Source organism: Meriones unguiculatus, chromosome 4 (genome assembly GCF_030254825.1).
Source record: "Meriones unguiculatus strain TT.TT164.6M chromosome 4, Bangor_MerUng_6.1, whole genome shotgun sequence".
NCBI classification, from domain to species: Eukaryota; Metazoa; Chordata; class Mammalia; order Rodentia; family Muridae; genus Meriones; species Meriones unguiculatus.
The window spans coordinates 137,972,284-138,101,417 of NC_083352.1; the positions used below are offsets into that span (position 1 = coordinate 137,972,284).

At 44.1% G+C, this 129,134-nt stretch overlaps 1 protein-coding gene and 1 long non-coding RNA gene across 2 annotated transcripts; one reads left to right on the forward strand and one right to left on the reverse strand.

Annotated features, from left to right (window-relative positions):
* Window positions 1-24,444: 24,444 nt before the first annotated feature.
* Window positions 24,445-100,679, reverse strand: Ism1 (isthmin 1). Its single transcript, XM_021642556.2, has 6 exons — window positions 100,442-100,679; window positions 53,222-53,452; window positions 44,316-44,580; window positions 38,598-38,741; window positions 35,397-35,486; window positions 24,445-28,464 (listed from the first exon to the last, which is right to left on the reverse strand). Exons 1-6 carry the CDS (start codon window positions 100,577-100,579, stop codon window positions 27,947-27,949), a joined length of 1,386 nt encoding a protein of 461 aa, XP_021498231.1. The 5' UTR covers window positions 100,580-100,679; the 3' UTR covers window positions 24,445-27,946.
* Window positions 65,353-75,274, forward strand: LOC132653780 (uncharacterized). The gene is made up of 4 exons (XR_009591657.1): window positions 65,353-65,444; window positions 65,675-65,780; window positions 73,725-73,885; window positions 75,009-75,274. It is a non-coding gene; the product is annotated as an uncharacterized LOC132653780 (long non-coding RNA).
* Window positions 100,680-129,134: the final 28,455 nt, after the last annotated feature.

Below are 129,134 nucleotides of genomic sequence, written 5' to 3' on the forward strand. Positions count from 1 at the left end.
TCCAAGTTAACAAGTTGAACTTGTAATTTAATTTTTCTAGACTTTATATTAATATAAAATCAAAGAGTCACCCTGACATGTGTGGAAGGAGAACCTGGAAGAGAAGCAAAGAAAGGCTTTCTCTTTTAGTAGCGCCAACAGCATCTCACCCAGCAGAAACCGGCCGTGTTAGTGCAGTCTGAAGGATGCAATCAACAGCGTCTCACCCAGCAGAAACCGGCCGTGTTAGTGCAGTCTGAAGGATGCAGTCAACAGCGTCTCACCCAGCAGAAACCGGCCGTGTTAGTGCAGTCTGAAGGATGCAGGCTTTACTATAGTGCTCCCCATCTGTGTTTGTGGGGATGAATGTTCTGCGGTCTCTGAGGACAGGGATGGTACATACCCTAGTATGGCCATGGACCGTGGCAAGAAGACATGCTGATGGTTGTCTAAGGATCAGGCCACTTCTGATCATTTGGTCAACAGCACCCAAACACAGAAACCTTTCCCAGTTTTATTAAACTCAAGTAGTTAACCAACACACTGCCTGTATTAAGAGAGGTCTCCACTTCATTTGAGCTTCAGTCTTAGATTAATTAGAAAAAGGACAGTAAAACAAACTCAGTAAAATGAACCAGAGCTGGGGGGATGGCTCAGAAGTTAAGAAAGCCTTTCATAGAGGCCCAGAACTCAGTTTTAGCACTGCCCTCTGCTAGCGTCTAAAGACTTATGTGCACATACCCCAACACAGACACACATAGATGACACACACACTACACAGAAAGACATAAACATATTTTTAAAAAACTCAGAACCTAGGTAGTCATGAGTCAAAATATGGGTAAAAAATTGATGTAACTGAAAAGAGGAAAACTGGAGCAAATCCAGCCAGTCAGAGTTATTTCTTCAGAAAGAACAATACTAGTTATAAGTCTAGCAAAACTGACAAGAAGAAGAAAGAAGAAAGAAGAAGAAGAAGAAGAAGAAGAAGAAGAAGAAGAAGAAGAAGAAGAAGAAGAACTAGAAGAACTAGAAGAAGAAGAACTAGAAGATGAGGATGAGGAAGAGGAAGATGTTTTCTACAGAGATAGCTCAACAGTTAAAGTGCTTGCTGCACCAGCAAGAGGACCAGAGTTCGGATCCCTAAAACTCACAGGAATGTTCAAGGATGCAGCTCCATGACTGGAATTCCATCCTCTGAGGACACCAATAGCAGATTTCTGGAGCAGCTGGCTACTCAGTGTCGTCATATCTGACAGCTCTGGATTTGATTGAGAGATCCTGCCTTGGTAAATGAGATGGGAGAAAGATTCTCAACCTTAACCTCTGGCCTCTACACTTATGTACAAGCATGCCAGTGTGAATTTACACACATGTGGTTTTTTTTCACACAGATGTGCATGTATACCACACACACATATACAGGAAAAAAGTTTAAAGAGCTGGAGAGATGGCTCAATACTTGCTCTTCAAGAGAGAACCAGCTCCCCAAAGTTGTCCTCTGACCTCCACTTGCACACCCACACATATAATACAAGGACTAATTTAAAAGATTTCATAAAAGAGCGTCAACTTTAGGAATAAAATATAAATATAAAATAAAAATATAAGATATATAACTAGCATTAAAAATTATAGATGAACAGTTGAATGCATATAAATTCTACAGCTGAGATGGAGCAAAGCAATTTCATAAAAATACAAAACAAGAAAATGAGCTATTAAGACTGACGTAAGATAAAACTCATACTTGAATAGTATGAGTAAACTGTGAAAGATATCAAATCCATTGTTTAAAAGCTTCCGCAAAAGGAATTCTATAGTTAGACCATTTCACTGTCCTACTCCACTAATTATTGAAAAGAGACACTGTGCTGGGTCTATGCTGTCTGGAAACATGAGAAGAGTCAGCACATTCAAGTTCATTTTATGAATACCTGGATGCTAAAATTAAAGACACTGCAGGGCATGAATGCTACAGAGGTTACCTAGGAACAACGGGCTGCGGTGAGCTCAGCGCCGAGTGCCTGTCTCGCCTGTTCAAAGCCTCAGACCAAACATCTTTAAACAATAAGGCCGATGCACTAGCTTATCTCTAGAATGGCTAAGCCTAATCTGGAGATGTACAAGAAAGGTGCAAAGATCAAGATGTGTTACTGTGCAGAGATGGACCTGCAGCTTACAAAACAGGATTAGACACTCAGAGATAGCCCCGAAAGCGTGACCAACTGGCTTTGGCAAAGATGTAAGGAGAACTCAGAAAGAAGGAAATGATCCATCTCAGCAATGTTGATGGACTAATCAGGTATCCTACACAAAGCTGTACGTCAGCCTAAACCTCCAGTTACTCAAAAGTCAATCCAATCATTGACCTCAATGTAAAAGGTAAAACTATAAAACATGTAAAGAGAAGAAAGGAGAAATTCTACATCCAGAGTGGATGAAGGACTCTCAAAATTCATCAGTATGACAACAAATGGCCAAATTAAAAATTGTGCTACTTGAAGAGATCTATGAAACCCACAGAATATACAAAATCCCGGTAGAATAATCACCAAAGAAATCTGAACTAACAGTGTAATGAGAGGCTCATATACTCATATACATATAATGAGTATATGTAACGGTTAGAAGGCAGAGACTTCCGGGTATCGGCGTGCATCTGACCAGAAGACTTCCTTGCAGCTGGAGGAAAGTTGAAGTGGTTCAGCATCCTGAAAACCCATCCAGTCATTTAAAAGATGCCAGACAAAGCCATAACTGTGGCTTGTGTGGTGTAACAGCACTTGCTTGGCCCATCAAAAGTCTTGCTATCCTACTCCTAGATAGAATTAAAAAAAAAAAACAAAACACACATTGTGCACACAAGTGTGTGTGTGTGTGTGTGTATATATATATATATATATATATATATATATATATATATAAAGGTTTAAAGTACAATTGCTCATAATTCACAACTTCAATGTTATTTAAAGAACTAGTGGATATCAGTATATCAGTATAATGGAATACTACATATCAATAAAAAAGAATGATACTATATAATTCTAATTAGATTACATTCCAAAAATAAAACTGTGGAGAAGAGAACAGATCAATGGTTTCAAAAAGTTAGGTAGGTAGAGGGCATGACTGTAGTGTAACAAATCAGGGCATCTCTTTGAAGGGACTTAAAAGAATGTGGGAAAATAGCTCTGTATCCAGAGGGAAACCTCTGGTCTCTCTCTCTCTCTCTCTCTCTCTCTCTCTCTCTCTCTCTCTCTCTCTCTCTCTGTTGTGTGTGATGAATGTTATATGCATGCATGTGTTTAGGCATCTTCCTTTAACATGTTCCATCTTTTTATCTGTCTATCTATCTATCTATCTGTCTGTCTGTCTGTCTGTCTGTCTGTCTATCTATCTATCTACCATCTCTAACTGAACCTGGAACTTTCCATTTCAGCTAGACTGGCTGGTCAATGAGACTATGAGATCTGTTTGTCCCCCACAACACTGGTGTTACAGAGGGTGGGCACCATGGAGGTGCTGGGATCTGACAGGTCCCATCCTTTTGCAGTACTCATTGTACCTACTGGACCATGTTCCCACCCCAAAGAAGGCTCCAATTTTTAGCTTGTATTTAACCAACACGATTTTATGTCAAGATTATGTTAAATACTTTCCTTGTGGGAATTTCTCCCAGTAAGCTGCTCTTAGAGTCGCTAATGGCAGGTGTAAGTAAACCCGAGGCAGGACTGGTGAGTCTCAGTCACTACCCGGGGACGCTGAACAGATAAACACGCACATGTTTTATAATTTTGAGAACGGGGGGGGGGGGGTTTGGTGGGAGAGCTAACATTACCTTGAGTCTTGCTTTCTGCTGAAGGCAGGAAGCGTTTCGTTTCTTAAGAGCATAGTGGGATTTACCTAAATCCACGGTCAAGTTTCTGAGGCCAGCCAGGTAACCTGGGCACAAGTGGCTCCCACAGCCCTCTTCTTCTCTTTCCTGTTGCAGACACTGTGCGTTCCTTACCACACCACGCCATAGCTTTCTTCCCTGCCTTGTTTGGGCATCACAGCGCATGCTCGTCCACACTATGGAGACACACAGTAGAGCAAGCAAGCACACAGGAGTCCCAGGGAGAAAGGATCTTTAGCACAAGGCCAGCACATGTTGAAACGTTTCCTCTTCAGGACAGACGTGCAGCCATGCTTCGCAGAAGGGGCCCGAGACCTCTAACCTCTTGCTTAAGAACAAAAGATAATAGTCTTGGTTGTTGCTGTTGCCGTGTTTCCCATGAGAGGGGCCCCTGGCCAGGGCCACCCCATGCTTCAGCTTGTCCTGTGAGCACCCCCTGGTGGTCATTTATGTCGAGTGGCTCTCTGCTCCTTGTGTCCAGGAGTGCTGTGGCCTGCTGGAGTATTGTGTATAAAATAAACAGAAATGTTCTGGTACATTTCTTTGGACCGTCTACAAAGAAACAGCTGATGACGAAGAGAAGGGGCCAAAGATAAACAGCATTTTCTGACGAAGTGGTGTGAAAATGTGATCATTTGAGTTAGGAATCCTTGTAATAATTTTCTTCAGCTTCACCACACGTGTCTGTGAACGCCTCCTTGTGCTTTGATTTCCTCGTCTGAAAGAAAACAGCCTTAGACTGGGTTGCTGCAGGGCGTGCCTCTGGCTTTAAACTTTTAACTATAATACTATATTTTAAGTATAATTCTATATTTTAAGTATACTACTACATTTAATCAGAGTTTTCTGCAGAGGTGAGGCTGCCCTTTCGGCCACCTGCACCAAAACTCAGAGAATCTCGTCACTTTTTGTTGCTGTGACACAGTGTTGAAGCTAGGTAACGGATGAAGGTGGTTTCCCGCGCTTACCGTTCTCGACGGTCAAGAGCGTGGCGCCAGCACCTGCTTAGCTGTGGGGATGGCCTGTTTGGCTATGCCAGCACAGGGCAGCTGGAGTCTCGGTGGCAGGGCCTATGAGAGGCAGGAACTGTGCTAACGTCCCCCGACGCTGCCCCTTCGAGCCCTGCCCTGCCTTCCCACCACCGCTGACAGTGCTTCCCCGCGTGCCCCCAAAGCCGGCCAGTTCTCAGACGTGACCTCTTCCTTTCGGACAGCTCCTCAGGCCTGTCCCTCCCTGACATGATTCCTCCGTGTGCTTGACATGAACGCCCTGTGCTGATCTTGGTCACCATCGCATCCTTTTAAGAGGGAGTTGCTGGGGAGATGGGAGTGCTTCCTCTGGCGTTCTTTTTCCTACCAGTTGTCCTAATACAGTGCCTGGGAAGTTGGGGTACACACTTGTGCACGCACACACACACACACCCTTCTTACCTCTGCTAGCCAGAGAATCTGCCTGGAGACCTGTGGAGAATGCTGCCTCCCCCAGAGAGCCCACCTGATGGCGCCGAGGTCGGGAACCCGAGAGGAGTGTGGCATTTTCTGCCCTGTCCTAGCCAGGGTTGTCGCCCCCTACAGGAATCGGCGGGCTCTTTCATCCCAGGGTTTACTCCAGATGGAATGTTAAGAAGGTTCAGACCCGGAGGAACAGGTCAGGGAGGGGGAGGGGAGGGTTGTGCAGGGACAGGTGTGAGTCTGTCCAGATCTTGGCTTTGCCAGAGCTGTTTTTAAGTTGACACAGTGCTAAATAAAAAGCGTCTTCTTTGATCTCAGGGACTTCCTGGGCAGACTGTCTGATTAGATAAAGCTCAGGTCCCCCTGCCCCCACCCTTAGGGAGTAACCTAAGCCTCGTAGTTTTCCCCGTCCTGAGTTCCTGTCTCCTTAAAGATTGACACTGTCTCATTGGATGCCTTTTGGGGATCCCCAGGGTTTTCTTTCTGCTTGGGCAGGAAAGGGGAGCCTGGGAAAACGGGACACCATCTCTTCCCTTTGAATTCATCTCAAGTTGTTTAGAGATAGAGCAAAACAGCTCTGGGACTCATCTGGACCACGTCTGGGCCTGGGCATCAAAGAGAACTGATCTCTGTCTGCAGCGCGCTCAGCCGCAGGGATGCTGCGACGCAGACAAGCTAGCCCGTGGGTCGTTTGGGGGAGAACAGCGCCTGCACCGGTCATCAGCCACGAAAAGGGGCGGGGGTCTTTTCGCCTAGGGTGACCCGCAATCTCTGAGCCACATCCAGACGTCTAAGAGACGGATGTGCCACATCCAGACATCCAAGAGACGAATCTGCCACGAGATGTCTTTAAAGACAATGAGTCGGCTTGCTCAGGGCAATCTATTAATCGCTTCGATACAAATTGTTGCCCAGGTGAAAACAGTCCAGACTAGGCTGTATCTTCCCGCTCAGTCAGGAAGAACAGCGCCTTGGGTTGCAGAACAGAGCTGTGACATTTATTCCGTGGTCTGTGCCCATCACTACATTCACAGTTCGCGGCACAGAGAGTGACTATTTGAGCAACGCCGCGTAGCCACCCTCCCTCACATCAGGGGACCAAGCTAAGGAGCACTTGCTCAGAGTCACACAGCAAAGGCGCCAGCCCGAGTCTCTCTCCTCGCCCGAACACCCTCCACACACGTAGACACCCAGCAAGAAAACACACAAAACGTAAAGGCAGGAATTCAGTGTTTTCAGAAAACATTATGAACACATGAAATAGTCACGTAGCTATGTGGAAGGTTGTGGAATGTAGTGGCTTATTCATCGCTCTCACAAAGGTTTCTTTGAGAGCTGGCAGTGCGTGCCAGGCCTGGGTGGGTGCTGGGCATCGGGTGGCAGAGAAAATACACCCAGTGCCTGTGCTCGGGCTGAGAGGCGAGTGCCGTTCTTGCCCTGCAGTTCAGGGCCCTGGCATTTGTGAACTTTCATAACTGTAGAAAATACATCCAAGCCTTTCTCACCTACAAAATCTCCACTGAAAAATCAGTTGTTATTCTGAAAGTTCCTGCCTTTATATGCAACTTGGTGTTTCTCATGTGCAGTTTTTAATATTCTCTTTTTTTTTGTTGTTGTTGTTCTATACATCCAGTGTTTTGACTATTATATGACACAAGGAGTTTCTTTCTGGTCCTATTTGGTGTTCTGTATTCTTTTTACACCTTCACAATGCTTTCCTTATATTTGGGAGTTTTCTAATATAATTTTGTTGAAAATATTTTCTGGATTTTTTTTATACTTTTGATACATAAGTTCAGTATTTTTTAAAAAAGATTTATTTATTTATTTATTATTACTTATTTATTTATTATTCTATCTGCATGTGTGAAGGCACTAAATCTCCCTATAGGTGGTTGTGAGCCACCATGCGGTTTCTGGGAATTGATCTCAGGACCTTTGGAAGAGCAGCCAGTGCTCTTAACCTCTGAGCCATCTCTCCAGCCCCATAAGTTCAGTATTTTGATAGTGTATCAGAGTTCTTGCATGTTCCATTTGTGTTTTTGTTCTGACTTCTGTTTTGTTTTAGATTTAACCTTTTCTTTTACTGAGTAATCATGTATTCCTCTACCTCATCTTCAAGTTCTGAGATTCTGTCTTCCATTTGTTCCAACTTATTGGTGAGACCTTCCTATGCAATTTTTTATTTTACTTACCAAAGTTTTCATTTCAAGTTTCTTTCAGATTGGCTATATACTTTGGGGATTCTATTTTTGTATTAAATTCCATTTTTATTTTTGCATTATTTTTATCTTATTCAACTATTTGTGTTTTCATGGTCTTCATTATAGCATTTATTCGTATCTCCTCTGAGTTCCTTGAATTTTTAAAATCATTGTTTTGTGCAATCATCTGAGTTGCTTTCATCAGAGAACATTACTATGGGAACCCTGATGTTTGGGGGAGACACATTGTCTTGATTACTCAGGTTGTTTGACTTTCTGATAGGATCTAGGCATCTGGAGTTAGGGCATTGTTAGTGTTTCTCGGTATGGAAATCTGTTTAACTCTTTGTTGAGTGGGTGCTGGGATTGCTGTTATGCTGTTGGCCTAACTGCTCAGGCTGTAGACCAGCTGAATGGGGTCAGCCTTAGTGAAGCTTGGTATTGATGTTCAGATGGAGTATCCGGTGGCGTCCCAACTCAACAAAGGCGAAGTGAAGCTTCTTAGCCAAGAATAGACCTTTAGGGTTAGAAGATTCTCAGAGGCAGTTCCCAGGAGTGTGGAGGAGGTGCACAGGATTGTTCTCAGCAGTGGGGCTGGGAAGAGGGCTGAGGCATGGACAGGTGAGTAGGGCCTGTGGTCGCCATGTGGTGGAGACTCAGGTCCTTTCTTGCAGAAGTTCCTTGAAGAGTGGAATGTGAGAATAGTAAATGGCAGCAAGGATACGACATAAAGGGGGAAACAAGTTTGTGTAAAGGAATTGCAAAAGGAAATGTTATAAAGGGGAGAGAAAAATTACATATAAGGAAGAAAACTAAAAAATAACAAAAGTATCCCCCAAACAGGAAAGCTCAAAAATGAAATTGTGTAAATATTAGAAGGACAGTGAAAAAAATAAATGCACCTGTTTTGTTTTTTTTTTGTTGTTGTTGTTTTGTTTTTTTAAATACAAAGGTAAAGCCAAACTACTAAAACTATAGCAGAAAATAAAACAGAAGGGAAACACAGGCGGTGAGAAATTGGGTAGAAGGAAATAAAAACAAAGAATGCTCAGTGAGAGAAATGCATAAACAGAGTCAGGTAAGTGAATGAAAGGATTAAAAAGCAAAAACAACCCTTAAAATATAATTAAGAAAAGTCCTCTTTTTTTTTTTTTCAATGCAGTTTATTCAGGAACCTTGAACAATCCTCGGACCCTGGGGAAAGCCAGCCCACAGCTTAAATAGCCTCTGGGTAGCCAACCCCAGCGTGCCACATGGGCAATGCAGATAGGTCCACATACATGGAAGCAAGCCAGATCCTCAGCCTTAGCCAAATGTGGAATTGTTCGTGACAGAGAGCACTCACCATCGGGAAGGTGGAAGGCGGAAACCAGCTCCATCTTTAAGGCATAGCATTCCGCAGCTCTCTACAGTTCCCCCTTTTTGTTTTAGACGCATCAGGCAAGAGTAGAGGTCTGATCTCTGATATTAGAAATAAATAGGGACTTTGTACTGATGTTCATTTAGGTGTCATCCACCCAAAGAGCATCAGACCCGTCCGATACCTTTTTCTCAGAGGCGGGACCTGGGGCATCAACCCGCATGCAATCAGACATGCTCTTCTCTGGGTCGAAAGCTGCTGACCCTGAGTGCAGTGCTTAGCCTCACATCCTGAGTGTATCATTTTAGCTTTTTATGGTATCCAACCATGCTTGGGGAGAATGTCCTGCTTCAATGGCTGTAAAGGCCTGAATGATCATGGCTGCATCACACTGTTGTGAGACTCTAATCTTGCATATATACCACAGGCAAACCAAGGAGACCAACACCAGAAGGCCTGCTAACGCTCCCATGCCCGCCCATTCCTTCAGATGATTCATGGCTGCAGCAATCCATGTTGATAATCCTGTGTCTAGTCCTGCGTCCACTCTGGTAGAATTTACTGTGACAATGGCCACTCTCAGCTGCTCCATCATAGTATCGAATTCTCCAGTCCAATTACCTAAAATATAGCTCGACAATTGTTTAGACAAATTTGCAGCACAGGAAAAATTCTCATGTTGTATGCTAGTGACACAAAGTCCAGCATACTTTCATTGACAGCCAGGTTGAGCGATTTGCCAGAGGGTATCAATTTGCTCCTGCAAGAGGTCAATCCTCTGATTGACCACAATCAAGCTTCCTTTTAGTTGAGCATTAATTCCTTTATGTACAACTAAGGCATGAGCTACATTGGCTAAATGATTATTCAGGGTCTGAGCAGTCTGCCCAGTATGACTCATGGCTAATGCCCTGGTGGTAGCTCCAACAGCCGCCAATGAGATGGTAGTAACAATGGTGGCTGTAGTTCCAAGATCCCTAAGAAAAGTCCTCTTGCTGCCACCCCATGTTGTGTGGTTGAACAGAGGACCTTCCCCCCCATCCCCAGGCTAGCCCACCACCACACAGCATAGGCAGGCGGTAGACACCCAGAGGCTCACCAGCTGTACGGCCTTCGGCAGAGGGTGCAAGTATGGGGCAGAGAGATGGGAAAGAGAGATGGAACAGATCGAGCATTATCTGGAAGATGAGTGGGACTGGGGTGCATGATGTGAAACTCACAAAGAATCAATAAAAAGTTTAAAAAGATGTAAACAAAAAATATGCAATTAAAATGTTTGTAACATGTAGTAAAAAGGAAAAGGAGGGCACAAGGGAGAGAAAGAAAGAGAAGAAGAGGAAGAAGGAGAAGAAGATGAAGGAAGAGGAGGAGGAGGAGAAGACCCAAAATATTCAAAGATGAAGTGTTCTAGCAGCTTCTGTCTGGGTAGCTGAAAGTTGGAATCTGCCAGTTAGGTGCATCGGGTAGAATTACAAGGGCCAAAATGGAATGATTTCTCAAAATAGCTTCTCTCTTGTCCTAGTCCAGTTTTCTGGTTGGATAGACTTTGCTTTGCAATGTTTCCTAAAGAAAAGCTCTCATGTTATTATAATATATTCAGCCCAAATACCTGATATCCTATTTGTCCTTATATAACTTGAGTGAGCAAGAACTTTGGTCTAAATATGGCTCTCTACCACAGCATCCTGCTCCAATTCAGTCTTTTTCCTTATTCTTTCTTGGCAAATGGCTGAAATGATGTCCAGTTTGCTTGCCTAACACTTTGATGAGCGCTCTGCTTGCTGTGCTTGTTCTTTATTTTCAGTCTGCCCTGCATCCCACCTTAAGCTCCAACCAACGTCACATCTGACTTTGGCCCCACTTAGCAAACAGCTCCTCATCTACTACACCCTGACGTTGTTTCCCTTTGCTTATCTCTTCAGCTCCTAAACTGAGATCCATTTGCTCCCCATCCTGGCTTGGAAGCACCTTCACAGCGGATCCTGTTAACTCCCAAACTCCCTGAGAGGTGACTGGAGCTGTAAGCATGATGGAGAGCCATGAATTTTTTTCTCCAGGTCTGTCCTTCCTCAACTCAGAACCAGCTTGTACTCCTCTATCACCTCTTCAACACTTCAGCTTACAAATTTGAATTTCTTCCCTCTATTATAATTTGACCTGGAGAAACATTTATGTTCCTCTCCTTTGACTTACCTTACTCCAGAAGTAAGCTCTCATATATCCACACAAGCAAATGAGTATGTTGATTATGTAAGTCACTGGCAACCAGTGATGGTTAAGGGTGTGCTGTCCCTACAATGTCCTCAAGCTGAAATGGTCAGTTCCTTTCCCTGGACCAAGTGAGAGAGAGACCATCTGCTCTTCTCTGTCACGGAGGGGCTGAAAGGGCTCTTTCCAAACATGTTCCATGGCATTATCTGGGAGATCATTCAGGGAACCAAATAAAAATTCTGCTTCTCAGATTCTTCATAACACAGAAGTTTTGACCTGACTCCTTTGAGGGCAAATCTTTTCTGGTCACAGAGTTCATTTCCCAGCCAGCTCATCAATGAAGCCGGAGTCTCTCTATACCATGTTGTTCTGAACCCCTATATCATCAGTGCCATGACACTCGGTATTTTAATGTACTAAACCTTAATGATACCTTTTTGTCACCATCTTCCTGTCCCTTGAGTATCAGGAATACTTTACCTTTATTTTGACCAATGTAGACACTCATCACTCTCAGCAACACACCTGGACAGTCCTTCTCGGGAGCTTATGTGATAATCCACACTGACTTGGACAAGAACTTGCTTCTGACTTTCCTGTTTATTCTTTCCCTGTAGCACCTTTCTTCAATATGCAGATAACCTCCTCCCTTATCATCCTTCCCTTCTAAATTTCTTAGAGCAAAAGAGATTAAGGTTACCCTGACAAGGCCCTTATCCAAGATTAGTCCTTTCCCCAGTAAAAAGGCCCATTAAAAACCAAAGGAAACATCTTATTGTTTCTCAGTCCCTTACTCCAAACCCAAACTGAACTTGTACTGACCTCATAGGTTAATTGCGAGTACGGGCTCATCTGGGGTCAAGGAAGTTGGACATATGTATTCATAGTGATTGTGACAACATGAGCAAAACTTGTGCATGCTCACTCCAGATAAAATCCCATCATGGGAAGGGAAAGGCAGGCACAAAACTTCATCACTAGCTGACATTTGGTAGCTACTGCAAGAAAGAGAGTCACTTGTTTTTAACGATCTGACCTCTGTATGTTGACCACACTCCAGGATAGGCCCCACTCCCAAGAGTGGATGGGCAGTAGAAACCAGACTTGATGGCAAGAGAAGGAGAAATCTCAATGTAGCATGGAAAGGGAGGTGTGAGCAGAGATAGCAGGATATGGGGAAGGTAGGGGAAGGGAGGATAATCAAGATATACTATATGATATTTTCAAAGAATCAATAAATTTATTTAAATGTCAACTCTAGATCCCAAATTATGGACTTATAAGACCATAGAGAGAATGTCTTCATCAGCTCTTTTACGATTTTTCAAACTCTGAAAGAGATAATCCTTGAGGTATTAACCTTAACCATTTCTATGTACAAAATAATTTTCTCTACATGTAACAGAGAAAGAGAATAGTATTAGGAGTTATAGATCTGAAGACCATGTCTTTCCTCTCCAAAAAAACTACACATGACTGCAGGAGGCTGGACTCCATCCTTTAGGTTATAGTGCCTAAAGTAGTGGTCCATACTGACTCAGGAGGCAAGTAAGCGCACCTATGGACAACATATGGATGTCACCTCACCCCACCAAGTCACATAAGCACTAAGCAATAATGCTTATCAGCCCTGTAGAAACTTCTCCCTTCCTTATATCAGCTCCTCCTGCTTAGAGAGTCAACCATCTCTATTCACAAATCTAACATCCCCAAGATTCAAGCCTGTCACACACCTTCTATCAGATGCTTTAGAATGGTCTTGGGCACTCTGTCTAGACTTAAAGGATTCTTCTCTCGCAAATTCCAAACATATGTGGTTTACAGTTGGCAGCTCCTTTATCCTGAATGGAGTAAGAAAATCAGGAAATACTATAACAACTATAACTCAGACTGTAGAAAGTTTGTTCTTACCTGAGATACCTTTGCCCTAAAGTTAGAACTTGTAGCTCTAACTATTGAAAAAGACAAAAGCCTCTTTATGCAAGACCCTAAATAAGCCTTCCATATTCTGTATTCATATGCAGTAATCTGGAAAGAGAGGAGATACTTGATAATCAAAGGCTTAATCATTAAACACGCTTCTGTTATTTTATACCTCATAGAAGCCTCCCAAATTCTGACACAAGTTTCAGTCATGTACTGCAAAGGCCATCATAAGATTCAGACTTTATAGGCACTTGGAAATTAGAGACAATAAAGGACCTATAAAGGCTGCCTTCTTGACCTTCCAAGAAACTGAAGCTTTAGCCATCCTCTTAATTATCCACAGATATAGATAAGGGGAATGAGAAGACTGGATTAATCCAGTGTGAGCAAAGATGAGCCTTGATTTTCTATATAAGGGAAGGCTATCCTTCTGGATAACCAGGAAAGTAAGATCATCAGTAGACGTGTAATTCCTTACCATAGGATTGAGTTTAAGGACATGGGCTTCTTAGCCTGCTTGGCTATAACCCAAACTCAGAAATAAGCAAATGTTTTTATTCTTCTGGATTCTGAAAGCTTTTGTAGATAGATATAATTTCTCTGAGTGCTTGGAAATTCATTAGTGGACCCATCTAAGACTTGTGTGTTCTTCTCTGAATGGTTATTAATTATGATTTCATTTTAGATATAAACATGTACAGCTCTATTTCCTCATTATCTTGCCTGAAATAATTCATCTATGTGATTGTGTGTATAGGATGTCCTCCATAGGTCTTGAGTATTTGAATACTTGCTCCCTAGTCTGTGGCTTTTTAGGGAAGATTAAGAGATATGGCCTTGCTGGAGAAGCAATGTCACTGGGGTCAGACTTTGAGGTTTCAAAACACTTGTAGCATTTCACGTTCTCTCTCTCCACTTCCTGTTTGTGGATAGAGATGTAAGCTCTCAGCTGCTGCTCCTGTGCATGCCTGCCTGCCGCCATTCTCCATGCCATGATGGTATAGACGCCTATATCTCTGGAACTATGAGCCCAAAATAAACACTTTCTTCCATAAGTTGCCTTAATTATGGCGTTTTATCATAACAATAAAAAATGACTAAAGTGACTGTCTTAGTGACCAAGACAACTTGTAAAAGAATGCATTTGCTTGTGCTTACAGTTTTAGAGGGCGCAAAAGCATGGCAGCAAGAACATCTGAGAGCTCACATCTTTTTTTAATGCATATAAATTTTATTTTCATATAATTCACTTAAAGCTGTGTAAGACCTGGAGTCTCACTGCTCAGGAACTCTCACAGACCACAACTCAATGCAAAAGCAAGAGGTTTATTACTATCGCGATAGGGTCGCCCCTCCAAAGACAGGAGATGACCCCGAACACGCAAAGCACAGGGTTTTTATACCTGAAAATCAGGTCACTTTTGCTCTCTAGTTTACAGCTGGTTGTAGATAGTTCACAGCTGGTTGTTTCTCAGAACAGTTCACCCCGCCCTTCAAGAGCTCTCTGCACCTGGCTTCAATTCGAAGAATCACAGTTGTTTCTCATTTCCAGGTGGTCCCTCAGCTCCACAAGAATATCCCATTGGAAATAACTGTACAAATATTGAGCAGAGCTATGTAAGCCATTTGGACAAACTTTCTCTTCTTTTCTTTTTTATTATCATTTATTACAATTTATTCAATTTGTATCCCGGCTGTGGGCCCCTCCCTCATTTCTTCCCAATCCCACCTTCCCTCCTTTTTATCCCTCTCCCTCTTCTCTCCCTATGTCCCTCCCCCAGTCCACTGATAGGAGAGATCCTTCTCCTCTTCTGACTCTATCCTGTCAGGTTTCATCAGGACTGGTTGCATTGTCTTCCTCTGTGGCCTGGTAAGGCTGCTCCCCCACCACCCCCGTCAGGGGAAGGTGATCAAAGAACCTGCCACTGAGTTCACGCCAGAGAAATCCCCTGCTCTCCTTACTAGGAACCCCACAACAAGGAAGACCCTAGGGAAGATGCTCAATCCTCATTCAGAAGTGTAAATGTGACAGACATCAGAAGCAGAAGAAGACAGGGAACAAACAGTACAGGAGCCACCACAGACACACTCTGAAAGACTCTGATTGAGTTATCGAAGCAAAGGCTGAGACTCATAGCCAAACTTTGGGTAGAGTGCAGGGAATCATATGAAAGAAGGGAGAGATAGAAAGACCTGGAGGGGACAGGAGCTCCAAAAGGAGACCAACAGAGCCCAAAAAACAAACAAACAAACAAACAAACAAACACAAAACAAAAAAACCCAAAATACTGAGCCTTGGGGACCCTGAAGAGAATCATACCCCATAGAGAGAACCTAACACCCCAGCTCAGGTGTAGCCCATAGAGAACTCACATCTTAAACCACAAGTAAGAGACAGAGAGACACGCTGGGAGTGGTGCAAGGTTTTTGAAACCCCATAGTCCATCCCCGGTGACTCACCTTCAACTAGAGCACACCTTCTAATCCTTCCCAAACAGTTCTACCATTTAGGGATCAAGTATTCAAACACATGAGCCTGTGGGGGCCTGAAGTGGAAGTCTCTGGTTTTTTAAGACTCAGTTGAGTCCCGTGATGTTGGGCTAGAAGGTGTCTTCGGAGGGGGCATGTGAGGTTTTGCTGTGAGCTCTCTCGTGTGAGGGCATGACTTGTCCCAATCTTCTGAATCATGCTGACTCATGTTGCTTCTTGGTGTTGGCCTTTGGAGAGGACTGCTGGTATCCAGACAACAAAGAGTGGGCTCATCCCAAAGAGCTACTTCTGATGTGGTCTACAACCTCCTTTACCTAATACCTTCTTTCTCCCCCACCTCTAGTCTGTGGGTGGAAGGGAGGGAGAAGCACTTAGGAACCCTAAGTGTAGTAGGTTTGGTGAAAAATCCAGCCTACAGGGGCCACTCTCATTCAAATCACCATAGCCAGTGATCTCTTACTCCACTCAGAAGAGAAGCTTTTATAGCCAAGAACCTAAAGACAGACACTAGAGCATTTGCAGTAGCATTACCTGAAGAAGCACTATGCTAATTTTCTCATCACTGTGACTACATACCTGATCATGTTGGTTAGCTCTTCATGGTACTGGAAAATGCTCTGCAGGCTGCTGGGAGGTGGGGAGCTACCAGGAATTTTACCCAGCTGTAGTCCTATGCACTTCAGTAATGACCTTTGGGGATGATATGTTCATGGGTATAATAGTGGCACAAGTATGATGGGGAAACCAACTGCTTCCTGGTTGGATTTAAGGCTGGTTCCACAGGAGGACACACATTCTTGGTACAGTAAATCTTGTCAGAAAAAAAAAAAAATGGTTGGGGGTACTCTCAGGCCCCAGGGGCAAACCTTCTGCTCTTACTCTGCTAAGTGAACATGGCTTCTCTACCCATAGATTAGTGCAGCTTTGAACCTTATCAGAGATGTTTCGTTGTGTATGGATGGTGGTGAATGCAGAAGCTCACAGCTGGTGAAAGAACAGAGAGTAAGTGTTGACACAGTGTTCAGCCACAAGGGACACATCTGTATTAAAATCCCCAAAGCTCAGGAGCCACTGTGGGAGCAGTGTACATGTGGGAACAGCCTGTAAGTCCAGAAGTCAGGGAGGACCAAAGAAAAGTGGCTTCTGCACGTGGCAGGATTGCTGCCATCACCAACTCACGGTGGCTGTGGCTGCCTGGTGAGACCTGAACAAGATCCAACAATTGAGCCTTCTAGCACAGAGTGAAGAGGGATTTACAAGGTCTGATATATATTCACAGGGAGCGAGGCCTCGGGTAGCTCCTGACTGGGGGAGTGGGAGGCTCTTTGACAGTGAGAGCGTGCTCCGTTGGGTGCCTCCACAGTCAGCTGTCCATGGGCAGCACAAATTGGAGTTGAATGGTCATTCAGAAACAAACCAAAAACAAAAGGAGGACACAGAATTAGTGAGAGGTAGGAAGGTGGGGAGGATCTTGGAGAAGTGCAGGGTGTTAAATATAATGAAAATACAATTGTATTAAGTTCTCAAAGAATTGATTAAAATGTAAATAAATAAATACAAATTTAAGGATTAAAAAAGAATTTAAAAACGAAACGACAACAACAACAACTCAAACATTAGAAAATCCAGGTATGGGAGGCCCTAGAAGGCCTGCACAGTGGGAAGGTGCCTGCTGGGCAGGATGAAAGATGAAAGCGGTGCCTGCTGGGTATTGCGGTTCCCTCTTGCTAAGGAATGAAAGGAACACTTCATCTACATGGTTCTTGTCCATGGCAAATAAACTCAGGATTTAGCCATGACCTTTGTGAAAAATAAACTCACTGCATAGGGAAAAAATGCCTTTAAAAAGTCAGGCTTGAAATTTTTATATCCTTTGAGTCATATTCTTGAAGCAATTGGCTGATTAATTCAAGAAATGTTACTTTCCCAATTCAAACATGACATTTTGAAAGTCATCCATGAATTACATGCCTCAAGAATGAAAGGCTTTTCTGTGCCACTTAAAAAGGTTTTATAAAAAAATTTTTATTTTTGAGAGAAATCATGAATATCTATGGGTACATTTATTACTCCCAGAACAGATAGAAAATTAACAAAGTCATAAAGTTCATACCTAGCTTTGCTATTGCAGCTGTGCCTCAACCCAGTCCCTCGCCAGTTCCCTGCCACTAGAATGGTTAAGGATGAGGTTATTTTTGCTATTACATGTGAGGGCATGGGTCTTCGTGTTTTGGCTTTCCAGATCTCTACACGGAGATCTAACAAAATTATCTGTTCTAAGCTTTGTTTTTCTGGTGGGGTTCCATAGAAGAGTTTCAAGTCCTATGAATTTGTTCCAGAAAAATCTTACCTTCTGATCCCAGAAAATGTTCCCCTTTTTCTAATCCTATACAGTAAACCAATTCGACATCTCAGAGACTCATCTGACTTTAAACTTTCTTTCTTGATTTATACTACTGTATTCGAGGCCTGTGCACATGGGTGTATGTTTGTGTATGTACCCACCCAATAATTACTGAGGCAAGCCTTTAATTTATCTGAAATTGTGCAGGCATCACGGTGACAACCCACACATTTTTCCATTGGAAATTGTAAATGGATGACAAAGAGGGAGTTCTGACCGACCCTTCAACAGCCGACTTCCTGGGAAGGTTCTGTGAGTCAGAACAGAATTGATGTCCATGAACGTTTTGATCTTTTCCTTCCTCCTTTCTTTCTTTCTTTCTTTCTTTCTTTCTTTCTTTCTTTCTTTCTTTCTTTCTTTCTTTCTTTCTTTCTTTCTTCCTTCCTTTCTTTTCTTTCTCTCTCTCCTTCCTTCCTTCCTTCCTTCCTTCCTTCCTTCCTTCCTTCCTTCCTTCCTTTCCTTCCTTCCTTCCTTCCTTTCTTCTTTCTTCTTTCTTCTTTCCTTTCTTTCTTTTTTTGGTTGATTTGAGCTCTGCCCAAGGGTGGTTCTTGGGATTGTTCTGGTCTATCCATAGTCAGTAAGAAAATTAACTTGGAAAGTGAGGGACAAGGTTTAAAAACTTATAGAGGTATTTGCCAGTGCAATTGCCTAGTTGTTGAATCTGATAATAAGCACTGTGAAAGGGCAAAGGGAGATTGATTTGACTTTTTGGTAGATCTGTCACCAATGACAAAAATCTCATCTTTTGCAATGCACAATGACAATAATCATAAATTTACATTTAAATAGCCTCAATAAATGTTAAAGCATAAGAACAGGTCTTGGTGTAGGATCCCATAGAACTGCAATGAGAGAAGGATCTGAGAAAGAAGCAAAATCAAGAGATCATCTCAGCACGTACCAGTAGGGAAGTAGGGGAAGAGAAGCAAGGAAGAATAAGGCGCCTGCGAGCTGTTTCCAAGCCGGTTAACACCATGAGTGCCCAGGAATCAGTCCTAGGGAGCTCCAGGAGTGGTATAAAATATGCTTCACAGTTGCACAACTTGAAGTGTGACCTTGTGTACTCTTTTCCCATGTATCTGTCAATGTGATGCTCAGTGCTCATGAGAGTTACGCTCACTCCCTGGAGCTTGAGCATGCTCAGGAGTGCAGTGACAGGAGAAAAACCCCAGGCAAGGACATGCAGGAGCTTCCAGATAGAAGTTGTTGCTGTGCCAATGGGGATGTTTGGGACAAAACACATACCTTCCAGCATGTAGGCAGGTCAGGCTGTCCTTCCTTATCCACAGATCTGAGGTCCAGGTGAGCATGGTAACACAATATAGGAGACAGTGGAGTGGGGCAAATAATCTCGGCCCCTTGCCAACTGTATGTCCTTGCCAACTGTATGTCCGGCAGAGACTCTTCTGCCACGTTTATCCCCTGCAAAGACTTCCTGGGAGTTCCCATTGACCAGCAATTCTTACCCTGTGGCTTGTGACCATTTGGTGGTTGAATGACCCTTTCACAGGGTCACATATCAGATGTGGATGTTAGATACTTACCTTGCAACTTATAACAGCAGCAAAATTACACTAATAAGGTAGCAACAAAGATAATTTTGTGCTTGGGGTCACCAATACATGGGGAACCATGTTAAAGTATGGAAGCATTAGGGAGGTTGAGAACCACTGCCACAGACTATTTCTTTCTCCTAGGCCCCTAACTGACTTGTTTCCTAAACATCATTGAAGAATGGTATCGCAGGGACAGAACTGTGGAGGGTAGAGATGATGGCCAGTGCCTTGAAGCCAACTTACAGAAAACCATATAGACATTCTCTGTACTTGTCATACTTTGTGATAGTTAATGCTGTTATCCTGGTAGCATAGAGAGTCACAGGGGGATGGGCCTCTGTGGAGGGTTGTCTTGACTGCATTAGTAGAGGCAGGAAGATCTGCCCACTCTTGGTGGCGTCACTCCCTGACTGGGACTCGGAAGTGCACATAAGCAGAGAAAGGGAGCACCAGCAAGCCTTCATCCCTGTTAGCTTTCCAGCTGTGAAAGTGGCGTACCAGATGCTTTAGTCACCACTGCCACAACTTCCCACCACCACAGGCTGTGCCCCGAGACTGTGAGCCAAAAGAAACCTTTCCTTCTGTTGCTTTTGTCAGAGCGTTTTATCACAGTAACGGGGAAAGAAATGACTGAAATTGGCACTGAGATTCGGGTGTCACTGTTCTTATCCTGGGAGCAGGCTCTCATCTTGAAATGTTGAGCTCTGCTACTTACCATGCACAAAGGCTCAGTACAGAACTAGAAAAATCCTCTCAGGAACGTAAAACATGGATGTGGCCAGATCCTTGGTGAACTACTTAACAAAGGCAGAATAAGTCACAGGGAAGATCTTCGCAAGAGTTAGAAGTTGAGCAGAAAAGGGATAATGAGAGGATATGGGCTCAGTTAGGCCTTTGCCTAACTGCTGTTTTCCAAGCGCAGCTGCCAGCCTCATGGAACTCATTTCTTTCTCTGAGAACTCCAGGCAAGAGCCCAAAAGCTACTAGCAAACTGGTGTAGTCCCTACTCTTTGATCACTGGTCTCAGGACTGGGAAACCCCACCCTCTTAGCTACAGAAATGTAAAGCTAGAAACACTTGGAGGATGTAATCACGGTAGGTGCTAGAACCTGGAGCAGAGGAGAGAGCAATGAACTTGCCTCCCCACCTGACACCCTTTCTAGATAAGCCACAGAAAGCCCTGGGTATGGCTGCTGGCATCATCCAAGTATGGCCCTCAACAGGCCTGCTGGATAACCACACAAAGGCTCTTTCCAAGGACAGGCAGAGGAGCCAAGCATTTAGAAAGGTGCTACCAATGGGTAAGATTTTCAGATCTTGGATGCGGTTCCGCCATCTTCCTCTGTTGCCCAGGAAAAATTATACTTAGGCTGCCTTGGGCCTTGATCTTAGCTAGCCGAGGGTCACTGTAGCTATCAAATGACCTGGAGAGTTGCCCATTGGTCCTTTGGGCTTTGGGCCCAAAAATTAGCTCAATTTGATCATGAGCAACAGACTTTTGTTTAGTAAATAGTTCATAAAATTTCCAGAGGTATGGGACCATCCCAGTGATATACAGAAGATAACAGCCTCCATATACAAGAGCCTGTACAACCTCTTCTATTCATAATTCACGGGGTCAGCAAGATCTTATATTAAAAGACTAATAGCTCATGGGAAAATGTTCTTCTCAGTTGTGCTCACTGAACTGTGAAGAATTCTCTTTTCAATTCCATGGTAAATCCTTAACAAAAAAATGCTATGGAAACGACTCCAGAACATATCACTGTCTCTCTCTGATCATTATATACCTGAAATTTTAGAAAGTACTAATTTCTTTTCCAGGTCTTTTCTTCCCACCAACACATCACTTGTCCCTCCCTCAGTCCCTTTTATAAAAAAATAAAATTCTCCACTCCGTTGGTTTCTTTCTCTTGCTGTATTGCTGTTCCAACTAGCACGTTCAGAACAATATTGAAGGGGCAGGAGATAGTGGGCAGCCTTGTCTTATCCCTGACTTTGGTGGCGTTCCTTCACGCTTTTCACCTTTGGATGATGTTGGCTGTTGGTTTCTCCTGACTTTAATTATGTGAAGCATGCTCCCTCTAGCCCTTCATTCTTTAGGACTTTTATCATGAGGGATGATGGATTTTGTGAAAAAGGTTTTGCTGCATCTACTGAGATGATCATGTGGGTTTTTTTTGCCTGTTAGTTCTTTTGTATGTTGAACCATCCCTGCATTTCAGGGATAAAGCCAACTTGGTTACAGCAGATAATCTTTTTGACGTATGTCTGTATTTTGTTTGATCATGTTTAAATCTATGTTTATCAAGGATACTGCCATATATATATGTGTGTGTTTATCTGGTTTTGGTATTAGAGTGATATTGGCTCCATAGAAAGAATTTGTGAGTCCTTCTGTTTCAATTATTTTGAATAGTATAAGAAGAATTGATTATAGATATTCTTTGAAAGTTAAATAGAGTTCTGCTGAAACTCTGTCTGGCTCTAGATATTTTTTAGTTGGAAGACTTTATTACTTTTTCAATCTAATTTGTTACAGGTCTGTTTAGGTTGTTGGCTTCTTTTTGGTTTTAATTTTGGTGGTTTGGCGGTTTATAGAAATTCATTCATTTCTTTTAGGTTTTCCAACATTAAAAAGTACAGGCTTTTATTTTCTGTTCTCTGTTGCAATGTTTTTCTGCTTATTTCTGGTTCTGTAAATTTGGGTCTTTTTGCTTTTCTTTCTTCTAGCTATTTGAGCCAAAGATCTGTCAATTTTGTCCATCTTCTCAAAGAACCAGCTCTTAGGTGTAGCCCATGGACAGCTCAGCCTCCATGTGGACTCCCTAGTGAGGAGAGCAGGAGCAGTCACTGGCACCTCCCCCTGGCAGGGTGGGCTTATTAGGCCACAGAGGAAATGGATCCAGACAGCCCTGATGAGACCTGATAGGCTATGGTCAGATAGGAGGGGAGGAGGACCTCCCCTATCAGTGGACTAGGAGAGGGACATGGGGGGTGGGGGAAGAGAGAGGGAGGATGGGACCAGGAGGAGATGAGGAAGGGGACTACATCGGGATGCAGAGTGAATAAATTGTAATTAATAATAATAATAAAATAACATCAAATGAAATATCTTCCACAAACATTAAAAAAACAAAAAAGAAACAAAACAGAAAATCTCCAGCTCTAGGTTCATTATTGGTATTGCTTTCTTTGTTTCTATTTCATTGACTATTTTATTCTATTTCTGCTATAACTTTTATTGTTTCTTGCTGTCAACTGGATTTGCTGTATTTTTGTCTTTCTGAAATTTTGAGTTGTATCATTAACTAATTCATTTGTCCTCTTTATGACCCTTCTAAGTTAGGCAGTTAGAGGTGCACTTTTTATAGGACAGCTTTCATTGTATTCAGAGGCTTTATTGTATTTTCATTGGGTTCCAGGAAAATTTTTATTCATTTCCTGGTTTCTTCTTCTTTGACTCATTCATCATTTAGTAATAAGCTGTTTATTCTTCATGAGTTTCTGTATTTACTAGAGATTCAGTCATTTAATATTTGACAAAGGTACTAAATGAATACATTGCATAAAAGCATCTTCAAGAGGGAGGGACTGGGAGGGAATGAGGGATCGGGACACAGCTGGGATACAGAGTTAATAAAATGTAACTGATAAAAAAAACACAATAAAATAAAACAATATAATAAAATAAACCTATTTGACTTAAAAAAAAGCATCTTCAATAAATAGTGCTGTGAAATTGGATGTCTAAATGCAGAAAGAAAAAAATTAAACCCATATTTATTATGCACAGAAAATAATTCAAAACGAATCAAAGACCTAAATGTCAAACCTGAAACACTGAAACCACTGGATGAAAACATGGTCAGTACCATACATGATATACGTGTAGGAAAAGACTTTCTGAATAGGACTCCATTTGCTCAGTAACTTAGGTCAAAAAATTGACAAGTAGGACTTCATAAAATTAAAAAGCTTCTTCACAGCTAAAGAAAAAAATCAACTTGGTGAAGAGGAAGCCCAAAGAATGGGAGAAAAATCTTTGCAAGCTATACAACTGACAGATGATTAATATTCAGAATATATATATATATATATACATATATATCTTAAAAATCAAAAAGTCAGAAAAAAAAAGAACCCACCAAATCACTCATTCAGAAAAATAGAAAAAAAAAATGTACCTGGGACTTGATCAGAAAAGGAGAAAGAAAAACATGGCTAAGAAATATATCTTCATCCCTAGCAACTGAGAAAATTCAACTCAACTTTGAGATTTTATCTTACCCCAGTCAGGCTGGCAAAGACCAACAAAACAACCTCCAACAAAAGCTGTAGGAGATGTGAGGAGAGGGGACCCTCATTCACTGTTGTGGAATTGCAAATCGGTCCAGCCAATGTGGAAATAAGTGTGGAGAATTTTCATAAATCTTTTCAAATATAACTTATGAGCCAGCCATACCATTCCCTGGCATATACTCAAAGGGCTGGACACCGTACCCTGCAGTTACTCTCACGGACATGTTCATTGCTGCTCTCTTTATAACAGCCAGGAAACAGAAACAACCGAAATGTCCTTCAGCTGATAGTTAATGAAAATATGGTGACATATTACTACAGAATGCTATTAATCTATAAAGTAAAAGAAAATCATGAACTTTTCAGGTAAATTGATAGAACTAGAAAATATTGAGGTAAACCAGACCCAGAGAGGCAAAAGTCACACTCTCTCTTATCTGAGGCTCCTAGTTCTAAATCTTCAGTTGTGAGTAAATATCCTGGAGCAACTGTAGAAACGAGGAGAGAATAAAAAGGCCCACTGCTGGGGTTTGGAGTGGCGAACGGTAGAGGGGGACTATCTCTCTACTAATTTGATGGGGAAGTGGGAAAGTTGGGAGACTAATTAAAGAGGGGGAGGGAGATAAATATAGGATGACAAAATAACAGTATGAAAGTAAGGATGTTTTAAAAATTTATAAGGAACCATACTATGAACAATATACTTACAATATACGTACAATATACTTATGTTGGCAAATAAATATATGTATTTAGGTTAGAAGAAAATTTCCCATCTGGGCTGATAATGCTCCTTTCAAGAGCCAAAGACCTTCTAACAAGTTTGTTCTGTCAACATAAAGTGTGAGAAGCCCTTTTTTAGAGTTGTTGGTCAGGGCTGTCCAAGAGACTCTCAAAACATTACTTTCTATCGTGATTACTCGTTTACAATCAAAAGTATGAGGTAAGTCCCAGTTGCTGAAGCTACCATGCACTTCAGACATGTGGGCCAGAGGCTCCTGATCAGGAACCTCTGAAAGCTTCCCCATGGATGCCAATCTTAATGGTACCAGAAGGCACCATGCAAGCCTCCGAAAGAGGCAACAGCCAGTCCTCTCCAGCTATGAGGCCTATAAAACCACGGCAATGACCAGCACAGCAGGAGAACCGTGAAGATACAGGGCATGTATACCTTGGCATAACTGGACTTAAGACTCACTGAAAAGGAGATGAATAATGCCTGGTTATTGGAAAACTAATCAACTATCCTACAAAGGCTATTAAAGTCATAAATTTTGGAGGAGAACACACAACTGCCATTTTGCTAAACAAGCAGAATCCATAACTACATTCTAAATATTGGTCCTCACACTCACAGATAAATACAGTCCTCACACTCATAAAAAAATTCTCTTTGCAATAAATGAAGACTGTTACAGAAAACCACAACCAATCAAAATGTGACACCCAGGCCCAGTGGCTACATCTACAAAACACTCCTGCGCCCAAAGCTCAGGGATCATTGCGGACCGGGGGGAGGAAGTGGAAAACAAGAGTATCAGGGATTTTGCTGGAAGACTGTGTCTCCTAAGAATGCCAGAAGCTACACCCAGAAGTCTCCCCAGTAGGACTGCTGAGCTGTGAACTGAAAACAGACAGGACAATAGCCATGCCAAAGAGGACAGGAAAAGCCCAAGAGGCCTTAACCTTCTACAAAAAGCTACAGATAACTGAAAAATGCTGAGAGTAGAAGAAATCATCTTCCCTAGGGAAGAACACACCAACTGATTATTCAATACCAAATGATCAGCCCTGAAAACAGACTGAGCTTGTTGTACATGTGTGTTTAGGAACACACACACACACACAGCCAATCAGTAATCAATGAACAAGAGAACGAAGAGGGATATGGAGGGAAGAAAGGGAAGGGTGAAATGATGTAATTCCATTATAATATCAACAAAATAAAAGGAACAATTTTTAAAATCACTTAAAATTACCAGAAAAAATCCCACCCCTCTCCTGGAGCCTTCAGGTGCCTTTCTGACCTCCAGAAGGATCTGTCCACAACCTTGAACTTCCTTCAGGATACCCAGCAGGCCTTGCTGCAGAACATTCTTATGCCTCCTTGCTACTCAACTGAACTTCCCAAGGACCTTACTTCTTGCTTCTGCTTGCGTGTGTCCTGACAAGAAACTGACCAGCTCAAAAGCAGTATGTTCTATTTCCAGCCAATTCTCTTTTTGAAGATTTTTTCTCTAGTATTGCAAACCAAGCACTCTCCTCTGATCCATGACCATCCATTCTCTCCACTGGCTCAGTTAGCATTCCTTCAAGTGTGAACAAGACCTCAAAAAAAAAAGGTGTTTATTTTTGTGTCTATGTGAGTGTCTTCATGGATGTTGTGTACCATGCATTCCTGGTGTTCCGAGAGGCCAGAAGTGTCAGAACCCAGGAAATGTTACAAATAAGTGTGAGCCACCACGTGGGTGCTAGGAAACAAACCCAGGTCCTTTGCAACAGCGGTAAGTGCTCTTCACCACTACTGAACCATCTCTCCAGCCCTCAACCAGCCTTGCTATTTTGTCACTAGATGCAGAACCTGAATATAAATAATCTAATGGGCAGTATCTCAGGAAACAATTCATTCTGGCATATAAAGAACTGAGAAGAGCTTTTCTGTAAGAACATACTTTTACCAGGAGAACTTGAGTGTGTGGTCAAGAATACCAAAGTCACCAGGGATACAAGAACACCAAGCTAGCCTTTCACAAAGAACATGTCAAATATGGTTTATACATTCTGACCTTTGGTTTCTCTCATTTGGAAAAACAGTAACTTGCATTGTAAGTAGTTCTACCTATTACTTGTATTTATTTTTGTCTAGACGCAGCCTTGCCTATCTTAAGTCTTTGCTCTTAGTTCTGGATGAGGAAAGAAAAATCATATGTGTGCCAATTAGCCTGAGCCGTTTGGGGGGGGGGCTGGGGAGATGCTCTTGATGCCAAAGACGCTATGACATACCCTGGCCACCACTAAGTCCATTTGTGAGTCTTTTATTCCCTCCTGGTTGAAGCTTTCTCCTCATAGAAGCCTGGCTTCACTTGGAGTCATTTCACTCTTTGAATCATAAATCAAGGATACAGGTAACACAGTTTATTATGACTTTATTATATAGTTATATATTTTCCTGGAGTTTTGCAAGTAAGAGATTGCATAAGAACCAACTCTTCAGCTGTACTCAAGTTCTACCCCACAAAAGTGGTCCATCTTAGAACTGCACAGTGCACAATAGCCAATGACTCAATAAATACTTTACAAAAATAATGCAGTTTTTTCTTAAAACATAAAAAATTACCATTTCCCAGATTTCAGCTCACATCACCCCCTTCTATATTTATTTACTGGGAATATAATGGTAGAGAAAAGTTGTTACATTAAAATAAAATAGACAAAACAATCCATATTCTTTTCCCATTTGTTTTGCTTTTTCTTTGGAAGTGCCGCTCCTGGCTTTATGCCTGAACTTCTGTAGTCTTCTGAGCCTGTTAGGACAGAGCAGAGGCGCTGCTGGGCTCCTTAGTGGAATTACACTGGTCATTTATTTTAAGGCCATTTAAAGCCATGCCTTAGATCTGACTCCACTCACTTACTGCCCACCCCTTGCCTAGTCTAAGACAAGAAACTGTCGGAATCTGTGGCTCAGCAGACACCCCACGACTAACCAACACCTGGTGTAAGGTGGCTGTTTATTGCTTTGGTGCATTTCCGCTGCAAAATTCCTTTTTCTCTTCATCCCCCCAAGTCCTTTTCTTTTTGAACTCCCTCAGAAGCGATTAAATAATTTTTACAAGGACAACTCCAGAGAAAAGGTTATGTGTAAGTCACATTTGTATTAAATAAGTTATATATAAAAACTGCTTATAATGTTTACAACCTCAGTCTCTGTGGAGTGGGAATGGAATCACACCCACCATTGCTCCCAGGTTCCTCTTCCTGCCCACACACCCACCAGGAGGGCTTCCTACGTGGTTTGTAGGTCCTCCAGACCTGCTGCATACCTCTAGTGTACTTATAAAACTATTCACGTGGAATATACAGATATACAGACGTGGATGAGAAGAACGGGGTGCCAGTTGGCAGATCAGTGCTGTGCGTCTGTGTCTCGGACCCCAGCGGCGCGCTAGTACTCCCGGGCTTCTCGGAACTGTCTGGCGTAGTCCTCGTCAGAAGGGCTCTCGGTGCAGCTCTGCCCGTTGTTGGGGGGGCGGGCCTCGTTGTACCTGCTCCAGTCGCCCTTGCAGATGATCCAGGGCAGGACGTCCACCTTGTAGTGGAGCTCAGCAGAGAACTCGGTGCTGATGAGATTGGGTGTGCCTGCCCCTTTGCCCCTGGTGATGAGCTGCATGTTGTCACCATAGCAGCAGTGCTGGGCGGCCAGCGTGGTACTCTCCAGGGACAGCATGGAGCGGATGCAGTACCGCGCGGTAGGCTTGTAGATCTCCAGCTTCTCTTTGGGCCCACTCGCATCCTTCCACCGGAAGTCCTTGTGCTTGATGTGGTCAAAGATGTCGGCCGTGCTGTAGGCCACCTCAGTGGGGTAGGAGCAAGGGCAGCTGGGCAGGTCATTGATAACCTTGTGCATGTATTTCTTTAAGAACTCGCTTTTGCAGCTCATCCATCGCTCACAGCTGTCCATGTCTGAAAAAGAGCGGAAAAGAAACCTCCCTCAGAACATGCTAAACTTTCTAGGCGGCTGATCCTAAAGCCAACAGTGTCCTTCCTCAGCATCGGAGACTCCAGGGCACCCACAACCACCAGGCATCGTGGCCATTCCAATGTCCCCTGAACTTGGCAAATTTGTTTATAAGACACCTTCCCAACGCCTGACTTTCTACTGTGAGGAATTTTCAAACACCAACACAGAGGAGCAAAGAGAATTCACTGATAGAATGACTAACAATATTCTATAGCTTATATTTAATGGTCAGTGCATTTTGACACACCTTTTGGAATTTTGTGTGGAAACATATGCTATCATTTCTAAATTTAAAACATCTTCCAAGAATGTCTAAACCAAACCACATCTCAACAAACTCCCCAATAAAATCCTCAAACATAAAACAAAAATACAGAATATCATAACAGATAATCAAAGGCTAATAATACATCCTAACAAAATTAGCTAATTATGAGAGCTTTACTGAATTGCCTCAGTAAGTGGTAATATGGCGGGAAGGCCTCAAGGGACCATTTGTAGAGTTAAATTTATTTTACTTCTGCTACTCACTTAATTGTTTAAAACATAATTCATCTCCTAACTGCTGGACCTTGATCATCACTGTATCCAAATTTGTAGGTTAAGGTGCTTCAAAGGGGTCAGAACACAGAGGTGACACGTTTGGTCTTTAAAGCTTAAGAAGAACTTGACTAGCTGTAAATACTTAAGAATTTATGGATTCCTGTTATATATTGGTCAAATACTCCTTTTACTTGGTTACAGTTTGGTGGTTTTATTTATTTATTTTTTCTTTTTGGGTGCGGTTTTAACTTTTCTTGTTTTTGGAGGTTTTGTGGTTGTATTGGGTTTTTTTTTTTGAGAAAGAATTTAAAGTTGGATGGTTTAGAAGGGGAGATGATCTGGAAGGCACCTGGAGGGAGGGAAGTGCATGATCAAAATGTATTTAAATTTAAAAATTGTTTTAAATAATGAAAAATAATTTATGAATTTTAAATTCTTATTTATTTATTTATTTATTTATTTATGACAGTTTTTTTTTTTTTGTGTAGACCCAGCTGGCATCGAACTGACAGAATCTGCCTGCCTCTGTCTCCTAAGTGCTGGGATTAAAGGCGTGTGTCACAATGCCTGGCTATGGATTTCAATTCTGATTGTGCATTCCTGGACTTTTTTAAGAACTGAAATTTGAACACGCTCTTTTCGTATTGCCCCTCCACGACAACTGGCCAGGGTGTAGGTGAGCAGCATCACCCCACGTGGCTAGGACAGGAGGTTCCCAAGTCAGCCTAGCGCCTGCCTGATCACTCACAGGGGTTCTCATGATCCTTCAGTTGTGGGGGCAAGAATATTTGATTCAATGTGTGTCTTAGTTTGGTATTGCTCAGACTCTGAGGCCAAGATGCTGGTAGAGATGGACTTTGGTTATGATCTCCAAAGGGGTGGGCCCTCAATACAAGGCAGGGATCAAACCTTGTGAGAAGCGAGTACAGTCTCCCTGTAGCTTAGTAACTTGAAAAACCTTCTTAGGATTCCCCTCAACGGCAATATCATACTTTTATTAAGAACTTCATTTCAGATCAGGTGTGAGCATATAAGCTGAGGCACAGGCAGGAGGATCACAAATTTAAGGCCTGCCTTGTCAGAAAATAAGTTTAAGACAAAACTGGTATAGAGAATAAGTGCAAGGCCAACCTGATCTACAGAATGAGTCAAGACTAGCCTGGGCAACTCAGACCCTCTCTCAGGATAAAAAGTACAAGATGGCTAGGAATGTGAGTAGGCCCGATGTCTGAGCCTCAAAGGACCTTGTCTTGGAAAACAACAATATTAAGAATATATGTACTTTCCCATCTCTGCCATCCTGCAACCCCTTTTCTCTTCGAACTTAGATGATACTCGTGGTTGCTGTCTCCATTTATAAATGATAAGCTCAAACATAGACTGTTTTTTTTTTTTTCTTTTCTTGCTCGTGATTAGTTGAACTGCTTGGCCACACTGACTGATCAGAACAGAACACATCTTAACCAAACTTTATTAACCCACTGTCCCTACTCCAAGCCCCAGACTTTGGCCTTCACTGAGCTAGCTCACAGCTTTTCTATCGGGATCCCTTCTGAAACTAGGCTGGCTGGCCCCAGGAAAAAGCACCGTTGGATCTGCTGTTCCACCTTGCCACACTTCCACCCCATTTCCCACTGTTACAGTGGGATCTTGAGTGCCCATCAATAGCCCAATATTGATAGCTTGGTCCCCAGCCTGCGGCACTACTGAGAGGTAGCAGAACTCATAGGAATAGCAGTTCCTGTCATCACAAGGCATCCATCTTGGGACGACAGTCCCTTTCGTTCTCCCTTTCCCTCCCTGGTTGCCATGGGATGTACAGCCTCCTCACACCTGCTCACTGTGACATCACGCTTTGCCGCAGGCCCAACAGCGACAGGCCACACCGTAAACTGAGACTAGAGGCCCAAACAAACCTTCCTTCCTTCTCAGCTGTTTTTTCTTTCAAGTACTTTTTTTTTTCAGTGACGTAAAGTGACCGATGCAGACACCACTGGGCTCTTCCTGGCTTTATTTACTTCCCCATAAAAGAAAACCCTGTTTGCCCTAGGCGTTTTTCTGTGGTTTTGAGACAGTCTCATGGTGTGGGGGACTCACTTCCGCCTCTGAATTCTAGGATGACACACAGGTACCACACAGTACATGGCTTTCTTGTCTAAAGCAAAACATTTCAAGACTGAAATGAAATGCTCTTTCTGATACAGTAGGTCAGGAATAGATTTAGCTGCCTTTCACATAATGTTGGTGATGAGCTGTGGTACCGACTTCCTCTTCAGAGCTCCAAGAAGAAAGTCACCATCCCCCATCATCCAGGTCATACTTGCCCTAGAGGCAAATGACCAAGCATGGAGGAAATGCTCTCTGGCTTCCCGTCCGGCTCCCCTTGGCTAAGCATTCTCTGTTGGACAGGACTGGGTTGTTTTTTTCCTCCCCAGTTCTTTCATCCCTTCCTCAGGTGTCGTATTGTCACCTTGTATGCTTGCTCCCATCTGGTACATGTTACTTGCAAACCCAAACTGATATAAACTCTGGTAGGAGGTGGGAGGAGATGGGGAAGGCCTGCAGCCAAGCACTGACTGTAAAAACCAATCTTAAGCAGTGAAACAAATCTGATGGGGGACTAGTGAGATGGGTTAGGGCATCGAGTGCTTGCTGCCAACCCTGAGGCATTGGGTTCAGCTCCCCGGAGCTGGTGAAGAAGCTGGGTGCAGAGGAACATGTTTGGAATCCAGCACTTGGGGGCAGGGTAGAGACACGTTGGTCGTGAGGGGTCTCAGGCCAGCTAGTCTAGCTGAAAGAGCAGGCTGAGCTCCTGGTACTGTGAGGGGCCTTGTCTCACAAAGTTAAGATGGAGAAGATCTGATACTGAACTCTGGCCTCCACATGTACACATATGGGCAAACATGCATGCACACCAGACTGACAGAGAGGGAGGGGAGAAAGGAGAGAGAAGAGGAATGAGGACGATTGGGGCTGAGGACACTTTCGGGCACTTCCTTTTCCTTTGGAGAAGAAGGCACAAAAGAACAAGGTTTGTGTCAGGCATGGAGAGCGCGTTCACTCTTACCCAGAGGCCCCGGAGCCACTGAACACAGTGAAATGTAGCAGCTGAGCTGCGTGGTGAGACCACTGACCCAGTGCCGAGTCCAGGGTGGCATCAATGGTGAGAGCACAGAGCAGGTAAGCTTAGTAACAGCAGCTTGCGTCAGGACGGTCCACAATTGCTGATGTCAGTGGCTATCAATGGTGAGAGCACAGAGCAGGTAAGCTTAGTAACAGCAGCTTGCGTCAGGACGGTCCACAATTGCTGATGTCAGTGGCTATCAATGGTGAGAGCACAGAGCAGGTAAGCTTAGTAACAGCAGCTTGCGTCAGGACGGTCCACAATTGCTGATGTCAGTGGCTTCGAAGTCGGTGGGCAGTGAGTTAAGGCAGGGAGATGACCGCTGTTTTGGGTCAGATGTCTGGGAGACTAGGATGCTTATGCATGGGACCCCGAGGTCAGGACATAGGGTCAAGCTCTCCATCAGTGAGATGGGAAGGGGGAACTGGAACATTTTTCACGAGTCCACAGAGCTCTGGTGTGAGACTGGCTCCTCATTTTAACATGGCTGGGAGGAAAGCCCAACTTCTCAGCAGCTGTGTGACTGTGGACATTTCAGTTTGCTGGGTTTCTGCTGTCTGTCAAGTTCGCATGAAGACAGGACTTGTCTGACGAACTTGGTCTGGAGGATCAGTGGCAGGGGAGGTGGACAGTACGCTCTCCTGGGGAGGGACAGCTAGCACACGCAGCGGCTCCTCTGTTCTCTGAGTTCTAGGATTTCTCAGCTGTGTCTCCTTGTCTCCACAGTCACTCAGTGGTGTAGTTCCATTCTGGAAGGACCTGGGAAGTCACAGGCTCTTCTTGGAAGGGCAGGGCCTTCAGAAACACACTTAGGGGTTCCGAGAAAATGGCATTACATTTTCCAAGGTGGGAGACTACTGCAATTCTTGTGCCTATAGGACCTTTGTTGACTGGTTTTCATTTTTTAAAACGTACTTAGACAGGGTATTCGGTGTGAGGGGCCTGCTTAAATTTGGGAGACAGTCACCTTGCTGGATTCTGCAGTCACCTGTGAGGTGCGCTGCTGTCTTGTTCCATCTTACAGATGAGAAACTCAAGGCAGTGTTAGCTTAAGTAGCTTGACATGTGGCAACCCAGTGTTTCCCATCTGCTTGTCTCGTTTTCTGTTTGCCCACAAGTGTGTCTCCATCCCATGACACACTTGTCCTGACACATGTGGACTGTATCACGTAAACCTTTCACCCATTATTTGTGTGTAGATTGCCCAATAGGAGGACCCATCATTGGAGCACACAGGGGAGGAGGTAAGGCTAGAATGATCTGCTGGTTCATCTCTTATTGCACGTTGTCCGCATCCTTTTGCTGGGACTGTGGGCAGACGGCTCCCACTATGAGCTGTGCTTGCTGCTCCTACCTGGGTACCATGAGGTCAAGAACTGTCAGGGCTCTCCATTTTTGTCAGTCCTGGGCTTCCCTTCTTGGTTTACATCAACTCTGTTCATAGTTGTACAAATTGTCCCTCACTAAATACTCACCAGCTTCCTACGTACTCAATTCATTTTGCCCTGGATTCTGGTTGAACAGGTCTACTCTGGATACTCTGGCATCCTTTGTGTTGGATGGGGCCTTATGCCTTGCCCTATACATGTCATTTGAGGAGACAGGAAGAACTTCTTTGTCTCCTAAAAACCATGTCTAATGTTCTTCCATTTTATGTAAAACTCACACCTTTAAAGTCAGCTTAAAAAATAAATCCAGTGAACTGTGTTTGCAGAAGGCTCTTGTTAAATAAATGTAATTTCTCTGTGTATGTGAGGAGAGGGGTGGGTGGAGGTCCTACCATCACAGACTTTCTAAACTGTCCTGAGTCTGGCTTACAGACACATTTAAATGATTTGTTTTAAAAATAAATTATTAACAAGCATTGTGAAAGTCAATGTACATTTTAGCTAAACCAGATCTGGGACCTGCCTTGGAAAATTACTCTGTCTAGTGGTAATGGGTTGATATTCACCTCATGATGGTTAAGGTCTTTCAGAAAAGATACTCTTAGTTCTTTGAGAATTTTGATCACATTCCCCTCCCCCACTCTTCCCAGAGCCACCCTCCTTCCTAACTCCCCTTCTTCTCCCATCAAGACCAGTTTGTGTAATTCAAGTGTTCTTGGCATGGTCTTCACTGTAGCATGCTCAGCTTAGCAGAGGCCACACCCTTAGAGAAAACTGACTGTCCTTCTCCCAGCAGCCTTCACTGTGGAGGCCACCTCAGCTGGGGGAGGATAGAGGAGTGTCACTCCTCTCCGCCCCCCCCATGCTGAGGCCGATATTGTTTATTGCTTCTTTTTATCAGAGTGCTGGCACTGGTTTTTTTTTTTTTTCAGTTATTCTTTGTTTTCTAGACTATTCTGCTGAGACCCTTGACTGACTCCTATAGTTCTCTAAGAAAGACAGAAAATTACATCTCAAAATAGTTGGGCTAGGAAACAAAAAGGGACTTAGGCCTGCTCCATTTCATCTGAGGATGTAGGGCAGACTTGAGTTTACAAAAGAATCTTCAGGAGAAAAGAAGTGGGACAGAAGGAATCTTACTCTTTTATGCCACGGAATGGCATCCGGAAGTAGACAAAGCTGTGCTGAAAAGCAAGCTCGCAGCCGAGTGGGCGCTTTCTGCTGTGTTCATTCAGGCTGTTGCTTCTGACACACACACACACACACGCACACTCCCTCACACACACAGGCACACACACACGCGCACACACACGCGCACACACACACACACACACACACAGGCACACACACACACGCACACACACATGCACACACACAAACACACACACACACACGGTGACTCTTTTTAATGGAAAATTCTTGCAATGGAGGGAAGTGTATAATTTTGAAAAACTTCCTCCTCCCTCCTTTCCTCTGCTGAAGGTTTCCTCTTACCGGATGCGGGGTAAGGACAGAGCTCTTTGGGCACCTATTTTGTGCTAGGACGAGGGTGGGCTCCAACCCATGTCTCGCTTTGGAGCCTCTGCCAGTTGCTCACAAAGGTACTGCTGAGTGTGGCCTGGTGGAGGAGGGATGAGGCTGCTCCCTCTTGCTTGGAGTCTATTCAGTGAGCAAGAAATATATTGGAAACACCAGACCTCAAAGGGAAAAACGAAACATTTTCACAGGTCCCAGGATGGCACTGAAGAAGCAAAATGAATCTCCAAAGCACTGAACCAATATTTGGATTTAAAACAAAAACAAAAACAAAACCTCTTACCAACTTCAAACAACTTGGTGGCATTAAACTCCTCGTTTCCCTCAAGCAGGCTCACTTCCGTGGCTGCTGTCCTGAAAGTGTCTTCAATTCCTAAACACAGACAAGAGCTCATTTTCCCCCAGTTATAGGAAAAAAATCACCATCCCCACTCCCTGCTCCCCCCAGTTCAAAACAAACACACCTGAACAAAGGCTTTTTGTATTCATTACTAGTCACGGGTAGATACGTGCCAGCAGAGGAAACAGTAAAAAGCAGGTAGCCAGGCATAAAACACATTAAAACCCCAGATTCTATTCACAGCTCGAAGTCAGATCCAGGCCTGGATGAGACGCAGGCCTCAGCCTTTTGCTTGGGTATGAGGGTGGGTGGTGGTGGGGCACCTGTCAGGGTAGCTGCCGGGTGAGTGGCAGACAAGACCAGGGCAGCAGAGCACTCAATACCTTCTTTCTAAATGGCCGACTGTCTGGGTCTAAACCACCACTAGCTAGACCCAGGCAGGACACTTCATCTTTGTGTGCCTCGGTGTTCATGTCCCTCAGTGCAAGAGAGCTGAGCACCACCTCTCCCCTGCTGAGTCCATTGGGCTACGGGAGTGAGACATGGAGAGAGCATCTTCCTGGCAAAGAAGTGGAAGCGCGTGTTTCCTACCTCACTCCTATTGCTGCTTCAGAAAGGAGGTACCGAGAAACCCATTACCTGCTCTAAGGAACTCTGATCTGCTTCAAACCTTTCAGTTCCCTTACACCTCCGCTTGGAGTCACCACACCCAGTTCAGCTCCCATCAGAATAGGAGGTCTGTGCGGGGTAATCATGAGAGGGCAACACTTCTGTTGGCTTCGTTGTTGAGTGTGACCAGATATCCTTTAAGGGGTCACTCTGATGTTATGCTGGGTCCCTCAAGCGTTGACTGAGGAACATATTTATAAGAAATATTTGTTTTTATTTGTGTGTGTCTGTGTGTTATGTGTGTTCAGTGCCTGGGAAGATCAGAAGAGGGCATCGGATCCTCTGGAGCTGGCGTTTCGGGTGGTTGTGAACTGCCTGGCATTGGTACTCAGAACTGAAGGGGCAGCTGGTGCTTTCAGCCACCAGCCCATCTCTTCAGCCCCAAAGGGACATACTTTTACAGCATGATCCTTACCAAGACCACAATTATTATGGAATAGTTGCTTTCATCAAAAAGCAGATTCGATAAACCAAATAAGGAAGGGGACCCTGCTGAAAGCAACAGTTCCTATCCAAAGGGACCCTTGAGGATGGCACCTCCTAAAGCAGAAAGGCTGGAAAGACTGTGGGCAAGGACAGGCGAGAAGAAAATGCACACTCAGGGAAACTGGCTGCACTGCTCTGTGGTTTTGGTACCCAATAAGGAAACATACAGAATGGCAGAAGAAAAGAGCTTTTCCCTCACAGGAAATCCATGCCTACCGCCTTGGCTCTGTATCCTAGCTCTGACAATGCAGGCATGCCCCTACAACTCAAAGTAAAATCCTGCCTGTGTCTGTATGTGCCTGAGCCAGAGACCTTTCGTCATGGTGAAGGTAAAAGGGTGTACCAGTTAGGGCCATGGATTCAAATTCCATAATTATCATTTGTTGCTGGCTTTGAGTCTCAGTTTAGACAAATGCCAAACAAGTACAGTAATAAGTTTCTGTTCCATGGGGCAGTTTAGAGAATGAAATGAAATAACAAACCTACAAACCCTGGGACTGTGATTGGTACTTAAATACTCAGCACACTCCCATTCTTTCTTTATTACTATCTTTTTTCCTGTTTTTCTTCCACTCCTTAATCTTTATCTTCCTCCCACCCCTCCCTTCAGCCTCCTTTACTCCCCTCCCCCCTTCCTATGCTCTCCTATACCTTTGCTTTCTCCTTCCTTTTTCCTTTTTTTTTTTTTTTTTTTTTTTTTTGCTTGGTGCTAGGACTCTAACCCAGGGCCTCACATGGTCACATGGCTGGACAAATCCTTTACCATTTACCCACATGCCTAGACAATCTTCCTTTTCTTTATCTCAATATCATTTTGACCCTTTTCCGCATATTCTCCTTCTCTTCTTTACATTCTTTCTGGATAGCTCCTCTTCCTCCACGTGCTATTTTTACTGCTTTGTTGCTACCCAGCTAACACCCATTCCCAAGACCAGCTCAGCAATGAGCACAGGGAAGACTGGGAGAGGCAAGGCATCTGCAGGGCTGACATGGAGCCAGAGCCACCACTTCTTACATTTCGGCCCCATTTTCTTCGCACGCCCTTTGCCAGCATGCACCTCATTCCGCTCCCTCCTCCTCCCTCTCTTTAGAAAGCTCTTTGTGCTTCCACTTCTGTTTTGGTCCAAATGCCTCTGGTTTGAGATAGAATGTCTAGGAGTAGAAAAAGGAAGTCTGGGGTATGGGGATCATATTTTCTGCCTCTGAAATTTCTTTCAGATGAAGCCATTTGGAATGTGTGGCCCAAGATATCACTGTAGGCTGGTATTCTACCTGGCAATTGGGAACACTGTGTAACAATATCCCAGGGGTTGATAAGCTTTGTCTAAAGGACCAGGAGGCTCATAGTTCAGGTTCTGTGGTTCACTCATGGTCCTGGTCACCTCTGATCCTCCTCTGCTTTCTCCTGCTTGATCCTTCCACCAGTGTAGGTCTCTATACAAATAGGCCACATGCTTTATTTTGACAAACCACTTTGACAACTACAGTCACAATTATTGTTTAGTCCTAACATGATTTCTCACTAAGTCAGCAATTAACTGCTGTCGCAGTATAAGGTCACAATGAAAGGTTAGGTTGTCTGAGTTTGTTCCCTGGGAAGCCTTGGGCAACTCTCAGATCTTACTGACAGGGCTAACTCCATGGTTTTCCTGAGAATGAGAATCTACTCATGCTGTCTTCCTCATCAGAAATGAGTATCTGTTTTCACGCTATGAAAATCCCACTTCAAAGGTCCAAACTGACCAGAGTCTCCTTCAAGTTAAATGAGTACAATATGGCACTGTCCTTTAGTCCCAGCCACTGCAATTGTACTTAATGCTCAGGAAATCCGTCTTTTCATCCACCAAGCCTATCAGCTCTCTCTAGTTGTCCCACTCTGGCCAAAAGATTTATGAGGAAAATGGCTATCTTTTAGATAAGTTCTTCAAGTTTTAAAATATCTATGAAAACACTTTTCCTTTGAACTTGGAGCCACAGCTCTACAATTACCTGGGCAGTTGGGACGGTCACAGGTCCTGGACTCTGTGGCAATGCACGCATAGCCACAAGAACGGGTCCGTTTCTGGTTGCCATTCCCACAGGTGACGCTGCAGACAGACCAGAGACTCCAGTCACCCTCACCGTCTGTGGAATCTGGAAGGGAGCCAGGGAGAGGGTCATCATCCCCACCTGAAGAGTTCCCAACCTCCTGGTCAGGTTGCTGGTCATGCACTCTTCTGCTGTCATCACTCCCACCCCTGAAGGGACTGGATGCAGCCCAAGCTGAAAGGCTCACAGCTGTAGGCTCATTTGAGTGCTCAGCTTTGTGAAGATTAAGAAGGTGCAGCAATGTGATGAGCTGTACATGACCAGAGCCTAAACCTTGGGATGTAGCTTCCATCCTTGTCAAGGAATGTGGGAGAGAGGGAAAGAGGGAGGGGAGAGACAGAGAGGAGAGAGGGAGGGAGGGGAAAAGGAATGGAGGGGAAAGGAGGAGAGGGAGATGAAGAAAGAGGGAGGGAGATAGGGAAAGAGGAAGAAGAAGAGAGGAGAGAAGGGGAGGAGAGGTGGATTCTGTATAATCTAGTCTTACTTTGACTTCCAGTCTAATTTGATCTGGTAAATCCAATCACCATTAAAGAAGTTCAGGCTGAACAGATTTAAGAATGATGAGCTACCAGCAAGAATGGAGCCACACAAAGGACTGTAAAGACATCTGACAGTGGAAGGGAGGTTCCCAGTCCTTCTTTATAGACACTGAATGTAGCTGAAGCCATCAAGAGTAGAAGTGTCTCCTCTGGGGAATCTACCCAGCAGGGATGGACAGACAAGTTGCTTCCAGAGGGAGGAAGGTCTGAGACAGAATAGTCACTGCTTCTTCCTGGAACTTTGCAGACATGCTTGTATCAGTTGCACGACTGAATGCTTGCTGGACTTTCTGGGCCACTAAATCATGAGAAATAATGACTGCTATTTTTTTTTTTCTGGTGCCAAGTATAGGATGTTTTGTTACACAACAACAAATAACCAATATATTAACAGTAAATGTAGAAATAGCCCTTGAAGTCGTTATTCAGCATCTAGCTAATGAATATTAATTGAACTCTCACTACATGTCAAACACAATTCTAGCTGTGTGGGATATATTGTTAAGACTGGTTTTCAAGGCCCCTCGCCATGGTGGAATGAACAATGAATGCAAAATAGTAAATTATTTATTTTGTTAGAAGTTTTGAATGACATGGGAAAAGAAAGTAGACCACAGGAGAGGGGCTGGGAGGTAGGCACCTGATCAAGATCGACTTTGTCTTATTAGAAGTAAGTTAACAAATGTCCTAGAGTGAGGGGGCTTGACCAGCATTATCAGGCTAACAGCAAGGAAAGCCTGGGTTGTAGCATCCTGCCCTCGCTCTCTAAAATGTGGCTCTTCTCCAGTAACACCACTCCATCGTCATCTCTCCTGGCTTACCCACAGCTTCCAACAGCCTCAGGGCCACTGTGAGTGCCAAGCATGGGGCTCCAGTCTTGTGCCTTGAAGGGATGGGATACCCTTCATTCATAATAGGCTGTGGTGGTGGTTGTTACGTAAGCCCAGCAGGAATGTTCTCCACATGTTTCCACCTGAATCTCGAGTCCTGGGCCAGCCGCCAAGGCTGTTGTCTATATGATGCTCACTCTGAAGGTATTGTGGGCTATCACAGGGATCCTGAGCCTTCTCAGCCTACTGTTCAGAACTGGTGGGCGCGTGTGTGTCTGTGAATGACATTGTGATGCCCTCTTCCTTTACTGAGGGGAAAGCTTTCTCATGCCATACCTGCCCTCGGAAGCATCATTCATCTCTATCTTCTTTCATCAAAATAATTTTTCCAAACTTTGATTTCTTCTAAGAAATAGTTTCCCACACAGCCAACCAGATGTCCAAAGCTTGTGTTTTATGTTAGGTAACTGGGCATTGTTTTCCAGTGTGGACCCCTCTATTGTCTCCTTTGGGCATCTACCCAGTAGGGCTGGACAGACAAGTTGCTTTCAGAGGGAGAAAAGTCTGAGACAAAATAGTTAGTGTTCTTTCCCAGAACTTCACACACATGCCCGGATCAATTGCATAATTGCATGCTTGTCAGTGAGGTCATCTTTGTGCACTGAATTATATCACATGTGCACACCCTGTGTGTGCATACACTGCCTTTTATCCTGCACACACAAACAGGGCTAGATTTCATTAAAGGGAGCAACAAGAGGCACAAGTAAAGTTTCTCATATTTTCGTGCCATGAAAACAAAGAGACTAAGTTTGAAAAACAAACATTAAGTCATACAAGTTGAAAACATATCACTTGTGGAGGGAACAGCAGCGTAAGATCAAATCCAGTGGGGCCAAATGGTGTGCTGCTTGACTTTCTTTGGGCGCCATCACCAGACTCCAGGTCTTAGCTCACTATGGGGCCCATAATTGAATTTTTGCATTAGCTGGACTTCTTGCTTTGGTTTTCTTGATTTAAAAGACTGTGCTGGTTTCTTCTTACTGCTATGATAAAACTATGGCAAAAATAAAGCTAATGGAGAAAATGTTTTATTTCATCTTATGATTCACAGATTGTAATCCATCACCAAGGGGAGTCAGGGCGGGAACAGAAGCAGAGACCAGGAGGAGCAGTGCTTACCGCCTTGCTCCAATGCCTCGCTCAGCCTGCTTTCCTGACCACTTCAGGACCACCTGCGCACAGTGAGCCCTCCCACATCAGTCATAAATCAAGAGATGCCCTCACACGTGCACACGGGACAGGAAGAGGCAGTTCCACAGCTGAGGTTCCCTTTCCCAGGTGTCCTCTCGCTTGGGTCAATCTGACCAAAACTACACCGCACAATGATTAAACGCTAAGGCTGCAGTGGAGCGTATGAGAAAGGGTGGCCATAAATCCTTTCTCCACGTCCATTTCCTTGATTACACCTTTTCATGTTGCTTCTGGACCATGTGGTTTGCTTCAGCCAATGGAATGGTGGCAGATAGGATGCAAGCAGAGGCCTGTAAAATGTCTAAGCATGTAGACTTTTTTTTTTTTTTTAAGCTGGAGGGAACTATTCCATTACCATGTAAAGAGCCCAAGGGCACTAAGGACCACAAGGAGAGAGGCTCTGACCATCTCAAGCTCCCAATAGTCTAGCTGAGCCTCATCATTGCTACTGAGGTCACTGGAGACTTCAGTTCCAGCCAAGCCAGCCCATCCCACTCCAGATAAACATTCCATCTACCTGCACACTCCTGGGGGAGAGCCCTTCTTCTGTTGTTTAAAGCTGCTAAATTGGGTGATGGTAGTTTCTTTGTTGTTGTTTGTTGGGATATTAGCTAATTATATAGCCTGGGCTGGCCTCAAACTCACAATCCTCCTGCCTCCAGAATGCTAGGATTGCATGAAGTAGTTTCCTCTAAAACCTGTTAGAAATACGTCACAAAATCTATCCTAAAATGTGTTATCTGCAAGTAGCCATCAAAAACTTAATTTATTTTACCAGTAGGTGGCCTTCTTCATGTCCTTAACTGCTCACAAATTAGCCATGTGATAAATCATTTCAATGGGGGAGCAATCTCCCAAGAAAATCTTCACTCCTGAGCCTCTGCCACACACTAGTCCAGATCAGCATCTATCAAAATCATTCATGGGATTCCTGTTTCATGAGGTCAAAGGGCAGAATAAGAATTTCTGGAACACATCTTTCTGGGGAGAAATCCTTTCTGATTTAATGTCAGACGGAAGAAGTTGTAACATAGATAGAAGGTAAACCTAATTTATGATGCTGGAAACACAAGTGAGGTCACTGTAAGTCAGCTTGGCCGGGAGGGAGTATGGCTTGGAGCAGAAAACGAGCCTCAGCCACAATAATTGCAAAGACAACAATGACAACAAGAACAAACTGTTCCTGAGACTATTTCTGTGGCATGTTGACAGCCCCAAGGACATCAAAGAGCTCAAGAAAGGAAGACAGGGCCCTGCCTTGCAGTGAGCTGGGAGCTGCTGTTCAAAGATGCTATTTGAGCTGGCAAAATCTTCCTTTTATAGTGTCAGGACAGTAGAGCTTTGGGGACCAGTTCTAGTGTAGGGGCTACTGAACTGACTGGAAATTGCCTGGACCTGGTCACCAGGAAGCCAGTACTGTTAGTCCTAGATGGTCATTTAATTTTCAGGATAAGTCTATGGCAGGAGGAATTATACTCCTTTTATGGGTAAGGAAACTGAAGATTATAATAAAACCTACGATACTTATGGATGTTCACATAGGTCAGACGGCTGGAATTATAGCTGAGGTCTGTCTATCCCCCCGTATCCTGCTGGCTATTCTGTCATTTCAGCAACCTTGTTTCTGACCCAAGTTAGCCTCCCCTTTAAAAGTGCTAATTGATACAGCCATACTAACATTACAAAGAACACTCTATAGAGAAAAAAAAAAAAACACTAAGAAATATTTTGCTAAAATTAGACCATGACAAGTTAACCTTTTCAAAGAATTGGATCCTGATGAAGGTTCCAATAATCATTACCCTCCCACCCTCACTGAGGTCAGTTTGGGGAATGGAAAACTACTGTGGATAGGAAGTACCGGCTTGGACCTCTGTTTGAAATGCTTGGTGTCATCCTTGTATCTGGCACTTTTCTCATGCTGTGATGAGACAGCATGACCAAGGCAACTTAAGGAAGAGAGTTCAGTCTGGGCTGACAGTTCTAGAAGGTTCGAGTCCATGATGGAGGAGCTCGGGTCCACAGCAAAGGCAGCAGATGGCTGGCACAGCAGTGGGGGAGCTCACCAACAGGAGGCAGAAAGAACACACTGGAGGGGGTGACTTTTGTAACCCCAAGCTGATCCCCAGTGACATCCTCCAAGCAGGCCACACCTCCTAATTCTACCCAGTTACCAATTAGGGAGCAAGCCTTCAGACACCGGAGACTTTCAGGGGTCTCCTCATCCAAACTCGGCACTCCTTATTATACATAGTTCATTCATAGCTGCTGGTAGGGAAGCCATAGGAGCACAGCAACAGAGCATTGGGAACTCATCAAACACTCAGTTGAAGGAAGGAGAGGGACCAGGTGGATGATCGAAGAACACCTTCACCTGGTCTCATCTCCGCTGCAGTAAGACAAGGACTTTTAGTATCTTAACTCCCTGAATCTGGAACTTTCCTGCTACCATGCCTCTCTTGTCCCCTGAGTGGGAACCTGGCAGTCTCAACCTGGCCTTGTAACACTTAACTGTAGATGGGGAAGCTTGCTGTGACCACGTGTGACACAGTTCTTCGTGTAGATTCCCAGGGGCCTCTCCACTGACAATGTTAGACAGAGCACAGTTGCCAGCTCACAACTGCACACATCTCTTTTATTAAATTGGTTGTCAGCATAGATTTTTTTTTTACAGCTAAAAAACTAGTGAAGATGATTTAATGATTTATTCATCTTTAAAATAAAATTAGATTTTGGAAAGGACAAGACAAGAAAGAACCTCAAAGACCCTAAAAATATCTCTTAAGTACAATTTCAAAATTACACTGTTTCCAAAAAAATGTAGCTGCGGGTGGCTCCAGGGGTCTTCTGTGAACACAGCCTTTATGAGGTATGCCTCACAGAGGACTGAAAACCACATACTGTAAACTGGGTTTTGCTTGGTCCCGCTTCTGGGAGGCCTTATCATTCCCACTTACTCTCCTCACCAATTTCATATTACTGGCCAGTGAACTCACCATAGTCTGGCTGCTCTTTGGTTTCAAAAGTCCGGTGACCTGGGGCTGGACGGCCCCATCCTCTAGGAACACTGAGAAAGTTGCTGTCATCTGAAGTACTGTCATACTTGTAGTCCTGGTCCCCGCTGTTAGTCCTGGCCAAGGACAAGGACCTTTGCCACCAGGCCCGCCAGTCAGGAGCTGGGAGGGACCAGCTGGGCTTATTCTCCGGATGTTGCTCTTTTTCTGCTTCAGAGTCAGGACCATCGACCACCTCTATGGTGACCTGAGGAATTCAGAGCAGGCCAGATCAGTGAGGAATTGGGGGCCACAGGCTAGGAAGAAGGTCTGTGAGAGATGAAGGGAAGGATGGCTGCATCCCTTGTGAAAGAAGGCTGCGATTATGGGGCGACAGAGAGTGTACGACACCCAGGAGTGGCCCACATGAACTCCATGGCTACAAGAAGTATGGCCTCAGGTAGGCATGGTGAGGCTCCTGGCCTACTGGTGACTAAATTGTTGAGATGCTTTCACTGGAGGAACACCGTCTGTGTTCCTGAGGTACTGAGAGAACAGCTCCAACAGAGCGTAAGTCACTGAGCAGGGGCACCAGGCACTGCTCCTCCCACTCCCGCTCCACATCTTTCCCGTTTTCACTCCCTGTCATTCGAGATGGCCTCACGACTTACTTGGTCCAGTTGAATAGAGATAAGTGACACTCACTGGGCTGGGGGGTGATTCAGGGAGGGCCGGGAAGATGGCTCAGAGGGTAAAGTTGCCTGGTGAGTGAGTGTGAGGACTGGCCTTCAAATCCTGAGCACCCACACAAATGCCAGGGGGCCATGGTGGCCTGTTCACAGCCATAGCTCTTGGGAGGCAGAGAAAGGGCATTCCCCCAGGGCAAAGTGGCTAGCTTGTTTCGTTAAATTGGAGAACTCTGGGTTCAAGTGAGAGAGTCTGCCTCAATGTAATAGTAGTTACTAATTCGCACTAATGTTTGCAAAAGGTAGAAAGGTAGGCAGTGACTGAGGAAAACATAGCATTAACCTCTGGCCTCTGCATATATGTGTACTGGCACACATAAATGCACCCACACATATTTGAACGTGTTTACACATTGGCAAGCATATCACATATGCATGGGGAAAAAGTGTACTGAAGCCCCCTCCACTTTTCCTTTTCTTGGGATGCTCTGATAGAGAGGAAAAGAAGCCATGACTACTGCATAAAGGCAGTAGAAGAGAACTGAGGCACTCACGCCTGAAACCATTCAGGACAGTTCAGTTCCAGCCGGGCCGCCCCGTGTGATTCCCACAGGCACCTGAACAAGCTCTCTTGGTTGAGTTCTGCCACAGAGGACCATGGGCAATCCAGCAGTCATTGTGCCAAGCTACTGAGTATTGTGACTGCTACGTGAGACAGCTTTTTATAGATTGGGGGAACTGGCACATATATGCTAAGGGGTGTCCGGAAGTTACAGGGATAAGAAGTAGCAGATAAGGAGAATATGGAGCCAAAGCCTTGTTCTTACCACTCTGCCACCCTGCCTTTCAAAGGTAACTGACAGATGTCTGCTGCTCCCCCACCCCAGGACTGAGGGAGCAGAGGGGTTCAGGTGCGAGGCCAGGCTAGATGCTGTAGTCCTTGCACAGATGTGAGTTTAAGGCCCTCAGGACAAGGCTGCTCTGGTGTGGTATTTCACTCGTCCCATTGTTCACCCCCAGGGCAGGGAGCACACCATCCCTGAGCAATGGTTGGAACTTGTTCTTCAAATTAACGAAGTCTACTTTTGAAATTCATTACAGCTCTGGAAGAACATAGCTTCTTGGCTCTGAGAGACAATCAGTGTAGAAGAAAATTTGTTTAAAAAAATAATAAAAGACTCATTGGGTTCCTCTGGCCATCACATAGTTCTTGCAACACCTCCTGGAATAGTTACATGCAGATGAATCAGAAACACGCACTCCAAGTAATCAGCGCAAGATGTACTGGGCCAGCAATCCCAGTTTTTGCCCTGACCCGACATCTGAGGAGCTGCTGAGGTACTCTGCCAAATGGCACTGGGGTGTGCCCATCCTTTAGATAAACAGCCTGGGGGTTGTTTGAACCGCACGAAGTCTGACACTCAAAGAAGCTGCCAAGCTAATAGAGGTCCTGTGCTTGGGATCTAGATATGGTCCAGAGGGTGACCTTAGATCTTATAGTACACTGAGAATGTTCCAGGCCAAGCGCATCTATCTCTTCTGTTGTAGGAGGCATAGAAGGGTACCATGAGCCTTAGCCTCTGCTGCAATCATTGCCTTAATTTGTGAGCATCCCCTGTATTCTTACAATTATGAAGGTTTTATGTAGTTCAGCAACAATTTTTAAAATTAGGAGAAGAAATACAACACACATGTTCTATCATTGTTGCTAGGTAGAATGGGTGGTTGCTAGGGAATAATCACCACTAGGACCCACACAGAACCTTGGAAGGACAAGTGAGTAAAGAGCACACCACTCCTGGCATATACAGAGCTACCACGGAAGGATGGACAAGGCAGAGTCTTTGAATACATAGTCTTTGTGCTCTGAAGCCCCAGCCCCCTCCTCCTACAGATAGAACTACTGAGCTGCAACAATTGTCTGCAAGGATATTAAGGGTCTTGGAGGAGAGAGGCTGCCAAAAGCCAGGGGAGCCAGGCTGGCAGGCAATTATGATAATGAACCAGGCTCTGAGTAGGAGATAAGCGAGGACATGCCTAACAGTTGGGGTACTCCGTTTGTATTCAGCCTGGAGTCAAAGGGATTGCTTAAACAAAATGGGCCCTGCAATTTCTCCAAGCTGGGAATAAAAACAATTTCATGTTTCAAGCTATTACTGTCAATAGGATTTTTTTTCCTCCAAAATTGCTGCTCAGATCCAAACAAAATAGAGTGCTTGCCTGGCGAGGCAATGGGTAGCAAAATAGGAATTTACTCCAAAAACTATATCAGTGACTAAATCTCAACAGCTTCGAGGTTTCTGTCTTCCCTTTAATTTCTAGCCACGGCCCCAAATGAATTACAAAACAAAACAAAACACAAACAAATCTCAGGACCCGCCCTTCCCCACAGTCAGCACCGTGGAAACCTCACGCTGATATCAAAAGAAGAAATCTAATCTCGAACCTGAAATTCTATAGGCACCCAATTAAAAAGACGCAATGAGCATGGCAAATGCCTTCTCAAGTGGCTGGATTAGTTTTCGTTTCCTGTTGCCTTTATTCTACTTGGGTATTTTAGAGTCAGGAAAACCTTCGGAATGATCTCTTGAGCAATGAACTTGAATGTACTGAAAGCATGTAGTGAGCACAGAAAACTTGAAGCTGATAAAGACCCTCAGTCTCTTCCTCCTTTCTAGCTTTATTATATATCCTTGAAGCACCTTCACACACATAGTGAAAGAAACACTTTCAAAAGCTCCAGGCACAATGTAATCCAGAATCTCCCAGCTCTGAAGGTTATGCAAACATAGGTATCAATTTTGTCCAAAATAGGGGAATAAGGATAACTTTGATCGGCTTTTTTTTTTCTTAATAGTTAAAACTTATATTAGAACCAAGCACTTTACTTTTGCTCTGTAAAACATTGTCTGTAGCAAGACTAAGACAGCTCTCACTCTGGCTGGTAATAAGCCATGGCTGCCGTGACTGTGTAAGCTCTGTTGCCACAGTGAGCCTAGGGGACTGTTTGCTCTTGCTGCTCCTCTGAGCTCTGTGAGGAGCTGGATGGACGGGGTAAATGGATGAGACTTTCCCAGGCAGAAAAAGGATTCCTTCTAGAGTACAGACCACCCAGGAATATGACTACAGCAAGGTTCTCCTGCCCTTCTTGACAACCTGAGCAGAAAGAACATGGAATAGACCAGGAAGATATTTAATCCTCTTGTCTCAGTTTGATGATGCTCCAAAGAAACTGTGGTATTCCCTACATAATGGCGGTTAGTGCCCTGGGATCTGCAGTAGTGTGCCTGCCCAGACTTTACTGTCTGTTCTACAAAATTTAGACTTAATTTTCAGGCACAGACTTGGCTTAGGGAAGTTAGCTTCCCAAGGTAAATGGCAAAGAAGGCACAGAGATAGTTTCCAGATAAATCTTCTGACTCTCAATCTTTTAAAGAGTTGTGTGTGTGTGTGTGTGTGTGTGTGTGTGTGTACATGCTTGCTATAATTGGTGTCTGAAGGTCAGTGGAGAACTTTGTGAAATCAGTTCTCTCCTTCCACATTTCTATGGGTTCTGAGGATTGAACAAGGTAGCCAGAAGCCAGAAGTAAGGACCTTTACTCATGGAGCCATCTTGCTGGCCTAATTATCCTTATAAATGGTTTTCTGCCATTCTTTGCACCATCTTCTCCAATCACATCTATCAGTTCTGGAAAAGTTATCCTATGCTAAGCCCTGTATATAGATGAACTCACTCTTCAGAGATTAGATGACATAGGCAATTATAGGTGGAATTATTAACAATTTTATGGACAAGAAAACAGAGGTACAGAGAGATAAAAAAAAAAAAAAAACCAGGCAGGGACTACAGAATCCAAGTCTAGAAGACTGAGTGGTGGTGCTGGATTCAAACCTAGCTCAGTCTGATTCCATAGTTCATGATGAGAGCAGAAGCCCACAAGAATCTCAGATATCCAGGCTGGTCCCCATTGGTGCATCTTATTCAGGGAACAGACATTTCTTGGCTCCTACCAGCCAGACTGGCCAGTTCAAAAGTATAATAGACCCAGGAGGGAAAATCAGAAGTAGACGCAAGTAAAACCTTGACCAATCTCTCTGAGTATATGTTGTAGCACTCAAGAGGCTTAGGGCCATGGAAATAAGTCTGTGTGGAGAAGAAAGGTCTGTGGATCATTGTGCTTAACTCCCTCTCAATGGAAGCAAAAACAGAATTATACTGGCTGATGCTGATACTGACCTTAGGTTGAGTCAGAAAGGGGGATGTTTGGCTGTGAATGGCTGCTGTAGTAAAGAATTGATGCAGCGAGTCTAACAATGAGTTTATTTTGGATTTTTTTCTTTATTATCTGACCACCAACCAAAGAACAAAAACTTAGCCCAGGATACAAGTCTAAGTTGTCCCCAGAGATTAACACTCCATCCTGAATGATTTTTTTTTCAGAACCTCATTTCTTATGTTGTTTGAATTCTAACCTGGAGATGCAGCTTAGGAATATGAGGCCATTTCTTCCTATCTGATGCATCATACATACAGAGGTGCACATGCAGAAGGAATACTGTTTTCTCCTGCCATTCCCACAGCCTGAAGGCAGTGCTAACGTGGAGTCTAATTCACATGCAACAGAGGCTGCCTGACTTATGGCATAAAAATGCTCCACAGAAGCAGATGTTGGCTTTTTATGATGATTTTCCACCCTGAAAGTCAAGAGGCCCAAGGCACATGGCCCTTCACAGACACTCAGGAATGCCACTTTGGAGAGGGACAGGACCCAGTCCTGGAGCTTTGGGCACATTCCTAGTGCTTGGAGTTGCAGAGGGGTCAGAGATAAGGGTATTGATTCCTGCAGGATCCTGGGCTCCAACTGAGGATCATGAGGTGGGAACAAGGGGCAGGTTGCCTAGATTGAGAGCACAGGAGGCCAGAGGCTCTGGCAGCAGACCCCTACCCACCAGCACCCCCTCACCCATATTCACACCACTAGCCAGGACAGAAATGCTCAGGGAACCATGGTGAGCAGCTGGGCTTTGTGCTTGGCTGGAAGGGCTAGGGCAAACCTGTGGCTTTCAACAAAAGAACAGTGCTTTAAGGCTCAGACAAGGGCTGCCAAGCAAGACGTCACCCTCTCCCCTTTGGGAAGCCCCTTATATTCTATGGGGTAACCAGGGAACTGGTTTACGTAAGTGTAGTGGTGCTTGGAACTGTAGAGGCTAATGATGTTCCTGTGAACATTTACACACGCACATACACTCAGAGAGAGAGAGATTAAGGGGGAAGGGAGGGAGGAGACAGGCAGACAGAGACAGAGACAGAGACAGAGATGAGGCAGATAGACAGAAACAGAAACAGATAGACAAGGCTGGAGCACATGGAGGCAGTAGCTGCCTTTGCTTGAATATCTTTCTGAATGACCCACACTAACCTCCTGTGACCTAGAAATGAACTCCAGAAATGGAGCTCAGTTTTTTTTTTTTTATGGTAAGGAAGCCATCAGATCAGTAAAGCACCAGCTGTCCCACTCCTCTGCACTGCTGTGGACCAACAGACAGAGCTTATCTAAATGGAATGGAACAACGGGTCTATGCAGTGGAGTTTTACTGTCTCCGATCCATCTGCCAACAACTCTGGTATTTGAAGCCACAGAAAACGCGTACTCTTGGCAGATGTGGCCTCCGGCGTCCAAAGGTGACCCTAAAACAAAACAAAACAAAAACACAAAACCTTTCTCATGACAGCCCTGTCCTTCCACCACATCCTCGGAGGCCTCCCTTTCAGAAGCTCCACTTGGAAACTAACTTCTTGCCCTGGTGCTGGGCCAGGATAGCACCGACTGAAGAGAGGCTTTTGCGGGGGCTCCCGCCTCTTCCGAGCTCACAGGAGCAGGGTGCTGCTGAGGCTCAGGGGCACAAAGGCAGAGGGTGGTGGCTGAGGAATCTGTAAGAGTCCAAGGGACTCAGCCCAAGCTGTGAGGCCGCTCGGCTCGGTGGGCGGGGCCTCCCCTTGCCCCACCCTTATTCTCTCTCTCAGCTCAGCCTCTGTGCAGTTCTTCCCACACAGGTTAGCGTATCTCTCAGGTGGGACTGCCTCAAAGTGTTCCTTATTTCCTACTCAGAACAACAGTCCAGCTTATTAGGAGGAATCCTTCGTTTTCTTGGCTGCTGTACTGAATGCCTGCACACTTTCTTCATGTGGGCTGGAGTGGGCTCAGCTTTCCCCACGTTCAACCCGTGATCCCAAAAGCCTTTGCGCCACCGTAACATTTAGGTGGTACTTTCAAAGGTCCCAGCGGTGCCTGGAGAGGGCTTGGGCATTTCCAGACTGGTGGAGAAAGCAAAAGGACACAAGGAGTTTGGCTCTAAACTCAATTTATTACTGGGTGCATCATGGTACCTAGTAAAATTTCAGTGAGGGGACATCTTAAAAGCCCAGTGTTCCTTTCTTCTAAATCCAGCATTCTCCTGTAACTTTGCATTAGCAGTTCTTAAATCTACTTCTCCAGTAGTTCGAGCATCAGCATGAAGATCCTCCCCGATTTCCTGCCTCTGGGATAAAATGCTAGCCATGTGGACTAAGATTGGACATGGTCCAAGGACCTTTGAGGTGAGGGCAATCGAGCCCAGGAAGCATAAAGTCTATAAACAATGAAAAATTTCCACAGAGGAAGCGCAGTGGGAGGCAGCGGGGACCTGCGGCGTGGAGCCATCATCCCTACTGTGTCAGTTTGTCCCTCCCCCGGAGCCATGCAGCCAGACCCAGGGAAGGCACGGGAGCAAAGGGCCAGTTTTTCCAATAAATAATTAGACTGAAGCACTCATCAGAAATGTTCCCTGCACTAGACAGTGATTTCTGAGCATGCGCTGTCAACTGTGATCGCCACAGTACTTCAACACTCATGGCTCGGACCTACTTCTTTCTGTCTTTTATTGGGGAGCATGGTGCTTTCTCTTCCTCTGACTTCAAGGTCCATCCAGTGCCGTTCCACATCATAGCCGGGAGAGTCACCACAGCAGGGACTGGAGGGACATGGCTTCATGCTTCCTAAAGTCTCATTCCCTAATGCGGTGTCTTGTGCAGAGCAGCCCTTGTTTGATGCTCATCGATTAAGGTGTGTTCTCAGTGACATTCACTGTTCAAAAGCAAAACAACTCTGATGGAGGAGAGCTGCTGCTCTGAAATGATACCATGAGGGGAGTGTCAGGAGTGTCAGAGGGGCCATGGAAGAGAGAGGAAGGACACACACACACACACACACACCACACCACGCCACACACAAACATTGGGAGTGGGGGAGAACCTCTTAATTAAGAATACTTTGATCCCAAGTTGAGGAACTCTGCTGCTACACAAGTTAAAAGGCATTTGATGTGATGATAAAGTTAAGGAAAGCTGTCCTTACACAAATGAAAGAAATCAAAACAAAGCGTAGAGACATAGAAGCAGCCACATCAAGACAGGAGTGGGTGGGGCCTAGGTTGCCTTTCTGAACTGTCAAGAGAACTGTCTTCAGGAGGAAAGAGGAGGTACAAACAATACCAGCAATCAGGATTGGCGGGAGGGTGTTCCTGGGAGCTGCAGGTCCTGGAGCTGAGCACCATAGCTGCAGTTTGCTAGTCATGTGACCTTGGCAAGCCACATAGTGACCCCCTGAGCAGAATGGTTTCTCCTTCCTGAGGATGTGTCTAGGGCCAGACAAAAGCAGCATTTCCCTTGTAATGTGGGCGAATGCTATTATTTTTGAATCCAATAACCCCTTCCTGGTGTCCCATTTCCCTGGTTTTATTAAAATCCCATTTTAATAAAATATATTAATCTGTGTTCCAGAAAGTTCCTTTTTCACCTTCCTTCTTACTTAGTTGTTTGTTTGTCATTTATTCTTTAGGAGGTTGTCCCCTCCTGAAGGAATTTCAAGGAAGGCAAGCTGAGTGCCCTGAAGATAGAACGTGGGTTACCAGGTCTAATCACAAGCAATGCCAGGCTTTTCCAAAAGCTTCCACATCTCACCAATTCAGGGTACATTATTTTTGTTTTGCTTTTATATCTCATTGTCTCAAAAATCATCAAGGGTATTGCAACACTCTCTTTATGGGAATAGCACAGTCCTCGGCAGGAGTCACAGAGGGGTTGAGAAGGACAAGGGATAAAGCCACAGGGCTTGCTAGAATCAGGTTAAGAAACAAAAGGTGAACTGTTTTCTCTTCTTTCAGTTGCCAGCTGCAGAGAGTTACCTGAATGTTTGGATTCTGCCCGTTGATGTCAGCTTTGGAGAGGTCTGGAAAGTTTGGCAGGTCAAGGAGAAGGGATCTGGGGCTGTCTCTTTGCAGTGAAGGATGCCCACTCTCTTGAGGGAATGGCTGTCTGGGGAAGGGTTGGTGGACAGCCTGGTGCTCCTCTGGGTCTTCTCTGGACAAAGGAAAACCGGTTTCTGATGTGGAGTCCCTCTCCAGGTTGAGGTTACTCTAAAACAGACAAGTAATAAACAAATACTCAGAAGGCAGACGGTTAAAACGCTGCTCTTAAGAGTCCATTTAACTAAGGGACAAGAACAGCTCATCCCAGGGGCTGGAGTCCAGCCAGTGTCTTCGTCACTCTTCTGTTGGCGTGAGGAGACACCACGACCAAAGCAACTCTTAGAAAAGAGAGTCTTTAATTGGGGGGCTTGCCTACAGTTCCAGAGGGTCAGTCTGTGATCATCAGGGTGGGGGGCAGGCAAGCATGGGGCTGTAGCAGTAGCTGGGATCCTTATGTCCTGATCATAGGCTCCAGGCAGAGAGAGACGCTGGGCCTAGCATGGGCTTTTAAAACCTCAAGGCCCACTCCTACTGCCATCACCTCCTCCAAAGCCACACCTCCTCCAACAAGGCCACACCTCCTAATCTTTCCCAAAGGCTCTACCGACCAATGACTAAGCATCATATATATAAGCCGAGGAGGGCCATTCCTACTCCAACCACCACAGCCAGCCTGGGATTCCTAACTCATTTTCCTAGCACATGGATTCGTTTCTGTATCTTCAAAAGGCTAAGTCAGGAAATGTCTCCCCTTTTACTACTTAGGAATTTTCTTGGGAGTTATGAACTATTTATTAAGCACCAAAGCACATCAAAATAAGAGAGCTGTTTTGAAAGAAAAGTGTTACTCATTGAAAGCTGGAACCAGCTTATAGCTTATTTTGCACAGCCTCAACCAGTTAACCACCATGGCTTTAATTATAATCTTAATGTCCAGTTTGGTTTCTTTGGTGTGAACCATGGAGGAAAAGATCTGAATAAATAAGATCAATATTTAAGTCAAACTATTGATTACATTTCTCCATTCATCTATTTACCTCTATTTGCTCACCTAGTCATCTGACAATTCATTTCTTCATCAATTTATTCTTGTCTATTCCCCTCCCCATTTATCCATGCATATATTCATTTCACTTGTACCCTTCTACCCATTTCTCTAATACATAAATTTCGCCCACATGCTAGCAGGAGACACACTAATAAATGAGATAGTCACGTGGTAGTACTCTTTCAGAACATACATCTATGTGTAACAAATGACAAATACAAGTAAGAGGAGTCTACTGATTGCTGAGAGTAAAAGAAAGACAAGATGATGGAGGAAACATCTAGGTAGAGAAAGTGCCTCTAAGGAGGTAAAACCAGACACAAGATCTGAGCAAGAAAAGAGAAGCCTTGGAATGATACAGAGGAATGGCAAAGAGCAGATCAGATCATCCTTATGGAGGGGGCACTGACAGCCACCTTCAGGAACAGAAAACCAGGAAGGCTGGGTGTAGAGGGACAAGAATTGAAAAGCCACGTGAGAGGAGGATGAAGAGATAGAGAAAAAATCGACAAAAAGAGAACTCCGAAATTTAATGCCATTGTTCTTAAAATTGCAAGTTAAAAGTTTTTCTTACCTAGTAAAAATACTCAATTTACTTGTCACCGGGGCAGGGGGGACTTTTCCAATGTAACTGTCCCTGTCCTCTCACTCTCTCTGGACCACTTAGTGAAGGCATCCTCTGACCCTTCAGGGTTAGCATTTTTATGGTTGCTGGTGGAAGGAGCCGTGGAGATAGACTTTCCCAGCCTTGGGGTCAGTGGCTAATGCTGTTATTGTTGGGCATGTTTTGAGGTTTGGGAGTTATGTTCCAGCACACTGTCTCCACATGCACTCCCCGCCCCCACCGCACTGCTGTTGACCCAGCCCAACAGTTCTGTGTAGAATCAAAACACTCTTGACTCTGATCACCCAAGGTCAAAAGCAGCCTGATACTGAAACACACACAGCAATTTTGTCAGTGCTTGAAGTGGCAAAAAAGAACTTGGGGAGGAACTGTCACCTCTGAAGTGTGAAGTGAGGGCCACTTTCATGTTTTCACTTGCCCTTCCCTTTTGCTCAGGAGATGTGGCCTCACCAGCGTCTTTGTTAACCTTTCCAGCCACCTCTCTGCCATGGTTTCTGTTTCTTGGCATGACAGGAGTTGGCCTAGGATTCTGAGGCATTGCATAATGTAATGAATTCTAAGTGTATTACCTTTTGATTGAGTTGGGGGGGGCGGTGAGAAAGAGAAATAGAGTGGAGAGGAGAGGGAAAGAAAGAGAAAGAGGCAGGGACAGAGAGGGGGGACAGAGGAAGAGAAAGAAAGATGAAAGGAGATAGTAAAGGGAGGGAAGAGAAGAGAACAGAGAGATTTCATCAACCCAAGACCTCTCTGCTTCAACTGCCACAAAACACTGTCCAGAGCACCCCTTGATTATACACTTGGATTCTTCCTGACGGTGTTAGAAAGTACAATAGGATTCTCCTGGAGAAATTTTTGTTGAGGACTCAGGCACATAAGTCACATAAGGGGTTTGGTATTTACTTTTTAAATGCTTTAGGGATTTTTGTAATCAACTTTATTGTATCAACTGAACATGTTCTTAACTAGATAAAAACCAAAACTCTTTGTGCTGCAGAAATGGCTCAGTGGTAGAGCGTTTTCCTAGCATGCTCCAGGTCCTAGGTTCAATTCCCAGCACTGCAACATAAGCACACAACATATAAGCAATGAAGCATTCTTCTTAGTACTAAATTTTGTATTTTTGAAGCGATTGGAAATGTATATATGTGGCTAGTTAACATTTTGCTTAGATGTCTGAAAAGAAAAGGACTGGATTTAGTTGATTTCCCTCACTCCCTGACTCTTGAATTCTTCTGATAGAAAATTCACTGCCATAAAGTGATTCCTGGCTTGGCTTCAACCAAAATAAACTCCTTCAACTTTCTGTGGCTCAATGCCCCTCTATACAAAGCACAGCAGATAATCACAGACCCATACTCTTCTAGCAGGATGGTCAGTGTTGAGCTGTATCTACACAATAAAAAAGAAGTGCAAAGTTAGGAGTGTTGGCCGAGCAATCCAGGCCACAAGTGCCTCTGCTGGGAATAGTTTGGGGTCTGGGATTCAAGTATGTTTTGGATTGGGTCTTGCACAAAATCGTGGCATTGCTCCACCATTCTTCAACCACCCTGACCCATAGACATTGGCCCAACATTTGTAAAGTATTTGGAAGATGAGAATTAATAACAGGATGCCATTCACAATTTCTGGGTATCTGAATTACATTTGCACCTCTTCCAAATATAGTTACCAAATACAGACACCTATTGTGCTGTGTCCCCAGCTGTTCAAAAACTGGAAACCCTGGGATGGGGGAAGGGTATTTAAGAATGGTCTGTCTAAGATGAAATGGAATTTTATTCCATCAATAACAAAATATGAGAGTGCCCATTGTTTTGGTGATCTGGGACAGAGACATGATGGCTATCCACTAACAGTGCAGGCAAAGGCCTTTCTTCATCTCTTCGTAACGACACATAGATCACATCTTCCTTGCAGAGACTCGTTGATGACAAGACTGATTTTTATAATACCTACTCATTGAATATCCCACTTAAATTGCTATAATTGGGTAAAAAGTCAAAGGACAGGTGAAAACAGTGTTTTATTTAGGCAAGCAAACACTCTTTTCTAGATATGGTAGTTTAGAGATGTCCAGGAATTTAAGACAGGAAACATAACATTCCTTCGGAGATGCCACAGGGTGCGTTTTTGTCTGACAGGGCGCAGGAGGCTGATCAATGTGGGGGCACGTTCCTTTCTGTACAGTCTGCCTTTAATCTGGGGTTCGCCATTAGCAATGCTGTAGCACTTCTCCAGCAGCCATGCCCCTCAGCGGTCCTAATGTAGAGCTGTTAGGCCCACTGAAAATGAAAACACGACTACTGACCTTGAAGAAAGTGATGGGGGTGGTTGTCAAATTAGCGAGCTGTGGCTTCATACTCTTCATCATTGTGCGTAAGAATCTATCATGATTCTACAGGTATTCAGTTTTAAGAGGATGGTACCAAAAACATCATGCTCTTGCAGGTTAGTGTTTTGCTTCAGAGAGCGATTCTGTGACAGACATTGTGATTATGATCATTGCTCTATGGTCCTTCCTATCTTTCTCTTATTTGGTGTCTGTTTTAAGTGAGAAGAAAGCTGCCTAGAACTGTATTTCCCAAACTCTAGTCAGCTGATCATGTGACACAGGCTGTCCATTTAGGGCTAAAGAGAGTCGAGGGCTTGAACTGCGAACATCAAAGCCAATTCAGAATGCTGCCTGTCCTTCCCTCTTCCCCTTTTGCCTGTGTAAAGCACTGATAGCTCTGCTGATGATATCCCATCGGTCCTTGACTGATGATTCCCCCAATGTCTTCCTGTTATCATTTTCATTGATAACTTCCCTAGTTAGGGTTACTAGGTTTCATCACATCATTGCTGGGATGAAACACCATGACTAAAGCAACTTGGGCAGGAAAGGGTTTATTCCACTCCCACTTCCACATCATCAAAGGAAGCCAGGGTAGAAACTTGAGCAGGCCAGGAACCCAGAAGCAGGAGCTGATGAAGAGGCCATGGAGGGATGAGGGATGATGCTTACTGGCTTGATCATCATGGCTTGCTCAGTCTGCTTTCTTATAGACCCTGGGACTACCAGGCCAAGGGTGGTCTCAACCACAGTGGGATGGCCTCGTCATCATGAATCAATTAATTCCATAATTAATTCATTAATAATTAATAACAAGTTAATAAAATAATTAAGAAAATGTCCTATTGCTGGATTTTTGTTCTGAGACTAGATTTCTCTGTGTAGCCCTGGCTGTCCTAGATCTCACTTTGTAGACCAGGCTGGCCTTGAACTTACAGAGATCTGCCTAGCTCTGCCTCACAAATGCTGGGGTTAAAAATGTGAGCCACCATGCTGGGCTGTCTAGCTGGATTTTATAGAGGCATTTTCTCAGTTGAGACTCTCTTCTCTTTCATAACTCTTGTGTATGTCAAGTTGATACAGGAATGGCCAGCACAATAATGCTACAGTAGCAGCAGCACTTTCCTTTCTGGAAAGTCTATTGTGTTTTTAGAGCTGTGACAATTATTTGAAAGTTAAACATTCTGCTTTATTGATTTATATGCCAGCTTTTATGCCAGAACCATGCATTTGTCTTGAAATAAATCTTGCCACTTGCTATTTATAGCAATGTTGATGGAATGTGGAACTGTGTTAACCAAAATTATCTAAGCACAGAAAGACAAATGCTGCCTGTTGTTGCTCATTTGTGGAAGTTAAAAAATATTGATCTTAATGGAGCAGTTGAGACTGGTTGCCAGAGGCTGGGAAGGCAATGAAGGGAGTCCAAGAAGAGCCTAACAATGGGTGCAAAAATGAGGTTGAGAGGACAAACTAGGTCTGCTGCTTCAGAGCACAGGAGGGTAACACCAGTCTCTAACAATTTATCATCCGTTTCAAAATAACCAGAAGAGTCCAAAGCTTCCAAAAACATAGACGTGAGACAGAAGTAATAGATACCTGAGGCCGGCTATCTGGAACTTAGCACACACATTTTGAATTATCACACTATGCTCTATAAGTGTACACTAATGTTACATACCAAAAAATAAAGATGATTAAATGGGGGAAACTGTGATTAGAAATGCTATATGAAAATTTTTTTTTCATAAAAAGTAAAAACCTATTAAGTTAATTAACTGTTGAGTTTCTAATCTTTGTAAGACTGAACTCAGTCCCTACATGGCAGAATGACTGGCAGTGCATAAGATGACAGTGAACTCCGTGTAAGCTGGTTATACATGCTCTGAAATGGCCCATAACATCCCATTCCAAGTGCCCTACATATATCTACAGAATCTTCATTGTTTCTGCATTTACACATTGCATTCCTCAAATCGTGCTTACTGTGCTTTCCAGCTTTTTTTAAAAATTGTACTGGAGTGCTCTCAATAATGTCCTACAGTATTTTACATTTATGTTTTTTTTTTTTTTTTTTTTTTTTCTCATTCAAATGAACTGCTCCTTGGACAAATGGCTGAGCTGAGAGCTTAGGCATAGACAGTGCACATGAGTTTGGAATATTTTGCTGTGACAGACAGCAAAATTTTTAGTGCCTAATGGGGTTGTCTTGAAGATAAATAAAACAAAAACAAAAGCAAAACAAAACAAAAGACAAAAACAGGAACTAACTTGAGGGGGTTCCCAGTGAGATTATACAATTTGGGCATCAAAAAAAAAAAAAAAAAAAAAACCAAAAGAAACAAAAGTAAAACTACATGACTGATACACAGTGAAGCTCAGAACTGTCTTGTGACTTTCACACTAGGTGCCAGTTCTCTGGTGGAACTCAGCAGATCAGCCGGAGGCTTGGTGGATCACCTCAACCCTCCTATCTCTTCTATTTGCCTCTGCTCTCATAACCTGGTCCTGCGTACCCCTGGGAGAGCTGTACTGAGATGAACTAGACTGTTTTCTGAGACAGTTTTTATTGTGTCCCTTGTGCTGTATATACCATAGGACCAAGACCAAGGACATTCAGGCACGGCATTCTGTGTGGCCCAAGCTGTTCACCGGGACTTCCTTGTGGCCAAGGTAGATTTCCACAACCACATGGATGACCACAAGGGTCAGAATGGCCAGGGTGTCCCAGTTGGTCACTGGTACAGACAGTGAATACAAGAGAGAAAGAACAGGGTCTTTGGTCAACTAAGCCACAGGACAAATGGAGATGGTGATCATCTAGGAGGGAAGATTCTCATGGCAGGGTGGGGAGGATCAGGGTGAAGAAATTGGCAGTGCATCCAGTTTTTGGAAAAATGACCTAAGAATTGTTGTCCCTGTCTGCAAACAGCATTCGCTCCATTCTGCAAGCACCAGTCAAGAGTTGTTGTGTGAAAACATGGGTGCCCCCGTCCCAGCCTCCAGGAGAAGCACACACTGAGAGGTTTCAGGATTTTTGCTTTATAAGGCTCTGGAACTATTCCCAGGCCGACTTCTCGGAGTCAGACTACATGGCAAGTTTCTGGGGGCAAAGAGGGCTGTTTCTATAGTCTCCCATCCCCATCCCCCAATGCCAACTACTGAGGGGGCACCAAATAAGTACTAGTTAATGATAATGATTGCTATGTCTTGTTAGATTTTGTTTTAATTAGGCTCAGGCTATAGGCCTCATTACTCCTAATGTGGCTTTAATGTGGGATTCTAAAGGGAAAAAAAAAATCTAAGAATCTTCTATTGAAGATATTAAAGAAGAGATTATTAGCAATGCATTTGGTCTCATAGGCTTTGAACAACAAACAACAGAGATTATAATTAACGTCACTGTAGCTTCTCTCCTGAAAACACACTAACAATATAGCTAATTAGCAATATGTCCTCATTTGCAGCTGGACATCTGCATATTATTATCAACAATACTTGTTTCCTCTCTTTCCAGATTAAAGGCAACCAAACTGCACCCGGCACATGGCTGTGCTTCTTCCGTATTAGAACACTCTGTTTCCTTGTACCCAGGATAACCATACTGGATTTTTTTTTTTTTTTTAATCTGTGCTGGGCATCGATTTTGTCTGGAAAACTTCCACACATCTAAAAATAAGTTCAAGAATGCCACTGGTGAGGTTTCAAAGGGAAGAGCAAAAGTTCTCCATTTGGGGAGATAAAAGAATAAAGGACACACTGATTATCTTCACACATGATTGAAGAGCAAGTGGTCCTGGGAGAGAAAAGCTGCGGAATACATAAAAGGAGCTTTGGATCACAGCATCTCTTACTCCAGCGGCTCAGGAAGATGGCGTGGAGATGCGTGCTCTACAGTGACTGGAAAGAGCACTTGAGATTACTAGGGAGACCCCATCCCATGTGGATGTGTGGGTGCCAAGGTCGACCGCCTTCTGCTTGTGTGGTACCTGCATGTGATGATAATCACCCCCCTGCAAACAGCAGGAAAAAAGTAGTTACTTCATCCATGACTCTATTTTAAACCAAGTGTAAAAAATGCCACAACTCCTTGGGAACTGTCCTGGCATCCACCGCCAGACATACGCTTCAGTCTTTGTTAGGGATCATGAAAACAGCCTGCGAGCTGGCGACACAGTCACATCATGTTTCAAGAAGGCAGGGGTGTCACGGTCCTGGCTGGGAACCAACAGGACCTTCTGCTCAAAGTCTGACTAACAGCTGAGGAATCTCTGCCTGTGGTGCAGAATGCATCAGGAGGATGTTTACTTTAGGGCATGGGAGTGACCTCACTGACGATTTCAGGCGATCTTTAGAAGAGATGAAGGATGGTCAATTCTCTGCACTGGGGCAGGAGTTGGCTCCTGGGGGAGGGGCTGCCAACTCCGCATCTTCCCGAGTGCTTCTGGACCAGCTGGTAAAAATGGAAGCCAGCATGTTGCCGATTTATCTCTAATACTTCTGTGTTGCTTTGATCATAAAACTGTGTAGATTATTAATGGCGTCAAGTTGTGTTTTCTCCATTGCTGGCACCAAAAACAGAGGGCTAATTTTTCTAGGACCCACCTCTTTTATGTTCTGTTAGTTAAAAAATGAACTGAAATCACCCTTTCAACTCTAAGATAACATATAAGACATAATTACAAGGATGGAAACCAGTTTTTCCAAAAAGAATCTTCACTCGTGATCTAAAACATCAATGAAAGTACAAGGTGAACACTTTGTATTTTCTAGATTCTCCTTAGGGTTAGGTAGACAAACATAAGAGGGACAGATAATGAAGCCCTCATGAGGCTGTGTCCCTGGATGCTCAAACTTCAGGCTAGACCTATTTGCCAAGGGATACGTGTGGCCACCAGGGGGCTTCTGTCACTGTTCTTTGGTCACACAGGCGCTCAGTGTCCCCTCAAAGTTGCACTCTGCGTAAATATTACTGAGTATGGATTGTGAATGAAGTTTCAAGTTGTACTTTCTCTATTGCTAGGAACGAAGACAGAATTATCCTCTGCATCTTGACCATTGCAGAGAAAACTGCAAAAGAAGGAGAGGAACGACTCTAAGAGCCGGAGGATTCGGAATGCTCGTGGCTGCAGTGGCTGCGTGTCGGTGAGTGTGACCTGCAACATCTCAGGAAGCCATGAGTAATGACAGCACGACTTGACACGCCAACACACACAGGACACATCTCACAAGGTGCACCCCCAGATAAAGAGCTTCAGGCCGCTCAGGGGGCGGGGGGATCAGTCCTTTTCAGGGATAAGCTTGCTGACAGGTCATCCAGTCTTAAAAGCTCACAGACACATGCACACAGGGACAACACTAGATGGACTTAGTAGGTTCTCTCTCTGTGCCTGTAAAAGTAACTCTTATTCTCCTGTTTCAGTTGTTGTCTGGGAGGCTCACTGCCCCCTTCTGCTAACCTAGGCCTCGTCCTGGAAGCTTCTAGCCTCCGCACAATCTAACCTAGACCTAGAAAGTTTTCAGCCTTGAGACTGCTGAATAAACTCACCCTTTCTTTTTCTTTCTGAGATCATGGCTGGCTGGTTCAACTCAACTGTTCTGGCTCAAACTCCTCTCCCATCTGACTTATTCAATCTGGTTTCTCTCTTGGCCCCTGAATCGCTCTGCTTGGCTTCAAGCTAACCCCAGCAGTCTTTTCTAATCTTCTGGATCCTTCTCCAGCTCATTTGGTCTTCACCTGAGTTCTCTTTCTGCAAGCTCTCTATTACTGTCCCTGTAAAACTGTTTCCTCTTTCTCTCATTGCCACTTAAGTAGCTTCCTTTTCTTTTCTTTTTTGTGAGAGTTGGGCATATCCTATTCTCTCTAGTTTTTCTCTGATTTGTCACCTTTTCTGCCACTTAATTAGACATCACTTTTAAAAAAATGGGTGCTTCCTTTTACAGTCTTTACCTTTGTTGTTTGGGATTAAAGGCATGTACCACCACACCTGGATCTAAGCTTTTCTTTACAGGAAACTGGCTCTATACCAGGCTGGTCTTGAACTCAGAGATTGGCTTGCCTCTTTCCCTGGATTAAAGGCGTGTCTGTATTCCAGCCAGATCACACAGATCTAGAAGGTCTTTTAGTACGATCTCTTGCCAGAGCAGCCACGTTCTGAATTAGAATTCCTCTACATCCAAGTGTACACAATGACAAAAAAGAGGAAGAATAAGACAAAGAAGAAGAAGAGAAGGAGGAGGAGCAAACCATGAAATCGAGAGGACTTGTGGAGGACACTGGAAGAGGAGAGAGGGAAAAGTGGAAACACAGAATTCACGTATGAAATTCTCAAAAAATATTTAAAAAGAAAGATTTATTATCTAGACCAGTGCTTCTCAACCATCCTAATACTGAGATCTTTAATATAGTTCCCCATGTTGTGGTTATGCCCTCATAAAATTATTTCATTGCTACTTCATAGCTGTAATTTTGCTACTGTTATGACTAGTTGAACCAACCCAGTTGAGATTAAGAGAATCATGAAGAATAATGTACTTTTATGGTTTTAAATTCAGAATAGCTTGTTACACAGCAAAAGCTAACTTATATAAAGCCTTAGCTGTCTGTCTGTTTGTTTGTATAATGGTTTTGTGAATTAGGATGAGAATTTCAGAAGAGCTCTCAGTGTATTCAGTTCTGATGTCCTTGGGTTGGAATCCTTATGAGACAGTTGTCTGGCATACCATAGCAATGTGGTTTTACGCATATAAAAAGGTTGGTTATTTTAAAATTGTATGTGTGTGTGTGCATACACATACAGCTGCAGGTATGTGTAGGGTACACAACGTAGGAACCTGTAGATGCCACAGGTATTGGGTCCTCCTAAGAATGGAGTTATAGGTGCTTATGAGCAGCTCAATATAGCTTCTGGGAATGGAACTCAGGCCTCTACTACAGTAATACATGCTCTTAACCACCTCAATGTTTTTTTTTTTTAAAGCCTATTGAAAATGCCCAGAGCTTCAAATCCATGGGTAGCATGATAAAATTAAAATCCAATGGCTCTAAATGCATCAAATGCAGATGCTGCCTTCAGTGACCAGAACACCATTTCCTTTCTCATGTTGACTCAAGGTAAGTGAAAGCAATGAAAAGGTCCACCATCTGCTTTCTTCATTTATATCTCCTTCTTTGTTAACAGCCCTCCTGCCCCATCCTATCAGGGTCAGAGCTGAATCCTAACAGTTTTTCTTTGCACTGTCACAATGCACCTGTACATCTCTGTGGCTGCCAGAAACCACTCAGGCTCATTTATTAGAGAGCCATGCCAATAGCCGCAGAGCTGACACAGACCGGACATGGCCTGGGGTGAGGAGAAAGCTGGAGGCCACTGTGACCTGTTTCCCTTCCCACCCGCCTTTCCAGATGGACCGGCCTAAGTTTCTGCTCTCAGGGGAAACACAGTCTGGTCCCTGCAGGAGATGCAGCTGTGGCTTTTGACAAAGCTTGGGTAGTCCAGCGTGTTTGTTAGATTTGTGAATTATCCCCCCAAACACTTCTTCCATCTCTGTCACGTGCCAGGCACTGTGCTGGACCATGACAGTTCAGATGACACATGGATTGTTAAGGAGAGTTATCTAAACTTGAAAATGAAGCCAAAGGAGGGACCAAATTTATTAGTTATTACTGAGGCACAATATAACATACTTGTCTGAGATTATTTAAATCCCTGAAAGGATGTACCTTTGCGGTATTATTGACTAGGGCAACAGATTAAATGTTATATGAATACTTAAAAATCTCCATTCCATAGACATTCAAGTGGTTTTAGTTCAGCCATAATACTCAAGGCTTATGATTCTATGGCTGTGTAGCATATTAATCGATTTTATTCACATCTAAAAATGTACTTAATTATTTTCCCAACTGGTTTTATAATCTGTTCTTCAAATGCTATGAAATGGCATTAAGCTCTTTGTAGTTTTCTCATTAATTAGTTATTTTATATTGGTAGAAGAATCATGTCTTTAATTAAATGTAAATTGTATATGAATTTTTTTCTTTTTGTCTTTAAGAAGTTCCAGAGAGGAAATTAAAAGAATACTTATACACTAAAAAAATGCAAGGGAAGAAGTAGGAAATCCTGAAGGGTGGAATATTTTCAGCATAATGAAGGTAACAAGTTAACATATAATGACTCTTTTTTTTTTTTTTTTTGAGACAGGGTTTTACTTTCACTGTAGATCCTATCCCTGGCTGGCCTGATACTATGTAGAGCAGGACAGCTTAGAACTCAAAGAGATCTTCGTGTCTCTGCCTCCAGAGTGCTAGGATTAAAAGTGTACCCTACCACATCCATCTGATGACTCCTTCTTACCATTTCCTGTGCTCTTTAATCTTATCAGACGTGTCTGGATGCTGGCCTAAAGCTGGAAGAAGAATGAAGAACCATGGCATGTGAAAAAGGCTTCCCTTGTCACGTCTTCTCAAAGACAGACAGCCTACCCCCAGGTGCAAACTTACTCTCAATCTCCCTGTCCCCATACATCTTTCCCCTCTGATCCTGTAGACACAAAGCATTTCCTGGTTTTATCCTCACATAAGATAAATCTCCTATCAGAACTCCTTCAGTTAATTGAGGTTCAAGAAGAAGAACTGCATATTCTTTAGCGGCTGTTTCGAAGGTCTTAGTCTATCATGGTGGCAAAGGAATGTCAGAACAGATCAGGTCTCATTATGGCAGTCATGAAATAGAGAAAGGAAATACAAGAGGGTATCAGGAGAAGATAGAGCCCCAAGAATACACCCGGTAACCTACTTCATCTAACTAGGCTCCATCTGTAACATTCCTGACCACCCAATCATGCTATCATATAATGAATCCATCAAGGGATTAATCAACCCACTCATTAGGGAAGAGCTCCCATGCTCTACCAGTTTCCAAGTAACACTTGGAGGTGTATGTTATTAATGTATTTTTTTTTTTAATCTAATCAGGTTGGGATTTAAGATTAACCATTATACAGGTATCAACATTACCACATTAGGATACATTGGACTGAGCATGAGGAGAAAACTTAGTACTCTTAAGCTTGGGAATTGAGGAGAACTCAATAAAACAAAAACAAAAACAAAAACAAAACAGCTTATACATTTCTGGGCAAAGTAGTCAGAAACCACCATTTATCTCTTGGTCAATAAAACCATGAAGATCTTGTACAACAGACCTAAAGGGGTAAAGAAAGGGAGAGGTTTCTGGTGCCATAAGGACAATAGAGACCTGCGTCTGTGGAGTGGGTGGGGCTGGAAATGCAAGATTGTCAAATACTCTCTATGCCCATGGCTAAAGCCAGCCTGAAGCCAGAGCGAGAGGCTGTTTAATGCTTAGTTGATTTAATGCATGTAGAACATATGTCCAGACATAAATTTGAGCAGAGAAAGGTGCAAAGTTGAGCTAGAGAGAAAAATGGGAGAGTCTGGAGAATACTGGAAATTGGGTAGATAAAGCATTACTTAAGCATCTCAGGCACCATGTGTTCAATGAATCTGTCATCAAGTTAAGTGTGAGAACTCTAATTCTATAAATGATAAAGCTGGGAGGCCTCTTGCTAGAAAACAGACCCCCAAGCCCCCTCTTCACAGGACCATGTAGTCCTAATTTCCCCCTGGAGATATTGTCTAGAAGAGATTCTATAGCTAATCTAAATTTCCATTCTCCCTTACCCAGAGTGAGAGCACCAAGGAGCTTATCCTGGTGTAGCACAATATGGATTAAATCCTCAACTCAATGCTCTGTTTGTTTGGTACTGGGAAAACCCTGGCCTCCCTTTCTTAGAGAAACTGTTGTGTAGATGCCAGTGTAGCCCTCTGTTGTCTGATTTGTGCAATCCGACAACTTTATAGGAAAAAATCAGATCTGGTCAACCAAAGCAGAAGATACAATGAGGAGGAGACAAATACACAAAGAGGCAGAAGCAGAATGTCACACAGCACTTCATGCACACATGAAAAGACCTACTCCAGGGGACAGACAAGACAATGAGTCCCAAATACTAGCAGGTGGCTCCATCACAGTTTTCTTCAGACTGGCTAAACACACGAGCTGAACTGTAGAAGTGCCAGGGACTAACTGGCCACCAGTAGTTGAAGGTACTAGTAAAATGTACGCCTAATATGTAGAATTAATAACTATACAGCGACGAGAACGAACAGATTGTAACCACATCTAATGACATATTTCACAAACATCGTAGAGAACAAAGGAAACCAAGTACAAAAGAACACGTGACTTAAGATTCTATTTATATGAAGTTCAAAAGCAAAACTAACCAGCAGTCTTAGAAGTCAGGATTTTGGCAGCCTGGGGGAGAATGAAGCCCTTGGGAGGCTCCTGGAGCGCAGCTATAGCTGCTACTTGATCCGGGAGATGGATTCATAGATGTGTTTGTTCAGTAGGCATAGCACGTATGATCTGGGCTCTCTGTAAGTTCCTATGTACAGGAAGTGTATAACTATGGAGACCACCAAAGAAACCAGGAAAGAAATAAGAGAGAAAAAGCACCTGGCAAGGCCAAATGCACTTCCTAAAAAAGCTAAGTTTCTGTCCTTGTTTGTTTGTTTTCTGAATAAGAATGAATGCAGAAAAACAGTATTTGAAAACAGAAGAGCAGCAAGAGGGATGTGGCCACAGGAAGCAAAGGAAGCAAACCCCAAAGGGTTTGGTCTTCCGCACCATGGCAAAAATAATAAGTACTTCAATAAGAGGCTTCACATTGGAAACATCATTTTCTTGTGGTTCCCCTGTAAGATGGCAACTCCCAATTCCTCCCTCTCACTTGTCTTCCAGGTGCTCCTAAACTGGCTCTTCCTTGTCAGTGATTTTCTTAGGGCTCAGTTACTTCTTCCTTTGGTTGGTACCAACCAAACTTCTACCTCTTCCCTTAAAGAAAAGTCTTCTCCATACCAGCTTTGCCCTAACACGTTTTATGCATTATTCTAATCAACTGCCTTTCAAAGCTTCCTATCAAATGGCTTAATACGCATCCCATCCATTGTACATATGAGAAATGGAAGTTTAGTGTCCAATTACATTTGTCCATTCCATTATGGGTCAGAGGGGCTTCGGCCGTGTTAAGTCTGGCTAGCTGCTTGCAAGTGAAAGCAACAAAGGGCCAGCAAAGACATGAGAAGGAAGCTTGTGTTGGTGAAGAGCGAATGCCCTTTCCAATGACCACAGTGTCAAAAACTGTTAGAATGCAGAAAAAGGTCTTAGTCATAGGTGATGAGGAAGAGGGAGGTGGGTGAGTCTCAGCTCAGATGCAGAGTTCCAGGCTTGCACCCTGGTACTCTTCTCCTGTCTCCTTTGCTGTCTCTTGGTCCTTCATGGTTTGCTATGAGTAACTCACAAATTAGTCTTTCTTTATTCCTGTAATCTCACTAAAACATTTGAACTTTGAAGGAGTCAGTTGTGTTCCCATGGATCCCCAAAACTAGACAGGCTACTGCTAGTGCTCTTGGTTGTCCATCAGAACTTGATGCTAAGACCCTATTGTGAAGATACCAGACACTTTTGCCAAAGGACATAGAGAAATCAAGCTGGTACTGACATGGAAGTTTCCTCCCTAAGGCCTAGCTTTAACAGTTTTGGAAAGTCCTATGCAGGCTGCTGAGGGACAAAAGTCATCAACAGTGTTACCCATCTGTGAATCCTGAAAGCTACAGCAATGACCAACGAGGAAAGACATAGCGATTGGTGCAACAATGGCATGAATAGCGTGAGAGTATCCAACTGCTTCTCAATGGGATTTAAGGTTTATTCCGTAGAAACAGAGCTCAGGCCTAAGCAGTAAACCTGCACAGTGACAAGTGGCTCAGGGGGGTCCTAGGTGTCGGGAGAACAAACCTACTACAATTATTTTGATAAATGGAAACAGTATCAAACTGGTTATCTATCTACTTGCAGGTCAGTGTGGCTCTTGGCCCCCATCAGAAGCCTGCCCCACCCCACCGGCCCACCGGACAGTGGTTAACACAGACTAGCAAAGAGTCAGAGTGCAGAGAGCAAGCGGCTGCGGAGCGTCTAGTCCTAGACGCTCACATCACACTGCTCACCAAGACTCAGAACATTCCAGAAATGGGTGGGCGGGGGGAGGTTGTAAGAACCAGAAGTTGGGGAAGAGTGCTAGGAAACAGTCTTCTGGACATAGTATGGTGGGTGGACTCATGAATTCACTTTAGCTGTCATTACATGCCCAAGATTGGGCCCATCAGCATTTCATCATGGGAAGAAAACAGGGCTCATGAAATCCCGTCTCTCTGCCTGAGGTACTATCAGTAGTTATGGTGGCCAGGAGGGAAGGGTTTCTTTCAGGGGCTGTAATCATTGATAATTTGCATGTGGTCTAGTAAATAACCTCCTGTTCATGCAGGAACAGAGACACACATATACAGACACAGTGTAAAAGTAGGAGGAAGACTTGGGAAGAAGGAGGAGTTCAAAAGGAGAAGGAGGGGAATGAGACAGGGTAATAGAGTCAAGATGGACTAAAATATATGAATCTGTCAATGAATAAAAATTAATTAAAATTAGAAAAAGTCTTTTAATAATTAATAGCTATCACCTCTATGTCAAGAATTGATAGCCTTTTCCATAATAAATGTAATAATTATAATTTAAAAATTCTTAGCTTCACTGTGTAGTGAATAAACACATGTCTAGCTGGTGAGATGAACAGGATCTCAAAGCCTGAGCTGCAGGGTAGAGGGGGTCCTGTGGGGTTTCATTTAGACTGCCATCTACATTGCATAATGTACACAGAGCAGGAAAGAGTCTGTCCAAGGGACAAGTAAGGGTTGAGGTTCAAACTGAGGGAAGGGACATTATCACACCATTTTGTAACTCATACAGAGGCTCAGATGCTGGTAGGTGCCCTGGTGCCATGCTTGCCTGTCTCTGCGCCTTTCATTTTTCTCAGAAAATTGCTATGTGTTTTTCTAACAACCTTGCTTAGGTGCTTCCTTCTCTGGGAAGTCCTTAATTTGCTGCTAGTTGAGCCCTCTTTTTCTGCATTAACGCTGAACCTTACATTTGTTTCTTTTGTTGCATTTATTTACATTCTTAGAGCTTCTTTGCACTTTTGCACCATCTGTAGCCAAAAAGACACAAAATAGTGCTGGGAAGACAAACTGAGCTGTACAAAGGGTGAGTCAGATCAGTGGCACATCATTCTCATTCAGGTCCATTCACAGTCACTGACACCAGCACGGACATTTTAACCACTTCCCGGCTTTTCTGCTACCTTTCTGGTCCAGGCCACACTGCCCTCCTCTTTTTAGACATCACTTTCAGAGTGAACAGATTTCCCTGATAGCTTTGTGGATCCTTGCCCTCTGAGCCAAGTAATCTCCATCTTGGGGAGTTCAGCGGTGCTCTCTTTTGGAAAGCTTCTCCCAGCTAGGGTTGTTAGTGTTTACAGCCACCGGTGCAGAGGTGGAAGGTCATGAGACTCTCAGCTGAGTGGCCCAGCTTCTCATACACCTGTTCTGTCGTGTACAACTGCTTCAGTTGCATGTACCTTTGGGGAAGGGTTACAGTGCAGAGTCCGCCGAGACTAGGAGATGAGGGGTTATCATTTGAACCCAGCTGTTTAGAAGCAGCATCAGCGTTACCTGGATGTTCGGATGCTTACTCTCCGGTGAAATTAGAGTTTTACAGCTAGTGTCCCACAAGATTCCTGGTAACCCTGCTACAGATTAATACCCAATGAACTCTGCTTGCTTTAGGAGAAGCGGATGGCCGGGACCAGTTAAGACAGTGTTCTTCCGGGAGCAGCATAGCAAAGGGATAGCACTGTCAGAATATGAGGTGCTTTGAACTTGTTTGAATGGTTGATCTTGAGACAATATAATCAAACAATTGATGAATAACCACAAGCTATTAGGCCCAGCCAGGGTAAGGCTCTTGGAGCTGTTACCCACACTGAAGGACCCCAGGTAAAGGCCACAACCTGCAAAGATGAAGGGTGGACTCACTGCTGCTTTTCCTAGTGTCAACGTGATCTGGTCTTTCTGGGCTGGTTTATGGTGGCCTGTATCCCATACGATACGGCAAGTGCCCCCCATCTTTCTCTACATAAGCTCCAGGTCCTGGAAAGGACAGGCATGCTTCACACGGCCACTGGAAAGCTGTTCCTAGCTCAGAGGTAACAAGTCACATTAGACCAACACGGGTCCTAGGCCCTCAGGCAGGCTGAGAAGGGAAAACAATCCATTAGGACATGGCAAAAATGAAAATAAAGCTGATAGGATACAGAAGAAAGACCTGAAGAGGTTCTGTAGACAAGGGCCAGCTCCGGCGAGAACAAACCCTGGAAAATGCTCTGGCCAAACTGACTGCGCAGGCCCCATTGCTTGCGTACGCACTGTAGTCTCACTCTCCTCAGCAGACCTGCAACTCAGCCTCGAAAATGCTCTTTGCTGGTCTCGGCCTGAACTCTTCTACTTACTCCCCAAGTGTGCAGATACAGAGGCTGGCCTTTTAGATAGATCTAGACACATTTTTTACCAATGTCCTATGTATTCAATTGCTAAGAGCTGAACTCCCAGCTTCAAATGTTCACCCTCCCCAGTGGTCCACAGAAAAGTTCCATATAACAAAAAATTCTGCAACACTGCATGTCATATACACTTATGAATGGCTTCTTTCAAACCCCCAACATTTGAAAGCGGACTTCAGAAGTTTAGAAGATAGTATGTTGCAAGTGAATTCATTTGCTCTCTGACCAAAAGAAATCTATTTCAAGCTCTTTAAAGATGTGTTTGTTTTTAAGGACATCCTATGACTCTAACCCTGCACATCCACGCTGGTCCCTCATTCCCTGCACCACACTTTCCCTCACATCAGGTCATGATCTCAGGCTTTGAGCTCAGTTCACAGAGGATCCTTTTCCCTGGAATCTGACACCTCCCCCCATCAAGTGAAATTCCTCCTATTCCAGGTCTTGAACAAAGATTCCAAGACGCATGTTTGATCTCTTCACGCTCCATTTTCATCAGTCCTTCACACTCTCCATCACTTAGAAAAATACAAACAGCATGGTTCAGCTTTAAGGTTAAGAACTGACAGTCTCCATAAACATTTTTATAATAAAAGTTGACTTATCCACTGCCAGCATTTGGTGTCTGTCGAAGGGGGCTGAGATAGAATGAAAGCAGGCGCTGGGGAATGGAAGCCTTCAATGTCAGAACAAGGGGACAAGTGAAAGACAGTCCCAGGGTTTCACTGGGGAAGAATGGCTGAGTTGAATAACAGTCCACCTCTGAATAACAGTATTATTGGAAGGGGTAAGGAAACCCCACACGGGGAGGAGCTCAGGCATAAAGTCCTCACTCACGGAAAATATAAAGCAATCAACAGACAGAAGTTAAAAATTGCCAGGACATGAATACAGAATACAGGCTAGAAGAGGTTATAAAATTCATTCTTGCTAGGTTTTAATCAGGAGAAGCAGTAAGAAAATAGCAGTGGGACAAAGAAGATCCCAGACTTAAGCTCCACTCTACATTCAAGCACCCCAAATGGTTAAGAGCTGAGATCATCTAATTAGCTGGGATTTGTCTTGATAGTGGGCAGATGAGCTACAGCACTCTTCTTCACTTATTCATTTAATTACTGGGAGCTAATGACTTAGGGCTGGGATGCAATGGGGGAAACAGGACAAGCACGGTCTCTTTCCTCAATGACAGTGCAGGCCACAGAAGCCTCCACAGTGGTTGGCATCTTATATTCTAGTAAACCCAAAGCTGTTTAAATCAGGGTGTCTTGGGTTAGGATGCAGACACCAGGACATTGGATACCAGTAACCTTTAAAAACAACCTTTAAAAAATTGTTAGCTGGCTTTCTTAACTGCTTGACCTGTGAGCCAAAGCCCTGCCCATGGACTCCTCTTCCCATGAACAGCTCCTGTCATGCTCTGCTTTCTACACCTCCACACGCCCACACAGACTTTATCTCAGCATCTGCAGAGTAAGTGGGAAGTTCCCTACAAGGTCAGTCAGTGAAAAGTCAGTCTATGAAAGGCATTCCTAATCCAAAGTATTTAGTCACGTCCTTGAAGGTATTAAAGAGCTTCCTCTTTTTAACTCTACGCTAAACCAGTACACAGCACCCAGCACCTTCTTATGCGATAGTGGTTCAAACCCAGGCGATCCCAGAAACCTATAGACCCCTCTCACTTTCTCTACACCACAGTCTTTCCATGACATGGATCCTGAGACCAGACACTCATGAGGTTTTAATCTCCAAAGGAAGCACATTTCTCGGCCTTGCCCTCAGTATCCTGCAGCTTCAGTATCCTAGTCTCTCGTGAATCTTGGGAGAAATACTTGCAGACTTTCTTGTGTCTGCTCCTGGATTTTCATTAATTTATAAAGGACACATTTTTATTCTTTTCCAGAAGAGCCCTGGAGTTTTTGAAGAGGAGAAGAAAAAGAAAGGAGGAAGAAAGGAACCAGCTTTGAAGTTTCAATGAATGGTGCCAGAAAAGACCCCCCCCACACAAACAAACATTCCCCCCCACCGCAAACCCAATGGGTCCTGAGAACAGCTCCAGAAGAAGTAATTCCCTTTACTTCCCACTGTGTCTTCTGCAGGGTGAAATGGTCTCCACTCCAACCACTTGGCCAACCCAATGGCATTCCACTGCCCAGATTAAACCAACTTTATGATTGTGGTACAAACAGTAAAGCGGCCGGCAGGGCTTCCTTCCAAAATGAAAGCTCATTTATTTTCTGAGGTGTATAATTTGGTTATAAATGTTTCCTTTGGGCCAAATTGGGTTTTTGCCTGGAACACATCACTAGTTTGTGGGAAAAGAATGGACCCCGTGTGGTCCCACTGTGTCTCTCTATTTAGGGCAAAAAAGGGCTCAAGATGACCTTCGGTTGCTTCATATCTGGCAGCAGTAGTCATTGTTCTGGAGTAGAGGTGCTGGGCTTCCGCTGGCCACCACAGCCCCCAAACCCAGATTCATCTGTGGTCAGGGCAAACTCCCCACCAATCCTCACAGACACCTGTTTTTGTGTCTCAGTGACGAGAAGAGTGGGTCACCATGCTTTGTGACACTTGGCTTTTCTTACAGGTTTTTGTGCTCATTTTATCTTTTCAAAAATCATCCTAAAAACATCCACCCACTAATGACTAATATTTGGATTAAAACAAAGCCAGATTCTTTTCAGGACTCCTGGGCTGACCACATGTATTTGGAGCCAGAATTTAGCCCAAGTAGTTAAACCAATATCACCCAAATGCAAATAGCCATTTCTCCTACAGGCGCCTAAAGCATCTCTGCCTGCTGTTGGCCAACTAACTGCCTTTGTCGCATATGTTTACCTTGTTTCCCATTTGCATCTTTAGGTTAATTCAAAGTCACTTCTAAGTTTTGAAGATAAAATATATTTATTTTACTGTTTCCCTCTCTTCTAAGTAGCAGATGAGGCAAAGAATCATCTAGTCAGATTAAGGAAATGGGCCAAAAGTCATAATTTGGGGATGGGGTGGGTAGGTGAATATACATGTATGAAACTGTCAGAATGAGACACATTATGAGGTCTGATTAATATGTATATGAAAATTACACATATGTTATGTGTAATATGTAATATGTTATATATATGAGAGAGAAGAGGGAGGGAGAAAAAGATGGAGAGAGAACACAACTGATCATGTGTCACTCTTTCAGACCACTGCAGATTGTTATCCTGGAACTGAAACTGTGGTGCAGAAGTGGGAAGATAAAAGCAGCACACTCCAGCAAGGGTACACGAGAAGAAAGTGGAAACTGGTGTTAGGAGGACTGGCTCAAGAGGGGAAGTTCATGACCTATCATCAACCTATCAAATTTGAAAATTCTACCCAATTTCCCAGTGACTCACACTCTCTTGGAAACAGTCCTCATTAGCTGCAGTCTGTGCTCCACGCTTTGGAATAATCACTTATTGTCGGACACCCCTGTTCATGCGGAACCAGCAGGACATGCCACGAATGGAGAGGCGAGTGAAGAAATGCTAGGGAGTGAAGGGTTTTGATAATTTATGTACAAAGAAATACACTAATGTAAAACAGGTTGCTCCAGCCTTAGTCTCCAAGAAACTTGCTGGCTCTAGCTAATGCCTTCAGCACTTCTGGCTGCTGCCATGGCCCAGAGCCCACCTGGAACTTGGACAGTCAGCTTCCAAGAGCATTTGGAAACCACAATACTGACACACGATGAACAAGCCATAAAGGAAGTCTGACTTTCCTGTGTATGAGACCCACAAAAGCCAGGAATTCCAGCCACTCCCGCTGTATGAGTGTCACGTTTGCACTGTGTTTACGGGATTTGGTTCAAGGACACACACATCATACTGAGATAAAAGGGAAACTTAGATCCAACTTCTCTTTGAAAACCATAATTTCCTACTTCACTACCTTGTGTCAATACATCTGAGCTGGCCGGCGGTAAGTCACTTCCTGTCCTGGTCAAGTTTCATCTCCTTTATGAAGCTTTCAATACTGCTCATAGCTCCCAGGTGCAAACACGAGTTGGCTGAAGTCGCTTTGAATTCAGAATATTGCCTGCGGAGGTCTGGCAATATTTGAGAAGTAATTATCCTTTACATGCCAGTTCTCTCTTTGTAACACACATGCGAATGTGCGCGCGCACACGTGCACACTCACACACACTCCACTTGTTGACAGACATGCCTATAATTCTAGCTACAGCATCTACCCAGTCTCCTGGGTCACTAGAACCCTCGTAAATGTGCAGGGTATACCCACATGAATCACTGCACGGCAGACGTGAGTCTGGGACAGCAGGAGGCACACTGACCTGTAAGAACACCGTGTTTCCTGACATTCACAGATGTGGCAGACCCAGGCCTTCCTCCTACCCATGATGCTCTTTTCACCTTAAAAATCTCTGTCTTATTAACTTTTTTTTTTTTTTTTTTTTTACCAAGAATGATTTTTTAAAATGACATTGTGAGTGGTGTTGAATGACTCTGAATTGTTCTATTTAAAAACAAAAAATCAAAGCCAGGGGTCAGGGAGAGACGGCGTAGTGGTTCGGGGCACCTGTTGCTCTACCAAAGACCTGGGTTCTGTTCCCAGGACCATGTGGTGCCTCACAACTGCTTAGAACTCCAGTCCTAGGAGCTCCAACACCCTCTGCTGGCCTCCATCAGCATGCACACAAGCAGTACACACAAGAATGTAGGCAAACTATACATGCACAGAAAATAAAAATAAATGAATCTTAAAAGATAATTGAAGCCAGAATTGGTGGTGCAGATTCATAATCCCAGCAATCAGGAAGCTAATCTAGGCATATCATAATTTCAACAACAGGCTAGCAAGACGTCTCAAAATTAGAATAAAGTCAAGGCTGAGGCTGTAGCATGCTCTGCTAGCATGTGTGAGGCTCCAGGTTCAAGCTCTGATACTGCTGAACAAACAACTAACAGGTCATTTAAAAGAGAAACAAAATAAAACAAATGAATGAGGACTTCCAAATCAGGGTCCATGGTCTGCTCTCAGACAAGCAGGCAAACTGTTTCCATGTCAGTGTTATCATTTATAACGTAAAAATAACATTGAGTCAATCTTCATAACTGTGAGAAAGGCATTTGGAAAGTAGTCCTCAATGCTCTAGACTTTATCAGTCCCTTTATGTACACAAGGGGCTGCCAGCATGCCACGGGCGACGAAAGGGATGAAAGCTGCTACTGCAGCCCGCAAGGCCCTTCCTGGAATGGCAGGCAGAGTGGGGAACAGGATTATTACTGTCCTAGATAGTTATATGGGAACAAGAATATAGTAATTGTTTAATGGACACGCCATGCAAGAGGGCTCAGAAACGAGCCCATTGCCACCCTAGCATTGCAGAGAAATTCTTCTGTGACATGTTTAGCATTTTCACAGTTGAGAAGGGGAAAGAAAGAAGCTAAGAAAACAGCATGAGCCGGGGGGGGGAAAGAACATGAGATTCTGACTTGGCTGCCTGTAGTCTTTTGAAATGAAGGGTAGGAAATGAAGTTAATCCCAAATATAGACATTCTTAATACTTGTATTGAGCCAAGAAATAGGGAGCCATCAAATGTTCTTGTGAAAGGAAGAACAATAATTTAGAACAAGAACTTGGAGCACTGTAGTTTAAATGGTGGTGAGAGGAGAGAAACCAGAAACAGGATCAGGAAATGTAGAGTATTAAGGAACCAGGTCAGCACACGGTGTGCAGGGGAACTGTAACTTCTGGGCGGACAGCAATGAGCATATGGACACGTGGCGGTCTGGACAATTTTACAGGCGGCTTTTGAAGTGTACTTCAGCGTCCCCAGCTCCTAGGATACATACCCTTGTATGAAACCTTCCCTTTGGATGTGGGATGAAGCAAGAGAATGTGACAGAAGTAATAGGGGCATCACTAAGATAAGATAACAAAACCCATAGTTTTTGTCTCACATGATTTTTCAGGCTCTATTTGTGCCCTTGCTCTGAAAACAAACAAAGCAGCTCAATTCTTGTGAACCTCACTGTAGAGAGGCCGTGTGGTAAAGGAACCCAGGGCTCCCTCCAGCCAAAAACCCGTGGGAAATGGAAGTCTGTCAGTGTCCCCATGAATCAGGTCTGAAGATGTCCAAGAAGATTAGAGTCCTGTCTGATACCTTAATTGTAGCTTATGAGGGCTGACTTCCCATCACACAGAAATGATGGGATTATAAATGTGGATCCTCTTAATCTTCTAAACTCTGGGGCAATTTGTTACACAGCAGCTGGTGTCTGTAACCTGCATAAGATATTTAATCTGGGAGATGACAGGGAGAGGAGGGAACAAATGCTCTTTGAGATTCAAATCTCAGGACTGTGGCCCAAAGTTGCACACTCTCTTTCTTCCATGCCAGTGGTTCCAGCCTTCCTCATGCTGCGAGCACTTAAAACAGCTCCTTAAGTTGTGGTGACTCCAACCATACGTTATTCTTGTTGCTACTGTTATAATGATAATATAAACATTTTTTGAGATTGAGGTTTGCCAAAGAGAGGTCACAACCAACAGGCCGAGAACCACTGTTATAGGCATTATTGACTTCAGTAACTCCACAAAAAGTGATCTCTCTGCCATTTCTTTATCTCATAATTTCCTGGAACTGATTAAAGGAATACTTGATTTTCAGTTTCAAATGGCTCAGGGGGAAAGTCCAGGGGATAATGGCAGGAAAATTATCACCACGTATACAAGGCAAGGCCCTGGTTTATGAATGTGACAAAGGAGAAACACTCCCTGCTTCTTTTGACACATCTTCCTCAAGTGTGATTTTGCATCAATAACTTAAGTTTATTCAGGACTGAGAAAGGGGAAATACCCTCTTTATACAAAATAGGTCATACTGAAAATGGATTAGCACTGCCAAAAATTCCTAAAAGATGGTTAACAGAAAACTAAGATGAGAGATTTTGGGAAAAAAATAAACAAAGCCACATTATCTCCTCACTTAAGTTTGAGCTATGGAATTGAACAGCAAAGTTAATACCATGTCTGTGAATTGTAAAGAGCCAGCATGCTGTATGTCTTTAGTATGTTTTTGTGTTCAATGTGCCGCTCATAATTAAGTTCTTTTCAATGGTCTTACTGTGAGAAACAGAACAAAACAAAGCACAGTTGCAGAACTGCATTGCCATGTAACCTGTAGAACCTTGACACACGCAATGTCTAAGCAAGTAACCCCTGGGCATCTTCATGATGATGTTACACAGCACAGTCACATTGCAGCTTGACACCCAACGGCGAACGTTGCTCACCACAGTGGTCAAGAGTTCCTCTGCCTACAGCAAACTGGCGAGAAACAAACTGTTCTGAATCAAGCCTCCTGCTACTGTAGACTTAATTCAGCCCCTGAAAGTGCAAACAGAGATTTGTATTTATCCATGACTGAGGCAAAATGTTTGGGTGCTTGTGTTTATCTTGCCTGTCTTGAGGGAGAGAGAATGCTGAGTTTGAATCTGGAACGTCCCTCACAGGAGGATGTGTATGAACACTTGACCTCCAGCAGGTGGTGCTTTGAGAGGCTGCAGAAGCTTTAGGATTCCACCCACAAAAGTGCTCATGAGAACTATCTGCTTCTGGGTCTGCTACCAGCTCTCTGCTTCCCAACTCGACAAGATGTGGGGCATTGCCTCAGCTAACAGAAGTGCGGTTGCTTCTGCTGCTGCTGTATGTACGCACAGCTGGCCCAGTCTCTAAGCAAGGCCCATTGTTTGCATTACCTCTCTAGCTGGCAGACAGGGCAGCAGCTTCCACAGAGAGGGAAGCTCAGCACGAATACTTCCTTGTCCATCCACTAAGAGCATAAAGAAAATGCATTCTCTGAAAATCTGAGAAGGAAGTCCATCTTCCCTCCAAGGCCTTACCCGTTCAAGGAACCGGCCAGTAACTCACAACCTTTCAGCTCTTTCTCACTTCCAATTTCCTCTGTGTTCAGTACAAGCCCCTTACAAGAAACATTTATGCCAACTCCTCTCAGCTCTCCTTTCTTCCTCTCTCTCTGACTGTGGAAAATACCCTACTTTTTGGATAAACTTAAAAATCTAACTGTTCTATGTCAAGAGCCAAGCAGACAAAAGAAGAAATTAAATAAAAGAAAATCATCCAACTTGGCAAATGTACTTTAATTTTTATCCATGTCTTCAAAGTTCAAATGAGGCAGGGCTTATCACTACCCCACAATGACTCCTCTTCCCTCCAACAAACTCACCTCTGTCAGGGTCACAGATAACCATTTCATGTCATTCTCCACATCTCCTTCTTGTGTTCCTTCCTCTCACCTCCAGTTTCACAGATAAAATAGGAGCCATCATTTAAAATCTCTCCAGTGGTGTCTTCCTTGTCAATCTCAGAACAGTGAGGTTGCTTAACAGGGTCTACAAAGCCAATGGCTTTTCCTACAAGCTCATTTACTACATTTTTTTCTTGTGAAATTTTTCAATCTCTTTCCCATGTTTTACATAAGCAAAAATCTATTTCTTTCAAGGCTCTGGTGCTTCTGATTTTATTAGCCTGTGATACACTTCCCCCTGGTTCTATGTGGGACTGCCTTTTTCTTACCCTTCTGCTCAGGATTCCAGGCTTGCTCAGCAAATCTTTCTTGGCTACCCTCTTTTAGTAGCTACCCCATGTGACTGTCCTGCTGAATACCCATCACAATCTATACTGATGACATTCAATAGGGCATCATCAGTATAGATGACTGATGACCTCATCAGAGGTTTTAGAATCCTTTTAGAACAAACTGTTTCTCCCTTGACTCTCTAGCATCTAGCCTAATGCCTATTCATAATGGCAATTTGATATACCCAGTGATCAACTGTGAGATGCTTGGGCAATGCTCTATACTTAGCTACACATTCTTTCATTTACCTGATGGTTACTGTGGAACAAAAGAGACAACTCTTGCCCAGTTAATGACTTCTCAGTACCTGTAATAACCTAACATCAACTGCAATGTCACAGAATCCAGGTCCCTCAGAAGTACGTGATTCCCACCATCTAAGCAGGCCAATGAGCTGTTCAGAGATGTGGCTTATATAAGACTATCTGCCCAGGATTTAGTCAACCTATTGATGCTGGCTGCATGCAAAATGATTGGCATGGCTTGGCCATATTCTTTCATTTCCCCAGGTTCTGGGCTCTTCATCAAGTGTGTTTGTTGGGGTTATTGTCACTGTGACAGGTGCCTTGAGTAATCGATGTAATAGGAAGAAAGGTTTTATTGATTGATGGTTTCTGAGGTGCCAGCATTTTGAAGAAGGTGTGGTCTAGCAGCACAATTCATAGTATAGTGGCCACAGGCAGAGAAAAGTCTGGAGGAATAGACCAATGGTTAGATAGGATCCCTCAAGGTCTCATAGTCTCTCACCGACACTCCCAGAGGTATCCTCTACAGGCTACCTAGGCATTTCTTAATCAATCAAGGTGACAGCCAAGATTAACCATCATATTGTTAAGATTTGGGGAAAAAAATCTCTTCTAGATTCTTCACAAAAAGAAGGCAAACCTGAGGCTTTCTTGCAATGATAAAATCCACAAACTGAGTGAGTACCTGAAATCTGTCTTCTAAACAGTGTACCTCATGCTATTTAGTAGGTCCAGATGCGGGCCTGGTTCACCTCAGTGGGCAGAGTGGTTACCACCTCCGCCATAAGTGCCCAGGAGTACCTGTCACATTCCCACACATCTTAAAGGCATTTCACCTAGGCAGGTGGGCCCAGAAATGAGACTTTCCAGGGCCATAGCCACTGTAACGCTTCCACCAGCATCTGCCTCAGGATGACACGACTGAGGAAAACTTTGCTTTAGAGCTCATGTGGGTGGGCTGCGATGGCCTCCTGAGGTCACACCAGCCTGAACCCATTAGATGGGTTTTGTGAGCATTGAGTTTTTCTTTTAAAGGGGCCTGTGTAGCCAACAGACACTCTTCCCATTCGAGTAGGCTCCACCATCCTGGCAGGTTGCCATGGCATTTCTATTTACACCACATTCTAAGTGGCATGAAAAAACACCAACCCAAAGGCACAACAGACACATACAGGAGCCCTTAAAGTAAAATAAATTGAGTTAATGGTTTGAACAACCTTGGAGCAACCATACAGAGCCCATAGAAGAGACGCAGCCTCGTAATTAGTGCGTGTCCCCATCCTCTTTGTTTTTCCTCTGCTCATATCAGGAAGATGGGAATCCTGTTTTCTTTGGCTTCACAGCACATGATTCCACCCTTATAGGGGGTGGTAACATTCTGTAATCAAATCAGCTAGGTCTGGTTCAACCCATTTCCCTTCTTTTCTTAAAATTAGAGCCAAGGGAATTGATGTTCACTTTTTGATTATCCCAGACTCTAGAAGAGCCACTGAGTGAGTTTCAGGGCTGCAAGGATGTGGGGAGGAATCTAGAGCAGAAAAGCAACCTCCACAGCATCTTCTGCAGAGCTTGGCTCATTATTCCCACCTACTGTTTGGAGTATAATCTTTCTTTGAGGTCCTATTACTCAGCAAAGATTGTGAGTTTTTTTTTTAAATGGTTACTTTGCATATTTTTTTTATTTTTTAAAAAATCCATAGATTTTTTTTAGTTTTTAAAAAACTGAGTTGTCTTCATCAAAAACCACAGCAGGGGACTTTCAAACACTTCAAGTGGTCTGGCCATTTTTTTTTTTTTTTCGAATGGACCAATGAGAGAAAAAAGGCAAGGATTTTCTCAGCAGCCTGTTTCTAACCAAGTGAGCTGATAGTGGAGCAGAGAGCCTCTCCAGGAGTGATGAGGTCGAGGTCAGGAGTGGATGACTCAGTTGGTAATTTACTTTTTTGAGATACATTCTCTTCTAGCCCAGGCTGTCTTCAGACTCAGTATAAGGCCAAAGCTGTCCTTGAACTACCGATCCTCCGTCTTCCACTTGTCATGTGCACCAGCACACTCAGAGACTTGGTTACACAGAGAATGCTTCATGTGCTGTGGACTGAAAACTCCTGCAGTAAGTAAACATTTCTGAAAGGATCACTTCAGTTCATTTAATTTTGAGCAGCTGGTGATTGTGAATACAGATGCCTCCTTCTCCACCACCTGCTTCATATTTCATGTTAAACCAATGCATCCTTTGTAAGTAGTTTTTCTTTTTCTTTCATAGACAGTTGGCAACAGTCTTGACTTTTTGGTAGGTGTGAAAACAATCCATTCTTTTCTAATCCTGTCCCAGTGTCTGAAAATGCTAATAACTAACACCAAGAGTTTTCACACCAGCATTACGAGGAGTGATGTCTAGATGGCCATCAGATGGCAACACATAATGGACTCAGGAGCTTAGTTTTGACTCAACCCTTAATAAGTGTTTGCTGTACTGAAGAGCAGCTTCTAATAAGCTAATGTGTAACAGGATAGAAAGTTGCCATTTTGTCCAATCTCTGTAGGGTGGCCCTCTGGAGTAGATAGGCTTGTTTTATTCCCAAGGTCTTGCAGAGCTTAGGGAAAGGGTTGGGGCATAAATATAATAAGTCAGTTAGTTCAAAAGAGCCCCTATGTCAGATGGAAGGCTCAAGAGCCAATGGCTGAACTTCAGGAGGTTTGGGAATATGTAACCACAGTGATGTTTATTACATGGAGAGTCCATCTCACAGCATTCCCAAAGGTATTTTTTTTTATTATCTGAAGTTACTGCTTCTCTTTATTGTACATGATGTCCTATAAAGAAGATATATATCCACTATTGAGCTTTCAAAGAGGAGCATGGGGCCAGCTTCATTTAAAGGGAATGAAGTTAAGCAGTAAATTTGCTGGTCATTCTTTTCATAAGAACAGTGTCTTGGTCAGCAGTTGGTCTTTGATGTCCTAACAATAGCACCGAACCTTGAAGGCTGAGGAGCACCCCTATATCACAAAACTTAGTCTACATTCATTAAAATGCGGAGACCAGCTTGCACGGCAACAGGCAGCAGGAAGTGCAGAGACTGGGCCAGTCTCCACAGTTTTCCCTGCTTGCTGTTTTCTTGGTGGTATTTTTAACTGAGTATGATACCCATGTGATAGTGTGCATACACAGTTCAGCAAAATTCATGAACATGGGCCACCTATGTTATGAGCACTCAGACGAACAGAGACTATATAATCAGAGAGAGTAGCCACTCGAGGCAATTTCTTGATGGGGGTAACCTCTATCCTCCCTCCCTGTGTCCTCCCGTCCACCTTCATGTATTCGTTTGTCATGTTTTGATGTTGGGATGTGCAGGACTAATGGCCGATGGTGTTTTGTGACTAGTTTCCTTCACACAGCTTTATGTCGGTGAACTTAAAGCCTGGGCATAGCTATTTGCTCGCTCTAGGCACGCGCTCAGCTGTCTTCTTATCCATCCTACTAGTCATGATATTGGGCTGCTTTGAGGTTGGGATGAGTTTAGTGACGTCATGACTATTCTTTCCCTAGTCTTTAAGTGCACTGACCATGAGTCCCTCACCAGGGTGGAACTGATGGGGAGTGCCATGTTACTTTGCACAAACTGTTTCCCACAGTGCTTGTATCAATCTACACTCCCACTAGACCACTGGGTTGCTCAACATTATTACCAACATTTAGTACCTACCAGGATTATTTTTTTCTATTTTACTATTCCAGTGGGAAAGTGCAGTGGTTTTATGTCTTCATAGTGGTCAGACATTCCTTTAGAAGTTTTTTTTTTGGGAGGGGGAAGAAAGGGGTTTGGAGGGAATGTTATTCTATAATAGAATGCTTGCTAGTATGTACATGGCCTTAGGCTTAATTTCCAGCAATGCAAAATAGGAGTCATGTTTTCACTGTACTTTAGTCAGGGTTCAATGCTGCGATGACCACCAAATGAATACATTATTAGGAAACTTGAGTGAGATTGGTTCCAAGTTCATAGTTGACTCAAAAAGAAATAACAGGCAATGTGTAATAGAATTAAAAAGGTCGTGTTCAAATAAATGAGAGGAGTTGGTCCACTGAGAAGAAAACAAAACAAAATTAAGATAAACTTCTTTGGAGGTACAGGGAAGTCAGAGACAGAGAAAATATAGCAGAAAAGGACCTAAAGGATCTGGAGTCATTGGTCTGCAAGTTGATTGGATGTCAACAAGATAAGACTGAAACTATAAAAGGCTGACACTGTTGAGTAGAGAGCATTCTAAACCCCTGTCACCTGCTCCTGAATAGACCATAAGAAGATGAACTTGTGGCATCCAAAGAAAAAGAAGACCTGCTTCATCACAATATGAAATCCTTCTGGGCAGTAGCAGCTCATGGACTGCCTTTCCCCAGGCATGTCCTGTTGCTCTTGCTGGAGAAAGGAAGAGAAGGCAGGAAAGGGTACCCCTTCATCAGGCGAGTAGGTTCAGACTTAGATTGGTAATGTGCTGTGATTGATGGGTACCATGTTTCCGGGCACAGTTCCATCCCTATCATGCAACACATCATGTTTAAGCACAGAAGGGGTAACCATCATAAGAAATGAAGAGTGCATGTGTAAGCCTTGACTCAGAAGTGACACTCCCTGGAGTAGAATCTTTTGCTGACACAGCAACCTGTGAGAGGAAATATATGTTCCAGCTCCACTCCAGTGTAGCCCGTATCTAATTTCTCAGGAAAAGGACACTTTGGGCATTATCCTTCTGTTCCCTCTCACTTTGGCCCCAAAGCTACACAGAGTAGTCTTACTCTATAGCCTTGAAAGATGGCTGTGGTCACTGGAAATTATATTCCCTATTTCCACAAGGCAGAAAGAAAAGTTTCCTTGTTTCTTCCTTTCTTATCCCACAGGAGACAACAGAAGCACCAGCACTGGTGTGAGGTCTATGGTGACTGGATAGCAGGCAGCTGCATGGACCGGCCTGGACAATATCAATTCTGCAAAGTGTTTCCCTCCATGTGAAGTATTCGCAGGAACACACTGGTAAAGCTTGCTGTGGTGACATTGCCCATTATCAGCTTCTTCAACTGCAAAGCGAAGACATTTTCACTGGGAAATGTAGAAGTAAAGAGACATCAAGTCCTAAAAGCAAGGTGCACAGTGAGTGCTCAGCGCTAGTGTTTGCATCACCATTATTACCACCACTGGTTTTCAAAGTGACGTTCACAGATTAAGAGGATGCCACTTCCTGGCCAGAATGTCTGTTTCTAGATGAGGAAATAAAATCCAGAGACTTGATGTGATTTCCACACATCACAGAATTCTCAGTACTAATGCCTATATGTTAAAACTTTACTATGGGACACAAAAGCCATTACAACATTATAACTTCCCAGTGATGTAGCAATTTTTGTTCAGTTTCACTGCATGGGATGCAGAGGCAAATGCTTTTGCTTAAGGCATACTCTGAAATGAGAAGCAGAAGAGGCAGCAGCCACTCTTTGGTCCTTCTGTGGGGCTTTGTGATTTGATTTAGTTGGTGGATATTAGCAGGTATAACTCAGGCAAAGGGCTGAACTATGGTCTGTGCACACCTGCCTATTTTTGCCTTTCTGTACATTTAAAAAATGATTGATTTTTTTCCATTGGTGTTTTGCCTGCATGTACATCTGTGTGAGGGTGTTAGGGTCTCTGGAACTGGAATTACTGACAGTTGTGAGCTGCCCTGTGGGTGCTGGGAACTGAACTCAGGTCCTTTTGAAGAGTGGCCTTCATATGCTCTTCATATAAGAGCAGTTAAGTGCTCTTAACCACTGAGCAGTTTCTCCAGTCCCTTTTGTATGCATTTGTCATCATGAGATAAAGGTTTAGCAGTGAGCCTGTGGGCCTGGAGAGGTGAAAGATTTGTGGAGCAAATGTGAACCTGAGCCAGGAATTACTGAGGAACTTGCCCAGGCCTGGGCTCTAGCTCTCTCACTGGCCACTGAAGGTGTGGATGCATGATAATTATTGGAGGCTACCGAATTTTATTTACAAGTGGCCCTGTAACATTTTTAGGGGTAGCGGAATAATACAGAACCGAAAGTAAGTGTTTTCTGGGCATTGAGAAGCACACTTCTAGACTACTGCTTCTTGAATTGTAATCTGCCTGTTATCAGGCCATTTGGGACGGACACAAAGAGATGCTAGTGAGACTGACCTACAGAATTCTGGGTAAAAGGGCTGAAAAGGCATCCTGGGCATCTCCTGTGGGCTTCTGGGTCACGACTGCATTTGGTGAGCACGTGGGCAGCAGATGGGGCATTTCTTTCCCCCACTGAGCACCCTGCCTGAGTCAGGGCACTCTATCATGCTCTGCCACACAGCGTGGCCAGAAGAGATCCCGCGGTTGTCTGCCTTTCCATCATTACATGTTCTGCTTCTTGGAGTTTAAGGCTCCAAGGGAACCAATCTGGGTCAACATGATTGAGACGGAAAGCCTTCCCCTGGTTTACTTGATTTGCTGTCGGACAGGAAATGGGAGGATGCTGAGGATGGTTCACTGGACAGCAGCAGCACGGGAGAAGCTCGGCCACACTTGTAACCGGTTTTCTAGCCCAGCACCCACCGGTCATTCTCCATCCTCACTTGACAGTGACCACCATATCACTGTTATGATTTCACTTGGATAACGGAGCCATGTGGGATTTTGTACTTTGGTTGTTCTGACAGGATATAAAAACTCTTTCCAAGGATACAGGGGTTCTTATCTCTCTCCTTCAGATTCTCACAATACACTGGAGGTCAAATACTGATATTATAATTGAAAAACATCTTTCTGGAATTCAACTTCCAAACCCTGTGAGGTTCTTAAATGGTGACACAGAGCTGCTGTGGATCCTAAGCACATAATAAGTGCATTAAAAATATTGACATGATTTCTTAGTAAGTTAAACATGCAACATCCATATGGCCCAACCATTTTTCTCCTAAATATATACCCAACAGAAACGAAAGCACATGTTTACACAAATGTTCACAACATTTCCATTTTAATCGTTCCCAAATAGGAAACAACTTAAATGTTTTTCAGTAGGCCAATGGATTAACATACTGTAATGGAGCCATGCAAAGGAATACTAATTGACAATAAAAGAAAAAAATTTTTATGAATAGAAGGATAATTGTTAATTTAATTCTGTGAGTAAAGAAACCATATCATATGTATGAATGTACTTACAAAAATCCAGGAAATACCAAATGAATCTATAGTGACAGAAGGCAGGACAGCGGCTGCCTAAAGATTGCAAAACATCACACAAAAAAAGCTCACTTAGCACCTATGGGTGAATGGATTAGAATTACAGCTGATTTTGACCCTAATGACTATATAATTATGTAAACAATGGCCAATAATCCTATATATCAAAACATCTATTATTTTAGCTGTGGGAGATGAGGTCTTTGAAAAGGGATTGTAGGTAAGGTGTTCTTAGAGACTTTTCTAGAAGACCTCAGCCTTCCAGAATTTGTAGAAGGTGTGCTAAAGGTAGGCACTGAATGCAAATCAACAAGAGCTATGCAAGGCAATCAGCATGTCTGATAGGAAACTCCTTTATATATGGGAAACTCCGTAAGTGAAGTTGCGCATACCCTGGTAACAAATGACAGGAGCCAGGTATGTCCTATCAGCAATCTGCAAAGCAGTAGAGAAAACCACAGTAGGGACTGGCGATCTAATGCATGCTACAGAAGGGAACACTGCTCTAGAGTTAGCCATAGGTAAAAACCTCACACTGTAATCACAAACTCAATGCTGTAAAATACTTACTGGAGTTCATGGACCTCTACCCACAGAGAGAGGAGCAATGGTTTTAGAAAGAAGTAGCATAATATCTCGAGGATTGATTGCACATGCAGGAACTGTAGATGAAGAATTAAAGGGAGAGATTGAGAGTACGGCGTACATAAAGCAGGAGACTAGATTGCTCATGTCAAAGGCAAAGGAGCTGTGATGGAAAGAACAGGAGGATTTGGAAGTGCTGGAAGACAGGCTTTTTAAGCAAACTGTTATCAATGACCAAAGATCAAAATTAAAACTAAACAGTATTGAAATTGAAGTTTTGGTGGACACAGAAGCATATGTAATTAAAATCTCATGAGAATCTTGGAATCCAGATTAGCCCCTTCACAAGGCATCTACACAGTTTGTAGGGATTAAAACATTAACCCAAGGAAAACAAAGTGTAAGATAAATTAAGTGTGTGGGGCCAGAAGGTCAAGTAGGAAGATTAAGGCCTTATGTGCAGATACAGCGGTAAAGCTATGGAGAAGAGACCCGCTACACCAATGGGGAGCTCAGATTAACATTCCGTCAATCTCAGACGACTGATGCCTATTTAACTGACACTGTATATTGACATCTTATGGAATATGGCTTGATTGTTTCTGTGTTTAAATGAGAACGCCCAGGGGTCTAGTTTAAAAAATTCAAAATGCTGGCCTTGATATGTGTGGATTCATTGTGATCTCATTGTACCTTGATAAACAGAAAGGAGTAATAACAACTTCCAGAAATAACAAATAATGCTTTATTAACTCTACATTTTTGAATGTCAATGAAGCAGGAACAACAGCTGCTGAAAGACACTGGATTATAGAAAAATACTACTGAATTAGATCAAGCTGTATACTTTAAAGATGTTTTAACATCAGAATTGAAGTCAGAGAGTGTGCTACAATTGGAAGAGGTTTTGCCTAAATTTCCACAGGTGATTTAAAAAAAAAAAAAAACAACTATGGGTTCCACCAAAATTGATAAAGATCTGTTCCGAATAAGAGAAGCTTCCACATGAAAAGCAGGACTGAAGAAAGGAAGAGACTCAGAAAGACACTAACACAGGGAATACAGAAAACGAATTTCTCTGCATGGGGACAGCTCAACAAACTGGAAAAGGACAAATTGTTTATCGGATTGGTGGACTGGAAAACCTTGATGCTGAAATGAACATTTGCTAAAGGACAGAAGATCAGGACTGCAGTTATGAAGCACAATTGTATCAGCGGATCTTCAGAAGCATATTCAGACTGTTAAGTTTATGGGATTGATAATTATTCCTGTTGTGATAGTTAAACTGTGTACAATTTTTAGCTTGAACAGAAACAGGGAAGATGTAGAAGAATTTTAATCCAGCAACATTGCTGCTCTGGCAAGAGATAACATCTAAAGACCTTGTAGGTGTATGTGACCTGGCGGGAATACAGACATGCCCTCAGTATACACCTTTGAAAATAGCATACACAATGTATACATGGTATACACAATGAAAGTAAAATCAGTTCATAAAAGGAAGCAGCTATGTTTGAAAGTGAACTCTAATCGAGGAGCAGACAAAGTGAGGAATCAGAGAAAGATCTGACAGAATGTGTTAGAAATAGGATATGTCCAACCTTCACAATAGCAGGACAGGAAAGAGAGGCTGAAGAGAGCAGCACAGGGAAAGTTGAGGGGCGAAGAAAGGTTGCAGAGAATGAGAAGGAGCCAGAAGATTAGATCAGATTGCCAGAGTTAGTTTGAGGCCAAGCAGAGAAATTCAGCCAGAAGCCAAGAGAAGCCAGGCCGAATCAGCCAGTTTTTCTGAGCCAGAACAGCTAAGTTGAACCAGCCAATGAGAGTGAATTTATCCAGCCGGTAAGTTTCAAAGATTGAAACATTCTAGGTCAAGGTAGCAAAAAGAGGCTGGAGCTGAAGCCATCAAGGTGTGGGTTAGCAGAAGATTAGACTGTATGGAGCCTAGGAGCTCCAGGCCAAGGACTAGGGATGGTTAGAAGAGAGAAAGAAATGCTCTGTGCTCAGCTCAAGCTTGTGTGTTCATATAGCTTGGGTATGGCTCTCATCTCATCCCCTCATCAGAGGAAATAAAAACATCTACGTGTGTGTGTGTGCGCGTGCGCACACTTTATTTTTGTTGAGCTGAGTATTTTGTTTGGATGCTGTAGAAGTAAGTAATGCTTGGAGTGAGTATGGCATTATTATCAGATTCCTGAATCCTTCATGTATATTCTAATTATCCCTTGTTTGAAAATAGGTGTGTAGTGTCCAGCAGGAAATGGCTTGGCCTATTGCCTTCTATGTCTGTATTCTTTTTTCCAGGTCACTGGTGTTGAATACTTGGAGACTGAATTGTTCCATACTGTAAACCCAGCAGCTCAGGAACCCAAACTTGAAGTCATAAATTCAGTTTCGTGGGGCCTGCTCCGGTGTGTCTTCTAGGAAGCACAGGAAAGCTGCTCTTATGGAGGAATGGAGGGATGTTGGTCACAGACATAATCTACATGAGATGATTCCCTTTACTAACATGGGCAGAGGTCAATGCCAACAGGAAGAAGGAGTCGTTAACCTATTGTTTTCACTTGTGCTCAGTTTACAGAAATAACTTTCCAGTGACATCTGCTGGTCTATTTTGGGGAGTTGATGCGATTTATCAAAGCGCATTGCCTTGCCTTCTCAGGCATTAGATGACAACCATACACAACTCTCAGGAGTTCCCAGAGTCGTTCATCCTTTCATTTAAAATAGAAAATGGCCACAGGAGTTAATTTCCCAAGGGAAAATGGGCCAGCCATAGCCCTAAGCACCAGAAATTTGCATTTTTACCTAATTATGACCTTTGTTATTCATGAATTTTCCTAGCTGTGGGAAGGTATGAAACATTGGATTCTCTTCCTGCCCATAACACAGCCTTTCCTGAGGCTTAAATTTGTTAATGACGATAAACAGGTGTCTCATGGAAGCTCTGCCCTGTCTTTCCAGTGGTGTTCTACTCTGCTGCTATCTAAACAGGAAGTTACCCCAAAGACTAATGTTTATGTGTATAGTATGTTTTGGTTCATCTAAAAGCAAACCTGAGTTATCTCCCAGACAAGATTTCAGGAATTGCTAGATGAGAAGGAGAAGGCAGGAAGGGAAGGAGCATGAGAACACACTATTGGGAAAATAGCTAGCGTTGACCGTAGTGCTTAGCGTGAAGAGGAATGCTGGGCTTTAGTGTGTTGGCGTGATTGCCCAGTGCGCCATCTTGCTTCTTGACTGATATGCACAGAAGACAGGCAATGGTTTTTCTTTTGTTCACCTGGGTGTTTGTCTGCATGTATGTATGTGTGTCATGTGCTGGCCTGGCGCCCATGGAGGGTGTCAGCTCCCTTAGAACGGGGTCACAAATACCCACGAGCTGCCACGTGATGGGAAGCACACCCAGGTCCTCCGCAAGGGCAGCAGGTGGTCTTAACTTCCAAGCCAAATTTCCATTCCACAAGACAGTGTTATACATTTCATGTTCACAGATTGTTTTGAATTTCATACATTGGGTTTTAAAAGATGCAAAGTGAGACACTTTCCCCCAACAAGAAAGTCCCTTGTCATTCTTTGAACTCACGCATGTAAGATAAGGTTAATAAGATGCTGTTGTTCTAGGACCTAAGTAATCTGTTTCGGGGAAAGCCATGTGTAGTTGCGTGGATCATTTGAGGAAGAATTTCTTTCAGTTGTGCATATAGTATATGTAATATAATAATTATATATAATAAATATAAATATGTAATAAATTCTACTTCAAATGATATATAAAAACTAATAGAATAAAATATGTATTTAAAAAAGTACACACACATATTTCATTCTATCAGTTCTGTTTCTCTAGAGAATCCTGACTAATACAGAGAAATATTCTTTATTGTCACTGAAGAAAGAGGATTCATCACCAAGTTACAAAATGTTCAACTAGGGGTTGGCTGCAAAAGAAGAATGCTCTTAGGAGCAGAGAGGAAAAACGGAACCAAAGGAAGCACTAAAATATTGTAAAACAAACCCAAAGAAAACAAGCTGAAGAATCAGATAACTGAAATTAGAGGAGAGAGAGGAAGTCACATAATAATCTTCAAACCGGTGTGCAGCATTTTTTGGAAAGAGGGCAGGCACCTACCTGTGAACATTCAGGAGATAAAAAGTGAGCACAAAATTAAGTTATAGCCCAAGGGACCTAAAGGTATACCAAAATAAGATTGTTCTGAGAATGAGGATTAAAAATATTTGAATGACATAAAGAAGATGTTTTAGGGCGCAGATGGAAGTTTGATACTGCAGATATAATCTTCCTTAATAACAATTTTCAAGACACCCTTCAATCCCAAACATCAATATACTTTTAAAACCATGGCTTAAAGGAAATGACTAAGAGCTGGCAGAAACAGTAGAGCTTTTTGTTCTCAAAAACTAAAATAAAATTACAGTGCTTCAGTTCAGTGTGATCAACCAAACATCTGTGTTCACCTCTTTTCCTCCATGTCTTATACTGAGATGTCATAAGAAATAGAAAAATCAGCTGGGAGGGGGGATAGGCTTTGGGATAATTCCATGACAACCAATCAGAAGTGAGACATTTCAGGACTGAGAAAATAGAAGAAAGGTTTTCAGAAAACTTAGTCCCTGAGAAAATATTCTTTAATAGCATCAAGAACAGTTTAATATTAATTACTAGAAATCTACTTACAAGAAATGAAAACATTTGCTCACAAGGGGACCTGTCCAGGCAGTAACATGGCCTCACCTACATTATACAAAGATCTGGAAATGCTCTGTGCACTCACTGGGGGAGTGGGCCGTGGACAAACAAAGCATGTAACAGTGAAGAATCACTCAGTCCTAAAGAAGGGAAGTCCACTGATACACACAACTTTTCAAAGAATCTCAAAAGTAGCCCATTAAGTAAAGGATATCAGACATATAGAAAAATGCACAGTTCTGTGCGTGAGCTCCGGGACAAGCAAGATAATCTGCAATGGTGGGCGTCCTGGGAAGGACGGCTGCCTACGATGCACAGCCACGCGGAAGCCTTCCAGTGTGATAGCGAAAGCCGCATCTCCAAACTTTGATGGAAGATACACAGCCACATACAACTATCGAAAATGCAGCTGAACTCTTGGAATTTGTCCACTTTATTGTATGCGAATTATACATTGTTTTGAAGACATTTTCAATTTGATTTTCATTATGATTTTCTCAGAGATATAAATTACTACTACCAGATAGAGAAATATTACACAATTTGAATAGGCCATTGACAGTGGAATACCTAGAATATGAATCAAGGTTCCAATGAAAGAGATAGAAAGCTTAAGAGGATTTTAAGAGAATTCTAATATTATTTTAACTGACATCCAATGTTTGCTATTTAAAGTGCTAGTGAAAGAAAATCGAATCCTTGCCACGAGTGTGTAAATTGTCAAAGCTTAATGCCAGCTTCCATACACACGCTAGGGGAAAGCAAACGCTTGTAAGCAGGTATCGCTAAGAGTGTCTTTTCTAGGTTCCAGGACAAAATTGATAAACATAACAAAAATTAATATCCTATCCTCCAAAGCATCCAAACCTGTAAAATAATCTACAAAACAACAATGTGAAATTTTGTTTTTCTGTTTATTTTCTAGAGAGAGAAGGAAGTCCTGGAGTTGGATTGCTGGGGGGGGGGGGGGGAAGCAGGGAGGTGATGGGAAGGGGAAACCATGATCAGAATATATTGTAGGAAAAAATCAATTTAAAATACAAATGAACATAAAACCTTTCTCAAGAAAAAAATTTAGTCCTAGCTGGGAGAATTTAAGTAGTAAGACATTTAAAATAATTCTCATTAAAATGTTATTAATTTAAAGTGAAAGACCCCCAAAGTTCACTAGGATATATTTAGTATAAATTTCCAAGAATGGTTTTGAACATTGATCGATCAGTTGTGTACGTGTGTAGTACGGTAGTGTGTATATGTGTGAGTGTGTGTGTGAGTGTAGAGTATGCGTGTTTGGAGTGAGTGTGTATCCCACACCACAGTGTGCTGGTGGAAGTCAGAGGACAACTTATGGGGACTCGGTTCTCTCTTTTAAAATGCGAGGTCCTGAGGTGGATTTGAGTCCTCACAGATCTTCAGGCTTGGTGCAACAGCCCTAACCTTATGTCACAGACCATGACCACATTGAAAACAAAAAACAAAAGCAACCCAGGCTGGTCACCCTCCTACAGCATAATCACATTACAGAGAACACGCTGACATTTGCACATGAGTAGATATCTGAAGAAGGAGACTTACATACGTGAAAAGTTCAGTAATAATTCCAAAGCATATTGCTGTTCTAAAACAATGTAACTACAAACTTGTTTGAACAAAATGTATTTTAAAAAATTTTACAATCTCTAACAAAAAAAAGTCATAGGGAAAAGATTGGGAATTGACTCCATTTTACAAAGCCAGCTACTGTATGGCCAAGAGTAGCATAAACAGAGCAAGTTGGCTAAGATAATCACAAAGCAGGAGGAAGAGAAGGTAAATATTGCAGTGTGCAAGCATTCCTCCTGAGTCACACAGGTCTTAACGCAGCTCGGCAGATCTTCTGAGCTGGAACTAGAACCTGTTTCCTGTCCTGAGAACTAAAGCTGACCCCACGAGGAGAACATTTGTTAAGGGGTCTTACGCCTGCTTTCACTGGCTGGCTGCTCTGAGCCCACCCTGTGGGGATGAAGGTGAGAGGGTGTGCGGAGGGAACAGATGGGCGATGACTAGCAACAACCATCCTTTATGGGTGAGGTCACCACACTACCTCATCCACATTACACCAACACAGGACCTAAATACAGGAATAATTTCAGGAGAGACGAACGGAAGAACCGCCCGCTGAGCCCAGAGCTGGTTGCTGTCCTACAAACTCATGAGCAAATAAGATGTGGCTGCATTTAAGCCACTAAACTGTAGAGTGGGTTGTCAGGTAGCTGCAGGGCAGTAGGTCCGTTATCCATCCCTTACAAAGGGTTCCAGTGATAAGAGCAATTCCTGACAGGAACGTGTGCATGCCAGCCGGGAAACAAGAAACAAACATAAATGCCTATCAACTTGAGTCAAGGCTGGAGGAATCTTGTTGACAGACGGGAACAAGAACTTGGACTCTACAGTCAGCCTGTCTGGGTCCACGGCCTGGGCCTGCCCTTCCCCCCGACTCCAGCTGTGTAGCTTTGAGCAAGTCACTTCAACCTCTTCAGTTCTTTGTATCCTCATTGGTGGAATGGACACCAGTCCTCCTTGTCTATAGTTTCACTTTGTTGGTTCTAGTTACCAGCAATCAAATGTAGTATAAAAATACTAAATGGAGCAAATGTCCTTGTTATATAATTGAATATATTTTGGCTATATGTCTAGGAGTGGTATAACTGGATCTTGAGGTAGCACTATTCCTAATTTTCTGAAAAAGCACTAGATTGATTTCAACCATGTTTGTAGCAGCTTTATTCATAATAGCCAGAATCTGGAAACAACCCAGATGTCCCTCAGCTGAGGAATGGATGCAGAAACTGTGGTACATTTACACAATAGAATATTACTCAGCAATTAAAACGAGGGAAATCATGAAATTTCAGTCAAATGGTGGGAACTAGAAAAGATCATCCTGAGTGAGGTATCCCAGAAGCAGAAAGACACACATGGTATATACTCACTTATAAGTGGAGATTAGACATATAATATAGGATAAACATACTAAAATCTGTACACCTAAAGAAGGTGTAAGAAGGAGGACCGTAGGTAAGATGCTCAATCCTCATTCAGAAAGGCAAAGGGGACAGACATTGGAAGAAGGAGAAAACAGGGAACAGGACAGGAGCCTACCACAGAGGGCTTCTGAAAGACTCTACCCAGCATGGTATCAAAGCAGATGCTGAGACTCATAGCCAAACTTTGGTCAGAGTGCAGGAAATTTTATGAAAGAAGGGGGTGATAGAAAGACCTGGAGGGGACAGGAGAGCAACAGAACCAAAAAATCTGGGCCCAGGGACCTTTTCTGAGACTGATATTCCAAACAAGGACCATACAAGGAGATAACCTAGAACCCTTGCACAAATGTAGCCCATGGCAAGCTCAGTGTCCAAGTGGGTGCCCTCGTAAGGGGAACAGGGTCTGTCTCTGACATGAACTCGGGAGCTGGCTCTTTGATCACCTCCCTTTGAGAAGGGAGCAACCTTGTCAGGCCACAAAGGAAGACAATGCAGTTAGTCCTGGTGAGACCTGATAGGCTATGGTCAGAGGGAAGGAAAGGAGGACCTCCCCTATCAGTAGACTTGGGGAGGGGCATAGGAGATGAAGAGGGAGGAAGGGTGGGACTGTGAGGAGATGAGGGAAGGACTACAGCTGGGATACAAAGTGAATAAACTAATTAATAAAAATAAATAAATAAATGCTAAATGGAAAATACTAGAAATAGCTAATTTCTAAGCTCTAAATGGCATGCTGTACTAGCTAAAGTGATAAAATCTTTCTATTTTTTTTTATTAAAAACTTTTGTTCTTTCTTTATCATAGGTGTTTGGGTAGAGGAGAGACAGTGTTTGCAGGCTTCGGTAATACCTGGGGTTTCTGGCCTTCACCAAGGTCTCAGAATGACGCGGTGGAGGATAAAGAGGTGACTGCCACTTCCTTGGAGCCACTGTGAGGAGCCCCACCTGAGGGAGGCTTTCCTTCTAGTGCTCTGCGGCTTGGCCGGGTGTGCACGCAGCTATAGGTGGGTAAAGAGGCAGCATGCTTGCTCATAAAGGTGACAGATCAAGAGCAAAATCTTTTCACTCAAGTTCAGGGGTCAGCTTCCTTTCATGCTATTGTAAAAATAACCACTTTGACATTTTATTAAAATTGCTTAAATCTCATTGCTTTAATGAGGTCATGTTTTACTACTAAAAATTACAATTCTAGATGTGACTCAGATTTATTAGATGATACATGAGAATTCCATTTAAAAAAGAGATGGCATTATTTTGATTATAATTATTATTGTCTTTTGCTTATGAAGCCTATATTTTGAAATGTTTTATGTTCCAGGCTGCTTTTATTATATGTGATTGTTTTCTCATTATCATTTAAAGACATATGAAGAAAGTAATCAGAGTATCTGACAATAGAAATTCATAATAAGATGTCATCAAGAAGTCACCAAACATGACAGTTCCGTGAATTTTCATACAGCTAGTGCCGACAGCTGAAAAATTCTTACTGGATACTTTATGACCCGCTGGCTAACAGAGAGAGATTATGTGCTCAAACATTGTACTGCCACCTCATAGCAGACTACCTGCAGCGATGGAACAGCCCCAAAACCAACAAAGCAGCTTCCTAAACTGCCCAGAAGCATCACAGAAATCTTGCTCATGATTTGAAGCGCATTCACATATGGATGTAAGTACAGATGCCTATATAGACATGTATCCGTTGGCCATTGGCACAGTAAGACTATAAATGCGCATCTGAAGATGAAATGTTTAAAAGCTGCCTCTCTTTTGTAGCCAGTATCATGAGTTTGCCAAGAACTTGGAATATGTATATAACATTTGAAATACAACACACAAAATAAAAGGAATACGTTTTAATACCATAAAATAAAACAAACAAATTAAGGACCTTCTAGAGCTCCAGTTTTCCACTGAGTTTCCCAGCCTCAGTTTCTCCACTTGAAAGCGGGAGGATGGCAGTACCTAATTCCTGAGGCTCTTTTCTTTGAGCTCAGAGATGTTAATGCGTATAATGTGGCAGGACACTGCCCATCACACAGAACGCACTCATGGATCTGAACTAAAGGTTTGCCTCTTTAAACACTCCAACCACAGAGCAGCTGAGGCGAGCTCAGCAGTGCCTGCTTCATAACATAAGGGGCCACTGAGTTTCTGATGACCAAGAAGGACTTTGGAAGAACAGACACCATAGAAGCAAACAGTCTAGATGGGATTTAAAACCGGGCATGAGATGTCCAGAAAACTGAAAAGAATTCAGTGGTCACAGGCTTTTCTTCAAATACACCTGCTGCTAGCAAAGGCAGACAGCATCTGGCAGACAGCAGATAAATGTCTTTTGCAGGTTCAGTTGGCTCTGTCCATTGGAGTCATATCACCGTGAGCCCAAGAAATAACTTTGGTCAGGAAGAATATAAAACTTTTATAAGAAGAAATTACAAAAAGAATAAAATTACAAACTAAGCTGTTAAAGCCATCATTGGGCTTGGTTAAGGGAGAGCTTTGGCTGCCATCACAACTGAGTACTGTAACGAGATAGACTGACAGCTACTGGATTAGCAGCTACTCAGGACCCCAGAAACTCCTAGGAGCAGAACTCTAACTCCCCCGTTGCTCCTGCCTTTTGGGGGCTGTTCCTCAGCAAAAGCCCTCTGAGAATCCTATCCAATTCCACCAGCTGCTTCTCTCATTAACTTACTGTCGGGGTGGAAAAGGCCAACCGGAGATTATTCTAATGATAGCAAGCACCTCATAAAGAAATCTGCCAAGTTTACTTTTCCATAGAACACCATTTTTAAAGCTTTTCATGAGTCCATGAGGAAAGACAGCATCACATATAAAATCAGATTTCCAGAAGTTGAAGATATTAAGAATTATTCCTTCAGCATTCTGCATGGGGAAATATCATTGCTGTACAGGTTTACCCAAAGGGTAATGTGAGAGGCTCCTACAAAATCGGAGTGTTTTTAGAAGGGTCTGAGAGTGTTTGCGTATGTTACATTTTAAGTATATGTTTTTGCAGAGCTGCTTTGCATTTGTAAGATCACCTTGCTTTAGTCCAGCAGACAGCAAACGTGATATAATTAACCCACAGGTGGGAATGTGTGAATTTTAACAAGCTTCTTAATCTCTGTGTCTCACATTCACAGTCTGTAAGGCAAGGAGATTAACAGTCTTGTAGTGAGGTTTTGTGTGAGAGAGTAAATGAGTCGAGTCCTGTAACACACTTAAAACGGTAGTACAGTAAACGCCTGATATAGAGGAGTGTTCCAATAAACGCTCTTCTCAACAGCAGAGATGTGAAATCTCAGCACTGGAGATTTCAAAGTTTTAGTAGGCCTGGCTTGATGTCTTTGGCTGTGTCCTGAAGAAAGTCCTGTTCCGTCTAATCTAGTAGTTGTCCGGGTTTACGCCTGTCATAGCTCTAGAATCACGGGAAGGGCTTTCCAAAGTCATAGCGGAGAAGCCCATGCGGCCAGCCTTTACCCAGATCCCAACATTCACCCGGCATCTCAGCCGCTATGTGTGCCCGGCCTCAGCTCTTCCCTATTTTGGAGCTGAAAGGAAGCAACGGGATCCTGTTACTGGGAGGGAGTCTGTTACAACTTTATAAGTCCCAAGTAACTCCACACCAAATCCCCACAGGTGCCTTGATGTGCCCCTTGCACGGTGCAAAGCGGCACAGTCATCACAGGCAAGGTTGGGGTGTCTGGCTATTCTCCAGAAATTACGTCTTGACCTCTGACACCGCTTGCTCATCCATTAGAGTGCTTTCTTCTAAATACAGTTTGGGGATTTATCTTATATGGCCTCTTTGTGTCGCCTCACCTCTATTCTTCTTGCCTCCAGACACCTAAGTCTGGCAACACGCAGAAGCAAAAGCATCCTGCAGCCGGCCTGTGCATCCCAAGCCTAATACCCCTTACCGGTGCCAAAACCGTGAAGATCCGAGGAGCGCTGTAGCGCCTAGAACGCTTCCGCCCACCCGCTCTCCGCCCCAATCCCCTAGCCCACACTCTTCTGCCTGTGCAGAGCCGCTAGGCAGGAGCGCTCTTTGGTGGAACGGAGGACCCGCCTCCTGCCGTGTCCGGGGCGCTCGCCTAGCGCCTAGCCCGCCGCCCGGCTTCGCGCAACCGCGCACGCCCCCTCCGGCGGCGCACTCACCTGCAGCTGCGACCCGCTGACGTTGCCCGCGGCCGCGTCCGGCCGGTCGGCGGCTCCGGATCCGCGCAGAACGGTGATGTGCAGCGTGAGCAGCAGCAGCCCCAGCAGCAGGAGCAGTTCCGCGGCCAGGCGCACCATCCTCTTGAGTCGCGCGGCTTTAGGACCCCGCGCGGCGGGCGGCGGCGGCGGCGGCGGCGGGGGAGGAGGAGTCGGAGCCCCGGAGCTCGGCGGCGCGGCTCCCGCCTCGGCCCCCGCCGGGGCCCCGGTCCCCGGCCCGGCAGGGCTGGCTCTGGGGGGGCCCGGGGCACAGGAGCAGCCGCCGCCGCCGCCGCCGCACCACAGCGGAGCCACCGCGGGGCCGGGGGCGTGCGAGCCGGTGGCCGAGCAATCCCGGGCGCGGTCCGGCGGCGGCGCTGGGGACCCGGGGCTGTCCGCGGCCCGGGCCCAGCCAGGGTCCACCCTGCGGGCAGGGGGCTGCGGGGGCGGCGGCGGGGCGGGCGCGGCCGAGCCCCCGGGCGCACATGGGCGCCCCAGATGTGGCCGCGGTGCCGCAGCTGGAGCGGGAGCGGCCGCCAGAGGAGCGCGGGGCAGAGGCGGAGGAGGGGACGGAGGAGGAGGGGGGCTTCGACGGCGGCTCCGAGGCACCGCCGCTCCCGGCTCCCCGCCCCCGCGGCCCCGAGCCACTCACCCTCGGGGCCGCCGCCTTCCTCGCTGCGCGCTCCCCGGGGTCGCCAGCCCCGTCGCCCCGCGCGCCCCGTCCCCGGATGGGCTGGCTCCGGGTCGCCGCGGCTGTCACCGTTTGAGGATGCCGGGGGCGCCCCGCCGGCGCCGGCGTCCGCCTTCCCGGCTGTGCTAAGTGCGCGCGGCCGAGGTCGTGGTGGCGGCCGGACTGACCCTCCACTCGCACGGACGCTCGGGGCTGCTGCGGGCGAGTCGGGGCGCCTGGGCCACCCGAGAAAAGTTTACGGGCAAAGCAGAGCCGGAGTCGCGGGAGAGGAGAGCGGAGGGGTCAGGCCGGCCAGGTGTCGGCGCCGCCGCCCTGCGCCCCGGCCCCGCAGGCGAGCGCGGGGAGTGGCACAGCGAGGGTCGGCCCGGGGGGTCTGGACGCCCGCTGCTCGCGCGGTGCGGCGGGTCGCGCGTCCGACTCGGTCCGCGCGCGTCTGCTGCGGAGCGCAGGTGTCGCGTGGGCGGCTGCAGGGGACGCGGAGCGCGCGGGTGCTCGGACGCCCGCGGGGCGCCGGGGGACTCTCAGCTCGGCCGTCCGGAGTCTGGGGGGCTCATCCTGGGGGCGCCGCGCCCGGAAGGGACTTGGGGGCTGCCGGAACGCAGCCGCTGCTACTGCGCCACCGCCTCATGACCGCGCTGCAGCCTCGGGCTCCGGCGAGCGACTCATGCCTTGCAGGGGCGGCTGCTGGCGGGCGGAAAGGCCGGGCGCGGGAGCGGGGCGGCGCGGATCCTTGACGCTCCCGGGAACGGGGTCCGGTGTGGCTCGGGCTCCCGCCTCCCCTGAGCGGCTCGAGTGGCGGGCGCGCTGTTAGGCTGGAGACTTTATACCGCGTTCCCTCCGCCTCCTTCCTCCCCGGGGCCAGCCCAGTCCTTCCCTCCCGGGGAGCCCAGCCCCAGTCAAGCGTGAGTACGCGTTCCCACAGCCCTTGCTTGTCACACATTGCCATTTCTCACCCGGACCTCAGCACTATTGGATAAATCCTAAAGATTCTCCTAAAGTGGATGAAATTAAATAAATAAAACTTTCTTACCGGCACGCCACTCTTCTCTCGTTTTCTACCTCTGTCTACAACCACTAGAAAAGAACGGAAGATCCTTAATTAAACTGACTTTAGAGCGCAAATCTTTTCTTTGGGAACTTCAAGACAAATTCCTTCGCCACTTCAAATGTTCCTTGGGCCGCCAATGCATTTTACAGAATTTAACTAGCCGTGGTTCAGCACGCTGTTTGCATCTGGTTGTATCCGCTTAACTATCTCCGTGGAAATGCTGGAAAGATATTTAATCTAACCAATCCAGCAGTTCATGAATAAATTGGCAGCTATTTATGAAATGCAGGATGGCATCTTTTCCTTTTCGTTAGGGGTGGGTTTCACCTCCCTGGCAGAGTGCTTGCTTTAGGCTGCTGGCATCCCATTGCTATACCCTGGCCCTAAAATACCAATAATTGTCAACCGGAAGAAACTGAAACAATAAACCTCCGTGGCTCAGATGGGAGATCAAAGGCGATCCTAGCAGCTCTGGAATCCCGTAAGGATTCCCCTGCGTGCTTTCTAATTAGAATCATTTAAGGCAGGAGGCTGCAGAGTCAGCACACAGGTGGAATATTATAAATTAAGGCTACAATCCGGTATCCAGAGGCAGTGTGGACTTTCAGGTGGTGCCGTGGTCACACAGCGACCAATGACTCCTGTTGCCAAAGGCAGGCTGTTCTAGATTAGGGCCAGGGCTGAGGGCATGCTGTGTTCTGTCATTTTCACACAGTCCCCACGTGTGAGCCTCAACTGCATTTTCCCTCCTCCAAAAGTTACATATTTTTTCTCCTAAGGAAAAATTACTAAAGAAACAACAACCACAAAACCCTGGAAAGAAACTCTTGCAAGGATTGTAAATTTTTATAAAATTACAAACTGAGATTTAAAGATCAAAGTCTTTGTCAAATGTTTTAAAAATTGTGAATTGAGTCTGGGGACAGATTTCTTTGTTAAATGTTGAACAAATGCATGAATGAATGGGGAACTAGATTCCAGGTGAGCGTAGGCCCATTCTGAAAGCAAAGCCCCTGGGACAGCCTGCTTTTGAGGGCTTAGGGAACACCGGCTTACCCGTTACATGGGAAGAGGAACGTGTAGAGTGCGTCACCGGTCGTGTTTCAAGCACATTTCCAGAATTGTACCAGTAGCCGATGGAAGTCTGAAAACAACCCCACGTCCTTCAAAATCTCCAACGCACTGTAGTCACAGCTTTATCTACCCCTGACCTCACTATATCCCTCCAGACTGTGTCTGTTGTCCTGCCTGCATTCCCAGCAGACCTGGGTTAGGCCGTCTCTGTGGTAGAACATGTTAGAGGTCCGCTCAAACCCAGTCCACTCTTTCCTTCTTCCTAAATTCACAGCTAGACGACATCTTCCAGACAGGCCTGGATGCTAGCTGGAGTGTGGAGCCTTGGCAGTTCTAAGACCTTACATAGCTTGTTGTTGAGAGGAGAGCCATTGAACTAGAAATGTCTGCACTTTGTGTAAGTGAGAAATACACCTTTTTAATTCAAATGTACACGCATTTATGGTGTTTACAACTATGGCCACCTCTGAGGACATGTCCATCTTTATAAGGACATCTGCATAATCCTCCCGTCTAGGATTGAGTTCAGGGCTTACCCGGAGTAATGTTCGTGGCTGTTTACTAGTGTGTGTTAGTTCCTCAAGCTAAGAGACTTCACTGGGACATCTACACAATGCATATGATACACTTAATTCACATTCAATCCCTTTATTACCTCTCTTGTCCTTTGTCCTTCTCACTTTCCCCTCTGTCATAGTTAGGTTCCTATTGTTGTGATAAGACCCATGACCAAAGCAACTTGGGGAAGAAAGGGTTTATTTTATCTTCTAGCTCACAGTGCACAGTGAAAGGAAAGCAGGGAAGGGCTGAGGCAGAAGCTGTGGAGGAGTGCTGCTCATGTGCTTGCTTCCTCTGTCTTGTGGCTGGCCTTCTTATGTATCATGGGCTTACTTGTCCACTGATGGTACTGGCCCCAGTGGTCTGGGCCCTCCTTTATCAATTAACAGTAAAGAAAGTTCCACAGAGGCGTACGCACAGACTTACCTGATAGAGACATTTTCTCAGTTGAAATGAGATGGCCCTCTTCTCAGATCACCTTGCCTTGTGTCAAGCTGATAAAACAAAACAAACCCAAAGGTAAGCAGTACAACTGAGCCCTTGTCAACCTGGCACACAAATGGATTCTTATTAAACGGTAGCCTTTCTTTAAAAAAGCTGCATGATCGCGTGTACTTAAACATGCGATAAACACACTTGATCCACATTCACCTCTTGTGAGAGGCAAGGAGTTAAGCTTTGGATAATCCATGAGAAAACAAGGACAGCAATGATACTAGATGGTTGCTTCTATCATCTGGGCCTGAAGTGACAATGGAAAAGAACAAACTTGTGATAAAATTAACTGGCTTCAAATGCACGTAAAAAGTCTGTAAGTTTCTAAGTGTGCCCTGGAAGTGGATCTTTGCCCCAGCAGCCACAAAGTTTAAGTTGTCAAAAATCAAATCCAAGTCCTCATTGTAAGCTTGACTGAAGTTCAATGAAAACTCAATCCCTAGGCTCAGTGGGTGTGAGCAGTTAAAAGAAAGGACCCCGACTGAGAGCAAGATTTTATAAATTCTTTTTTAAATTAAATTTTTATTTTTTATATTAATTACAGTTTATTCACTTTGTATCCCAGCTGTAGCCCCCTTCTTCCTCCCTTCCCAATCTTGCCCTCTCTTCCTCATCTCCTATCTGCCCCTCTCTAAGTCCACTGATAGGGGAGGTCTTCCTCCCCTTCCATCGGACCCTACCTTATCAGGTCTCATCTGAACTGGCTGCATTGTCTTCCTCTGTGGCCTGGCAAGGCTGCTCCCCCATCCAGGGGAGGCGGTCAAAGAGCTAGCCACTGAGTTCAGGTCAGAGACAGTCCCTGTTCCCCTTACTAGGGAACCCACTTGGATAGTTTTGGTTGTCAAGTTAACTACATCTGGAATTAACTGAAATCCAAGTGGCTGTGAGGAATTTTCTTAATCAGATTATTTGAGGAAGACCTTGCTCCTGGTATCAGTATCTGTCCTAGCTAGGTTCCCTATTTCTGAGAAAAACAGCATGACCAAAAGCGTCTTAAGAAGGAAAGGGTTTATGTCACCTTATAGCTCACCTTCTATGATGAAAAGAAGGCAGGAAAGGAACTAAATGCAACTTTTGAGGCTGGGGCCATGGAGGAATGCTGCTTACTGGCTTGCTCTCCATGCCCTGGGATGCCAGCACTCACAGAGGGCAACGGCCCATCTCATATCACACACCAGTCTCATCTCAGAGCAATCATCAAGAGAATGCCCCAAAGGCTTGCCTACAGGCCTCTCTGCTGGCCGCTGGTCCCGTCCCTGATGATCCTAGTTTATGTCTCCTTGACAAAGTACTAACCAGCCTGTCCCTCCAGTTCCCTAATGGTGCTCCTTTTACTGTAATGGAATAGGAATCGGCGTGGAAAATGACAACCTCTGAGTTTTATTTATTTTTCTATCAGTAATATGGTTTCATTATTTGTGGCTGAATAAAACTTGTCATATATATATATATATCACATATACATATTTCCATTTTTAATTTATTCACCTGTTGGTGAGTAGCTAGGCTGGTTCTATATCTTGGCTATTTTTAATAGTGCAGCAATCAGCACGGATATGCACTGTCTTTATGGTGCACTGACTTACAGGTATGTACACATTCTAGGCATATGTGCCCAGGATTGTTATAACTGGATCACATGATAATTCTAGTTTAATTTTTTGTAGAACCTCCACACTGGTTCCTATAGTCTCTCACTAATTAAGATTTTCCTGTGTCCTTGCCAATACTGCAGTTCTTTGTGTTCTTTTTTATTTTTATTTTTATTATTAGTTACATTTTATTAACTCTGTATTCCAGCTATATCTAGCTCCCTCATTCCCTCCCATCCCCACCCTCCCTCCCTCATCTCCTCCCTGCCCCTTTCCAAGTCCACTGCTAGGGGAGGACCTCTTCCCCTTTCATCTGACCCTGTTTTATCAGGTTTCTTCAGGACTGGCTGCAAAATCCTCTTCTGTGGCCTAGCAGGGCTGCTCCTCCCTTGGGGGGTGGGGAGGTCAAAGAGCCAACCATTGAGTTCCTGTCAGAAATAGTCCCTGTACCCCTTACTATGGGAAACCAATTGGTTACTGAGCTACCACGGGCTACATCTGAGCAGAGGTTCTAGGTTATATCCATACATGGTCCTTGGTTGGAGAAACAGTCTCATAAAAGACCCCTGTGCCCAGATATATTTGGTCCTTGTGGAGCTCCTGTCCTCTCCAGGTCATACTAACTCCCCCTTCTTTCATATGATTCCCTGCACTCTGCTGAAGGTTTGGTTATGAGTCTTAATATCTGCTTTGATACACTGCTAGGTAGAGTCTTTCAGAGGCCCTCTGTGGTAGGTTCCTGTCCTGTCCTGTTACTTGTTTGCTCCTATGCCCAATGCACATCCCATTTGTCTTTCTAAGTGAGGATTGATCATCTTACCTGGGTCTTCTTTCTTGTTTATCTTCTTTAGGTGGATAGATTTCAGTATATTTATCCTATATTATAGGTCTATATAAGTGAATATATACTATGTGTGTCTTTCTGCATCTGGGATACCTCACTCAGGATGATCTTTTCTAGATCCCACCATTTGTCTGCAAATTTCATGATTTCCTTGTTTTTGATTGCTGAGTAGTATTCCATTGTGTAAAAATACCACAATTTCTGTATCCATTCCTTCGTTGATGGACATCTGGATTGTTTCCAGGTTCTGGCTATTAAAAATAAAGCTGCTACGAATATGGTTGAGCATTCTTTGTTTTCTTATTGCCAGCCATTCTGGTCAGAGGGAGATGCAGTTTCAGCGTAGTTTTGCTTTGCATTTCTGTGATGCCTAAGGACACTGATTCTAAGTTTGGTGTCTATTTTGAGTCTACTTAATGAGTCAGCTCTAACTGGACTCTCTTCTGTTGCTGTCTGGAATATTAATGTTGGTAACTGTTCTGTCTTTTTGTTGTATGCACGTTCATAGATTTTTGTACTTATCATCAGCTGCATTTACAGGGCAGCTCACATATCTGACTAGAATACTTGAAAGTAGAGATCAAGCTGCCTACAAATTGTTACCATCGGTGACACCATGGTTTCACTGTGATCTTTTATGCTAGGAAGTTTAATGTTTTTATGTTAGATTTTACTTAAGACTGGCATAGTATATTCTATTTTATGAATATATGCAAAACGAAGGGAAAATGTCAGAAATCCTCATAAAACCTCAACAAATGTCAACAAAAGTCACAGCCAGTTTTGTCACCCAAGCAGCACCCCTCTTGTTTGTGCTTCGTGTTCTGTAGTTTTAGTAATCCCAGGTCAACGGGAGTGTGGGAATACTAGTAAAAATCAGCAAATTCCGGAAATAAATATTTAAGAATTTTCAAATTGTGGGTGATTCTGGGCAGTTTCCTGAAATCTCTGCAGGCTGTAATACATTCTAGCTGGGGTGGATCGTATTTTTGTCCACTATACCCACTTGGGGAGTTCTGCTTGCCATCAGTAACACGATAGCAGCGTGTGTCAGATCATCCCTCGTGGTGCTCCGCTGTTTGTGTTAAGTTATACTAGAAGTAGCCTCAGACTGTGTCACAGTAGCTCTGTCTCTGACCTGACTTCATCTCCCAGGGCAGGCACCATCTCCTCTGAGTAAGGTAAAATAAGATATTTTGAGAGATTCTGCTCATATACTGTTATTATGGTACGTTGTTAAACTTTTTTGATATTAATCTATAAATTTGAACTTTTATTTAGGAATGTGTGTAGGAAAGAATAGAAGAGGTATTCTTTTGCAATGTCTACAGTTTCAGGGGCCCAGTGGGGGACCAGGAGGTACTACCGAGTTCTGAACAAATTCCCAAGAACATTTTAAAGCAAACTTATGACACCATAGCATTTCACGTGTATATATATATTTAACACATGTGTCAGAAAGATAAGTGCTCACTTGAGCAAAAATATAAATGTGCATACTTTATCTGGGCTTTAAAGCAGGTCAGAGAAATCTAAAGTAGTGTCACCCTGAGTACGTGGTTCCTAAGTGGAGGCTGTTCCGTGTTCACCACAACTGCTTTCCCTTCCTTCTTAGCACACGTTGACTTCATAGGCATGGTCATGTGACTAGGGTCTGGCCAATAGGTGGCTGGAGATGGCCCGAGGGCCCCTTCCAGACCTAGCCTTTAGGTAGGGTCTTCTTTTCCCCTGTCTGTTGGCTGCATGGTTGGACCCAGCTGACCTTAGGGCACTATTGGCCTGAGTCCTTGAGCAGGTATCTTACCCAGCCCCCACTTGCTGAAGGATACCCTGGAACTATTGTGTGATTTAAAGAAAAACTTTTTGATGTGTTAAGTCACTGATACTTTGGAGCTTGTTGTAGATGCTTGCACTAAGGGGAGGCAAGGTTCTTAAAGAGGAAGATGGCTTGCTTTTTCTTTACAGGACTCCATGGCAATCACTTGGGTTCTTTTTCTCCCCATAAGGTTCCTGTCGCATGTGCAGTTTCGCTGTTTCAGTGGGAAAGCAGTCATAAAAAGTGCAACAAATGGTGAGTCTGTTTACTGAGACACAGAGCGTGAGCGTGAGGCCGTGGCTGGGTCTGACTGCTGCTGTTCTGGGAGTCGGCTGTGTCTCACTACCTTAGCTTCCTCGCCGTGAAGGCAGCATGTCACCGTGGAGTCCAGATGGCCTCGAGCTGCTAGCCAAACTCTGCCTTTCAGAGTCTCGGTTTCCTTGTGGTTAGCTGAGGCTTGTCTCTTCCAGGGCTGCTGTGAACTTCAGCTGCCATGTCCACATGTAAGAAAGGAATGTGGCCGTGTGGCCTATTAAAGTACCCACGCTCTGCCCACGCTCTGCCGGCAGGGCAGGGGCTGATTTGCCTCCTTTGCTTCCAAATACACATAGTAGAGGGTGTTTAAATATCTAACCAAGGAGCACAACTTTTCATACAACTTCTGGAAATCATAGTTCAAATAAGCCTTAGGGGTAAACTCAGCTCCCTCAAGCAAACGCAAACAAAACAGCTGAAATGTTGTTCCATTGTGTCTCTCCTTTGAACTCGGAAGGGAAGGGGTCAGAGTGCTCGGAAGTGAGAAAATCACGCCATCTGAGGCGCTGGCAGGGCTCCTCCCCAAGGCAGCTGCTGGGTTTGCTGGACACCTGGGCTTCTGGTGGCTCCCAGCCCTGCACCACATCCACAATGTGTGAAGACTGTGGGAACACCCGTGGCTCACTCCACGTCACCCACAAAAGCCGGGCTGCGCAGGGCCCCAACAGCTCACGGAGCACTTTTCTCTGAGGAGGTCGGGACTCTGGGAAACCAGAATGAGTGGCGACAAGTATAAAGGGGTTCTTGCGAACTTTGAGATGATTCTTGCTTAGCTGGGAGTCCTTCTGTCACGTTTGTGGTGTAACGTTAAAACGTATGAGGTGGCTTCCTCCAGTGGCTTCTTCACGTAGCTAGTCCTCGAATCTCTTACCTGAACCACTGAGTGCTTTTCATTGCTTTGTTTTATCGTAACTGGTTCTGTACAAGTTCTGGAAAGCAAAATAAATCCGTGACTTGTTCTAGCTGGAGGAGGAGAGCAGTTCAGAATTAGGGCTTCTGCTCTGTATCAGAGGTCACATTCTCACACTTCCGAGAAAGTCTGTGACCACAGGAAAGCATACAATGGCGCTACAACTTAATCTCAGGGTGGAGGCGTCAGTTTACAAACGGGGCTAGAGAATAAATAGATGTTCTCAACCTTGTGTAGGGATGCAGAGACAGCATCTGAACAGGACCCCGGTGGCTAATGCTCTTTCTACTTTTCAAGGTAGTTTTCTCTACATGGCACTTTGAGTGACTGGGGGGGGGGGGAGGCTCTTGTGGCTCAGGTTCGGAAAGTAAGTGTTCTCTTCCCCAGAATCAGCCACCGAATGTTGCCAGTAGTCTGATTTCCAGAAGCATGCCCCTGATTTGCCTTTTGAAAAATTAATATCCATTGAATTTAGTACATACTTTTTTGTGTCTGGCTTCTCTTCTGATCTTCTATTCTTCATCACAATTTTGGGCCGGTTGAAGAATTTCAACCCCATGGAGAAATTATGCCTCTAGCCCCCTCCCCCATTGTATTGATGCTTTTTATAAAGCAACTCCCGCACTGAGCAGCATCCTCAACCACACGTTGACCTTGGGATTTACTCTGACTAGTGGCGTTAGGTTTCAGGAATCCCCCCCACACACCTGTGTGAGTGTGTGTGAGTGTGTGTGTGTGTGTGTGTGTGTGTGTGTGTTACTTCTTCCATGTGAATAACCCGTGGTTAGACCAGCCAGGGACCTAGCCTCCTCTGCACCCCTGTTCCTGAGCAAACACAGCCCATCTCCAGAAACAGAGCCACTGTATCTGATCAGAAACACAGAAGGAAGCCCAGTCAGCTCAGGAGACCACCCAGATGAGCCTAGTCTAAATAGACAACAAGCTAAATAAATAACTGTTGTATGGGGGTAGTGCGACAGAGTACTGTTCTCGTGCTTACTCCAGATAGTCAGCGTGTCTCCTAGGAACCAGACAACACAATCCACAGGACAACGCTCATGCTCAGGGCACTTCCCTTCAGCACCTTCTCGTTTAAGCTAAGACACAAACGCTCCCTCCAATAGTCCACACAGTGTCTATCACAGCTTTTTTTTTCCCACTTGGAAGCCACGTCAGAAGTGCTGATGACATTGTCATCACGTTGTTTCTGCACAGCTCTCGTCTTGAACGGTGTGTGCCCTCCCCTGGCCCCTTCCTGTGTCATTACTGTTCAGCCTGGGCAGTTGCTTTGCAGCATGAACTTCAGTTTTTATAGTGCTTCTCCAGGGCCAATAACTGATTGAGGAGGGATTCTAGCCAGCTAATTCTGTGTTCTTCTGAAGACATCATGTGGGCTCTGTGGCGCTGACTTGCCCAGCTGTTGGGGAATATGACTTTGGCTACAGAGGACCAGAGTAATTTTTTCTTTTTTCAGTTGTTTTTGTGAGGTTGAACTGGGCAGAGTTGTTGATGAAGAATATGTTGGTACTCTGAGTGTTTTGAATGTGGAAAGAGAGGAAGCATGAATTCATCTACTTTTCTGGGAATGTACTTCATTTTCTTCCAAGATGCTTGTCATCCTTGTCCAGGCTCCTCAGGGCAGTGGCTTGGACCACAGGACAGGCTGAATGTCCTCAGCATGAACTCTATGAACCAGTTATTTTGGTGGTTCTAATCAAAGGTCATTATCAATAGTAATAATAAATTGGCCTTAAATTCTTTGTTTATTTTTGGAAGCAAGAGAGACCTTATTTTAGACAAAAGAGAAAGTTGTTACTAATCTCAGTTATCTTCAGGGATTTAAAAAAGCATTTCATATTTACAAATTTTTTTTAAAGCAAGAGATGTTAATATACCTTATGGAAATTAAGAAAAACTCAGCCAAATAAGAAAACAAAAGAAAAAGAAAAAAGAAAGGAAAAATAACCCAAGCTGAGAATGTTAACCCTTCTGTAACAGTAAAGTCAGTTGTAATATCCTTTCAAGGCTGCAGGTAAGGGCAGCTCTGAGACAAAGCTGACAGTGGCTAGCCCGCTCTCAGCAGTGGATTTCGTCTAGCAGCTCCTCGGAAAAGAAAGAGGAAACTAACACCTCCAAGACGCCACGCCTGAGATGTCTCCACTCAAAAGAGCAATCGGCTGGATCCAACATCTTCACTGATAAACACAGCATCTCATCGTCCAGGCTGTGCTGAGGGCTTCACAATGGTAGAGGGTTGTGGTGCTCATTTGGGAGCCAGATGTGTCTGAACTAAAATCAGAAGACTCCCTCTCATAAACTCCAAGCAGGCTGAGGAATGTTAGACGAGAAATAGCCTTGTGGAGGAATACTCACATCGATGTTGTTAATAAACCTTTGAAATGTGGGGTGTTTGTCGTGCATAAAAGTCAGGGCTTTCCCCTTTATTTACCACTATCTAACTTGGTTCTAAAAGTATAGTTCAATGAATAATTGCTGGCTTTTCCCTGTAAGTAGCAACAAACCAAAAAGCAGGGCTTTCTAACATATAGTTTAATTTTTTTTGTGTGCCAAAAAAGTTATATTTTAAAGAGATGTTTCTTTTGTTCACTAAAATTGAAGGATAAGCTATTTTCACATTATGAATGTGTTTACTTGTATGTGTATCTGTCTGTGAGTATATGTGTGTGTGATTTTAGGAAAAAATGTAATCAGAGAAGAGACATTAGTGATAACAAACAACCCAAACTCAAAGGCTTAATTCTCCAAGAGCTTGCTTTTTGGTTCTTTCACAATAAAGGGAAAGATGCTCAAGGCAGGCCTGAGAGGCAGTGCCTAGCTATCAGACTGCTTAGGAGAGACAGACTTCCTGAATACGTAGGACCTGCATACCTAGGAAAAACGTGAAGCGGCACCAGCCCATCTGAGCATGTGTCTCTGGCAGGCCTTGCCCTTCTTCATCTCCTCTGCCTTCTAAAAACCATTATATTACACTCTTATAGCTACCCACCAATACCTAATCCCTCATTTGGCTAATTCCTCCTCCAAGGCTGACTCTCAAGGTCCAGCTCTCAAAGTATTGAAGTCCAGCAATCAGAAGCCCCCCTTGAGTCACCTAATTAACATGCCCAATTAAAATTAAACAGCTCATTCTAACATGAGGTTTCCCTTTCACCTCTGTAAATCTCTGTTTCCTATGGGTCTCCTCTGTCTCCTCTCTATCAAGAAGCAGTTCTCTGTCCTCCAGGACAATGTCCCTTTCCCCTCCCCCTAATTCCCTTCCACTCCTCCCTAGACTTCTATGTCCTGTCTTTGTCTCTCATTCCCTGCTCTCTGGGGCAAATAAGTCTCCCTTGTGCTGAGAACTTGGTCTTGGGGGTCTGGAGCCGATACTGAGCTCTCAAAGAAAGAAAGTGTGTATGTTGGGCATATCTTACCTGACACACATACATTTGTGTGTACATGAATATGCACAGAGCCCATACACATGTAGACAATTTTACAATCTAAAGACATGACTGAATTAATAGTAAACATAGTTATTAAAATCTTATAAAAGAAAGTTTTTAAGGGTGGCAGCATAGTCTTTTATATGACTATCATAGACTACTTTGCTTAATTGCTATCTATGTTTGGGCACTAATGCATAAAATTGACTTCATTGAAATACTATTAAGAAGAATATGCCCTACTAAATGACTGCTTATAAGAACAAAAAGACATATATAAGAGTCTCCATAGCCAATTTTTTCATAATGGTGCACAGCTGGGAGCAATCCAGATGTATATATCGATTTTAGAATGGGTAAACACACTTCAGTACATCCCCACAGTGTAAGACCAATTGTCAGTGTGAAGGAGTGAGCAGTTGGCTGCTACCTGGAACAATGCGTGTGATCCCCACAGACACACTGTTTAACGGAAGAAATCATGCGTCACAATACAATTGTATGTTCTGTTTACGAGAAACTCAAGAAAAGATGCAGAGGGTTGGGAACTGGGAGGTCAGAAGAGGCCCTTAGGGGGCTGTAGCTGGTTTGGGCTATAAAGAGACTTGCTGAGCACCCGGGGTGTTTCATGTCCTGGTTGGAGTGTGGATGCACTTACATGTGAAAACACAATGCACCAGACACATGCATTGAGCATCCACAAGTTGGACTTCAATTCATAGAAATAAAGGTAAAAATACTCTTGGAATGAATGCATGGTTGAAGATGGAGTTTGGTTGTTCTCAGCTCTTTATGATGGAATGAGCTCATGCATTAAAGAAAAAAAATGTTAACTTGAATTAAATGAAAAAAAAAATTCCCTAAAAATGTCTGATCTCTGTCTCAATGGTTTGGTAAACTAGAAGGACTGACTCTGTCTGATGTGTGAGTGATGATTGATCTGCCAAACAATGGGAGTCATGACTAGAACACTCTCTTTGTTTGGAGAACAGAGCAGCATGTTTAGCTCTGGATGTATATGATCTAAAGTCAAACACCAGCACAACTGAAGATGTTCCAGGAACTATGGTTTAAAAAATTATTCTCAGTAGGATTCTTTATCTTGTAAACTTTTTAAAGGATAAGTCAGTTATGACATAATGAACAATTAAGTGTGGGACTGAGATGTAGCTCTGTGGTAGAATGCTTGCTGAGCATGATTGAAGCCCTGGATTTCATCTTCAGGAGCATTTGGAAGAATTTAAAAATGAAGTGATTTTATTATGTTTTCAAAGATGTTGGTAGTTTGTGGATCATCGCAATGGATAGCCTGTGGTGAATACTCTGCATTGCTACCTTAACGTTTTATGCTATGAAGAGACGCCATGACCAGGGCAACTGTTCTAAAAGAAAGTGTTTGCTTGGGGGCTTGCTTGTAGTTGCAGAGGCCTAGTCATTACGGGAGCCTGGCAGCAGGCAGGCAGGTACGGAACAGAGAAGCAACTGAGAGCTGCATCCTGGTCAACAGGCAGCAGGGAGAGAGAGAGAGAGAGAGAGAGAGAGAGAGAGAGAGAGAGAGAGATAGAGAGAGAGAGAGAAAGAGAGAGAGAGACTGGGTCTAGCTGTGCTTTTGAAATCTCAGAGCTCACCCTTGGTGGCACACCTCCTCCAACAAGGCCACACCTCCAAATCCTTTCCGAAGGGTTAGCTAACTAACGACTGAGCTTCTGAACATAAGCCTATAGGGGTCATTCTCATTCAAACCATGATTATGTTTCTGCTTTGCTAATGTTACTGAGAGATGATTCAGTGTTTCAGAGAACTGGTTGCTCTCTCTGGGGACAGGGATTGATTCCAGCACCAATACGGTGGCTCAAAACCACTAAATGTAGTTCTAGGGAATCCAACGCCCTCTTTTGCCCTCTGTGGGCATCTTACATAGGTGGTGACCCGCCACACATGTAGGCAAAAGAGCCATCTGTAGAAAAGTTTTTGTTTTTAATTAAAAAAGCAATGTCTGGGACATTAAAAAACACAGCAAAATCTCAGCAGACCACAAAACCAAGCATTTTAACACACACACACACACACACGTTCAGGTACGTTTTGGTCAGACTGACGTCGGCTGGTCTGTCGGGAGAACTACAGGTTTCTGTTCATTTGTGCCTGCATCCCAGGCACCTGTAGAAGGGTAAGAGCTTTCTAGGCTAGGGCTTCGGGTGGAGGCTTCTAAGAGGCCTCTCCACCTACATCAGCACACTGAAAGTTTCAGCCTGCGTCATGTCCTTTACTGTGCGGCTGAGAAAGTGCTGCGAGGAGGGCCAACAGCAGGCGTGGAGCAAGTGGCAGGCTGGGCTGACGGTTTTCTCTCCGGTCAGTAGCGACTAGTTTTGTGTAAGAAGCATGTGGTGGCTTAGATGAGAACCGTCTCCCGAGAGCGGGCTACCGTCAGGGGCACTGTATGAAGGGGTTAGGAGGAAGTATGTCACTGGGCTTGGAGAACTCAGGCTGTGCCCTACTTCCATTTCGCCTTCTCTGCTTCAGGCTTGTGGTTTGTGCGGGAGTTTCTCAGCTTCCTGCTTCGGCTGTTCTGCCTGCAGCTTACTGCCGTGCCCTTCTGTTAGGATGGACTCGTAACCTCTGGGACCTCGTAAGCCAAATTAAACCACTACTTCCTTAAACTGCCCAGACATCTTTTTTCCCACAGCAGCAGAAAACTAATACAAAGTAATCATGTAATTGAATATCTTAAAACTGTGTGTTCCACAACTTTAAGAGCTTGAGTAATTTTGTTGATTTCAGCTGGTCTCATTCCCGCAGCTGTAATCAGGTGGCATGCAGGCTAGGTGGTGCTGGTCCTCAGATCTCATCTGCGTCCACACAGCTCCGTTCCATGTCTTGTCACCTATCATTCTTTCAGTAATGTTCCACAAGAAGGCACAAGGTTCTCATGCTTAGCCTCAAAACATGCTGAATTCTGTGGTTTTCATCAGTCACAGAACTAGGCCAGGTTCCTTCCAGGAAGAGTGGTGAAGGTTCCTTACAGAGGTAGAGAAAGAGAGAAGGGAGGAGTGGTGATGGCGTCTGGAGGGCTGATGGCGTAGTGTCAGTCAAGGGCAGAAGCCTGAGTTCCATCAATCAAGCTGAGAGTGATTCTACCTCTGTTGGCTTCCCTGGGTTTTCAGCTCTCAGACCACAAACAATGAGACTTAAAGTCTCATAACTGTATGACTCAATTCCTTCTGACAAAGTCTCTGCCGGTGTCTATGCCAGTGTTGATGTCTTTAATATAACTTCTAACACACCCTGTTGGCCCGGCTCTGACTATGGCCTCTAACCTACCATCTACTTCTCTCACAGCGGAATTAATTTACCTTGGAAGAAAATACAGTTCAACAAGGATGAAGATGTTTTGCCATCCCCCATCCCCGATCAGACAAAACAAACACCTTCTCACACAACACACTGTTAAAATTGTTAAGATGGTTCTAGCAGTATTTCTATGGCCAAGCAAAAAAATAAAATAAAATAAAATAAAAAATAAAAAATGGCTAGAACAGGCTCTTGAAAAAGGTCAACAAGGGATCCTGGAAATATTGAAGGAAAACTGGGATGTAGATGTAAAATAATTGAATCCAAATAATTGAGACAGGCAGAATAGCCCAGACCTCCAAAGAGTCCCTGTCATCTGCCTCCTTCTAAGGTAGGGGTTCTGTTGTGAAAGCAATCAGGTGACTTTGGACTTGGAATTAAAGCACCTGACACAAAGCTAGGGAGATCCCAGCACAGTCAGCGCTCAGGAGACAGAGGAGGTCTGTCTCTGAACATACCAAGTACTGCTGAGTCATTACATCCTGAGGATTCGGAGAGGTCTCAGAGCACTGCTCGGTCTCAGCCGTTTGCTGAGGGCCACTGTGACAACTGCTCGCACACTTCCGAGCCAGTGGAGACTTATTTATTGTAGCTTCTGAGTTTAAGAAATCGGGTCTGCAAATGTCATGATGTCCTCGTTTTTAATAGCTGAGTATTCCATTGTATAGATGTGTCGGAATCTCTTTATCTACTCTTTGGTTGGTGGACATCTGGCTTGCTTCCAGTTCCTGGCTATTATGAATGCAGCTGCTATGAACATGGTTGAGCAAATGTCCTTGCGAAATGATGGAAAATCTTTCGGGTATATGTCCAGGAGTGGTATAGCTGACTCTTGAGGTAGAACTATTTCCAATTGTCTGAGAAAGCACCAGATTGATTTCCAAAGTGGTTGTACAAGTTCACATTCCCACCAGCAGTGGAGGAGGGTTCCCCTTTCTCCACAACCTCTCCAGCATATGTTGTCACTTGAGTTTTTGATCTTAGCCATTCTGACAGGTGTAAGATGGAATCTCAGAATGATTTTGATTTGCATTTCCCTGATGACTAAGGATGTTGAGCATTTCTTTAAGTGTTTCTTGGCCATTCAGTATTCCTCTCTTGTGAATTCTCTGTTTAGCTCTGCACCCTATTTTTAAATTGGATTGTTTGGATTGTTTGTGTTTGAAACTTTGGGTAGAGCACATGTAGTCTTATGGAAGAGTGAGGGACCTGGAGAGGACAGGACCTCCATAAGAAGACCAGCAGAGCCAAGAAATCTGTGTCCAGGAGGCCCTGCACACACCAACCAAGGACCATGCATGGAGAGGACCCAGCCTCTCCGTTCAGACGTAGCCGCTGATGGGCAGTTCAGTCTCCACGTAGGTCACCTAGTAAAGGCACCAGGAGATGTCTCTGACATGAACTCTGTTGCCTGCTTTTCAACCACTTCTCCTGGGTAAGGTGGCCTTGCCAGGGCACAGAGGAGGAGGATGCAGGCAGTCCTGAAGAGACTTAGAGTCGGGGGGTAGTTGGTAAAGGAGGAGGGCTCCCCCTTTTGAGGACCAGGGGACAGGAATGGGGGAAGAGGGAGAGAGGGTGAGACCCTGAGGAGATGAGGAAGGGGGCTACAATCGGGATGTAAAATGAATAAATTAATTTAAAAAAGGAAATGCCAAGGGAGGGTGCCTGACTGTCACTCAGAAGGGGAAATAGAATAGACAGCAGAAGTGGATGAAGAGAGGGAACTGGGCAGGAGATGGAATGGGGAGGGAAACAAGGGTGGAGATCAGATGTGGGGAGAATGGGGCCGGAAGGTGAGAGGGCTGGGAACAAGAAGGGAAACAAGAGTGGGGGAATATCTCTTTGTCAAGCTGGAGGCCTGTGAGAGGGAGGCTCCTGGGAGGACATGGGTGTGACTCTAGCTGAGACTCCTGACAGGGGTGGGGCATGAAGACTGAAGTGTCCGCCTCCTAGCCAGGCAGGGCTAGTGGAAGGAGGGAATCAACAACCCACCAAGAAAACCTGTGAACCAAAAATTACCCTGGCTACAAGAAGTGCAGGGATACTGAAGGAAAAAAGATAGAGGGAATGTCCAATCAATAATTGGCCCAACCTGAGCCCCACCCCACGGTAGAGAGCCTCCCCTGACACTAATAATGATGCTCTGCTATGCTTGCAGACAGGAGCCTAACTTGACCGTCATCTGGGGGGCTCCAGCCAGCAGTGGATGGAGGCAGGTGCTAGGACTTGTAGCCAGGCATGGGGTGGAACTCTGGGGGTCCTGTGGAAGTGTTGGGGGAAAAAGGAAAGAACCCAGAGGGGACAGGAACCACACAAGAGGACCAACAGAGACAACTAACCCAGTCCCATGGGGGCTTTCAGAGACTGAGACATCAACTAAGGCGCATGCATGGTCTGGACCTAGGCCCCTGCACACATGGAGCCGATGGGTGGCTTGGTCTTCGTAGGGGTGTCTGGCAAGCGGGGAAGGGGGTTCGGTTTCTAACATGGACTTTATTGTCTGCTTTTGGATCACTTCCCCCTGGCAGGGCTGCCTTGCCTGACCTCAGGGGATGAGGATATGCTCAATCCTGGTGTGATTTGATGTGCTGGGGAAGGTTAATACTTGGTGATGGGGGGAGAAGAGGGAAGCTCCCCTTTTCTGGGGAAAGGGAGAGGGTAAAAGGGAAGGAGGGGAAATGGGGGTACTGGGAGGAGGGGAAGGAGGGGCCACCCATGGGATGTAAAGTAAACAAGATAATATAAAATTAAGGAAAAAAAAGAAACTGAGTCAAACATTGTTTCCAAAGTACACTTCTCCTTCTGGGTTTTGTGTCTCTTACTCTAACTGTGCAGCACCCTTCCTCATCCAAAGTTTAAAAAGATGGTCTGACAGTACAAATTACCTCCTTTGTTTTCAATTTAGTAGAGCTTGTGGGTTTTATAGGCAAATAAACTATTTTTATAACTTAATTCCCTGCAAGTTGTGGCATGGTGAGAAATAGGCGTTGGTCATAAAAATGTATGCTAAATTGCTCCTAATGAAAACTGTAGCTATTTTCCACATTAGCTGAATCAAGTAAGCGTGCTGTCATATTGCAATCATTTTATCAATAAAGATACACGTGATTAAAGTTGTTGATTATTCCAAGTGCTCTCAGGCTCCGAAAATGTATCTGTACAAGATCATAAGGTTTGATCCATGAACAGTGAGATGGACATTCATATTGCAGACCCAGACATAATACAAGAGATTTTACTATGTTTTAATTTATCAACTTTAGAGAGGGGGATCAATATCCAAACAACCTCCGTCCTGCAGTTCTCTTTACACAATGGGGCAACAGTGGTTTCTTCTGAGCGTTGGGTATATTAATTTGAAACCATGGTAGCGATGTCCAGTACACCTGTCCAGTGTATCAGTGTACAGTCTGGCTAGTAACTATCGATGAAAATTTTGGTAAGACAATTCAAGAATAAGCCTAGAATTCAAGGGCAACCCTAATATTTTCATTTGCTGAGGAGTCCGATGGAAGCTAGCCATCGGTCGTGTGTCGCAGTAAAACAGCAGTGTGTCCTGACTTTTGAGACCCAATGCTACACTTCCTGAAAGCTTGCAAGCTTCTTTTTAAATACAACCATTTTTCAGAATTGAATTACAAAAATGTGTAATTGCACAGATTGCATTAAGAGCAAAGGTCAGACCCATATTTCATTTTGTGATTACTTATGCCCTTGAACACATTGGCAGCTGCTGTGTTTGTAAGGTAGACAGTGTTGCAACGCTCCACACTGCTTCCTGAGACAGTGTTTGAGGAAGCCTGTTGGCAGTCTGCAGCTGGCCACAGGAGATTCGGATAGCACAGCAATCAATAGTGTCACCAGCTGTGGCTCACCAGTGTGTTCGCTCTGCATTCCTTATAATAACCATTCACTGGATTTTAGTTGGCTCATCTCTGACTGGTTAGTCCGGCAGGTGAGCTATGGTCAGGAAGAGAGGCTATCTTCAAGAACTTACTAACAATATACAATTTTGTACTGCTTTATCCCAAAATTTTCTTCATGTTTAAGTTTTTACAGCATATCATTTCAGAGCAGGTTAAACTCATCCTGATGAGATATTTCTGAACATCCACAGAGAAAACTCTGGTTGTATTTCTTCTCCTCATTGCACATAAACATCTGTGCACTTAACTTTTAGCAGCATAAGCAGCATTTGGCAAATTTTTATTCTAACCAGGCACTATTGGTCTTCTTTTAAAATTGATTGACACTGTTTAAAGATCCGTGCTAACATCTATGATGTGTAAAACTTGAAGTGGCAGTCCTCCACCTCACACAGCTCACCCACTAGCGAGCCCTGCGCCTGCTCTGCTCCCAGCAGAACTGGAATTCTTCCACGTGTGGTCCTCCAGGCCAGCCTCCCAAGCCCGGCCTCTGCCGTCTCTGAGCAGGGTTCCCCCAGTGCTCTGGCCCTCTGCATCTTCTCTTGTTTGTGCAGTGTACGAAGAACAGTTTGTAATAACGAGGCACAGTCTAACCAAGCATCTCCCTGGTGTGTGAGAGCTTCACCTCATCCGGCTCTGCTCTCCCCTCCCTTGGGAAATTCTAGGCTCAGCATGTCCTATAATGGTTCTCTTCACTCTTCACTGGAGTCTTCCTGAAGGCTCTTACCTCTGTGTACGTGATTATAAACTAGACTGTTAGTTTTTCTGAGCTCCATTCAACTCTGTATCTTGAACAACTTGCTGCATTTGTTACAGATAACCCTGCCCTCAGTAAATTAACTTGTTTTTGGTGAAATACTGGAAAATTTTACTCAAATGTTTTTTAATGGCCACATGCTCCTCTTCATGGAGGAAAAGAAGAGAGCCATGACGAACTGATTAAATGTTTTCCCGTTTTTGTGCCTTGAGATTGTTTAAACTCAACCCGGGCCTTGTTCCTTAATCATATTCTTTCGTTGCTCAAACAGTACAAATTCGTGTACTCTGATGCTTCCTCTTTTTAATTGAGTCCTTCCTCTTTAAGGAAGGGCTGAGAAATACTAAAAATACTTATACTGTATAATAAATATCACAAAGTGAAATTCCCTTGTGCATTTTGTAGGAAGAGCCAAGGCAGAGCTGCTCAAAGGACTGGCAGTCTCCATGCTGGGATCAAAGGGCAGGTGAACCAGATCTCAGCCTGATAGTAGCAGCACACTCTGCTTGCAGCGCTGTCTCTAAAGTCCAAATAAGGTCAAAACTCCCAGAACTGAGCTCTCAAGACCTGGTTGCCTCTATAAATATGATACACCAATTTTGAAGGGTTAGGAGAATAAAAGTATAGCACATGGGTACTGGGGAAAGTCAGATAGAACGGGGTCGGAAGGAGAAAAACCCACCAAGAGAGCAGCAACTCAGGGAACTGTCACACAGGCGCCCACCAGCAACACCAGCGTGGCCAGGGGCATGCTTGGAGTTGCCGCTGGCCTCACAGTATGCTGACTCAGCATCTGCAGGCAACCAAGACTCCCGGTCACATGGCGTCACATTCACGTTCGAGAAGCCTTGCTTTAGAGAGGAATCAGGAAGATAAGTTAGTTGCCGGCTCATCCACTTGATTGGTCGCGTCACAGTGTTTGCTTGCTGTTAAATAGAGTAGATTTTATTTCAAGTCTGGTGAAAATGTAGCTCTCCCCTCCGTCCCTCTGCCTCTGCCCCTGGCCTTCCGTGTCATTCAGGTTGGATTTTGTTTTACAGCTATGCCTGTTGGCTGAATGAGCCCTGGGAAAGCACTTTTGATCACTGCTCACTTCTGTTCACTCTTTCCATACAAAAGGCGTAATGAATGGTACTGGGCTACCGAGAGCTTAAATTAATTAATGTCTATAGCACACTGCAAGCCTTGGGGATAATGGCCTCCTTGAAAATGGATGTAATTATCATTATGGCTAATGAAGCCTCAGCCTAGCTCCTCCTCTCACTGGGGTGTGAGGCTCAGAGCTGCTCTGGGTAACAGAATCTAAATTAGGACAAATTCAACTCAAACGTTACTTTCTTCTTTGCTCACTTTGTGTTTTCCAGTTTTCTTTCCTTTCATTGTTTAATTTTTCACTCTATGAACTAGATTAGATAGACTGAGCATGATGATTTCAATGTGTCGCACACTAGTGGGCGTTTTTCTCCAGCCTCAAACATGGCACTCTGCAGCGTCCTTTACTGGCCAACGGGGTCGGACAGCTGCAGTTGGTTTAGAAGTCAGGCAGAGAGGGTGATGGTTTAGAAGTCAGGCAGTGATGGTTTTCGAGTTGCTGCAGGTTGTTACTAATGCTTGAGATTGACCAACCCCAGGAAGGGATTGCAGGTTAATTGAAGTAGAGGAGACATTCTTCATGGCGTTACTGTTTAGGGGGTGCACAGCTTAGCATGACAGGGTCTGGGGCAGAACGGCCCCCGAGTTTGAGGCCAGCCTGGGCTACATAGGGAGACCCTCTCTCAAAGAGCCAAGGTTGGGCCATAGTGAAGTGATGGAGTACTTGCTTAGCACTACAAAAAGGTAAAAACTTTTTAAGTTTAGGACATGAACTCGTATTAACGTGTTCTGAGAGGGATCTTGCTGGTTCATTTACTTAGAGCTTTTCTTAAGAGGAAACTTCAGCTGAAATGTGGAGCTGTGTTCAGCTGTCTACTGAGCGTCACTGCTGTGATTAGGTGACGCTGGGTGGCTGTGCCGTTGATGGGGCTTCTTTCCTAGTGCAGGAGGGATGACAGCAATGTCCACAGTCCCCAGCACAGCACACCTCTGGTGAGCTAGGGCCCCTGACACAAAGGTGCAGCCAGAACTTGACTCCTAGTTCCTAGCTCTTGGGCCCAGGCTTAGCAGCTGCCCGCATGTAAACCCTGCTTCACCCCTGTTGCAGGCCTCACTACCATTGCCAAGGCTCGCAGCTCAGCTTGGCACTGAAAATCTTTTTTTTTTTTCATGTCAAGGATCTAATTTTTTGTGTGTATATGTGTGTCTTCCAGTTTTCTTTTTAAAATATTCATAATTAAAATTTAATTGCTCTGCTTTTCCCTTCCTTCTCCCAAGCCCCTCCTACATCCCCTTTCTCCAAACATCCTAAGTTTTTCACTTCTTTCTCAAATTGATAGCCTTTTTCTTTGATTATTATTGTTACCGATGTTATTTAAATATTATATGTATGTTTAAAAAGATAAATACAGCATACTCAGTGCTTTTTTGATATTTGTATATTGTTTCAGGGCTGACAACTTTGTACTGACGAATCGATAACGGCAGCACTCATTCCTGGAAGAGGTTAATTCTCCCTCACTCAGTGATGATTAGTCACCTGTAGTGTTTTGCCTGGGGGTGGGGCTCTGTGGGACTCCTCCCCATTTGCATGATATTATCATGGTACTGGCCTTGTTGATGCACCCAATTCTAGGAGAGTTTCACAGTGGATTTCCTGGTGGTCTAGCTCTTACAGTCTTTCCAGCCACTCTTCTGTGATATTTCCTGAGCCATAGAGGCAGGATCCTGGCTGCAGATGTATCTGAAAACAGGGAGGAGGGTCAACACCAAAGGAGAAGGAGGGCAGATGGACAAACAACACCAAGGTTGTTTGATAAAGCCTTAGGAAATCATATTATTTGATGTTAACATAAAATGATGTACAATACACCTATCTCTTGCTATATTTTAAAGTCATGTTGCTACTGGGGCTGGCAAGAAACCTACACTAGCGAAACTCCCAGATGTAGGCGTGAGTGGTTGGTCAGGGCGTCCGAGAGCTGCAAACGATACAGGGTATGGCTGTTGCCTTTGCTTGCCTCTCAGAAGTTGAAGGTAAGTCCCTGCTGCTGAAGACAAAGAACACCATGACAGGAGAGACAAGGGACTCAGATGAATGCGGGCGGGTTTAATCTGAGAGGCTCCTTCTGCAGTCTAGCTTCCACACTGCCAGAGAGCACTGTGCCATCTGCCAAGGGAGGAGAGCAGCCTCAGCTGGGACACCTGTGAACACCACTATCACTAGAACGTCAAACACACCCATAAAGGTGCAATAAGAGACACTCTTATGTTGGTGTCTGATTGGAGTTAAGATCAACAGGAGGCAAATCATACCTGGCACTGGAGACTTGGCTATTCCTGAGTGGTAGTGAGTTCCTGAATCTTAGAGAGAACCTCTGCCACCACTTTGCTAGACCAGTGATAAGTACATTCTAAATCTTGTTCTTATGTCCACAGATAAGTGTAGCTAGCATCCCTGGCAGCAACTGAAGACTGCCACAGAAAATCACAACTGAACACAGAGATCATGGGGGCTCCAGCGCCCATAGATGGCACCTTCCCCAAGAACCTCAGTTTGGAGTCCTAGAGCGTAATATGTAAAGTCAGTTTTGAACATAGTTGTAAAATCCATTTATTAGTCACTGGCCATTTTCAGAGGCATTACTTTAAAATTATTTTTAAAGATTTATTTTATTTTATGTGTATGAGTGTTTTTGCCTACATGTAAAAATGTGTAGCGTATGTATTCCTGGTGCCGTTAGGGTCACACGAGGATATTGGCTCCCCTAGAACTGGGATTGCAGACAGTGGGGAGCTACCATGTTAGGGCTGGGAATTGAGGTCGTCTGAAAGAGCATCAAGCACTCTTAACCACTGAGCCATCTATTTACCCCTTCAGTGGCATTTCTGATAATCTTTGTGCTAAGGATGAAAAGCGGCCCTTCCCTTCAAGGGGCGTTCAAATTAAATAGAGACAAAGCAAGCAGGTTTGCTTTTCTCTCCTGCTAGAGCAGTTTTATGAGCGCAGGATCCAGGTCCTTCACTCTCACCGGTGGGGCTGAGTGCATGAAAATGTAAAACACTGTGTATTGCTAGAGTTAGGGTTAGCATTAAGGTTAGGGCTGAGGTTGCATGAATATTAGGGCTAGGGTTAGTGTTAGAATTAGGTTTGGGGTAGGGTAGAATAAGGGCTAAAATTAGGATGGGTTTAGGCTAGGGTTATGGATTGGTTATGGTTAGGGATGCATAGGGAAGGAGAGACAGAAGTATGAAATACAGTATGTTTTGTTGTTACTCAGAAACCATCTCTAAAGAAACAGAAGTAATGACAAAGATTTGTGGGATGATGCAGAAATTATAAGTAAGTATTAATTTGAAATTGGCCAAACAGGTATCCATCACAGTAAATGTTTGCGATGTATGAACGGGCTGTACGCATGTTTCCTCTTCCACATCCATATGACATTCCGCACTGTCCTCTCCCATGGGATGCCTAGAAACTAGGGACTTTGGTGACAATTAGCTCATGAAGGAAGAGCCCTGAAGGTTCATGTCTTTGCAAAAGGGACCAGGACTAAAGGACTGAGCTTGCTTGTCTGACACATGCAGTGTCCTGGGTTCAATTTCCAGCACTGAAAAATGAGGGTCAGGAGGTACACAGAGCTTTTTACCATGTTATCCCTGTTCTTCCTCCTCTTTTTTCTCATCCTTTAGTTTTTGTCTTTCTTTCATTTTCCACTTAAAATGAAATGAGAAGTTGGCAGTCTACACTCTGGAACAGGGTCTTTTGAGAACTAGACAGCAATGTTGCTCAGCTCTTGAACTCCCAGCCTTCAAATCTGGAGAAATACATTCCTGTGTCTGTAAGCCTTTAGCCTGTGGTACGTGCTCACAGCAGCTCTGACTGAAGATGTTCTTTTCACACTCTAAACATGCAGACGTCCCCAAGCAGCTGAATGTTTACTATATGGAGAGACTAATATTAAAATGACAGGATGAAAACTTCCAGGCTTAGAAGATCAACTGGTCAAAACTCTAAAGATAATTTGTTCTTTATATTCATGATAGATGGCACGGTTAAATTTTTTTCTTTTGAAATGCTTTCCATCTTAATGTAGCCAAAATTATAATAGCAGATACATACATGTAAAACTCTGTTTTGTTTTTTCCATTGGAATCACAGTATTTTTCAGTACTAACAGCCAAATCATGAATTAGGAACACAAAGGAGTTAAGATGACTTAAAAGCCTTTTGATAAGTCATTGACCGGGACAGAATTTGATCCCCAGACACTTTGAAACAAATTGAAAGCTCCATGGCTTTCCTCTTCCTTGAAGATAGAAACCTTGATTTTTAGAGAGCAAGCAGGGAAAACGGGCTTCACCACATGGCTTATAGAACACTGCCCCTGGCCAGCCGCTGCTGGTCTCCTTCCTAGGAAGAGCTAATTCAGGGCAAAGCCTACGTAGGCTTTGCGCTGGTCTGGACAAAGCTTTGTCTTCAGACTGGAACGTCCAGCCGCAGGGAGCAGAGTGTGGGCTTCCCTTTCAAGTCAGTGGAGTTGACAGCTTCAGAGCTTAATCATATCACTTATGTAACACAAAGCTGACCATTCAAGGTTGCTGTGGGACAAGGAAGGCAGGATTTTAGTGGTGACTTCTTCTAGCCTGAAGCACATTTCCTTTCTCTATGGCCATGATCATACTGGTCAGTTAGAGAGAGGTTCTGGTCCCAGTTATTGCCTTAGGTTTTGATTTTAAGTCATTAGCTTCCTCAGGACAATCTGCTGAGCTTCATACGTGTGGACGAATGGTGCCTCTTTACCATATGAAACCAAGAGTCTTACATGTTTAGTGTGATATTACAGAGAAAAATATGAACCATAACTCACCAGTGGCCAGGGAACAAGTGCTTCTCTCGTGGGACTACCCCAGGAGCATATAAGGTAGCTCATTAACCCACTGAAGATGCCAAAGAGGTGGAGTCTCACCAGCCCTTGGGCACTCACACTCTTATCTGTCTAGTCGTACTTTGTGAACTCTGCTTTCTGCTCTGCTGTGAGCCAGACACTTAGGAAGAATAAATTTGTTGGACAAGCTCTCTGGATCTTCAACAGGTGGACAGCTGGTGATGTATTTGCATCACTCCAGAAACAGACTGAGTACTTTCAAGACCAAAAGCACCATAATGGAGGCGTGAGGGTTCTTCCGGGTCTGTGCTGAGTGGAGAAATACGTGTTGCCCACAAATAAGGATCACATTTGCATTTTAAGGGCCACATTTGCATTTTAAATTGTCTGGCGGTCACATCAAGAAAAAAAAGAGGATGTAATCAATATTAAACTCACTGTAACCTAAAGTATTTCAACATAAAATCAGTTCAAAATTTAATAGTGGGCTGGGTACATGACCCAGTGAATAAAGTGCTTGCTATGGAAGCATGAAGCCTGGAGTTTGGATTCCTAGAACCCATATATAAGTGAGCAGGCTTGTCAGATGCCTGTAATCCTACCATTCAGGAGGCAGAGCCAGGGATCCCTAGGGCAAGCTGGCTGTCTAGGATAGCTTGAAATAGTGAGCTCTGGGTTCAGTGGGAAGCTTTACTTCAGGAGGTAGGTGGAGAGCAGCAGAAGACACCCAGTGCCCGTCTCTAGGCGCTATGTAATGCACACCCACATATTTGTGTCCCCTGTGTGCAAACATGTACACACACACCCGAAGCCAACGGCACCTCACTAGTTCTTTTCCACACGTCTTCAAAGTCCAATCTACCTTACATTCTGTGCACACACACACAGACATATATGACACCCGCCATGCTCACCACCCACTTGTGGCAAGTAATGGAAGATCTTTCTACTATTAAACAATGGGAACAGACCAGTCATTCAGAGGGAAGAGCAGGAAGGAAGAAGGGCTTGAACCTGAGGAGAGAAAAAGGCTTAAGCAAAATTAATTCAATTATAAAATGCAACAACAAATACTTCTAGATATCCACTTTACAATATTTCTATGTATTTCTGTGCATTCTTGCTGGAAATTAAATTGTACCTTTAAAATACTCACAAAATGAGAAGCCCTCATTTCTTATGAACCTCAATTAAAAGGCTAGTTCAGCACAGTTTAATAGCTTGTTACAATGGAAATGAGCTCAGAAAAAAAAGAAAAGAACTGTTTTTTTGATGGCAGCTAAGTAAGTGCATCTTGAACATATTTTCTCTTTTGCCTTCAAACACACAAATTTATCACAGTCTAGTGGGTATTTTACTGATAAATATACTAATTGTAGGTTCTACTTTCTAATAGCATTATCTATCTTCAGGACAGGCTTTGAGAAAACTACATCTGGGTACCATTGCTTGTGTTTTATCTTTCTCTGGAGGCAGGCCAAGTCTGACCCTCACCCCAGCAACATAATGAATTAATTAGAAACAAAGGTACCCTATACATAGACAATAAAAACTCACTCAGAAATAACTTAAAAAGAAGCACTGGATATATTTTGAAGTAATTGTCCAGTATACAACTTTCATGCCCAATCGGCCATCTATTTCCTACTTAAGACGAATTTGATGTTTGTCTTTATTTTGATTCTTCAGAAACCAACTCCAAGATCAGAATAGAAGAGTAGAAGTTGATTTGGGAATTGATTCCTTGAAGCAGGGCTAGGAGCCATGTCAGGAGGGAATTATTCTCAAAAAAAAAAAAAAAAAAGACAGCCAAAAGATCATGGGAACCTCATCACGCTGAGTCACTCCAG

Excerpts from the sequence above, each read along its gene's own strand:
- Ism1 (XM_021642556.2), bottom strand. The coding sequence starts at position 100,579 with ATGGTGCGCCTGGCCGCGGAACTGCTCCTGCTGCTGGGGCTGCTGCTG. Across the intron at positions 38,742-44,315 it reads CAAAGAGCAGCCAGACTATG|ATTCCACAGACGGTGAGGGT; the intron begins GTGAGTTCACTG and ends GCTCCCTTCCAG. Across the intron at positions 35,487-38,597 it reads TGACCGTCCCAACTGCCCAG|GAATTGAAGACACTTTCAGG; the intron begins GTAATTGTAGAG and ends GTCTGTGTTTAG.